The sequence below is a fragment of the Melopsittacus undulatus genome, chromosome 4 (genome assembly GCF_012275295.1).
Source record: "Melopsittacus undulatus isolate bMelUnd1 chromosome 4, bMelUnd1.mat.Z, whole genome shotgun sequence".
NCBI lineage: Eukaryota > Metazoa > Chordata > Aves > Psittaciformes > Psittaculidae > Melopsittacus > Melopsittacus undulatus.
In genome coordinates this window covers 95,040,567-95,184,745 of record NC_047530.1, presented here as the reverse complement: position 1 = coordinate 95,184,745, position 144,179 = coordinate 95,040,567, and the positions used below count along the sequence as shown (strand labels likewise).

The window sequence follows — 144,179 nt, the reverse complement described above, 5'->3', positions numbered from 1 at the left end:
GATGTTGGAGCCTACATTTCCAGCTCCTGTTCCTGTCTGGGAAAAGCCCTCTTAACACACGTCACTTCCAATGGAAATCTATACCCAGTGGATGATTTTAACATTGCCTAACTCCCTTTTATGGCCTTATTTTGTCTAAATGTCATGGGTCAGTTTCATGCATGTCCTGGTATAGGAATGAAGAGGAAGCACTTGGCATGGCAGCTGGTTAGGGAAGGCTGTCTAGCATTAAAATCAGACATCCAGATGCTTCCTTGATTGCAATCTCCAGACTGGTATTCCCCTGGAGTCTGGGAAGTGGTGAAGAACTGAAGTGATGTCTGCCCAGGCCACACGTTACCCTTCTTCAAAAGAACTTCTGTCCCGTCCTTGTCACTACTCCCAGTCCAGGGCTTCTGCTGAGGCAGAACAAGAACAACCACAGAGATGCGTATACACTGCAAACCCCTCTGAATGAACTGAAACTGCTTCAGCGGAGCCCACAGGTCTCTCATGCAGCAGTGTCCCTGTCCTCTGTGACTGCTGTCATTAGTGTTCTGCTGCATCATCCTTGAAGCCAAAATATTTAATTCTCATGAGTCTTAGTTTCCTGGCTTAATAAAATACCTCTTTTGTTAGTGGTTACAAATGATTCTGGGGAGGTAAAAAGAGAAAGTATGTCCTTGCATAACATCAGCTAGCCAACTGCTGAGACCAGATACCTAAGATACGTTGAGGTGGTCATACTGAGGAAGGCCTGCCCACTCCTATGCCAGGAAAATTAAATCTGCCTCAAGTGTCAGGGGAAGGCACTGGATTACACACTTTTAGATTTAGATGCCTCAGTTCTGCCCAAGTCTTTCTTGTATGTGGTATTTTTCAAAAATGAAGGGTCCAAAGTCTTGCAGAATGAAACCTGGCTTAGTTGGAGCTTGCTGAAGGAAGAGCTTGGACCTTTATTAGAATTAAGCATATGGTTTTTTTTTATAACAGGATCATCAGATGGAATTTTTTGAGAGGTGAAAACAGGATTTAGTACACTCTAGGTGAGGATGACTCTTCCAAAAAGAAAAAATCAACTGTAAGCACTATTATTAATACTTAAGAAAATTAGGTGAAAATGAGTCAGTGCACACCAAACCTTACTTGTTGAATCCTGCTGCTTTGTGCTCATCAGTTCTTACTATGTGTCTGATGCTACCTCAAAGGCCCTTGTTAACCCTGCAGTCTTCATGGTTTCAAGGGCAGAGGTATCTTGTTCACTTGTTGTAGAGAAGGCCATAAAGCCACAAGATAAAAATACTTAACAGCCAAGTAGCAACTGCCTTTTGAACAGGAGAGACCTGAATATCCATTACTTCACAGTGTGTGCCACCATTCATGTCAATACAGAGTGGTGTAAAAGAAAGTCAGTAATGCAAAGTCAGAAGCTATGCTAAATTGGGTGTTAATCTGTTTTTCACTACTTTATGCAGTGAAGTAAAGCACTGTTTTTCCCATAAGGCTCAAAGGAACACCAGAGTCTGAAATATATATTTTTGTATGTCTTCATACAGGTTCTGAAGTGATATCAAAGATTTTTCTACCCTTCTGTATTGTGTTTTTTTAAATGGAATAAAAGAAAATAACTCCTCCTTCGATAGTATTATAGTTTGGGTTGGGTTTTTTGTTTGTTTTCCTAGCTGAGAGTGGTATAACTTAACAGGCATATAGGGCTATGCACACTCTTGTTGACTTGTTAGGGATGACAAAATAGTGGTTCCCTCCTTCCCTCCTCTATCTCATGACCAGGAAGACCCTGTGCAGGGTGCAGAGCCCCACCAAGTACAGGACAGAGTCAAGACCATCCAACACCTTGCACCTCGAGAACCTGCTGATGAAAGCTGTAACTTTTCTATCCACATCTAAATCCTACCTTGTGTTTCCTGGGTTGCCTACCCTTGTATGCTCTCACCAGACTTACAGATCACCTTCTCTGGCAGACAGTACAGCCCTGTTGGTGCTCATCTTGTGTGCTCTGGTGTTCTCTGCCTGTGCAGCCGAGCAAGTAGTGGTGTGGCTACACAGCTGCTCATTTGCCTAACTTGCTAGCAAACGTTCAGGGGGCATTTCTTAATGTTCTGCATGTTAGTCACAATTGATTTATTAATTAATGTAGTGGTAGGAATCAAAGATCAGTGGTTTTGTCTCCCACTGTCTTCCACTACCTTGCCTTTTGCTTCAGGTAAATGATCCAAGCTCTGTCCACATCCTCATGCCTATAAAACAGGAGTGATAATACCTACCAAGGAGCTGTTTATGAGCCGTGCTGAGCTCTTTAGCATCCTCAGCAGAAGGCAGCATAGAAGACTATGGCCAACATACTATTTCAATACAACCCAGTTTTAAATCAGTGTAAAAACCTCCTGCTAGCTCCGTGATAGCTCAGTCCTGTCCTGATGGTTCCACAGTCACTTTAAGAAGTTGCAACCAAAAAGGATTTTCTGTCCCTTCTCTCCCCAGTTGTTGTTCCCATACACTTTGTGAAATCTCACGCTAGTGAAAGCTAACCACTTTATTTGTATTTTTTCAGGTTAATTTTCAGCAGAAGTTCTCTGACCTGACTAGTCACAGAGTTTTATGACTGCTCATGCTCAGAGAATAGGTGCAGCAAGAACATGCATCTAAGCAGGGGCAGGGCTGCCTTTTTCAGTCACAGCATGTATTTAGATTACCTTAAATTTATTGGGAAATGCATGTTTTAGTAAGCTTCTCCAGGTAAGCTCAGCGAGCTCTTTGAGGCACGCAACTTCACAATATTTCAGTTAACTGTGCCTTTTAACCTTTATCACAGATCACAATTTGATGCTATGGGTTAGCTGAAATTCAGTGACATTATTTTCAGGAAACAGTGGTTTACAGAAATCATATAGTCATTCTTTTCCTGGCTATATGGCTAGAGGTAGTGGAAGGGAAGAATGTCTAGCTTGTGCTCTTTGTACTCCTGCCTGAGCTGTGGCCTTCAAGGGCAGGAGTAAGCTTGGTATCACAGCCCTGTGCTCTGTGTAAGCTCGTTAAAAGCTACAGCTCAGCTGTGGTCTTCTGTAATCCCCAGGTGAAATGGAAGATAAATGGGATATATAAGTTTGTGAAAGTCACAGAGTAAAGGAACTTTTGTGGGATAGTGACAGACTTCACTTAACACCTCGGAGACATGGTAAAGTAAGTTAAACAGTATCAAGAATGTCTCGCATGCTTTTCTCTGCTGTTGTGGAACACACTCCCAGATAACAGGGTAATATAAACTAAGTACTTGAATCAGCATTCCTGGCTGCTAGAGTGAAAATCTAGTAATAGTGCTCACTACAGAAAGTCATATTTCTGTCATAAAAGATGGGAAGAGCATTGTATGGTCTTTATTACTGAAGTATTTTATGCTTTCAGATTAATTTTTTTTAAAGTATATATCCCAACAGCAATAGGCAATCTGCATCATAAAGTAATGCACCATTAAGCATATGTAAATGTGGAGAAAAAATGCAAATGCAAAGAGATTTCTGAAAATGAAATTGATATGATGTATTTAATAAGTGTCCTAATCCAAATAAGATGTTAATGAACATTCTTTCATAAAGTGAGTGCTAAAAGGGTTTTTGATCCAAATGAGTTGCGTATCATTTAGGTGCCTGTTGATGTGGTATGTACTAGGTTCTGTTTTTTGTTTAGCATACAGCTCTGAATTCAACTACCTGCAATAACAGGAGCTGGAAATAAACTGTTCCATGTTGGGTTCCACATCACTGCAGATGCTGTTCCTGCTAAAACAGTTCCTGGGTAGCCATGAATGGTTTTTTTTCATAGTTAAGTGTGTCCATTAGTGTGCATAAGGAACGGCTAAAGGCATTCAATTACACTGTTGAGGGACTAACCTCCTGTGACGGGACTAATGTGGTTCAGGTTCTCTTCAGGTTTCAAAAAAAGAAGTAAAAAGTACCAGAAGATGACTCTTGTAGCAACAGTTGGTAGCTTTTCACTGAACTTTAAAGAAATTACACTTGATTGATCAATGTCCAGAGAATCCCAGAACTTTTCAAGTAGGCATTAAAAACAAACCCAGTTGCTACTTCTGGTTTTACCAGAGTCTGTAATAATGTTATGAAAGTAACTGCTTAGGAAGTGTAGACAAATTCATCAGTTTTGGAGTATGCTTTTCCACTGTGTTGAATAGTTCTCCAGCACCACTGGAATGACATGGTTCCAGATGTCTCACTTACCTCAAGGAAAACATTAAAAAATTGTCTTTTACTTTGTAGTTATCAGGAGATCCTGTTGTGTCTCCTGAAGTTATGTATATCTGGCGCAAACTTAAATTCATAACATCTTGCTCCCTTTTCTGTACATATCTGATGCGAATAAAGTGCACCAAACTCAAAGGTCATCTTAAAATGACTTTTGAAAAAAATGTAAGATGCTCTTTTTTCTTTGGTATGATATAATTAGGTTAGGTTTTAGTCCTGAATGAAGACAATGGAGACCCAGGTTGTACCACGGTTGTTTGCATTATTCTTTTACTTCCTTGATGGTTTGCTTTCTTGATTAGGAAATAGTGCCTTCCCTGGAAGCTTCAGACAGAAAGTGCTTTGATGGAAAAATACACTGAATTCTGTAGATGGTTGTTATTTTGCACAGGTAAAAATGTGCGGAGAGTTGAATCACTAGAACAGCTTGTGATTTCTTATTTCACACTAACTTGTACAGAAGAGACAGCTTTTCTGGGTTTATTTTTTTTAAGCAGCTTATTCAGCTGTGAAGATTTGGGGTTGCTGTTTAGTTAGCTGTTTAGAATTGTACACTTTGCATGATCACTATTTGACTGCACTCAGAAAAAAGGAAGTTCAGTCTATGTGTTACTCAACTAAAACAGTCTAAAAGGCAAATCATACTTTCCAATTTCTCTTCATTGTGTTGACGTTTTGAGGTGACTACTTCTTCCAGGGAAGATGCTATGAATTCTGCCTGATCAACTTTATATCTGAAGGAAGAACCTTCACTAAGTATAAGTGCTGACCAAAATGGTCTGGGCATAAACAAAGCATTTTTAAGACATATCAATACTCTCAGTCCTTCCACTTTCAGACTCATTCGGTGCCTCCTGCTCATCTCTTGCCTCTTCCCAGATGGGCAGCAATAGCAGGATTTGGGCCCGACTGCTCTCTGTTTTGCTCTCATGTAGGTTTAGTGTACTGCCACTTGCTGAAGACATGGACTGAGGGGGGACACAGAAGTGATAATGGGGCACAAGCACTTCCAGGTGCTTGTAAAGTTAACACCAGTATTCCTGAATTCCTGTTTTGACTGTTGTCTGTAGATATTGATGAAAAGCTCCTTTCGTGACAATGGCAGGAAGCTTTTAACATGAAAACGGTCAAACTGTTGTCACAATTCAAAGCAAATATGAGGCCTGCATAGAAACACAATATAAACATTCCCAGGAGAGCTTCTTGAGACTTGTTGTGCAGAAAGAAGTTGGCACAGTGTCCCATTTGCAACACTAAAAATATTTTTTTTTTCATTTGTTTGTTATTTTTATAATATTTAAGTGACATTTAATTTGTTTTAAGACTCAGCTGCTGATGCACAGGACGTCTCTGTCCACTGATTCACATCAGATGAGCACTTTCTGTAATCACAAGTATCTGCTTGGCAGACTTGTTTTTGCAATTGAAAAGTCAATAATTCATTCATAGGCAAGATAAAGAAGTCGAGCCCATTATGAGATTAGTGCTTCTGTGAAGACTTTCAGTTGTACTCATACTAAAAGAGCAGGAGACTGAGAGTGTTTGCTACTTATAGTTTGGTCTACTACTTATTTTCATTTTTTCTAAGGCGCCTGTCACAGGGCTATCTTAGTAACAGTAAACTAGTCACTCAAGTGTTATACTAAATATTGCTTTCAAGATAGCTTAGTATAATGAAAATGAAACTTATTTTGACTATGATAAAAATGTCTGTTCAGTAATTTCTACCATAACTCTCAAATTATGGTCCTTGAGTATGCCCTTGGGTTCATGAAGAAAATTAATTTAATTAAATGTTATTCAACAACATCTTGCACCTAGAAAAATACAAATTGATAGTGGACTGATTATATTAATTCATCTGCAATGGGAATGCCTCGAGGGTAGGGAATGTACAGAAGCTCAGAATAAAATTAGCAAATGTATAAGATTAAAAGGAAAGCAATCAATTTTGAATTAGATTACAAATGAGCAAGTTTCTGTATTTGCAGTTTATTGTAGAAACAATAGAAATAGGGCAGAACTGACAAGCATTTCTGTATTTTATTGTTTATTTAAAATTTTTTTACCTGTTGCAGCCACCATGGTAGTTACTGTCTCTTAAATCATAAGAAGCCTATAGTCATCCATAGCATTTGGTTCTTTGCCAAGTATATGGCTAAGAGGCTATCAGAAAAATAATCATTGTTAGCTCCTGATATGGTGGATATATTGAGTGGGTGAAAGACCACAGTTTTAGGCCTAGTATTTTCTGTAGCTTGTTACTCTGCATAGTCATCAGCAATCACTGGGCTGTGTTTCAATTTACAACTTTTTCAGAGTCAAATCTGATTCTCCTCCTTCCTGCCTGGCAGACAGATTATTGGTGAGGCTGTGCTTTAACTCAGCCTTCTGAAATGATCCAATTAAAAAGGCTGCTGAAAAGGTATTTTGGTTTTGGTTTTGTTTTTAATAAACAGATATTTCACAAGACTGAGAGTTCTTGGTACCTCCAGCTTAGTTTGCCTGGGTTCAGCACAGTTGTGCTAATGCATTTTCAACACTGCTCTGGTCGTAGATAGCTCATGGAAAGGTTTGGGTCTAACCAGCAATGTGTGGGGTCCAAAAAGGACTAGAAAAACACTGATATTATGTCTCTCTATGTGTCAAGAAACACTGTACAGGGCAAATATCTGGCAATATCACTACAGAAGTGTGATTAAATTAATCACTGTGTTTCCCCTATTACTTTACAAATTTGCAACACAAGTAGCAGTGTTTTAAAACTCTTCAACGATAGGTAGCATTCAATTGCTTTTTAATATACTGCAGTTGCTTTACTCCTGACTCATTACACAGTCTGAGCTTCTTAAAAAAAGAAAAAACAAAACTAAAAAACCCATAAGACAAAGTACAGAAAGAAATACACATAAAGGCAAATGTTAACAAAGACCCTTTCTTTATGCCAGAACAGGTTACAGTGTTTTGAGTCCGAAGCCTTCTGGTGTCTCAGTAGGATGACCTGACGCTGTGGCTGGTTCTAGGACATCACTGTGTGAGGCTGGAGTAGGTATCTGCATAGTAGGTGAACTGTTATAGAAGTACCTGTGGAATTTCTTCCAGGTTTCAATAATTTGCCTGTGCTTTTGACAAAAAGTAAGTTTATTTTGCAAGTGTTACTTCCCACCCCTCCAGCCCCTAAACAGCCAGTGAATAGTTTATTATGAATTATTGATACTTTGCATTAGAAATTGCATGTGCTCTGGATCTTTAACTTCCATGGATTTTTATTTTGTGTTCTAGTCAGTTTGTATATGAAGAAACATGTCCATATTTCAAACATTTTTTAAAATGGAGTTGGTGCATGTTAAATACTCACATTTGAAGCTCTTTTCCCCTCCAATTTCCAGTGTGAGGAAAACTTGGCTGCTCAAACATGAACAAAGTGAATTAAAAGTAATTATAAATATATTAAATTTCTCGAGACTGAGGTGATGTTAATGCAGAATTGAGAAGAAATTCCATGAGAAGGAATTAATCATGTTTTCTGTAGGATTTTTCCCATGCTGGAGACAATTTAGCCTTATTCTTTAAACGATCTCTCCTTATTCTTTCATTTAACTAAACTTTTTAGTTTAGCTTTCTTTAGAACTTTCTTTAAAGTGTAAGTAAAAATATTAGCTGGGAGGTTTCCAAGTTGCAGGGCTCCAGCTGCAGCACAGGAGCTTTAAGGAGAACACAGATCTGGAGCTAAGAATCAAGTGTAGTTCCTCAAAGAATCGTTTCAAAAATGTGTGAGTAGAACCGCTTAGCAGCATACCGAATCTTAGTCACTTGTGATTCGGCTTTTGCAATAGCCACGTGAAAAAGAAAGGGTTATTTATTAAGAGCAGAACAGTTCCCTTTTAGTTCTGTAGCAATCATGTCTCTTTTTTTTCCAGTCCATGGAAAGTGTTATCTCAGGCAGCTTTGTGCAGGAAGTTCTGTTTATCACTTCCTCACAGTTGCAGTTTGTCTAGGACTTAAATATATGATATCAGATTGCATCAAAATGTGGGCCTTTGTGTGCTTAACTCATCAAAGGAGTGGACCCTCAGGACTTGATATCACTTTGCTGCATATGCAGTCATGTAGCAAAACAAAGTCTATCTAAACAGGACAGGACTATTTCTGTTGGTAGTGTAGCAAATCTAGCAGAATTGGTGTAGTTTCAGGTATCTGCACTGTTTCACTTCTTGTTTTTAATTTTATCACTTTTTAAAAAGTGACATGGTTTGCCTGTTTTTACAATGTAAACTACAACAAAAACCAAAATATTACTTGTACAGTCATAAACCCAGAAAACCAAACCCAGCTGGGATTCACATGGGGTACACTGCTGCGGTGCCTGCTTACAGTACAAAAATACTTTCAAGTTTCAAGTCTTTGGTTAAAATTTTTGAGTCTATGTGGTTTTGGCAGGTGATTGTTCCAGCAAATCTGAAATGGTAGATGATTATCTAGACAGCTGTGTGTCAAATAAGCTTAATGAGACTGTAACAAATAACAACAGTTACTTTAGGAGGTTGGCTATGACTTATGAACCCGCTCTCCCACCTTTGTGGTTATATTTCTATTCTCTGTACCCTTGACAAAGGAGTTCCCTCTTAAGCAGAGCAGGCTGCAATGCCAGATGTTAGTTTTCTGGGCAGCCACAGGAAGCCTATTCAAACTGTGCAGCAATACTTCTGCTCTAAGTAACAGCTCCTCTACGCTGACTCTGGTTTTTAATACCACCCTCTCCCACACCCTTTGCAGTATCTTACTTAACTGTATTGGCACTTTTACTCAACACAAGTTGGTTTCATGATATCTGATAAGTGTCCGGCCGTAGCAAGTCTGATACCCGCTTGCCATCCTGGGGAAACTGCAGCTTTGGGTCCATTTCAGCTCCTTCCCACATGCTTCTGGTGCGTTTTAACCACGTGGTAGATGCAAAACTGAGAATATGAAGTTAAGCTGGTATCCACCCTCAGATCCATGATGTAACATGTTCTCTGTTTACTAAAATTTGCCAGTACTATAAAGAAAAGGACGTTTCAATTACTCAGCTGTAAAAGACAAAGTAAAATTCTGTTCTACCTTGAGATCCCTTCTCAAAATAGTTACTGATAGAACATGGACTGAAACCGGTTGAGGTTTTTGCTTTGTTTTTATTTTTCCCCCCACTCCTTTTTCTCATTATCTGCTGTATGGGTTGATGAACACGATTACGAGATTACTCCAAATCCTGTCATGCAACTGCTGGGGGAGGCAGTCATCAATGTGACCTGAGCAGAGCTACCCTACCTGAAGGAAGGGGCCTCAGAGCCCAAAACCCCTAGGGGTGATTTTTGCTTCTGGCAGACCCTGGCAGACTCTTTCCTGTCAATTCCGTCAATCTGTCAAAACCAGGAGTGAGCTGGGAAATAATCCAGTTTTCTAATTCCACTGTTTTCCACTCTGCTTTGCTATGCCAAGGAAACCCTGAGAGGCACTTTATTGTACCTTCCTGCCTTCAATTGCTGCCTCCCACCACTTTTTCCACAGGACGGGTGGTGTGGGCTCTAACAATCACACAGTGGAACTAAGGAAAGTTTTGAAAAGTTTAGGACATGGTATACTCTGTGCTGTAATTTTGAGCATTGTCAGTCCTTTGAGGGGAAAGAACTCTTCCCGCTGGCTGGAAAACAGGAAAGTGCTTAAAAACAAGGATTTTTTTTTATTTATTTTTTTTTTAAAAGAAGATGAACTTTCCTCCTGTTCTCTTTCAGTTTGATTATATAGCAAAAGTGAAAGTCAGGATCCCACCTCAATAACTGTTCTGGTGCTCCAAAATAGTTTTACTTTGAAAATAACGACACTTCGCAGGAAGCAAACGCATGCTGTTGCCTTGTGGTGAATGCTTCCATCTTCACTGTGGGGGGAAAAAAACCTGCTTTTGTTAGTCAATATGGATAATCGCTGCTGTGAATCAAGTTTACAGGTACTAATCAGCCGTGTAGCTTTTCATATGCACACATTTGCACAAGGAAAACTTGAAGTTTTGTGTAGCTCTGCTTTGTGGGACCTCACACCACCCTAAAACTGTATCGCAACTGCTCTTTTTTTTTGAGTGGAGTAGGGAGGAAAGAGGTTGACAATGAGGGGCTGGCAGTTACTGTCTTGATAATCTTGATATTGTCTTGATGTTTGTAATTATAGATGCTGTTGTCTATACTGATTAAGTCAACATTCTGTTTTTCTTGTATTTATAAAGTCTTAAATGTTAAACTAGGTGATGGCACCTGTTATGTCACTGAGGATGTCTAGAGGGTCCACCTTTCCTGACTGTGTATGATTTGTGGACTCCAATGGGCATGAAAGATCTAATCAGCTGAATTCACTTTTGTAATGAAGGTGATGCTTATAAATAGCGTTCCTTCTGTTGTTGGTTTTATTTGTTTGCTTGATTGTTTTTTCTTCTTTGGTCTTGATTCAGGGCCCTTGTGTCTCTTCTCATAAGAGCATGTAAGGTGGTGTCAACTTTAAAGTTCTGCTTAAATCCAGCCAAGGTCAACCAGGATGAAGAAGCACTGACATAATGATGTCTTGGCTTGGGGCTGCTTTAGGACTCCCAGGGATGCTAATGCATGTTAATTTAAATTTCTTATCAGTATACTAGCAAGACCGTTCACACATTTTCCAGAGACACCACAGGATTTGGCTGTTCTCCTAATTGCTATTGTTTAGGCTGGCAGCTATTATATTTACCACAAGCTGTTTTCATCTTGTTGGGAGCCTGATGCTAAACTGAAAAAACACCTATCTTAGCACTTTGTTGCTTTCTGGAAGCTGCAGCAATTACAGTGTAGTATGCAGATGAGCTTCTATACCATGTTTGTAAATTTTTGGCTATGGTTTTGTTAGATGATAAACCTCAGCTGTGTCTGTCTTGCATCAGTCACTCTGTCAGAGATGGTTTTCTCCCATAGAAATTTTAGATGCTCAGAAGACCACAGCATTTGCAGTCATGGTGCAAATGGAAAAAACAGTCCGGAAAAACACTCAAGCAAGTAAGAACAAAGGAGCGAAACCCTTCTTCTTCTCAGTCCAAAAAGCAATGGCTACCTTAATCTGTGACCAAATTTTCCTTACTCAACATGGTTTCTTGTTAGATTAGCTTTGCTGTGGCAGCTCTCTGTTGCTGAAAAGCATAGTCCCACTTCTCTCTCTCTGTCATAGTTTTCTGCCCCTTTTCTTGCAGCAGGTACAAGGGTTGTCTGACCTGGCAGTCAGGCAATTAAGAGAGTGCAAACCCAGAAGAAAACTAATTCTACCAAGAAAACCAATTTGTTTTCTGCCATTCTCATTATTTGTTCGAGGTTGTGGAAAGGTCAGAAAACTTGTATCCTGTGCAGCAGATCCAATCTAAAGAGGTACTGTTTTCAGTAAGGCATTCATAAAACTATGCTCAATAGTAAGTTAAAATTGAACCTCAAATATCTGGCCTTCTAAATTGCTTTATTCTCTCTTTCATATTTTTAGGTACAGTTATTAACCTGCTTTAAAAATGAAATTTAAATTACCAGAAATAAACTTTTATTTCAAGATTGATTTGCTTTGGAAGAAAAAAAATCCTAGGATTTGTCCTCACCTTAAACCAAGTTTGAGGTTGCAAAGAAAATTTTCATTATGTTTGTATTTATTTCATTCTTCACACTCTTCTTCACTTTCTTCTTTTGCAGAATACTTCCAGTCTCATCAGAACCTGGAAGTACCAGAAATAAGTCACATTTTTTGGCAAAGCACGGGTTGTCTTGTGCTGAACATCCTGGGCTTGGATTTGGGAAATCTGGATTCAATTTTCTGCTTTGCCACTCATTTGCAGTTTAAAGTTGGGTAAGTTATTTAGTAAAACCAGTCTGTACTTCAGACTCTGTGAAAGAGCTGATATCTTTGTCCCTCAGAGGAGCACAATAAGTTCATTTGTGGTTAGATGCTCTGATGCTGTGGTGATCGGAGCCACAGCAAAATGCTGGCACATTTAAATAAACATAGGATTTATTTTTGTTTCCCAAATAATTCATTTAATCTTGTTTTAGCCTGCTGGAGAACAAGCTGTTGTGTTTGTTTCTGGAGACATGTATTATCCCAGTCCTAAGCAGCACTGTGTGTGTCTGTTGTGGCAGTGGCGCTCTCATCCAGCTGACTTCTAGTAGATGTGCTAAACATCTTCAGTGGAGCTCTTACAGGGAGTTATTGAGAGTTACCGAAGAAGTACTATTTTCAATAAGGTGTTAATAATATTTTTATTTTCTTTTAAGACCTAAAGGTTAGCAATTCTTGTGCAGTAAACATATTCACTCTTATATTTAGGAGCATGACATAATGGGAAGTGCACTTATATACATCTGGCTCCATATATAAGCAGGAAAGAAAGTATTTGACCTTAAGCTTAGAGATCCTGGCTCTATAGATCAACTTAGCAACTCACATACTCAGTTTCTGATGACCCACTCTGACTCTTCTGTGGATACAGAACTGTATTCCCAGATATGCAAGAAGATAGTGCATTTGGAAGATGGGATATAAATTACTTTATCTGAAAGGTAGCCAGAGGTCTAATCAACATTGGCTCCAGTTAATGATCTGTTAATGATCTGAAGACTACCCTTGTTAGGCTGGTGAGTTGTGAATCAAGTAAATTGCCAGTTTTAATGAAGAATTTCTGCTCTCTAGATCCTTTATTTCCAAAACTGAATAGAATCAGTGTAGCACAGAGACAGATGCTGACAAGGATTCTTCAGTGCTACAAGAACCCTCAGATCCTACATTAAGTTTTATTGCATGAAATACCAAGGCCCTTCTTCAGTCAAAAACATTAGGAGGCAATGATGTATCTTATCATATCATTATAGGAAGTAGGTATGAATAACAGATTATTAACACATTACCACTTTTCATGACTTAGTACATTGAATATGCTGCAAGATTTCATGAGTCAAATTTCTGAAGGAGCTAAATAAGTGCAAAAATTGAAATACTTAATCCTGGATTTGGCACATGTGCCATTAGTTAGAAATTAAAGCCATACAAACCGAACTACTTGCAGCAATCTACTCTGCAAAATACATTGCAAAAGAAAGCCTTAGAAGTAATTAGATTCCCAGGAAAACAATCATCACAGCTGCCTCAACAGCTGTTAGAAGATGGTTCAAAAAAGGCAAGTATTAAAGCTTATTAAAACATTACTAAGTAATGAGTTACACATTGGCTCTCCATTGTGCTTAACAGGAACCCACACTTTAAAAATTATTCTCAAGCAAATGACTAAGCTCTTTATAAAGTAGCTGCTGTACTCACTGAAAGACGGTCATTTATCTTTGCCCTTACACGATGACTAAGCTGTCTTTTGAATCACACCTATATACCCATGTAAATATGGTAACATGATACAGATACTATTCTAATTTTTTCATAGTATTCTCTGCTTTTATATTCAAAGTGGTCTTGAAAAGACTACAGTGAGAAAGAACATCTCTATGCGCATATGAGTTTAGATAGAAAGACTGAAATCGAACTCAAAGGCATTTTCATTCCGGTATGCTCTAATGACAAATAAAAGATTACTTTGAACTTAAAGTCAATTTGATATACAAAACGATTTGTGCAGGCCTTGGAAATTTGAATTGTTGCTAGCTGCTTAAGAATTACTAAAAAATTACAAAAGCTGAGTAAGTTGGAGTGAGAAGATGTAGCTTTCAGTGTTTGGCACATTTATTGTTCATAGAATCATAGGTTAGGTTTGGAAAAGACCTTAAGATCATCCAGTTCCAACCCCCCTGCCATGGGCAGGGACACCTCACCCTAAACAATGTCACCCAAGGCTCTGTCCAACCTGGCCTTGAACACTGCCAGGGATGGAGCATTCACAACCTCCCTGGGCAACCCATTCCAGTGCCTTACCACCCTTACAGTAAAGAGCTTCCTCCTTATATCCAATCTAAACCTCCCCTGTTTAAGTTTTAACCTGTTACCCCTTGTCCTGTCACTACAGTCCCTAATGAAGAGTCCCTCCCCAGCATCCCTATAGACCCCCTTCATATACTGGAAGGCTGCTATGAGGTCTCCATGCAGCCTTCTCTTCTCCAGGCTGAACAGCCCCAACTTTCTCAGCCTGTCTTCATATGGGAGGTGCTCCAGCCCCCTGATCATCCTCATGGCCTTCCTCTGGACTTGTTCCAACAGTTGCATGTCCTTTTTATGTTGAGGACACCAGAACTGCACACAATACTCCAAGTGAGGTCTCATGAGAGCAGAGTAGAGGGGCAGGATCACCTCCTTTGACCTGCTGATCACGCTCCTTTTGATGCAGCCCAAGATATGGTTGGCTTTCTGGGCTGTGAGCACACACTGAAGCCGGCTCATGTTAATTTTCTCATTGGCCAACACCCCCAAGTCCTTCTCCTTGGGCTGCTGTGAATCTGTTCTCTGGCCAACCTGTAATTTTGCCTGGGATTGCTCCGACCCAGGTGCAGGACCTTGCACTTGGCAAGATGTTCTAAGATGTTCTTAGATGAATGTTTGCAATGGCAGGTGTGGTTATTGATTACTGTGGTGTCATGACACAAGACTTCTGAAAAAGCTGGTTTGGGTTATGATTTGATATGTTATGTAGGCATAGTTTTCTGAAGAGTTGCATAGGATTAACAATGTAGTAGATGAGATTCTAAGATTTGATTCAGTATTGACTATAAACCACCTTTAAGGAGTTCTGAGTTAGTTGCACAGTTTTAAAGTGCTTGACAGTAGTCCTTATCTAAGTTCTCATCTTTAAGTCCTTGCCTGGTGAACTGTGTATTTAGTTAGACAGGCCAGTTAATGTTTTAAAGGACTGACAGAGAGAAGTATACCTATGGTTGTACAGAATCTGATTTATGAAAATACGGCTTTTATGATAAATGAGAGTGCCTGTGGGTACCATACAAACATTATTCACAACAATCATTGTTTCAAAATCTTGTAAAGCGGATTTGGGAGACTGTGATGAGAAGTTTCTTTGGTTTTTGAGTTCTTCTCACGTTGATGTAGATCTCTCTACTTTCACTTTGTGAGTAGGATGCATCTGAATCTATAAAAGCCAGGACTCTGCTAAACCCTCCCTTCTTTACAGCCTGCCTAGATCTCTAGAAATTGGGAGTGTCTAGTGACTTCTTAGCACTTTAACAACTGGTGGCTGAGTGTGTGTGTATAGGCCTTGGTTAACCACATAAATGCCATTGGAAAGACAACTCATGGTGCTCAGCTCTGAATTCTTGTCATGAGTCAGTGACAGATTGACTCCTAAATTAACCAGCAAGTACAATGAAGAGTATCTCACCAGATCTGCTGTACCTTGCCTTTAGCAGGAGGTAAATACAAGTGCAGCAGCCAGAATGATGTATTTATCCTTTGCTATGCTTCATTATATTCAGTGTAGGACTTTCTTTTTTCCCTCCAGCTATGAGATACCAGCTGTGTCCCCTTACACAACTGTGCTCAAGCATGATATCAAACTAATTAAAATATAGTCTTGGGTTATCTGTAAGGAACTTGAACAGAGTGGAATAGTTCTGGTCATGTCTTAAAGGTGTCAGCTCCATGTATATACCCTAGCCTGTTTGCTAAGTGACCCATTCTAACCTGTACAGAGTTGAACATCATTATTTTTTATGACAGGTACTTAAATACATTTGAAATCATGTATAAACTCATTTTTTGAGTCTGTGATTCCGTACACTGTGGTATATAAGGTAGGAAGAATTATAACTTCATCTGCAGAAAGAATAATTTGATGAGTTCTGAAAAATAGGGGATCTGTTGGTATGACTTCACTGTTGCATAAATTGTTAAAAGCACATCACCAATGCAGGCATCATAATACTAAGCACAACTAGTTTTTTAAAAGAATTGTTATACAAAAAAAGCAGTTAAAATAAGTGAGAAATTTGGTATTTGATACCAGTTATTACTTATGCAATCTGAATGCTTTATCTTGAAATAATTTCTATATTTGCAAAATGCCCTGGATGAGCGATCATTCACTGGTTTTCAGAAAAGTCATTACATTGTTTTGACAGAGATTACAGTCTAATATAGTGGGGGTTCTCACAAAGGGAGGTAGAGGGAGTGGAGATAAAAATACAACATTTCTACTTTCTTAACCAGGTTTTTCTGAATTTGACAAAATGCTTCTATGTTGCCATACTAAGAAACTAAAAAACTAACATTACCAAGAATTAACTGGAACAGATCAGTGGCCTACAAATGTGAATTCCACTGTGTCAAAAGGTTTAAATTAAAATAAGGGAGAAGTAGATGAACTAATTTTCCAAAAGAAGGGACAGATGATTAATACAGTTCTTTGCCTTTTGTGCACTAACAACATTGATGAATTTGCACATTAACTTTTGGGAACATCAAATGTAAGAAGGCACATTTCTATGGCACTGAGAAGTCATTTAGCAGCTTCCAGGCAGTCACACAAAATCAGAGGCATACATCATTGTTCCTCATGACAGAAATCAGAAGTGACCAAAAATTCATTTTTTTTCAGTATGAAAAGCTTGTACAAGGACCTGTATCAATGTAAAAAATAAAATCTTCTCTGAAGAGGCCTAACAGGGGAGCACTTTTTCTATTGCCTAGACCTTCAGCCCTGGAAAACCACACAGTTCTCAAATCCAGCTCCACAGCATGCCCTGCCCAGGCTGAAGTGATGTGTTTTGGGTGTCCCCCTTGGAGGTTTGCCTTCCCCACCGAGTGAGGAGGGGTTTGCACTTCTGCTGCCACTCCCTTTTCTTGCTCCTGCCTCTCAGGTGTCTCTCGCTGTTGAGTGGGGGGATTTGAAATACTGTTAGGCAAATCTTTCATTTATTTTTTTATGTCTGAATTCTGCAATGTTTTTGATGGAGGTGGCCCAATTACTTTGTTCTGGGACACTGGGAAAGTTCTTGACCTTGTGGGATATTTAGGGCCAGGGACTGTGAGGGTGCATTTTCAATGAATCCTTCCTGCTTCACCCTTTGGAAAATAGTGCCTGTTGATGGATTTCTGAGAGTTTGAAAATTTGGACTTGTGGTCACGCTGCTATTCCAGGGGAAGTTTAGTCTCAGGGTGGATTGCAGAGCCTGTGGTCACATACCTGACCACATCCATATGGGTGAACACTGGGCGAAGGCACATGTCTGTAATGTCTGCTTTGTTTTATTGGCAGCTGTCACCTGTAACAACCAGCTTTCTTCATTGCAATACCTGGGCATACCTCAGGGCGTGGCAGAAGCCACGACTTGCTCCCCAGTGGTCAGAAAGAATGAGGCCATACAGTTATACAATGAGAGATTGTCCAGGCACCTGGATGGGACCTGTGCTGCGCCATTTGCCTACAGAGCCACAGAAAAGGTCCCAATTGCAGTTCGTTTCCTAGCGTAAGTGCAACCTTTGATGCCTTGCAGAAATAGAAGTCAGCTGTACTCTGACAGTGAGGGAAGCCAAAGATTCAAAACCATGGTTCCATAGTTCACTAGCTGAAACCAGCAAATATTAAAACTCCAACATATGTATCTTCCCCCTGCTAAATGTATATCTACCTAAATGGAAACGTGCTGGGTATGCCCAGGTATGGTATGTTCATCCTGCAAATGGTGCTGCAATGACCCCTGTAGCTAAGGAAAGAGAACTGAAAGGCTCCGTAGAAAACACTCCTGACACTATCTCAAAGATGTTGATTGCCTATGGCATGGGACTTTAAAAGACTCCAACAATAAGCAGCTCTGCGTTGTACTTGACTATTTAAAATCATATAAAATGCTTGCTATCTTGCAACCATTAAGAATGAGGAAGTTACAGACGGAGAGCCTGTGTCCCTTATTTTTCTGGAAGTTTTGGAATTGTTTGGGCTCTGACAAAGCAAATTGTGAATCACAGGCATTCTTTTACCCTTCTTGAAAGGGCTCATCCTAAATCTTAGAGGTAGTCCTGTCTCTAGCTCTCTGCTAAGGTTTGCTGTGCTTCAGACCAGTGAAAAGCAACCCAAAAAAAAAACCAAAAAGGAGTTTATCAAACTTCTTAGAAAAACCCCTAAATGTTCAAAAGACAATTGTAAACCCTAAACCAGATGGATTTGAACTAGTTACTTAGTGGCCGAGGGATTTTTTTTTTCTATCTCATTTTTAATCCCATTGATGCTGAGTATTTTTAGCAGTACTGGTCTTACTTCTTATTAGAATATTAAGTAGTAAGTTCTCTTCCTCTTCCCCCTCTTCACCTCATGCTTTGTATTTTCTGAGAACAACAGGTAACAAGGCAAACTTGGCATCTGACCAAAAAGGTTTTTTAGCTAGGGATTCATTAGTGTGTATAAAAGTAACTAGCCTTGTTTAAAGGCACTTCTTACACAACAAGAAAGGGGTTCAATTACCATATCTCATTTAAAGTGAAGATTAAACATCTTTACCAGGACAGTGCACTAATCCCATGAATCTTATTTATGTTGAAATGTAGTGCTATTGGCAATAAACAGCAATCTGAGAAGTCATAACCCAAGTAAAGAATTGTCAAGTGACTTTAGAGCTCCCTATAAATTTCCTCTTCGTGACTTCAGCAGTAGTGTTCAACAACAGAGTTAAATATTTGTATTAGGTGATCCTGCCTTTAACAGAGTAATTAAAAAGATGGAATTCTTTGATTCTACCTCAAATCATTTTAGTTCTAATCTCTCTCAGGCAAAGTCAGCTCTATAAATTGAACTAAATGTGTTTTTTCTTCTGAATAGAGACTTTACAGAATAGCAATAAATTCAAGCACTGAGAAAGTAAATGCAGCTGAAGTTCCCTTAATGATGCTATTGTGTAGTTGTTATGGTTATAATCCCATTATACAGACCTTTACCTTAAAGGCTATAAATTCTTTGAGAAATCATTCTAATGGGAAGGGACATTACTTAGAGCATTGTGCTTAAAGATGATGAAAAAGGGCATGATTTAGGTTTGAAAAACCAAGTCACACAAACTGAAGTAGTAATAACAGAGGGATCAAATTTTTGCCTATCAGGCAGACCTTCTAAATTTGTATTTCCTAAGAAGGCACACAATGGAGCCATCCCTCAGGGTGGTACTTCTTATTTGCATCATGGGCATGCCTGGAACTTGACATTAAGGATCAGGACGCCATTCTGCTCTATACTTGCAAACTTAAACCAGTGCCTGAATAAAGAATTGTCAGTCTAAAAACCTGACCCAAAGCCCAGTGAAGTCAATGGGAGACTTTCCATTGATTTTAATGATTTGTTTCAGGAGCTAAGTAAGTATTTCTAAGACAGAAATCAATAGTGTCCCACAGTGGTAATGTTTTCCTGTGCTTCTATTGATCCTTTTGTCATAGATTACAGGATACCTTGGCACTGTCAACACATGAGGTTTTAACAAACTGATTTGATTTATTAACACCATATGATTAACATCTGCAGTAGCAAGTATTTATCAAATGTCAGCAAACAAAAGTGCAGCAGAAGGATAACCACAAAACATGACTTGTTGCATAATGTGAGCTGAAGTTCAATAGGAACAGGCTTTCCTTAAAACCAGTTTATGTCAGAACCTTACATGATGTACTCAGCATAAACTGGATATTGAGAAATATATATATGTATATATTAACCAACTATATTTAAGTAAAGCTTTTACCTCTCCTGGAGCACCTTAAGTTACCTCTTACCTGATCATGGTGGAAAGAACATTGCCATGACAGTATGGGCATAAATTGCAAAAATTCTCAAATCAAATTGAATTTGCTTAATCTGTCAGTTATTCCTCATGATTTCATAATCCATCATCTTCTAAAGAACTGCAGTGAAATGCATTATTCTGCTTCAGAAATACTCTGCACTGCCTTGTTGTGTTTATATCTGACTTACAAATGCAAGTCCCAGGACATCATCAACAGGACTGCTTATGTTGGTAATATTTACAATGTGACTGTTTGGTTAACTGCCCTTTCATTTAGATTTGCCACTTCATAAACCAACTAAAAGCCTTCAGTCATTTCTTGAGAATGATTCTTTGAAGTCTGGGCCTCTAATTCAACTTGATTTTTGTATGGTTATTTGAGAAATAAAATAGTTCATGCAATTTATCAATTATATAAGAGTAGTCTAATGATGTACAGCTTTCCTACTGCATTACTATACTCTCCTCCGTATGGTATTGTTTCTCAGTTTACTAGCAGTCACTGGAAAAATCCCCAAGTTTAAAACAACATTTTCTCCTTTTGACAAGACTGTTCTCCCTGGAAGAACATTTGAAACCTTGCAGAATTTTCCTCATCCAAACCCAAAACTACAAACTGTATCTGACATAAGCTGGGATGGGTTGCATTCATTCACATTTTCCAAACTAATGTAAAGCTTAATTTGTTAATCAAATTTGTAATCATTTATCACATAATGTTACAGTATGAATACCTCTAACAATTCAATCAATCATAACAAAAATGTGGATACTATGTAAATCTTATCAGGATCACTGAAATAATGGCACTTTTGTTTACAAGGTGTCGATTGGTTTTAGAAGCTTTGATAATGACTCCAGACAGTCAATAAATACAGAGACTTTTGCATTGCCAGTAGGAGCCGAACTAAACTATCTAATCTTTTTAAAATGACAGACAACACAATGAACTCTGAACTTAATCCCCTCCAAACATTAAGGAGACAGTTCAGTGCTTAAAGTACTATTCAAACTCAAGCCCTACATTTAGAGAAAAAAAAAACCCACCCCCAACATTAAGCATCTGATTTACACAGGAGAATTCAGAGTTAAGGCTGGTTTTCCTTCCTATTGTGCCTGGGCAGTGGTCTGTGGTGGGCTCCAGGTCTGTCTGTAGCTTGTCTTGGGCAAGGAAAACACCTGCGTGCCTTTTGAAAGCAAGTCTGTAGTCAAAGTATTAAAAAAAGGCTGAAGCCTCAATTAATTTGTGTTTCTACTGATCAAATTTCCCCCAAGGCTTTCAAGACAATGTGGGGGACAAAGTAATAATGCTACATTTCAGGTGACAGAATTTACACTGCCAGGCTCATCACCTCAGGAAATGACACATGGCCTTTAAGAGGAAAAGAGAAATGTGAATGTAAAGCTTAAGTTAGACTGAAAGATGAAGGAGAAGGGTGGCAGGCAATGGCTGACGTACAAGTTTCTTGCAGGACAGCATCTCCAGGTATAAGCAGTCACTGAGAAGATCATGGAAGGCATGTATCTCCTTTACTCAAAATCTATGAAGCAAGGCATGAATTGTTTTATAAAGTGACACCCACCATAGTTAAACATCTCTGTAATTCCTGTTAATACAAAGAAAAGATATATCATTTGATAACTACCTAAAATTATAAATATAATTATATAAAACTATGAGTATATAAATATCACCCTTTATTTCAGCCTGACAAGTTTTTAATAAACAATAAAGAATACGATTTTAATAAACAAGACCATCTGACTGCAGGACTGTTTCTTCTACTGGTAATAAAGGGGAAAGAAAATAAAAATATCCTTAACTTATCATTATAAATCCTTACAGAGAATTGTTTCCTATTCAACTTCTTTAGAATGGCTAAGTGCAGCACAAATCTAGATCCTTTCAATACTTGTGAAGGTTCAGTACTGCCCTGTTTTCCATGGATTGCATCTTGCATATCTCTTTAATCGGTTTGTCTTATAAATGTACCTCTCCAGCTAATGAATGGAAAAATTAAACCATTCTAACCTTTTCAGTGCATCCCTCTTCCTGTTTATTGTAAAGCCTGATGTGACATATGCTTTGATTTCATTCTTAACATGACCCAGATAACTTTATTTTCTTTCCTGGGTAATTTGAGATAGGTTGTATTAAGTCTCTGTATTTGTTATTAATTCCACTGAATAGATAAAATTTCCTGAGATTTTATTGATGTCTCTCTATATCTCAGGTACATTGCTGTATGTAAAGGGGAAATACAATTTAAATCATTGTTCAGACTTTAAATAGGAGATTTTTAGTTACCATGGGGAAATACAATTTAAATCATTGTTCAGACTTTAAATAGATTTTTAGTTACCAAAGTCTGTTTACATTGTTGAATGCAATTTGTTGACCTGCAGTTCTGTATCTGTTTTGTGCATCCCCATTGTCTTGGTAAGTTATAGCATTTGCACGTGAATGGTTTCAAATATTTCACGTTATTAACAACTGATTCTCATATCAGGAATATCTGAAGTTCCCACTGTCTGTGTTTTGCCATGAATAATTATTTAAGCTTGTCTTTCCTGCAGTGCTGGTTGGGCAGCACTTGGTTGAGTTGTCACTTGGATGAGCAACATTATCAGGACAACCTAAAGCTTGTAATGGATTGTTATTGAGAGATGTGATGCCTGTATTCTCAGGATGAGATCAACCAGCAGAAGTGAGAATGTAAGTATTTATTCAGCATCAGTGTTTGGTATTTTAATCCATTTTCTGAAGTCTGTATTTACCGTACACAAGAGGTATCTTGATTTTGAAGTCCGGCTAAGCATATTAGTTTCTCTGACTAATCACAACACTTCAAGATGGTATAATAAAAATAATTCTAAATGCTTTCTTTAGAACCTTTTTTTAAATAAGTTTGACTGACAGGATTAATTTTGACAATCACTACTTTCTCTGATGGTCTTTTGCAGTAAAATTAGTGGAATTTTACAGCACTTCATTTCATGGCACTTTTCCTCTGCAATAGTATATTTCCATAGCTGCCTAATTAGTATTTTCTGAGTCAGAGAAGAGCTATATGTTTTATAATGAGAAAGATACTGAAGCAGAACCTAGACAGCTGCGTTGCTGAATGAAAATCCACAACTGCTGACTTATTCGGATTCTGGTTTTTTCCCTTCTTAATTTATTTAAAGCCTTTATTAGTCAATCTAATAGATTGCTTCCTAAATCTGTCCCTGTTAATTGCTACATGTTTAAGGGGAAGTACTGTAGAAAATCTTACAATAGGAAAGTCTGCGTTGAAGAGCTACACAACTCTTTTCTCCATCACATGCTCCCAGATGAATTGTGTTTGGGCAGTCCTATCACAGATCAAGTTATAACTAAGATTAATTACAGACATTTGTAATTATTTTGTCTATTTGTACCATTGGTACAAATGGTAGAAATGAAAGAGTTCGAGAAAGTGCATGACTGCTGCTGGCATTGTGGGCCAGATGTCACAGGGCTTGTGGGCTCACCATGTTCACTCATTGTGCAATATATATAATGCAACCCCATCAGCCCCTCCTCAATCTGGAAGAGTGGCAAGGACCTGCTGGTTTTGTTCATTGTGCTCCTGTTGTAGCTGTCTTGCTCACAGAGCTAAGCTGACACTGTGCCATGGTGTGTGGTCTGGGACTAGGCTGGTGGGCTTGGTGTCACCTACTTCCTGGGGTGTTGGATCTGTCCTGTTGTGTTGGGTCTGCTTGTGGTGATTCAGTTTCAATTTCTGAAGCACTGAGCACGCCTATCATTCTAAACAGCTGCCCAGCATGAATCTAGTCCCCAGTATCACTCAGCTTGGGACATCCTGGTCTACTGAATGGAAACTGAGTACTGCTTTCTGGAGGAAATCCCAGCTGTGCCACCATCACTGAACTTCCTACCAAGAAAGTAGATAAAGGTGCAGACTTTTTTTCCTCCAAAAAGAATAGCAGTTACCATACCTTTAATTTGCAGCTGGGTGGCAATTTCACAAGGAGTTCTTTCCAGCTTTCTGATTTTTTAATTGATCAGACCCATCCCTTACTTTACTAAACTGCATGTATATTTATAGCCATATAACACTAAACCAGATCTGCCTTTGTTTTTGTGATTTATGTTTTTTTCTCTCAAACAGGAAAGCATTCATTATCAAATGTTGTGAGAACAATACAGTAGCTGGAGGTTATTTTATATGAAAATATTGTTGATTGTTCCTCCCCTAGAAATCTCTCTTGGCAGCTCACTTCCTGCCAAATGAATCAGCAAAAGCTGCTCGTGAAAGTTGTTAATATATAATACAATCACCCAGCACTGCACTTGCCCCTTATCTATGAAGTTCTTTTGTGATCAATGATTCACATCGCCTTTTGATTATAGTCTCTGAGCACAGTTTCTTAATATAAATTAATGGCCTTGGAATTTCTAAATAAACATTCCCTTTTGTTTAGCATCATTTCCTATTTTCTTACCAAACCAGATTCTTATTGTAATTGTTCATTTTTTCACTGGAAAAAGTGTTTGTGGACTGGAATGTTCTAAAAAAACCAAGTGGTTCCTTTCAGAGCTATTAGTGTTGATTTACAAGTTCTAACCTGCTATGTTAATTGAATGTCACTAGGGAATATTATCAAAAAGCAGCTAGTAGAGTGATACTGTGAGTAATGATTCCTGCATTCATTTACTGGAAAAAATAATATTTTCCCTTTAAGTATAGTACTATTTGGCTAGTAGGATAATTAAAATACCAGCCATCATGCAGTGGTGAGCTAATGTTAATTATTCCCTCTCACAAGCTTCAGTGAAGCACAAGAGAAGAATGTAGCAGAAGCATAAGCCTGACCTGCAGAGAACTGGTGCAAAAAACTATTTGATAATATTCTTTCTTTTTTTTTTTTTTTTTTTTTTAAGGCAGAGTTATTTCATTTGAGTGAATTAGGTGGAGTTCTAACTAAACTGAAACAAGAACCTGAGAGACTGAAGATGCTGACAGAGACATTTAGTTTAATTAATTGTTAGCTAAAGTGATCCAAGCTTATATCAAGGGATTTTTTTTTTTTTTTTTTTTGTGTAAGAATGTGGGCCATGATAAAAATGATCAGACTTCTGAGTGGGTTGCTCATGGTGGCTTCAGTTAAAGCATTTTGGTTTGCAGTGAGGACAGGCACAGAGCGGGTACAGTGTCAGTCACTGGTCCACCAGACACTTTGTCCTGGTGTTCACCTATACGGAGGCTCTTAATGTAAGGAGGAAGACAGCCTTCCTGTCCCAGAAAGGTGATGTCTTCCAGAGGGGTGTCTGTAATGTGCTCTTCACTGCCTACAAGGAAGCAAAGTCCTCTGGCTCTTAGGGCACTCCTTGACTCAGAGTTTTAATTGACAATTGCTCCTTAACAGCACTAGTAAGCAGACAAGGTTTTTTTATGCATCAGTGTTTTGTTCTGGAGAACAATAAAGAAGCTACTTTGTAAGCTCTTATCCAGTATTATTAAGCAGTGTCTCCTTCAAGTCTGAAAACCTAATGCTGTGTTGAAACATAGTGAGTATATTTATTTAGTCTGAACTATTAATTACTTCTTGTGTGTGCCCAGAGCTGAGACTGAGCATTATTTCATGCTCTGTATGTTGCAATGAAAATGAAATAGTACTCAATGGCACCGAGTATTATATAAACATGTATGTTGAGAGTGATTCTTCTCTCTCTGCTGCTGCTGTCAGACAGAAGTGCCTCTGTTCAAGCCAGTAGTCTCGATGGCTTTATTGACTTTAACAAAGATAACATCAGCACCAGCTGAGGGTCCCTCCTGATATTTTTAAGCACTTGTAGGATGTCACTGAAATGTCAAAAGTAGCTAGTGGTGTGCTGCCCTTGTAATGGGAGAGATGTATGGCGTTTTGAAAACTTGATTATAAAAACAGTAAGTGTAGAATGTTATTTCATCAATTTTTGGTGAAGATTGTTATATACACTGTACAATCATTTCATCCCATGTAATTAAACCAAAAAAACAATGCATTTACAGATTTTGACTACAATTCAGGAAGTATGATTCACTTGAACACTTTGAAAAAACGTCACTTCCCTGCTGGTACTGTGGAGTGACTGGGAAAGTCAGCAACCTTAGAACAATGTATTTTATCAGATGCTGACTAAAGAGATGTTTTAGTAGTAAGGCACTGTAGAGAGATTGTAGCAATTCAGTTCTGGAAAATTCACATTTTTAGTCATGGCAGTGATTTGAGCACTAAACCAATTCCTAATACATTTTCCTTGTCTTATGGTGTGTATGTGTGTATATAACACCTGACAGTAAATATTATTTTTAAATGCAAATAATAATTTTATATGCAATAACCTAAAATATAGTTTGTCCTGCAAACCCTTGTAATAATGAATTACATTTGGGACAATTAAAAAACAGATTAGTTTTCAGTAAATAGCTGTGAATTGTACACAGAGCTCTTCCACCTCATCTGGGAAAGGTTATCTTGTAATTTCTAAAGGTTAATATCAAATTTATTAATGTGTCCAAGATGTATTTAACTGAAAAAACAGTAGATTATAAAGTTCAAAGCACTAGATGTAGGTAACCACTATACCTTTTATTATTATTGTTATTTTTTATTTCCAATTGTTAATTTTTAATTCCTATTTCATACACAATTATATGGGTTTATCTCAAAAAAAATTAAAAAATCTAATAATAGATTTTTTCTAATAACTTTTTCTAATAAAGTTGGAGCTGACAGACAGGGGTATAGCAGTTGATGTCATCTACCTGGACTTGTGCAAAACATTTGACATTGTCCCACACGACATCCTTGTCTCTAAATTGGAGAGACATCAGTCTGATGGGTGAACCACTTGGTGGATAAAGAACTGGCTGGATGGCTGATGGCCGAACGCAAAGAGTTGTGGTCAATGGCTCAATGTCTGGCTGGAGAGCAGTAACAAGTGGTGTCCCTCAGGGATCGGTGTTGGGACCGGTCTTGTTCAACATCTTTGTCAGTGACCCGGACAGTGGGATTGAGTGCATCCTCAGCAAGTTTGTTGATGACACCAAGCTGTGTAGTTCGGTTGATAGGATGGAGGGAAGGAATGCCATGCAGAGGGACCTGTGAGGTGGGCTGATGCCAACTTCATGAAGGTTAACCATGCCAAGGGCAAGGTCCTACACCTGGATCGGAGCAATCCCAGGCACAGCTACAGGTTGGGCAAAGAACAGATTCACAGCAGCCCTGTGGAGAAGGACTTGGGGGTGTTGGTCGATGAGAAGATGAACATGAGCCAGCTTCAGTGTGTGCTCGCAGCCCAGAAAGCCAACTATATCCTGGGATGCATCAAAAGGAGCGTGACCAGCAGGTCAAAGGAGGTGATCCTGCCCCTATGCTCTGCTTTCATGAGACCTCACTTGGAGTACTGTGTGCAGTTCTGGTGTCCTCAACATAAAAAGGACATGGTACTGTTAGAACAAGTCCAGAGGAGGGCCACAAGGATGGTAAGGCCTTATAGGGATGCTGGGGATGGACTATTCGTTAGGGACTGTAGTGATACAAAGAGTAACGGGTTAAAATGTAAACAGGGGAAGTTTAGATTGGATATAAGGAAGAAATTCTTTACTATGGTGGTGAGGTGCTGGAATGGGTTGCGCAAGGAAGTTGTGAATGTTCCATTCCTGGCGGTGTTCAGGGCCAGGTTGAGCAGAGCCTTGGGTGACATGGTTTAGTGTGAGGTGTCCCTTCCCATGGCAGGGGGGATTCCAATTAGATGATTTGAAGGTCCTTTCCAACCCTAACCTATGATTCTATGATTCTATAATACTTTTTATGTATATAATGAATGAAGAGGCCTAAAAAGGTATCAGAAGTCCTTTTTTATAGAGAAAAGATAGCTGTCTTTGGTGTGTTGCTGTCAGCTCAAGCCGATACTCTCCAAGTATTCCATTTAGTTCAGCCTATGTTGTACATAGATTATTACTGCATAGGTTACACTGAGTTATCTGTTCCTGCATAACTACTCTTGCTATATTAGCTTGGGTGGCATAGCCTTGAGCACTGTATTAGTCTGAGCTTCCCATCCCAAACTTTCAATGGTATATTTGAGGAAAAATCATTTTGTCCTGATAAAATGAGCTGGGCTGAGCTAGATGCATCCGTACAGTTGATGGTGAGGTACAGGTGAGTGCATGCTGATGATTAGCGATATTTTGGGGGTGGTGCGTGTAGAGAAAGGAGTGAGAAACAAGTTAGTTTCCTTCTTCCTCCTGGTAAATCTCTGATGGAAGCATGCATCAAGAAGCTCAGGTGGCTATTCAGGTTACAGATGAAATAAGATTTCTCAAAGCGCATCTGAACCAAGGCAGAAGATGGCAGTGGTTATTTCAGCAGTTCCCTATCTGCTTGTGCCTCCCAGGAACCATTTGACAGGGTTGTTGCCACCATGCTTCATCTGAGAGGCAGGCAAAAATGGGTCTGGCCACCAGAAAAGAAGCAGGCACAAGAGGAATAAGAGCAGTTGGCACAGGTTCTGTGGAGAATGAGCTGGTTTGCAAGGGTCCAGTTTGGGGATGAGCCCAGGAAAAGAGGCAGCACCAGAGCAGGAGATGCCAGAGAAATGACTAATGCCATTGTTGTCTTTGTGGAGGGATGTAAAGAGAAGATATCTGGGCAATGACCAATGAAGTAATTTGTTATGGATGGCATTGCATGTGAAAATTATCTGTAGTAATTCCACTTGAGGGAGGACGTTTTCCCCCTTCCTTCTTTTCCATGAATCATTCAAAATGGATTCCAGTCCAACTGGGAAATAAAATTAAACAAACCTCTGATGACTTGATGTTGTTAATCTTGCCTTGGTAATTTAAAAGAAAAAGTAATCTACATTGGAATTATATACTCAGTAGGGATGAGTCTATACTACAGTACATGTTAGTCTCTTTGTAATTGTCATGTGGGTAAAATGTGTCTTTAAAGCATTAACACTGGCAGGCTAGATTTAAACCAGCAGCTCTTGGCCTTCTGGTATCCCATTGACATGGCTGGTGAGTAGGAATGAGGGAAAGAAAGGGAGAAAAGACATGGCAAAAGTGGTTTTGCTCTAGATAAACCTCTGCATCCTGCTTCACAATCTTGTTGATATTTGCTTCAATTTCCCCTTTTGTCTATACAGAGTTGTGAATAATTTTTACACTTTCAGTAAAAAGTAGGTGTTTTGGCATATTTTTACAAAGGAAAATTTCAGGAGGATTGACATGATGACAACAGCTCTCATTACAGCTCCTAGGCATGAAGGTTTCTGCCTGTCCAGGCAGTGAAATGCCTCCATCACAGAAACAGTGAGTTTAACAAGCAAGAATGTTTCTTCCCTTTTTCTGTCAGGGGCTCCTAGCAGATGAATAGTTTCTGAGGCTTCTTGACCTGAGAAACTAAATTCCATCTAGTACAAGTATGATGCCTCAGAAATAATGATTCCTACTTTCCCTTTCAGCATGGGGAATACGATAAATTAAAAAAAAAATTAACACTGTTTTTTTCTGGTAGTCTATTTGCCAGAAGTTGCTGAATGTATCAGCTTGTGTCATATCACAGTACTGAATTTATCCTTTTGTCTTTTTGCAAAAAGATTTTATTTCCTTGGACAAGGCTGTTCCCTGAAGCCTTCTGGGAGAGGCCCTGAACTCAGCTGGGGCATGTCCAATCTGCACCGGGATGGAAGAGGTGGGGAGGAGCAGAAGACACGAATGGAGAGCAGGAGTTCAAACTGGACAGACGGCATGAGGAAGAAGCAGGATCATCTGCAGCAGAAAGGGCTTTTGGCAGGTACTAACAGACTGCCCACAGATTTGGGGTCAGCTACAGATCCACCTCTATGCATCAGATCCTTCTCCACATGTCATGGTTTTACAACAGGTTCAGTGTACTGTACATAACTCCAGAGAGCCAAGCAGCCAGGCCTGGTGTAATTTGGTCTAACCCTGAACATAGAACCAAGGTACCTCAACACCCACTTCCACAAATGAACAGACTGTAACACCTGCCTATTTCTTGGCCATTTACTTCTGTGTTTGTTTGCTTCTTTTTATATTGTATTGCTTTGCTATCAAACATATTTATTTCCAGGTAGCTATGACATCTACAACAACATTTACACTACACATTTAAAGTACTGTTTATTTTGGTTGTTTTATTCCTGAAGAAATCTTCTGTGTGTTTCTGGGAAAGAAGGAAGAGGAAATTGTAACCAAAGTTTCTGCAAGTATCAAACTAATTTACAATCACATAAAAACATTCACAAAAGCACTCTGTATAAAGCACCATGCTCCCATTGCTGAATCCTACTTTTCTTGCAAGCCACAGTGTTTGACAGCTGGGTGTAGATATCCAAGATGTCTCCCATTTACCTGGCCTGCCTCCGCTCTGCCACAATGTCAGCAGATGTACTTTCAGCTATCATATAAAAAAGTTTAAGTTGCAGCTTATTCAGTGTAATTTTTTTTTCAGTTTACTTGCATGGTGTCACCTCATAATTTATAAAATAGTACTGAATTAGGTGTCTAAAATTAGGATGAGTAGCTAAGATATCCTTTCGTCTGCATTTGTGTGACATCCAGTGGCTGGATTGGTCAATCACAGGCTCCCATTTCTTGTGAAAGGTGGAAAAAAGGTTCACAACTCTGAATCAAGAGGGCTGGAAATGTGTTGGATGTTAACGCTAACAGAACAACTGCTTAATTTTGATTTAAAAATAAACAGATGATTAAAGCAGCTTGTTGAAGGGAACATGTTACAAATTTATACATGCGTGTAACTCACTGTAGTCTTTAAAGCTCTTTCCCACCATGACTGATGTGAACTCATCACCTCAGTGTTTCTGCTGGGTATGGAGAAGTGAATAAACAATATATCACCCTGGTCATAAATGACTAATTTCTCTTTTCCTGCATTTAACTGTTGATCACAACAAGAGTGTCAAGAATCATCAATTTTGACAGAAGCAGTACTGAGATAAAAGCCAGTTGTTGATTAAAACCTTAGAAATATGCTAAATAACTAAATATAGTAAGTTTGACTATGACACATAATATTTAATTAGGCTTCTAGAAGTTGTTTAAATCAAAAGATCTAGAACTCCAGTCTCGTGTTTCAAATGACTGCCTGAAATTAATTGGTGGCAGTTGTATGACATATTTTCTTTGCCAACATGGTAACAACGACTTGATAGCCACATCACTCAGCATTTGTAGGAGTTTATCCATTTTCTTTTTCTTCCAGATAGGTAATGAAGTACTACTAACAGTTTTGTTTATTGCACACTCACATAAACCCCACAGTTATCCCAGAACATTTTTTGCACTTTATTTTCAGTGCCATCTACTAATTTTGAAAAGGAAAAAGATGAGAACATAAAAGTTTCTCTCCTTTTCCAGTCTGCTTTAGAAGGTCAATAAAGCTGCTTCATACACTGAGCTCATTTCTTGTGTGTGCTGGCTTTTATACAGCAAAGGGAAAAATGCAATATTTAAAAAAAACATAATTTTTAATCTCATAAAATTTAGCAGAGAAATTGAGCAGTGATGTCCAGTAGTTGAAGTGACTTTAATGTGTTTTTAAGCTGACTGAAATTCAGGCTTAATATATATTACTGATATTTCAAGCAGGTAAAAATATTATTTGGCAGTAAATTTCCTGTTAACATAAATAAATTGGATGCATAGACAAAAAAGACTGTGCAGGCCGGGTACTGCATATGAGGCAAATGTGACCAGCAGTGAAAGGAAAACAGCAGCTGTGCACCATTCTTGGACACAAAGTCCTCAGGAGTCACGAGGTTAGCAGGATCTGTTTTTTCATGCCTGGTTTTGCTGACTACAGAGTCATTTAGTGAACGACAATAATCACAATACAAGTCCTCTCCTAAAGTTAGACTACTTTTATGCTAACCTATGGCAATGAGAAGCAGGTCAAATCTGTCAGAACTGTACCTAGAAGAAAACAAAGATCAGATATATGATAATGCCCTTGCTGAGATCCAGTCCTTTGAGCTGCCTCTTGGAACCACCCTCAGGTATGCATCTTTTAGATAATATTACATTGTTCATGATGGATTTGTTCCATTCTATTAAAGTTCTTTCAGTCAGTCCATTATATTAGAAACTTTGTTTTCCTGACCCTGAAATCTACAGGAAAGTTTAATTTCAGTATGCTTGGCCCTAAATGGAAAAATACTAACCAAGGTCACCTACTGAGCTCTTTCTTTTCGCTAGGACAAAGCTATCCGTTACTGAAGACTGGCTGCAGATTCTCTGTGAAGAAATTACTCTTAAACATGAAAACACAGGGAAATCTGCTCTTTTGTGTAGCAGCGTTCTTAGTTTGATGATTTTATTATTTTTAATATTAATTAGTATATTACTATTTAATATTAATACTTTATTTTTTTTAATCACTAAAGATACAACAATTTAAGGTTTCATTGTTGATATTCCTAAATATCTGAATACTTTATTTTTTTTTTTCCATTTGCAGCTTATGGAAGCTGTTAAATTGTGAAAGTGCAAATGAAAAAAGTTTCCTCCGTATATTCATCCCTACAAAAAAGTAATATATAAAAGATTATGATGCTGTATGTCCAAGTATATTGTCAGTGTCTGTAGAAAGGGTCTAAAAATAGCCTGCCTGGCACTGTAGGCATCAGGTTGCAGTGACTGTCAAGCTAAAGAAAGAAAATTTGATTTACTCTGAAAAACATATGTGTCAATCTATTACTTCAGTAATGTAGTGATGAGGAGAAAAAAGGAATGTGGGAAGATTGTTACTGCATTTGAATGATTTCTTGAATGAAATACTATTGCAGTGGTAGCCTGCAGGATTTTTCCTACTTTCTTTCTGCAGCATGAACTTTGGAAAATCCTGGTTGATATGTGTCAGCAATAAATGCATCTGAATCAACACTGAATATGATAAAGCCACAAGTACAGACAAGATGTGCACAGTCTTTGGTGCCATTTATTAACCAATGTCCAGGTGTAGCTGCACCAGGGCAGGAGAGAAGACAAGTTTGATTACAATAATTAGAAGGGTGCCAAACACAGTTGTAGCTGGCTGGTGTCTAGAATTTAATGCATTCACAGTTGTAAACTGCTGTGAGTTCCTCACTGGAAAAGTAGCCACATATCACCCTGAAGTTTTGCACTTCAGGCCTATTTCTTTTTGCTGGCTTCCCACTTGTATGCAGATAACTTTGCCCAGAAAGCAGGTGTATCCTGTCTCCTGAGCATGCAAAACCCAAGGACTAGCTCGTCTTTGGCCACAAACCACAAAGTGTATAATTTAAATAGAAAATGGGCTACTCCTCCTTCATTGAAAAACGAAGCTTTGCTGCACATACACTTGAGGACACTAGGGAAAAATATGCCAGTTTCTAATGAAATACAGCAAGCCGATGAACAAAAAGGTGCACTTTTTGGCTGGTCTAGTTTGACCTCAAATTTCTATTGCTTCCGCGGCAGGGGCCGGTGACTGGCGCGGCCCCAGTGGAAGAGAGCAGGAGCAGCTAAAAGCAAAACAAAACAAAGTGAAAAACAAACAACCTACCCCAAGAAACAAACCAGAACTAGCCCAAAGGAAAAGGCCGGGTTTGGCCCTAAAAGCCTTCAAGGCGTCTCTGCAGCGCGGTACGGGAAGGGCATCTGGTCCGTCCGCAGCACAGGAGGGAGGGAGGCAGGGAGGTCGGATTTTCGGTATCTCCCTTCTGTCACAGGGCTCTCAGTGAGACACCGCGGGTGGCTTCAGGCAGGGGTAGCTGCCCGCGGTCTTCACAAGACAGTAAGGCCCAGAGATGCTCCAGGGACGGAGGAGCTCTGCCGGGCCCCCGGCTCAGCTCTCACTCTGACAAGAGCCGCGGGACACCGGCGAGCTGGGGCGAACTGGTCGTCGAGGCTCTGTACGACCTGCTCCTCCTTGCCCGCTGCTTCCCCTCCCTTCTCACCCCCGCCCGAGCCACCTCCCCTGCAGCTCCTGCTGCCCCCCGCCCGGTTCCGCGGTCGCCTCCGCCCTCGGTCCCTCCCCGCCGCTTCCCGCAGCGGCGCGGCCGCCGGGTCCCTCCCATCCAAGATGGCGGAGAGTCTGCCCGAGCATGATCGGATCCTGCAGGAGATCGAGAGCACTGACACAGCCTGCGTGGGACCCACCCTGAGGTGAGGGGCTGCGGGAGCCGCGGCACTGACGGCGGGCGAGGGTTCTCCTACCCGTCCTGCCTGACCGACCGCCCGGGGAGCCCCGGCCCGGCCCGGCGAGGCCCGGCCGCGCTGTCTGACAGCTCCTCCCCAGAGACACCGCGGGGCCGCCTGTAGCGCCTCCGGCGGGAGCTGCCCCGGAGGGGATGCGCAGCTCACGGGAGTGCTCCGCGGAAGCTCGACCGTCGTCTCCCGTCCCGGGTCCTCGGGTGGTAGAGGGAGAAGGGGCCACCGCGGTGCGGTGCGGCTGCCTGTCACCGGCGGGCCGGCGACGCTGACACGGAAAGACGGCCAGGAAGAGGCTGCAGCCGTGCCTCAGCCCCGGGCCGGTCTCTCTCTGTCATTGTCTGCCAGGGAAGCGGGGCGCTGCCCGGCTTCCGGCGGGATGGGCGCTGGGGGCCCGAGTGGGGCTTCGGAACGGGGCACTGGGGCTGGGCCCCGCCGTAACCTGGTGCCGGGCTCTCCGGGAGAGCTCTTGCCCTGCGCTTGAACACGGGGCGTCTCCCTCAGGTGTTCCGGTACCTCCGGGTCTAGGCTGAGAACGGGACCGAAACCGTGTTGTGGGCGAGTGTTTGCATCAGTAACAGCAGGGCTGCTCTGCATACAGCCTTTCTAATGCAGTCTGAAACCCCAGCCCCGGCCAGATTGCTTCTGGGAATGTGACAGTGTTCAGAGCATTTCTGAAATGCCATTACTTTAATGTTTCTTTTCTTTCTTTCTTTTTTTTTTCCCATCTAATTCTACATACTGCTTAGTCTTTCTTGTTGGAGAAAAATGTGTCAATGTCCTTCAGTGTAAGCCGTGGAGAGAAGGGCAGGGCCTGGAGGGAGTGAATTGGGGTGTGGAAAAGGTGCAGAGGGAAAGGGGATCATCATCCTGGAATTCTGGAGCTGTGCTGATGCTTCCCTGATTAGACACCTCTGGGAGGTGTCAAAAGCACGGATGCTAGCCAGACTGGGTGGGAGAACTGTGAATTTGCACATTATCTCTTTGGGAAGACATTGAGAGCCTGTGCTCAGGGAGCTGGAAAGGTGGTTTGTGTGGCAGCACGCTGCAAGGCGCTGCTGGCTTTCCCTGAATGCACTCCTTGGTACTCACTGGAGAGCATGGACAGAGCTGAGAAAGGATGAACATAGGGTACATGGATGGAGAACCTGCTGTTGAGAACTGTTGGAAATGTATGTTGCTCATGAAATGGTGCATTTTGCACTTTGTAAAGAATGATTTTGTGCTGTGTCTGTAGTGGGCACTCAGCACCAAGGCTGTGTAGGAGGTGGCAGCCTGGGCATTGTGCAAAGCTGGGGCTAAGCAGTCCTCAAGGAGCCCAAATGGAGGTGTACGATAGGGTGGCCAGGCCCAGACATCACACAGGGGCTGCATGTGGGGTCTTGGAGGTCAGCTCAGAGCAAACTGTGCTCTCATCTTCCCTTACAGTCCCTTAAACACAGCCAGTATGGGAATACAATGTGCAGGTGCCAAAGCCAAGCATCACAAGGAGTGAAAGAGAAACCTGTGAGAGTTTGTGAGCTTTGGTTGAGAGAAAGTATCTGACATGCTTTCAGACTTGAGCTGTCCCTGGAGGCAGTTTAGCCATGTCTCAGCTAACAAGCCCAGGCAGGTCGGAGCTGATGCCTGCAAAAAAAGCACACCAAAACAAACAAACAAAAATTAACAAGAAAATATTAAATATAATTGAAGTTTTGCTACCATCTCCAGTATAGAGCTTATACCAGAGGAACTTATGTAAAGGACATGCAGAGAATCAGCCTGCACAGTAGAAGGTGGCGTATTTGGGAACCAGAGGAAAGGGACAATATGACTCTCTTATTCATATTAAGAATTTAAAATATGTCTTAAGTTTTTATAAATATGGACATTTAATTTCTTTATTTTTTGCATGTTCCTGTGTTTTCTTTTTCTATTTGTATCTCGTCTGTCTTGCCTATCTTGTTATCTTGCTGACTTTTTAGATGGGGAGTTTTGCATCACTGACTTTCAGAATCTTTAGAAAAGAAGTGCTATGGTAGCCTGATTTAACCTCTAATGTTCATACACAAATAAAAAGCCCTAGGCTAAATAATGGTTACATCTGCCGAGTCTTTAAAAGAAGTCCAGCCAACCTCACAGAAATATGCTGCTACTAAGAACAGCAATGTTTAAAATCAAAACTGTAGCTGTCTGATCAGCTATGCCTGTTAAAATTTGTGAGTTGCTGTGTGAAACTGAAGAGTGTAAAATCCCACATCTAATCATGAGATCTATTTCAATGAACAAAAGTGTGAACATAAAATGGAACATTATTTTCTGCACAAGATCTAGGTTTTGCTCGCTAAACAACATAAATCAAGGGAATGAGTTGAGCAATTCCACGTGCAGTTGCATAAGGCTGCAACGTAAAGTGATCCATCTGTTTCCAGTTGCAGAAGCTATTGATGCCAGTTATCTCGTGTAATGACTGAAATTTCATTAATTTCACTATGTGAAATTGAATGTTTTTGTAATGTACGATCTGTAATGATTGGAGAATGTTTATAGCATCATGGTCTGTGATGCTTGGAGAATGTTTATAGCGTCATGACACGAGGTGAAGTACCCATATTCCTACTCAAATAGCAGGAAAAAAGGGGATGAGGTGAATGGTTTGGATAAGTAGTGTGAGGTAAGACTAAATGCTGAAGATCATAGGATATACAAGATCTAAGTTATCCTTAATTGTTCACATCAAGATCTGAATATCTTCCTAGTGCATTAATTCTTCACATAGGAAGTGTAATTTTTTTGTGGGCTGTATGCAGATTCCATGGAAACATACTTCTGTTCATGTTTTTCTGCAGTGTTTTGTTTGCTAGTTTGGTATAGCTGTGTCTGCTGGGGTGTTGTTTCCTACCCTGCTAGAAGAGTGGCAGTACTTGTGTGTATGATGTAAAAAATGGTAGCATACATTAACATGTAATGTTTTGTGTAAAATTTATAGATAAGGAACAATATACAGACTGATCCTGCAGGTGATACCCTAGTGCTGAGATCCACCCATGTATAGGAATGTGAAACACAGGTCCTTTATAGGAGGAATCAAGGTACAGCTAGTACAGTTGGGGTTATTCACTATTTAGCAGAACAATTTAGCTCCTAAAGATTGCTCTGCTTCTCCAGAAATATGAAATGAAGAGATTGAGTTTGATTAAATTGATTTATATTGTATTTGAATAAATTAATTTTCTTTTTGAAATTTAAGTAGATGAGGTTATTGATTTAAAATTGCTGGTATTTAACTTGCATCTCTAAATTTAGTGGCACATACTATGTCATAAATGAGCCTTAAATTAGCCGTATAACATACCTTTCATTAAATAGGCAGACTGCGTATATATTTTTTTTCAACAGACTCTGTGAAACTTTTATCAACATCCTTCTAGCTTTAATGGCCAACTAAATGAGATAAATGACAGCACCTGTTAAAGGCTTGTCACTCTCACCTTCTTATATAACGTGTTAATATCTTATAATTCATGTCATATACATACTGTTGGGCTTTGCAAAAGCAGGGAGAGTTGTCAACGCGTTTCTAATCTTTGTAAAGGAAAAGGACAAAAAGAAAGAAAGGCAATTCCCATATCACTCTTCAGAAAAAGAAACCAAACCCAGCAACTTTCAGACTCTCACTGAACTCTGTATAAATACATATGAACAACATTTTAAGAGTCAGTTTTTAAGAGTGTCTTAACACTTCTTGAATACTCTGTTGGACATGCCAGTAATTAGTAAGATAAATTCTATTTAGTAGAAAATAGTTGTCTTTATATGGTGGTCAGTTAGTTTTATGTCGATCAAAATAGGTTGAAGTGCAGCTGAACAGGGTAGATGTTTTTCTGCCAGTGTCCTGATGTACTAGGCTTACAAGTCTCTTCGAAGTTGTGATAATGTGTAATATTTCAGTGTTCTTAAAAAATCCCCCAAAATATTTAACTCTCAAACAGTAGCTTGGTAATATATTGCATAAGTGGATGGTTCACATCACTGAATCTCCAGTGTTTTGTCATCCCCACTCACAGCCTGTCAGAGGAGTACCTCCATGCCCACCCTTAATTGACTAAGCAACTAGTACAAAAGTAAAATCAAATTTAAAAATTATGGGGGAACTGATAATGCCAATTTTGTAGCTAAGGTGGAGTTGATAAGAACATGCCTTGTCTGTTGACCTGTCTGTAAGTGGGATGTACTCCATGGCTTTGTCTCACAATTACAGCTCAGAAGATGCTCCTTGAAAGTCAGTGTAAAAATGCTTTTAAGCAACTTCTCTGTTCCTCTGCTCCTGAAATCTGCCATCACCAGGCTATTGCCTGGTATCTTCTAGGTTGCTGTCAGTTGTACTGGCCACGAAATTTCTCTGCAGAGTTATTAGAGGGCCTCCTCTGAAGACATTTCATTGGCATGTTGTCTTTGGCTACAGGAATCTTATTGACAAGTGCCATTGGTTTGATGTGTTTCTGTCTGATGCCGCAATATGCTGTGGTGACCTTCCACTGACCTAGCACTGTGTTGCACTGGTAGATGCAGCACTGAGCCACCCAGCTGCAAAGCAAAAGTCACTTCTGCATGGTGCTTTTTTTTTTTTTTTCATTTAGGTTGAACAGAGTTTGGAGGTAGGATGTAGATTTGTTGTGAGTCTCAGATGTGTATAGGTGAAGTGTTAGAAGTGACTGATAACTGTCCATCCTGAACTTTTCCCCTTGTGTTGCAGAAAAACTGAAGGAAGGTAAGGAGCACACTTCAGTTAAATATCATTAGAGGAATAAATTGAGGAAACAAAGGTAAAAATAGTGATCAAAAAAAGACTGTTTTGTCCTTTCCTGATCAAGGTTTCTAGGAAAAGTCAGAGGGAGAAATGTGGAATAAGAGTCTACCTCTGTTCTTTTACTGAATTGTGGCACACTTTGAATCTTCAAATGCTTTGTCCAGGCTGGGGCTGTAATTGATATTTTGGAGATACTCATGTATCCACTGAGGGGGCCTGTCCAAACACAAGTGAATAAAGAGCCTCAGATACCCTGTAGAGTATGACAGGGTGCTCTGAAGCCTCAATGTAACTTGTTTTATCAAAATAATACAATATTATTACTAGCAGGCCTGATTTAGTCATGTTATTCTCTCCCTTTAGTAGGAAAGTTAGTAAGCAGTAGCATATGCAGTGTGAGTGACTTCTCTGTACATTGGAAAATAGTACAGCCCTGACAGTTGCAGGCTGGGAAATATTTTTTTTTTTTTTTCTGAGCGCTTGCTTATGGGGCTGTTGGGATTTGTGATGTGGTTATCCAGTGACAAAATGTGGTTGCCCTCATTTTTGTTCTGTGGTCTTACTTGTCAGGTATGATTGTCTAAAGGCTCTTTTCTGTGTTTGCATTATTTTGGTTTTGGAATATGAGCCAGCAGTTCCCATTTTTGTCTATAGCTTAGCCTTGTTTTAAATATAGAGTAAACGTAAGAGGACTCTGAGATCATAAATCAATGCTTTGAACCAAAATTGAAATGCTTAATTATGTATTTCAATTTCAAATAGCATGATAATGTTTTACAATATCATGAGATGTTTTTATGGTTTGAAAAATCAGTAGTCTATATCTTAACTAAAATGGTCAGTCTTCAAGTCCTGCTCAGTTTTCAAAGCAAGGTGTTTAATTCCTGGTTCCCTTTAAAATTGAAGTTACAAAGTAGCCTAAAGTAACTAGAAATTCCTTGTCTGTTAGCTGCCATCTTTTTGGGTCAGGTCACAGAGTATGCTTAGATGTATGTTTATGTATCAGTTTATTATAATAGCTTATAACTATTTTGCAACTGAGTTGCCATAGAGTAAGGGGAATAGCCTGCTCGCTGAGAACAGTGTATCCTGAAAAACCGGTGTTTGGCTTGCAGGGTTGGTTTCAAGTTTTGTTACTTGGTGCAGGATTTGATGACATTCTGAGCACTTAAGGTGGAAGGCAGCAGTCAGATGAAGCACCTGTGTGAGCGGGTCTATCCCCAAGTATATTTCTATGAAGGAGCAATACTTTTTTTCATTGCTAGGCTGTTACATACGGTCAGAACAGCATAAGAAGAGTGTGTGCTGTAGATTGATTAATCTGGCATTTTATATACTCGGAAGCAGAACTACAGTTCTGATTTTCCTGTAGGCTAACCTGGTATTTCATGCAGATTTGCCGTTGGTTGCAAAAAATATTTTAGAAGAAGGTAAGGATCCACTTCCATTGCTGCAAGTTTCAACATCGTACCTCTCTACGTTTTCACAAAGACTGAAACTGTTTCTGGGTAGTCATATCTGCACTGCGTTTTTCTGTAGTAGAAAAAATCCTTAGCTTTAATGCTGACTAAGTTTGTAATGAAATATGTCTGCAAATCAGGTTATCTTGATCTTTCTAAGTGTTCATTCATCAGCTTCTGACTCAGTTCTTGTGATGTTTTCCAAATGGGCAACTGCCAAATGAAGCTTTAACCTAACTGGTAACTTACACAAATAATACTTCTGAAATGGCTCTCTCCAATTTCACAAGTATTACCAAAGAGTTTGAAATTGTTCCTGTGTTTAGGAAGCATGTTTCAGAATACATTAAAGCTTTTAAAATACGGATCACCTGCCAAGAGATCCAGAATAGTGTGCTTTACAGGAGGTTCATTCAGTTTGTATTATTTATCATATGAATGGCTTGTTCACTGTTACATCCATTAAATTTAGGAAAAAAAAATTGTTATTCATGTCATTTCTTCATTGACTTATTCCTCAAGTCTATTTTATATAGTGCCTGTTGACCCAGATTTCGGACGTGCCATATGCATAGGAAATGTGTAATTTTACATCCTTCACAAGTGCCAATCACATGGGTACTTGCTTTCTTGTAGGCTTTTTCTGGAGGAAGCCAACAGCATACACTGTACTCTAGCTTTCTGTGCTGAACCATTGCTGTGAGACTTTGCGATTTCCTCAATACAGCTGTCTACCCGAGAAGCCTTAGCATAATTCAATATAAGGCTGGTTTTGACTTGTAAGTGCTAGAGTGTTGCATGTACAAGGCTGAAATTGCAGGAACTCCAGTTGAACAAGTTATACCATCTTGCATTTTATGTATTATACTACTAAAATGGGCTCATAAAAATCTATGAGGATTGATATTTCTTAAATAATGCTTCTAAGATAATGCCAGGAATGGGTTCACAAATAGGAAACTATTTCTAAGTATATGGGTTGTAGTAAACAATTAAGTACTAGCTCGCTCAAAACCGTCAACCTAGCTTTACATCAGCATCAAGCAATCACATTAGATTTTATCTTACTGAAGGACTTGCAATGGCTAGTTGTAAAATCTAGCTGTTGCCAGTCTGTCTGGTGATGGTTGAAGTGTCCAGACCTAATCCCTGCCTCCACAGATCTGGGTATAACAATGCCATCATGTTCATTTTGATGTTCAGCTTTGAGTATGCTCAGCAATGCACCTCTCCCTCATTTTGTACATGTTTACTGAGCAATTATTTGTATGCCTGGCATACTGTCCTGCGCAGGAAGGAGTTAACAATCTCTCCTGGAGCCTGCCTGAAGCCCTTCCTGTACCTCAGCCTTTGCCAGTAATACCAAACTAGTGACAAACTTAATCATTTATGGAAGTATTAAGAAGGAAATATGCAGGTTTTAGAGTGCATCAGACTTTATGGAAAGACTTGGGGCTTGACAACAAGGACCTAAAATATGCCTTTGAAAACTTAACTAGGAACCTGCAGAGAGTGCTGGGATTTTTTTATAGCATGAGAAAGGTGTTCAGCTCTAATACTATGAATGGGATTTTCACTATGTCTCAGAGAAGGTAATTTGCTTCCAAACTGCAGTAAGTGTAACTTGCAATTCTCCCATGAATCAGAGTAATACAAAATTAATAATGCATATACTGTAATGTGTACCTAGGGAGATACTTTTAAGACATTTCGGCTTTAAAAAGAAGTGTTTAAAGTTTCAAGTATCATCTACTTCAATTTTAATACACTACTCTCATTTCTATTACAGGCATTCAGATATTTCTGTTGCTAGCAGCTCTCACTGGGACTTTCACAGTTTTCACACTTCCTTATGTGTAGAGTGACCTTCAGCAAGGCAACTTTTTCTTCCGAGTTTTGTTTTTAGTTAATTTCAACAAAAAAAGTAACATAGTTGATACTGTTTCACACAATATATTTATACTGTTTTGTTTCGTAAGTTTAGGAAACTGTAACAAAGTAGCTAATGTGTGCTACCTCCCCTTGAAATGTGGACTTTCTATGTTATGCTGCCGTGTCCCCTTTCCTTAAGGCATGAACAGAGTTTCTGCTGCTTAGTCTGTTTATCAAGCAGGTAAAGGAATGGAGAAAGGTAACAAAGAGCAGTTGAAGTCAGTTACTTCAACACTGTTATTTGTTTCCCAACAGAGAAACACTGTTAGTTTCAGTTGGGCTTTTAAGTTAAAACTAGACATTTTTTTTTTTTCCAAAAGTCATCTTTCATTTTCTTTAGTGATCCTTGGAGATGTGCATATGCAAAGAATATATAGTACAGGCTGTTAATTTGCATGAGGGAAAGACATGAAGATTTTCTGTGTATTGTCTATGTGAGCTCATAGAGTTAACAAAAATTATTAATAAAGAATATTGTAAAATATATACTTTGGTTGTATGTTTGCAGAGAAGTGTGACACATCAAAGAATTATCCGGTTTGATCTGTATTGAATGGAATATGTTCTCAATCCAACTGGTTTCAAAACTTTAATTATTGGATATTTTATTTAATCTTGAACTTCTTGATTTCTAAAATTACCTATCTTTACATCTGTGTAGTGCTGGTATTCAAAGCCTATTGAAATAAGACCTAGACATTTGTGACATTAAATATTCTGTTCTATTTTGTGTCTTGTGAAGGTTCTACTGAAATATTTGGTACATATTTATCTGGAAGAGTATGTCTAAAGTGCCCCAGATAAAGAAGACAGGTTATGTGTAAGTTGTAAAAGATGGCTACTTATTTCTGGGACATGGGTAATGGAAATCTGATCAGTTCTTTTAAAAGAACTTAGAAGCTCACAATTTCATGGATGAATCCATTGCTTCTAAAATGGAACAATTTATATTTCAGTCTGTGGAAATACAAAGGGAAGATAAGAATAATATATATATATAAGAATAAGATAAGAATATATATATAAGACTTCAGTTTCTTAACATATTTTATATGAAATAATATAGGTTCCAACTATGTCCACTGTACCCATTTAGGTATATGAAACAGCTGGCCAAACTTGAAAGTTTATTATGTGGTGATAGCTAGTACCACAGTGAGTGAAGCTGGTGCTTTCTTTGCTGTCTTTTTTATCTGCTATTACAACACAAAATTAGAAAAGAAAAAAATATTAGTGCTGCAGCACTTGTTTTTCAGTTTCTTGCTTCATACATCAGTAAGTCGCACAAAGGCTTAGCAGGAAGAGGCATCTCCTTGGTCAGCAATGTAAAAACAGGAAGGAGGAAGTCTATTGCAAATCTGGGTTTACTGATTATCAGTTCATGTTTCGCTGCAGAGGATGTCCATTAACAGCCATCAGCGTGATCCATTGCTTATCCAGCATGAACAATGACTGCTGTAGTGCTGCTGCTACAGAATATGGACCCTGCTTATAGGAAGTAATGTTAACTAACAAACTGTACTCGGCCCTTTCCTGCTCATAGAAGCAGGATACTATTAGTGAGAACAATTCACAGAAATTGCACATCCAGGAAAACCAGGCAAGCAAAGCATAACAACTAAATGAAGATTAATAAATTTTTTTTTCAGATTAGGCCTACAGTTGACTTCTGCATTGTTCTGACAGGTAATGTGATCTTTTAAATACAGCAGTGAGGTGTAACTGTGAAAAAGGACGGCAGAACTGGACCCTAGGTAGTGCCTGGCATAGAAAAGCTGCTTAGGTTTTAAGAAATGTGCTTATTACCATAACTCCAGTTGAATTGCAGGAAACACCTGGACAATATTTTATAAAGCCTTTTTGGGTGTATGCAGCAACCTATATGAAATTACTCCATGGAAAAATCCCTACAAAGTTTGGAGTTTGTGTAAACAAAAAATATCTTTGTATATTGTAGGACAAAGGAAGTTTCTGCAGTGTTTCCTGTGAAACTGCAGCTTAAATGGAGTTTGTGATACAGTATTGTGGTTAGGGATGCCATGGTTATAGTCACAATGACAGGTCTGTTTTATTGGGCAGAATCTTAATTTGCATGGTCAATGTTGTTAGATTGCATTGATCCCACTGAACTTGTTATGCAAATTTGAATTGTAAATATTATTTTATTTCATAACTGTGTTTTTTGGTTGTTTTTTTTTTGTTTGTTTGTTGTTTTTTTTTTTTTATCAGATGAGAAATGGAGGGAGAGGACAGACATCTACTGGGCCACTTCTTGCGATGTGTTTACGGGAGCTAATTGAGAGCATCTCTAGCCTCAGTACAAAATTGGTTTTGATAGCAAGATATTAATTCTAAAAACATGATTTTCCACAAGTAATTTCTTCGTTTGAGAGTTGATTTATTTATATGCACTTTGTTTTAAGTATTACTTTGAAAAATGGAATAAAAATTGTATGTCCACATTGGTGGGTTTTTTTGTTGTTTTTTGTTTGTTTGTTTTGTGACTTGGATCAATATTATCAATTAAAAATTATCTTTTCCCTCTCAATTCTAAATCTGAAGCTCTATAAATAAGTCTTTTTCTCTTGCGTTCTTTGTAGTTCATAAACTGCATGGTCAGGCATATCAAACTTCTTCCATATCAAACTTGTGCCACTATTGTGCCAGGTATGTGCAATTCCCATCATCACCACAGCATTCATGGAGATGTAGCTGATTGGCACTTACTAAGTGGTTATCAGTACTCTGAAAGGAATGTGTGTATACAATTTTTAATTGCTTCATATGTCTTGTGTAATGAGGAAATGAAAGACTTTGTGGCAATGTAGGCAGGGGTGGGGAACGTGCAATTCGTCCTAGAAATGGGACAACACAGGGGGCATGTGAAAATGGTGAAAGGTAACAAGTCATTTGTGAGGAGCTGCTTTGTCCTGTAAAGAGATCAGTATTTTTTCTTTGTTTTCTGACTTTTTTTTTGTATTTTTTAAATAGCTGAGCTGTTTTAAAATCTTTGCTGCTGTAGAACTTCTTATGAATTATTACTAAGAAGAGAGTTGTTAATTCTAAAAATTTACAGTAATGCTCTGTAAGTTCAGAGATGTTTCTCCTAAATATGTATTGCAGTGAAAAGTCAAATCATTGCCCGTTTGAAAAACCGAACACACACTAAAAAAAAACAAAAACCAAAGCCCAAAATTTTCATCAACTAATAGGTTTTTTAGAACCCAGAAGGGCTTTGTTATATGCTATTCTTTTTCTTTATCTAATAGACCATTTTAGTAATGTTTTCTGGTTGATATTTATCAACAACTACCAATTAATATTATCTTCTGAATCATTATTTTGTTATGAAAATATGCAGCTTTTATTTGTAATAAAATAAACTCTTCAAGTTAATTTTTGTCTGAAGCCTGAGTACCTAAGCAGTTTTGCTTACCATTCAAAATTACAGCTACTGCCATAGATAAAAGGGACAAAATTTCTTTAGTTCTTAATCTGATTTGTCTTGCAATTCACTTTTTTGTGCAAAACTCCCACCAAGTAGATTACAGTGGAAGTTATGTTCAGGTTTCTGATTATTCTAGTTTTCTACTGGGGTATTTGCTGAACTCTCAAAATATTTTTAGGCTCCTTTCCTTTTACACTTACTAGTCTATATGCCCTTCCTTTGCTTACCTTTCCAGTGCTCTGGTCAATGTAGTAAATTGATTTCTGGACTCATGATTTTTCTTTTTTTTTTTTTTTTTTTTTTTTCCTTGTAACGTTTCCCCCCTCCCTCCTCCTAGGGAAATGCTGATCATCTTTTAATTCAATTTGCATGCAGGCATTTAATGATATGTATGTATGAAGCTGTCATTACACCCTGGAGCAGATGATTTGAGGAATATTATTTTTTTAGTTATGAATAGTATTATTAGTTCTTGAAGGGTCGGGTGGAATTGATGGCAAGTTAAATTTTACCATTCTTGGCTGAATTTTAGTTCTCTGGAGATGAGCCTTTTTACTTACTCAGCGGCTTGCATTTTTGTGCGTAGAATGGTGCCCTCTGGTGCTTCAGTAGATTTTTGCATGTGAACACGAGAATTGTCAGTCAAACCTATGAAATACGTATTTTTCATATTGTGTTTCAGTTTTGAAAATAAAAATTTTAAGGAGGCTCTTTATGGTATTAAAGTAAATTTGTTCTATTTTAAATTGGAAAATGGCTACATATCTGAAAATTCTCTCATTTTTTATTGAAACCTGAATTGAGATCTGTTTATGCTTGTCTTTCTCCCTTCAGCCCAGATGGTAAGAAAAGATCAAGGTGAAAATATCCCTGTTGCAATAAAATTGAACCAGTGACTGAGACATCTTTCTCCTTTAGGTTAAGCTGTTTCTGACTATTTCCAGTTAATTATTTTTCCTCTTTTGAGTGCTTTCTTCACTATCTTGTGTTTACCTAGGCTGATATTAATATGACTCATATTGTCCAGTTGTTGGGCTGAGTCAGAAAAAAAAAAGTCTCTCTCTATATATACAGAGTCCTGGGAAATGTAGATAAGTAACCTGCTACACATTACCAGAAAAATCCTTCAGCTCTGCTTGTGCTATTCATGGGTGCCCTGCTTGCCACATCAATTAGGAATGAAAATAGTACCTGCCCTGTCACTGATACACAGTGGTGATGTCTAACTAGTCACTCAAGTTAATGTTCTCTCATTCCAGACTGAAAATTAAAGTGGTATATTATGCTTGAGATTGTTTTGTTTGTTTGTTTTGTTGTTTTATTTTATTTAATTGCCAAAACCAAATACAAATTTCTGTCTCCAACGTCATCTTTATTTTCTTCCAGTTTGAAGACTCATACTGAGAAAAAGCTTGCTCTTCAAATTTTCATGGAGTAAATCAACAACTAGTTGTCTATAAGTTCCTCTATAGATAGATCACAGGTTGAAAGCAATCTGTTTATGTCTTTCAGTTTGGCTCAGCTCCGGTTTGTTCCGTATTTCAGATCACCAGCATCTACTTTAGGAACCCATAAAGCTGAAGAGGATCCTTGGGGTTCTACCTTCAGAGGTGTATGAATATAAACAGAAATTGAAAGAACTATATATTACACATGTAAAAATTCTCTTGATAGCCTAGGCATGTTTGCCTCTTTCTATGACACTTCCCACTGATGTATGTGAAGCAACTTAAAGTGAGACAGACTTTTATGGTAAATGTATATATAAATGCATGTAATACTCATCTCCTGAAGAAATGTGTCTGGAAGGGTTATCACTTCCTCACTCTCTTCTCAACAGAATCCTCTGTGTGTGTGTTTGTGCGTTGTAAAGTTTTGTTATTTTTGTCTTGTAATTTATAAGAGTTAGAGGATGCTTTCAGGATTCTGTGTCTCTCTCCAAGATACTGCAGTATGATGATTTTTTTCCCTGATAGTTTAATACTGAAAAATGTGGAATTGCTAGCAGCATTGCTTGCAGTGCCATGATCTGTTGAAATGTACACCTTCAGATAATTATTCAAAGCTAGCAATTTCCCTTATTTAGTAAACAAACAAAATATTTAGTATAGGTAAGCTTTGAAATGTATAGCTGGAAAATAAGCTTCAGCATCAGAAATAAATTGTAGTGTACTATGTGTGATGTTCTATAATAAGTAAATCAGGCATGCATCACCTCACTTGTGTTTGCTGTTTTGAGAAAAAGCCCAATTTCTGTCTTTGGCCTGAGATGGCATGGCTCTCTTGAGTACACTTAAGAGGCTGTGCCTTAAGGCATGCTGTTTCAGAGGCTTCAGAAAGCAGTGTGACCTAAAGCACTGGCCTTTAAGGACGTTGGCAAACTTGTTTAATTTATCATCTTACTTCTGATCTATATCAGAGTTGTGATACAAAGTGTGAATTTATTTTACATAGTGTGATGATTTATTTCTTTAAGCAGCTCTGTTTCAGGATTTTTTTCACTGGTGTGATGAAGAGGATTAATTTGTTACTGCTCCCACAAGATGGAGCTGTCTACATATGAATGTTAAGGAGCTCTGTCAAAATACTGGCTTAGATCGCAGATCACCATTTTACTAGTATCTGCAGAAAACAGTACAATGTAGAGCTTAAAATAGTAACTATTATCTATTAAGACAAGATAGGTAGGGTAATCTTGTGGTTAAGGCAGCCTGTTGGGATGTATGCAGTATTGATTTCCTCTCCCCCAGTTTTAAACATTTATTCCCTGTATGATTTTGAATTTAATATTGTGAAAATACCCCTGATAATTATCAATCTGTATTATTTTTATTATCATTAAACTGAAGTGTGAGCAACTTTAGTATTGAGAAAAAATAATAAATATTGTTTTTTTATAACAGTGAATAATGTATTGCCTGTGCTACATAGTATGTGGTTCTGTAATTTCTGGCTATGTTGTTCAGAATTGTTTGATAACATTTTAAAATGAAATCTCCTGATCACAAATTATTTCCTTCTGTCAGTATTTAACAGCATATCTGCCAGTGCTCGCAGATCTAAAATCAATAAAAAGGTATAAAGACAGCTACTGAATACCCTAAAATCATCAGGCAATGACTAAGTCCAAAAGGACAATGCACTGCTACCACCAAAGAAAGTTTGGTGATACAAACTCAAATGTGGAGTTCTTCTTGCGCCATCTTTTTACATTCCTGTTCTCATTTGAGATATATTTGGTCTACTGTGGTTTATTGCTGTTTTCGCTTACAGTTATGTTACACAACTTACAGCAATAGATGGAAGTCTTCTATGTTCCTAACTGTGTTATAGTGATACTTCTTTCTCACTTCCCTTTCAGAACATTGGAAGGAGAACTAAACTTGAAGACTCTTTCTACCCTTAAATAAAATGCTTAAGGAAGCAGTAATTTTCTTCTGGTTTTTGCTTTAGTATTCAGTGCAGTATAGCTGGTAAGGCCAGCCCATTCAGAGGAAGCTCATGCATGCCTGATATCTGTGAATTCACTGATGCCTCTGGTCCTCTTAATCCTTTTATTTCTTCTCTAGGAGCTGTGGAGACAGGTGGATGGTGCTCTATGCTCACTCAGTAAGCTGACTATGTGTCTTGCATACTTCTTTACTCCCAGGCCAGGTTGCTGCTTCTCCCTCCAGCCAGCACCATATTCTGGATGCAGGTGTTTCCCACTGGCAGGTGTGGGACACTCATGGTCTTCCACCAGGGCCCTTTAAACCACAGAAGGAGAGACTCACACATTTGTTCCTTCCAGTTTTCATTTCAAACTGCAGTGTTGAAAGGGGTGAGGGGTATTTTTCCTTTTGTGAACCACTTCAGGGGTCAACAATCTTGTATTCTTCCCGTTGCACTTTGGAGGAAAGACCCTGCCTTTCAGTACTTAGCCTTATTTTCTTATCATAAACAAAGTGGGGATATTCTAGGAATATTGTACTGAATATATTTTTACCTGAGAAAAATATCTATAGCAAGCAGGCTATCAGGAATTGGCTTTCTTCCTTTGGCATGTATGACAGCTTATTACCTTTCTTATTTCTCTTAACTTCAGTTGCGTCTTTGAGTATATTATTGAAGGTCTAAAGGAACTCAAAAAGGATGAAGAATCTAGTTACAAGACTCTTTTTCAATCTCTTCTATATGCTTTTCTTTTTGAAAAGTCAAGTTCTTGTCAGACACTCAGCTATAGGTTTGTTGAATAGGTTATGGTGACCCCAGATCATAGCAGAACCCAGATGTCTGGTTAGAAAAGAGGATCTTGAAGAATATGGGAACTTATGCTTCTTGAAAAAGACTGGGAGGGAAGTACTTTCTCTCTACTAAGAGTTTTGGAAGCTTTGACTTACTGTTGTCTGGGTCTTAAACTTAAGACTACTTGTACAAGCAACATTGAGATCAGTGGGACTTTAGCCTTTTAGCCTTTCAGTTTTTCCCCATATCAAGTTTTATTTTTTAATTTTTTTTAAAGCAGCTTCTCTTTATGATTTTTGGGGAAACATTTGTAATTATGAAAGGAAATTGGAGACTAAAAAAAGTAAAGTTCTTTGATGTCCTGATTTTTTTGAATGCTTGCAGTTTGCAGTATAAACATGTTTGTGTATATATGACTATATCATCCTTATATTGCCTTTCTCATTCTATCCAAAAAGCTGCTTCAGAAATTACCTGTCTTAGTTGTTGCTCTATCAAGTTATTAATCAAGTTTTGGAACTGCTTGTGCCTTACCTGTCTTGAAAGATTTTATACCTTTGTTTTCCAGTACAGTTCTCTGTGATACCACTTTTCTAGCTTCCTCTGCTAAAGTCTAAAGCTTTTAAGTGCTCCCTGTCTCCTTTGCTCACTCTCATTCTTGAGCATTTTTCCACAAAGCTTTCTATTTCTGATGCAGCTCCATAAGTGAAATTGGTAGTTTCCCCAGGAGTCCTATTTCTTGCATGAGGTTTGTAAGTGTACTATTCAAACAATTAGTAAAATAAACCAAAAGGTCTGATTTTAGCCATTTCTGCAAGTTAGATCCCACTGGGGCAGCAGCCTTAGGCATGTGTGTGTTGTGGTTTTGCTCTGGGAGATGTTGAACATGGGCAGGTGGAGGTAGGGAGCAGCAGGGATTGTCTTCTGCCAGGAGCCCCGCTGCTGCTGCCATGCTCTGGTCATTCAGACTGGAAGCATCCAACACTGATTTAGTTGGATAACTCTGGTGTTAGGAATACCAGAAAAGCATATTTGTATGTTTGCACTTCTTTATATTTAGTAAAGAGTGGAATTTGATGGAAAAGCGATTCATGCTGGTTGATGTGGTTGGAGAAACTGATTCTTTTGTACGCGTATTTGAGCATTAGGGCATAAATAACAGACCAGTGAGGCTCAGGTCATGCATGATGTAACTGGTTAAGCACCTGGATTAATGCCATAAGGGCTGGGTTCAGTTCTCAGTTTTGTGCCATCTCTTTCTTTTAATGCTGATTTTGATGGAGTGGATCAGGAATGAAGCCACGCTAACATCTAGTTTTTGTTCACTTTTACTTTCTTTTTAAGAGAGAGATTTCAATAAAGATCCTTGCATGCTATTTTTAACTGGGAGGGAAAGTAAACTTTGATTTTCTTATTTGTATTTAACAGATCTGTATATGATGACCAACCAAATGCACATCAGAGGTTTATGGAAAAACTTGATGCCTGCATACGTAACCATGACAGAGAGATAGAAAAGATGTGCAATTTTCACCATCAGGGCTTTGTGGATGCCATTACAGAACTTCTTAAAGTTAGGGCTGATGCAGAAAAATTAAAGGTAAGAAGCTAGTTATTCAGAGTTTAATGTATTATTGTCTTTGAAAGAAAAAACTTGACTCTTCTACAGAAGATTAAGAATTTAGTTATTATCACATAAACTCTGATGTTTGCAATAATTTTTTAAAGGTGGTATGTTTAGGATTTGTGATTAGAGCTATGTTGCCTGATCTACTAATTTACTTTTACAAAGCTGAATATTCTATTAGGTCTAATTCCGATATCTTTTTTATATATATATGTACATTTTCAGAAAATATTACTAGAATTATTTTGCCCTTTTTAAAGGCTTTCTCAGAAGATAAATAACAAATGGTAAACCTGATATTTCTTACATAGGTATTTTTCTTAGATGTCAGACCTTAGAAATATTTAAAATCTTGATTAGAAAAATAAAAATGCTGCAATTATGCATGAAAATTAAGTTTTATTTACTTTGTAATGAGTAGGTGGAGTTAGTAGTTTTCATTAGAAATGAGAACTAAGATTTACTACCAAATCAGAACGCAAATAGTGAATTATGAGATCCATCCCTTTTAGCTCTCTTTACACATTTGAGAGCAAAATATGCACACCAGACAGAATGAGCATAGTTCATCAGAGGTTATGATTAGAAGAGCATTATATAAAGGATATTCAGATAACAAGAGACCAAATACAGCGTCAATGAGGTCATTGAGCATCTTTGTTCAGAAATTAATGAGATTTTTAATAAACTAGAATGTGCTTCCTTATTATGATGACCTAATGAGTCACTTACTATGTGGGAAAATCTGAGGTCGAGCTTCGCCTGCACCTGCAGCATTAAAATGTTGCTGTGGTTTGGAGATTTCCACGTTTGATGTTAATCAACCACCCAGTGTTTGCATTCAGCAAAGTATGAATGTTTAATTACCATAAAATGCAATCACCATTTCTTACAGACAATGAATGGCCCATAGAGCTCATTGAGGTTATCAAAAAGGGACCAGTGGTCAATTGGGTCAATGATTTGAATTGTTTGACAGACCTACAGAAACAAGGAAAGTTCAAAAATCCCAAGTAAATTTGAGAAGTTTGCCACAGAATCTGTTAGAAAGAACTGTCATAAGTAATTGAAGTTAAGAAAAGCCCTTTGCGATCAAAAGTTCAAGTTCAAGCTGTAGAGTTAATTTGAATTTGCATTTCTTTGTTCTAAATTTCTCATGAAGCATGATCTGATTACAAGGGTGAGCAGTCACATCAGGGCAATATATGCATATTTGTCTAACAAAGGTGAAATTATTTTTAAGGTCCAAGTTACTGATACCAACCGAAGGCTTCAGGATGCTGGGAAAGAGGTGAGAAAATGATGCTTCCTATATGAGCATTGTGAACATTTGTAGCAAATTAAATTTATTTGCATAATTTAATTCTGATTTGTTTTATTATTTTTTTTTTTACTTTTAATCTCTAAGGTGATAGCCCAAACAGAGGAAATCATCCGATGTAGAGTTCAGCAAAGGAATATTACAACAGTTGTGGAAAAACTACAGTTGTGTCTTCCAGGTGAATGACAGTTAAATATTGAATAAAATTATAAAATCAAAAGGGAAAATAATTTTATTTTTTAAGTTATAAATCACTTTTAAGTTTGTTAAACTGGAACATCCAGTTTAACAAAAAACTGAATGGGTTTTAAAAAGATGTCAAGATGAAGGTCCCATGTGTTTTACAATATTTGACATAAAACAATTATGACACTTTGTGAGAAGAGAGATACAGTCTATATGTATAGTCAGACATATATGCAGTGAGACAGATATAAATGATGCAAACAATGTAGCCACATACAGCTTTAAATGAAGTAATATTTTTAAGCATTAAACTATAAATTTGCTGCTTAAGAGGGTGTTTTTTACTGTTTGAATTCTAGGGAAGATACTAATGATTCTACTTCAACTTCTAGCTCTGTCATTACAACAGTTCAGGAGTTTTTATATAGAACATAAGGGCTCTAAATGATGTTTTAGAGAGGTAACATTTTATGACTGCATAGAGCTCTATAAGGATTTTATCCTGTTTGTGATATTGGCATAGAACAGATTGGAGAATTTTTCTTTGTGAAGTCTTGTTGACTTGTTATGAGTACAGTAGGTGGTACTGTTGCCATTTAATGGAGACAGGGCATAGACTGGTAATGCAGCTAAGGTTATGGTATGTAGTAAGTAAATGAATATACTTGGTGTATATAGTGTCTACTGTTTTGTTTAATCTTATATCATTTTCATTAAAGAGCTGTTAAGAATTCAGTTCTTTCTGCTTTCTTAGCTGCATTCTACTTTTTTTTTTTACTAGTTTAATTGCATTTATGTTACAGTAGGAATTAAATAAGGTAAATTTAGGATATCCTTTCTATGGTTCATTTTGTCCTTATTTTCATCTTTTATTAACTAAAGCCACAGTAAGATACATGGGTTAGTTAATCTGCTTGTTTTTATGCAGTGCTGGAAATGTACAGCAAACTAAAAGAACAGATGAATGTAAAAAGGTGAGTGAACTTAGTTCTATGAGTAAAATGTAACATTTGTAAGTGAACTGATAGAATATTTACTTGTTTATGTTAGTGTTTGCTGTTTTAAGTCCTGTAGCATGTTTGTGTAGTCTTCTTTTCATAATACCTTGTCTGTGTTTCAAGAATGTCACTACAAGTGAACAAATGTTATATTAAATATAAAGACTTCTAGGAGCTTAGTGATTGCCATGAAAATTAATGTTTACTTAAGTAAGCATCACATACAGTGAAATTATGGTTATAAAATGTGAAGTGTATATTTTTTTTTTAATACTTAAAACAGTTTAAGAAGGAAGCATAGTAAAATCCTTAAGGAGTAAAGATCTTTCAGAGTGTATTAAAACCTGGTTAATCTATCATGATGTATTTAAATCAAATTCATAATCCAAGAAAAAAGGACATTTCTCTCCATATACCTTTCTTTAGACCTATCAAGTAGCTCTGTGCTAATGTGCATGGGGCTATGAGACTAAACTGCAGAAAATGTATTGTTGTTTGGGGTTTTTCCCCTCTGTGACAAACTGACTTATTGAAAAATAATTACAACCATAATTAAAAAGAAATCTATAGAATAATGGTTTCTAACTCGTATGTGACTAGTTGGTCTTTCCTCTGTTGTATCTTCACTTCTTGGAGAGCCACTCAGTGCTGCTGTAACCCAAGTAGCCCCAGTTCTGTCTTCGTAGCAGCCTGCCTACCCCTACCCCCTGTAGCTGCCATCCTGTCCTGCTGGGGCTGCTGCTGCCTTGCCCCTCATGCACACCCACCCCAGGAATACCACTGCTGCTGTTTTCTTCATCCTGATTTCTACAGCATCATTGCCATGTTTATCCCTGCCTGCTTTTTGTACAGTCTCAGTCACACCAATTGCTCTATGTCTTCCCTTGCTGGATTTATGACCATTGTTGTTGCCTCTTTGTGCACCTGGCACTGTTGCAGTGAGCTCCTGCTAATAAGTCTGTCTGGACCTAACTGCTTCCTTTTGGAATTAGCTGTGCAGTCATGTGTCTACGGACTATAATGTAATCTAGATTTACTTTTGGATTGTTTGTCTGGATTTCTGTTGTCTGGATAGGCAACATCTCCTGCCATACTGCTGGACATCTGAAAATTCTCAGCAATGGCCACTGTGTATGAGTAAATTGGTTCTAAAGCCTGCATGTAGACCTATCCAAAATGCATCTGATCAACCGTGCACATCATATCAATCAGCACAGCAGCCAATCTGATATATCTTTGACAGTGGTATATGTGCTACATGATACCAGTACACATATACTCTCTGGGGGGTCTTCTGCAGAAATGTGAGAGCTTTAAGAATAAACTAATAGCTATGGTACTATACTGCCTCTTATTACAATAAAAACTTGTTAGATGTAAACTGGTGTGATAAATCTTACCAGCCTGACTAATACACACTATTTCCTCTGAAAATGGCACTGGTTTGTTGCAGTGCTCTCGGAGCAGCTCAGCAGAAAGATGTAAACAGCCCAGTGCCCTTGCTACTCTGCTTCAGAGAACAGGCTGCAGGGTGTGCTGTCCAAATCACTGCTTCTTTCTGTAGGGTGGTCCACAGGGTATGCTACATTTAGCTTGTTGACAGTATGAAAACACTGGGATCAGAGCCTGCATTCTGTTGTTCTCTTGCTCTGTCAGATAAACACCATTCCAGTTTCAGAATTGCAAGGGAAGTTATAGTTCCTAATATCATACTGGAAAGATCACTTAAGTGAGATAAAATTGCAGATGGCTTTTAGCATTTTGACTCCATGTTCACTGATGGTTTTGTAGAGTCCACTGACGGTTGATACGCTTTCTGAGAAATTTTTAATCTAAATGTAAATTTCTATTATTTAAGAGATTCACATCTGATAATTTTCCTGTGGAAGGAGTTACCAGGCAGGAAGTCTTAAAAGTCAAAGGATGATATACTGAGTTGAGGGGTTTGGACATGTCATTGTCATACCATAAAAAGATCTAAGGCAGAGGGGAGATGCCGTAGCTTTGATGTACCATACCTTGAAATCACATGGAAAGCAGAAGGTTTAGACTCTGCTGCAGGCTACTGCTCCAGCTCAGATATCTCTTTCATTAGCTACACTACAGTTACTACTTTCCTGTGACTTACAATTCCCTGTAGTACAGCCTAGAGGTGGCTATCCCGCAGAACTTGCAGGTAATTGAAATGGTAATTTCCTTGTGGCTTAGCAGGCAAGAAATCTAAAGAGTGAGTATAACCTGGCCTTTATCACTGTGTGACTGAGCAATAGCAAGGACATCCATGCATCAGTGCAAAAACCTGATTGCTGATGTGTGCAGATACAAGGAATTTCAAAACTAACCTTTCGAAGTTTTGCTGTGAAGCTTTCCTGGAAGACCCAGAGGAAGGAGCCTTCACAATCCCTATAGTAACAAAACCATAATGAATGTTTATTTTAGGCAAAAATATTTTTGTTCATAAACATTCACTGAGGTTTGTTAATGCAGCAAAGCTTTAATTGTCTTTTTGAAAAAGATCTCTTCTTTTGACTTTCTCTGCTTGCAGCCTTTTTAAATACATTTTCATTAATCTGTTGTCTTATGGTTTTGCTCTGTGAATAAAGCTGGAATTTCTAATGTTTAAAGGAAGGTAAGACAGAAGTGTGGGTGTTCTATATCTGTGGGGGGACAGTTGTTTCAAGATGAAGATTGGAATTCCATTTCCTTTTCACTATGATGGACACCTTTTAAGATAATGCAGGATTTTGGCTCTGAAATACATACTGGTTTATGCAGATGGAATGGAGGTTTACTAAGTAGACCAGAAAGCCATCTATTGATAGCAACTTTTGGTCCCTACCAACATGGGCTACTTTTGAACTGATGACCTGGAGGTGAAAGGCTCTGTATCCTATTTATCTGTCTCCTGAGCCGTGGATAACAGAAGTTGACAAGAACTATAGTTGTAAGTGGAAATAACTGCGGAAATCTTCTCTAAACAGGCACAATTGGCTAGACAGAGTTATGGAAGGTTTAAAGTCTTAGCTGAGAAAGCACGAGGGAGGTGTGTGGTTTCTCTGCTGCTCTCCAAAACACCTACTGGGGCCTATACATTTAGACTGAACTACTTCAATTTTCAGTGTTTGGTCAGAGATAAGGCTATCACATGTTTTATAGAGCTCTGTTACCATGGCCTGTGCACTGGATTTTGATACGTGCCTCTGGAGAAAGTTCCCAGTTGCTTCAAGTGATTGTTGTCTTAATGGGAATTGTTAGAGCCAGTGTTTTTGCAAATCTCTTCCACAATACGTATTACAAAAACACCCAAACCCACCGTGCAATGAAAATAATTAAACAAATCCACCTGCTAAGGTTGTTGCTGAATCTTCTTGAATCTACTCTGAGAAAGACTAAAGAAAGAGTATGGTGCTTCAGAGGGAGCTTTTTCCCTGAAATGCTTGAATTTATTTTCTGACCTTACTATAAGATTTCTTCTGAACCGTGGGAAAGAGAGAGTTGATTAGTTATTTAGGTTACTAAGTCTCACTGAGACAGTCATGCAGCCTTTCTCTCCACGAACCTTCCAAGCATTCAAATAGACCTGAAAACATACAGGATGCAAATAGGAAAATCAGTGATTTTTATAATTTGGTTACACCCATGTCTGTATAGAATGATTTCAGAACAGATAAAACCAATGATATTTTGGTCTTCTGCATTGTTTTGGAGCTATGTCAAAATGGAGCATCAGTTGCAAAACAATACTTCCCAAAGATACCATGGCTCTGGCAAAAACTCCATCAAAACATATATTTGATACTGAACTGTCAGCTGCTTGATCTCTTGCCACACTCACAACCCCATTCATTCAGTAACTGCTGTTTTTAAAAATTCCACAGATCTTGTGTGTTTGTTTGTTTTTGTGGGTTTTTTGTTCTTGTTGGTTTTTTTTTTCTTCCACACAGCAACTCTTTAATCTGATTTTCAGAAATATTGAGCTTTTGACCCACTTTACAGAAGTTTCAGAGTTAATAGTGCCTTGTTCTCAGGTCTTGGTCCTTTTGGGTAACTGATAAACTTGTTATGCTGGGGAAGTTTTAAAAATTACACTTGGAATTGTAAAGACAATGAGATTTAAAACCAAAATAAACAAATTGTTCTTCCAGCAGTGAAAAATTTTTAACTGCAATTTCAGTATATCATCTTCAACGTGTATGAATGTGAATTTCCTGCAGTATTATTGAAAAATTCCAATGAACTCCCTTAAATTTGTTTGGTGTACAGAGTTTTTCAGTATAAAACGTTGTTTATATTTACTCATCAGAAATGTAGTAAGCAGAAGTATACAGCATTTGCCCCTGAGGGAAGCACAAAAGTTGGAGAACACTACTATTTTTCCTCTGTAAATTCAGTTTGTTTCTTTAATTAAAATGAGGATTTTAATTCTATCATCTCTCTTGTTTTTTCAGCAGGAAATTTTGGGACATGACTGTGTTTCTTTACTCAAAAGGCTTATGTACAAATATGTTATTCTCAGTAAAATTTACAGCCTTTGAGTTAATCTTGCTCCTGTCCTGTGTAGCTTCTTGACTGCTCTAGTTTAACTTCATGGGGCTTTTTAGTAAGTTATGGTATTTCTCTTAACTGCCTCCAAATGACACTCTACTGATAAAAATCTTTAAAGTTCTCTCCATCATTTAAAATATAACAATATTTCATGTACACTAAAGTAACAGTCACTTTCTTTTGCTTTTGGATTTTTTGTGTTGATGTTTCAAAATCTAATACAGACCTGACTGTTACTGGGGCTTAGACATTTTGTAGAACACCAGCTCAATTTTAGCATAAGATGATTAAAGCACTAATATTAATTTCTGGGGTTTGTTGGTTTTGTTTGGGGGGTGTGGTATGTGTTTTTCTCCTTTTAATTTTTTTATTTCCCCCTCCAGTCCTGCTTGCTCATTTTAAAAGTTTCCACTGTTATAGTTTGGAGATGTTAGTAAAATCCATCTATCCATCTTGCAGTTTTCTGGTTCTAATGACATATTAGTTCAGTTCTGGATAGTCTTATCATATGACCTCGACTGATGTTTCAAACTTGTGTCTTTAATTTCAAAGCTGACATTGTAAATTTTGCACTGAGGCACAATTCTTACAAGATTAGCTCAGAAGAAGTGACAGAGGACTCGTATTTCTGTGGAAAATAACACTGAATATATATTTTTAACTCATTTGTATTCTAGTGGACAAATTTCACCTACATAATTGATGAAATATGATAGGAACTAATAATATTATTGTAAAAATCATCAGCATTAAATTAAATCTGTGGAATTATTTTAAAGGAAAATATACAAATACATAATTCCATTAAATGATATGCAAAACTTTTTAGTTTAAATAATGACCTGCAGGTGACTTTCAAATTATAAGACCTCAGTGCTTAATCAGAACAGATGTTAAAAGGGCAAGGTCCTGAGCTCCATATATATATAATTAGTAAGGGACTCTAGAATGGATTTTAAATGGATTATGTTAATTCTGATCTTAGACACAGCAGTCAAAAACCTTCCAGATGAACTAACAGTGTTCTGATAAGCTGATCCTTATAATTTAAATAAAACCCTTTTATACTGTTTTGATGCTATTATTCTGGGTTTTATTCCCCAGAAGACTCACCATGTGGCACTCCTGATCATTTACTATTTAAAAAAAACAAAAACCACACACATAAAACCTCCAGACCCCCTCTTATCTGCAACATTCCGGATGCCTTATGTATATTTTATATAAAGCAAGTATATAATAAACAAAAGCTCCTAATTTACACTTGAAAACTCTATTTGCAGTCTCCTGAAAGCAGTTGTGTTCTGGAATAAAAGAGAAGATTTCCCTCCACCTCCACTCCCTTTCCCACTCATCCTCCAGCTTTGAAATGTCTTTATTGAGAAAATTCAAAAGAATGTGTTGATTTCAGAGTGGAACAGAAAGTCACAACTGTAGTATTAATAATTTATTAATGCTTGTCTATGGAAGGGGAGCCAGCAACTTGAATTTTATTTCACTTTGAAAGTATTTACTCACCATAGGTACAAAGTAATATTCAGAAGCAGAGCTGCAAAGGACACTTTTCCATATTTTCTTGAACATTTGAAGGGACTTTGCTCATGTTCAGCTTTTTCCTTTCAAAATGACTTGGTAATTTTCCAGTACTGATTGTGTAGGACGTTCAGGAGGAAAAAGGAACTAAAATTATACCATAAAAAGCTGAATAATGGGCTAAGGATATTATTCTGTATTTGTGAAAAGAAAGGCTTGAAGCTATCAGAAATTTAATTCAGTCTGATCTCAGGTTTTCCACTTCATTCAAGACAAGCTAGAAGACATCACTTCTCCTTATTCTGTTCTAATAAGCAAAACTAAATGCATTTTTCCAAAAGCTGCTTGGACTGAGTGGCCGGTAAGAATACCACATAAAGGAAAATTGTCACGTCCACAACTAATTGCTGTCCTATTAATGTTTAACCTGTTTCCTGTACCTCTCTTTATAATGTTGTTGACATCAAAGATTTGTTTATTGCCTTCTTAGTTTAGCTGTCTATCTCAGAATTGGCTCACTTTTATTTTGCTTCATGTTTTCAATCAAGTAAAAAGTTTCTCAAGCATTATTCCTTAAGAGCCTGTATGACATTTGAAAATTAAATAGAAAAAGATATTGGCTTCAAGAATAGGCATATAAAAGTTTGATTCAGCTCTGAATCATCTGCTTGTGCTGATCATCTCTCTGCAAGAGGAAACTTAGAAAACCAATTCCCTCAGTGAAAATTTCTTTCCTTCAATGTTTCTGAAAGCATAAAAATTTTGGTTATATGCTACAGGCCTGAAGCTGGTAAATGGTTTTAACAAGTAAGTCATGGCTTCACAATCCCTGTAATCTGTGAGAGTACTGAGAGTGAAGACAGGTAAATAACTGTATTTGGTGGCTTTCTGATGTCAGAACTCAGTCTTTGTTTGTTTATTGCAGTTAAATCACTTTTTACACTTAGTTCTGAATATTTAAATTCATTGTCCCTTGCATGAAATTTCACAACATAGTTGTAGCTGTACAACATCTGCATAGTGTATGGACGTGAGAGGTACCATTTCTTGGTGCTTTATTTTTTCCCCCTGTCAGACCGTATCTTCTGTGTTTCTGCTGTAAACAATCTGTAGGCTAACAGAACATGAAAGAATAAAGAAAATTATGGAGTCTTTATTGTTTTGTTGTTTTCTCTTTAAAAAAAAAAAACAACCCAACCCTGTCCTTAATGCTTGTTCAGAGTAGTCATTTTCTTGGTAGGATAGACTGTATTTTGTCAGAAAAATAAATAGATTCATGGTTTACAGCAAAGTATACACTGCTGGAAAAAATACTGTGTGAGCTAAGTGTATACGTGTCTTTTCCAGCTAAGGATGGTGGAAAGAGGGTGGGTGTGGATGTGTGTTACATGTTCACATGTAATCTGCCTAAAGAAGGCAGATACATGCAGACACACTTCAGGAAATTTTTCTCATTGTTTGGTGTATGTACTGCAATGTTGGGTGATCGGCAATTTGTGTTTCAGAAAAAAGAACTAATAGAATATCCAAATAAATTCAAACTAGAAGGGGAGGAAATTGTTACGACTGTCTATCTTGCAGGATGCTTCATGTGGTGTTAGGACTCAAGGCCTGACTGGGTGGGACCTTGAGCAACCTGGTCTAGTGGAAAGTGTCCCTGCCCATGGTATGGGGGCTGGAAATAGATGATCTTTAAGGTCCCTTCCAGCCCAAGCCATTCTGTTTCCATCATTCTGTGACTCTATTGATCAGAACAACTAATACCACAGGAGCCTACTTAAAATTTTTACTTGACTGAGCCACTCTGACAGTTAAATGTTTTTTTTTTCCAAACGAAAGCATTCTATGAATCACCCTTTTTTTTGTTTTTCTAAGAACATACTAATTTCAATAGATGTATATTGATTGCATGCCTGTTATTGGTATCCTATATTTGATAAACAAATATTTTATTTTTTTTATAAGAAGCTACATAATTTGATTTTAATCTCTTTGTAGATACTATTCTGCTTTAAAAACAATGGAACAGCTAGAAAATCTATATCTTCCTAGAGTTAGCCAATACCGGTTTTGCCAGATAATGATAGAAAATCTTCCAAAACTGCGTGAAGAAATAAAAGAAATATCAATGTCAGATCTAAAGGATTTCTTAGAGAGTATTCGAAAGCATTCTGACAGAATTGGGGAAACTGCCATGAAGCAGGTAAGATGACCTGACAGGATCACTTCAGTTCTATTATCTACTGAAAATATCAGTGTTGCTGGTCTTGGGTTAGCCCAAACATTTATCTAAGGATTATCATCATCACATAGACCTTTGGGTAAAGATGAACTGTGAAATGCTTGCTAACATCTTGGGTAACATCTTCTGGACATGAAGTTGTCAATTCTAGCGTTCCCTACCTAACACAGGAAACAGCACTGTGACACCTCAGTATCATCAAACTTTCTTTCCAAATTTGTATCTGTGTCCTAGACAAGAACTAGTTTCCTCCCTGGAAAAGGAAGGAGAAATGCTGTATATCTGAAGTTACAAAAAATAGTGAAATACTTCAAGTAGTCAACTTCTAGACTCAGCAGCTACTACACCAAAACAAAGAGCAGCCTGTCTGGCCATCTGGCAAAGATGAGAAAGACTAAAAGAAGTATTGAGATAACTGCCTAGTTCTTTCTAAAGTACCACTAATACAGAGGACTGAGGTGAGAGCCAGGAGGAGACTGGGACAGCTGGAGCCCTTGTCTATTCCATCACAAAATAATCTGGCACTGGGTGAGCTTTAAAGTAGTTTAAATCTTTTTAAATCTATTTGGAGATTTTTGTTTTAATTTTTTTTGGGTAGATTTCAGGTTAGGTTGCCACTTCGTCATCCAAGGTTCTTGTAAAAAGAAGTATTGATATAAATGAAACTTAATTGCAAGATTATACTATGCTATCTTGTTCCATTTGTTCCAGTAATAGGACAATATAGTGCATTTGGCTTCTGCAGTTGGCTGTTCACTAAGGCTTAACTGAAGACAACAAACAAATAGCTGAAAAATCCATGATAACTACTTCATTTAAATATTGATTGTCTGTTTGCACTTTAGGATCAGGAAAATTACAGATTACTTTTTTATTTTTTCTACTGTGAAAATTGTGTTTTTGGGGATTAGGGAAAAATTATGGAGAAATAATGTATTAGACTCATTTATCATCCCAAAATGATTAAAGACAAAATAATTGGTGTAGGCTAAGGACACACATATGTCTTGGAGTTATATTGATGTGTGTTCAGTAGCACTACCTGTTTTTCATGTCATAGCATATACTCATCAGTGATAAAATTTGCATTACATCCCTCTTTATTGGTACTACTCTTAAAACAGGCTCAGCAGCAGAAAACCTTTAATACCTCTCTTCAGAAGCAGAATAATATAAACTATGGTCGGAATATACATTTAGGTAGAAGCAGAATTCTGGAATCCAAGAATGAAATTACCTTGAAGCGAACATTTGAAGAAGATGATGAACATGAAGAAGAGGTATCTTTATACTGAATCATTATGTCTCATTTGAAGTGAATTTTGTAGGCTTATTGAACAAAACTTGCAGTGTGCTGCCTGTAGATGGTCCCCATTAGTCAGGAAGAACCAGAGGTCACCTTCAGATGGCACCAGTCTAGATCAGCATTTTAAGGGGAAAAAATAGTGCCAAAATATTAGCTGTATTAATGCTAGCTTTAGCATCATGTTTGGGGACATTCAACTGAATAGAATTTATATTATTAGGGAGTTCAGTTATAATTTACATTACACATTACCTCCCACTGTAAATGATATGTGGCCCACTGAATTATTCTGCTATTGTGAAAGCCAGCATTCCTATGTTGAAGACTTCGGCTTGTGTTAGATCTCTTTCAACTACCAAATATTTAGGATTCATAAGTTCAATAACACAGTGAGTATTTAAATCTGGTACTTTGAAAACAGTGAAAGGATTTCGGTCTTACAACACAAATAAAATCTAGTACTGTAGTACAAAGGGAAGGAAGAGTCAAGCAATTAATTTGCAAGCAATTAATTTTGTGATAGAACCTATCTTGGGGTCCTTATTAATTGGACAAGTTCTGTTGGTAATGTATCACATTTTGCAGATTATATGCTTTTTATGCTTTATGTACTTTTATTTTTCCTTTCCTTCTTTAGGTGTTAACTGCCCAAGACCTTGTAGACTTTTCTCCAGTTTATAGGTGTTTGCACATCTACTCTGTTTTGGTATGTACTAAGGTGACCTCAAAAAGATATTTTACTTTTTGAAGTTGTTCACTTCCATATTTTTCAATTGTAATAGTTTGCAAGCAAGCATATTGCTTCTAGTAGTAGTAATTCTGGGTGAATCAGATGAGAGGGGTAAAGTATGGATACTCACGGCATGACTGCATGTTTTATTTTATATGCCTAATAAGGGACACACAAGATGTTAATTACTCAATCGTTCTTAAACGTATATGTAAAATATGCGTGTCTGCCTGAATAGTGCTATTACTGCTTTTGCAATTCCCCCAAGTGTTCCATGTTACCCAAATGTTTTGGGGGATATGATCAATATTACAAAATGTAGGGATATTTAGTCTGACTCTTTTGGAAATTGTAATAGTAGAGCAAAACAGCAAGCAAAAACTGGAGATTGTGACAGGCTGTGTCATATTTTACATCTCCATTTTTGGTGTGGATTTGAGATCAGCTACACTTTTTCACTTATGTCAGGACTGAGTAGAGATCTGGCATTAGAATTAGAATTTAGTAAAAGCTTTATGCATCTGAAAACTGCACTGAGTATTTAGGCTGGAGGTGGATGATTAGTATGTTTGATCAGTATGTGTTAGTAGCACACAGTAAGTTGTGCTGCAACTGAAAGTGTTCTAGTAAATTTGCATATCAGTTTCAAGTGGGGTTTTTTGATTTTAAGTAAAGTCTCTTTTTCATTTTTAGATTTTGTTAGGTTAGCAGTATTTCTAAATATGATGAAATTGTCATTATAAACTTAAAATGCTAAATTTAAACTTTCTTTTTATATCTTATGAAGGAGTTAGGTAAGTAACAATCTTTGTAATAATTTGATTTGAAGATTTTTTTTATAAGTCCAAGTAATGGAATTCTAAATAGTACTGGCCTAATAATAGGCTCATGAAGTTAAAATAAACCTTTCAAAAAATGCTAAGCTGCTTTATTTTGCTTGCATACAAATTACATTGCATTCGTAGGTAGATGAGTCAATGAAATCAACTGATTTCAAATGAACAGATGGTTTCTACTGAATGGTCATCTTAATGAGATGAGTAGGATGTTAGATGAATTCCTCACAATGTAATCATTAGGCAGAGAGGGTATTGTATTTTAAGGACCATGATAGGAGAAAAATCCAAATCCACATTCATTATGTTTATCAGCTCCGAAGAGAATAAGAAAATATTATATTTCATGTGTTTTTTTTTTTTTTCCTCAGGCAACACTAATGCAGGCAGTGTTCAGACATATCATATATTCATAGAAATGTTTTGGTGACTTAACTTTACAATTAGTTTCTTGAATAATGTAGAGAAACATTTTAGGAGGCAATGGTTTTCAGGTACAAGAGTAACAGGTAATATGCCTGTAATATAAAGCCATAAATATTGTTTAAAATGCATAATACTGTTTGACAAAATGTAGCCACATGAGCAAAATTCTTATTTACAGTACATCCTGTAGGCTACTTTAAAAAATAAAAAGGTGATTTCTGCCTATTTCATGCACACAAAACTTCATTGATGTCAGCTGGAGGTCTGTGTGTGGAATAAATGCAAAATATGTGGCTTAGTTTAAGAGAATTCTACCCTTAAGAAGTGCCTTTTTCATACTGAAACAATGTTCTTGTTTTAACTACTTTTGTCTTCATGTAGGGTGATGGAGAAATATTTGAAAATTACTACAGAAAACAAAGGAGGAAACAAGCAAGATTAGTTCTGCAGCCGCAGTCAAGCATGGTAACCAATACTTTTGATTTTGCATTGACTTGGGTTGTAGCTGATAACATAATGGTATTTTTATTCCTAAACTTGTTTTCTTTTCCCCTGCAAGCATGAAACAGTAGAAGGCTATAGAAGATACTTCAGCCAAATTGTAGGGTAAGTTTTCTAAATGAAGATTTATTTCAGTTTTACTGTATTGATTCTTAATTCACCCCTGTTCTCCTGTAGTCCAAAAACTTTCTTCTGCAAGATTCAGTTTCTGCACAGAACGTGTGGGTGATTGTTGCTGGGACTGAATGGGGAAGAGCACCCAGATTCTATTAGTATAGTGCCCCACAAGGACACTCCAGCAGTCTGGGCTCCAGCTGGCATGAAATAATCTTTTCATATTTTGACTTCAGCCTGGGCAAGGCAGAGCACCAGACCTATCAAAGTGTCACTGCTCAAATGGGGAAGGATTTGACTATGTGTGTGAAAGGGCAGAATTTGCTGTAATATTAGAAAGCAACTTAATAATTTAAGCATTATTTTGGTTTAGTTTCTTCGTAGTAGAAGACCACATTTTACATGTAACCCAAGGACTGGTAACAAGAACATATACTGATGAACTCTGGAACATGGCCCTTTCCAAGATCATTGCTGTTCTTAGAACACATTCAGTAAGTGAAAAGTTTTATCAGTGTTGCAGTTTAAATCCTCTTCAGAGTTCTGTATATTTAAAGCTGGAATAGTAACAAAGTGAAAAATTATACCCCTCTCATGTTTTCTTTTCCTTGTGATTAAAAATTGCTCAGATTTGGGAGAGAGCCTGCCAAGCTTTTGTTTTTCTCAACAGTATCAGGCTGTGATCCTCAGCCATGGGCTATTTGCATAATCCTTCACTGATTTACAACTCACTGGGTTTTCCAAACCTTGTCTTAGTCTAGCAGTTTAGAATATGCGGAGTTAATCTGCTGTTATTATTGCAATCCGTCCTCATTAGTCTCAACTGACCTCTTCATTAGATCAGATTGAATAGTTCAGCACTGAAAGCACCACCAAGAAATAGTTCCTAATTATCATTCCAAATGCAGTGTTTCCAAAATAAACACCAGCAAAATCCTTGGAGCTATCTCCTTAATGCTATAGTAGTAATATGTTTATGTTGAAATAAAGATATTAGAAAAAAATCTATATCAACTGAGTATTTCAGTGCATTCAAAGTGTCCCCTAAAGTTATGTTTCTGCCCTAGTTCCAATGATGTTGAATAGCTGCATGCTGTTTCTTATTCCTCTGTGAAAACTGATGTATACCATTGTTCACTCTGACTGATAGTAAATTGCTTCAGAGTTTACTATTGGTATAATTTTTATTATCAGAAAAAACAGAAGAGCTTTATATTTCCCTTTTTTATATTTGCTAATAGCAGTTCATTTATGGAGGGTTATTTGCATTTTTATTGCAATTGATCTTTAGTTCAAGGAATATTTTACATTTCATATATACTGAGGAAAAATGGGGAAAAAGTTCATGTAGTTTTATCATAGGACCTTTACTGATCAGTGGTACACAAGATGTTTTTATAGTTTTTAACTCATTTGAGGGGATATATTCAGCATTTTTTTAAATATTTTTCAAGTTAATTGTCTATGTATGGATTTATACAGTGAAGTAAAAATATGGTAATTTAAGGAGTAAAGTAATGTAATCTCTAAAGAATTCTTAATAATCTTCTCATGTAGTTGAACACTGATTCTTCTCAAAATGTATAACTCTCATCAAAGTCAGTTCTGTCATCATCTCATCCTAACATAATCCTAGTGCAGACCAAGTTTTAGGTAATTGTATGTTGTTTTATGGGGTATTATAAAACAAAGCCTTACTTTAATAAAGTATTCTAAAAGCAAAAATTAAAGAAAGGTGAAACAGTAGATAAACTCCAACCAATACTGTATTCTTATGCTACTTTAGATTATTCTAATGCAAAAGTTTTTTTGTTATCCAGTATTGCAAATAGTGAAACTAAGGTGAAATCCTTAGTTGTATGATTCTACACCTCTGAAAATCAAATTTCAGTTATTTAGTAAATTACTTAGTCTTGACTTTTCACCATCGAATTTGTAATTTGAACTTATTTAGAAACTTCTAGTGATTTACCCATATGGCCGGGAGACTGTCTGAGGTGGCATAGTTAACACTAGCTAGATTCAGGCTCAGTGTTCAAAAGTGTTTCCTGTGGAAAACTCTTGATGTTTATTTAGCAAAGCATTTTGATGTATGCTTTCATTCCACTAAAATAGATGTAGTTCGCTGATTTTGACTCTCAGAACAACATACTGATGTCTATTAAATCTCGTATTTTAGTTTACATTTTCTGAGCTTTTATACTACTCATACAGAAATCTAACAACTACTTTTACGTAGCTAGCCTAAATGAAGATAAGTGAGTCTAAGTTGGTTTTTACTAAGCCAGTCAGTCAGGTAAAGAGATAAGGCAGAAGGGTTTAACCTTCTGTGCTAATATTCTTTGAAAACATATGTCCCTTACTTTAAATCCTTTTAACTAAACCAGAATTTCTCACTTTCAGTCCTATTGCAGTGATCCTGACCTTGTTCTGGAACTGAAGAATCTCATTGTAGTATTTGCTGATACTTTGCAGGTACATACTATAGTAGTAATTTAACTAAAATTCTTAGAGTTAGATTCTTCCTTTAGGTAAGAGTAATGCTTTGGCTTTTCCTGAATCATATATATGAATCAAGAAGAAAAATATGCAATAGCATTTTAAAATATATGTATTACTTGCTGTGATAATACTGAAAAGGATGAATTGAGTTAATGTATGCATTCTGGGCTATCCAGCTAACATCCAGTTATTCATAACGGTGGACAATTAATGTTTGCTTTATAATCTGTCTACATTTTGTCTTTTACAAATGCTTTATTTTTGATCTTAAGCAAGAATAACATTCCAGTTACCATTAACTCTTTAGCCAAAAGAGCAAATTAACAACATTGGCAGGTATTATTACAATGTTTAACAGACTGATAAAAATGATTGGTTATGTTTATAAATAGCACGTTAAAATGTTGAAGAGAAATAGGGCAAATGTCTTCTTGAAAACTGAAAGCATAGGATAAAATATTAGGTAAGAATTTAATATATAATCTTCTAATTATACTGTTGTGTTTGAAGCACTATAATTGCTTTATAGAACTGACAAGATTGAATGAGAAGTCTCGTCTTCATCTCAGAGCCATGAAGTCATATGATAGGAATTGAGTGTATTAGTTATTGAACTGTCTACTCTTTTCATTTTTATACTTTAGGGCTATGGTTTTCCTGTGAACCGACTGTTTGATCTTTTATTTGAGATAAGAGACCAATACAATGAAGCACTTCTTAAAAAGTGGTCTGTATTGTTCAGGTTGGTATTTCAAAATAATTGTTCCTTTTGTATTGCATTTATTGTTTTTGTCTGACTTTTTTTTTAATAGTGTTGTAATTCTGGAAGAATTGATTAACTCAGTATTGTGTATGAATTTCAAATTGGACAGGACTAAGATGTTTGTCACATGTAACTAATATCCAGAAGAGCCACTGGGTACTGCTTCTGTAGTTACTGGAGAGAAGGAAGGTCTCCAAAGGGACATTACTGGAGAAACATGCAGGAGAAAGTCATCTGTTTTTCTTAGGAACCTAATAACACTAGGTTATTGTAGTAGGGCATTAGGGTCCTAATATAGGTTATCTTAGTATTTGTAGCTAGCCAACACGTGTACCTCCCTGACAGACTAGTGACATTGCCAGTACGACTTTGTGTTTGGTTTTTTGTTTGTTTTTGTTTGTTTTTTTTAAATGCAGATTGGTTTCAGTGTATTCCTTGGAATTATTTGATAGAGTAAATTGTAAATCCAGGAATACAGCAGCCTAGGGTTTTACACCAAAGCCTGTTTGCAGATAGAGTGTGATGACTAAATGTGCAGAAATTGCTTACCATAAAATATGTTACATTGTAATACAGAAAACCTTAACATTAAATTAAGCACTTCAGATTCTCAAGCTCTCTAGAATCTTAGCCTAGAATACAAATGACTAACATAGTCATTTGACTAGTAGAAGAGCCCAGAGGGTACTTAACACTGTGGCCACATGCCTTGTTCTCTAACTTATTTCCATGGGGCTATATGTACCTCTGCTGCCTAAGTGAGGCACACTGAATATCTGCTTTATTGTAGGCAAAGCGTAGGCTACCATAGTTAATAAATATCTCATTATGGTTTACCCTACGGTAGACAAGTTGATCTCAAGTTCCTTTGCTGTATTATGCTTTGAGTCATACATATCAAAATGCTTTCAGCTACTTTTCTATGATTAGACATGAAGAGTATATACAAGGTACTTTCAAATTCATCTAAAAACAGTTTGGTTGTCTGAAATTATGACAAGTATAGCTTTTAAGTTTTTGAAGCTGCACACCTAAGCGTAGTAATAAAATGTATATTAATTTACGTGTTTTAGCACGGGAAAATGTTGTAAATAAAGTTACATGTCTGTTTTTTTTTTCCACTTTAACTAATTCACCAGGGATATTTTTGAAGCAGACAACTACAGCCCTATTCCTGTGGCAAATGAAGAAGAATACAAAATAGTTATAAGCAAATTTCCTTTTCAAGATCTGGAACTTGATAAGGTAAGGAAAAGTTTTATGTTATTGAAGTTTGCTGAAATCCAGTTAAGGGTGCTTAGGACAGTAATGATTTTTATAATTAAAAAGTAATTAAAATCTGAGAAGTTAGGTAGATTAAGAAGCTAAATCACCTTTGTGTGTAATTATCTAGTCATAAGTAAATATGCAAATTAAAGCTTAGTAATTTGCTCTGATGTTTGAGTGAATAATGAAACCCATTGGTTTGTAAACAAATTAATAATACAGTTTAATTGATACAGTCTTTATGTAATTATAATGCAGCCTGTCTTTAGATAAATTTTAGTTGCAACTCATTTGGCTTAATAACTCATGTGCTGTAGTGCTGCAAAAATACATGTAAAACAGGGATCAGTTGGAGACAGCAACTTTCATATTTCATTTTTTAAATTGATTATTTGTGTTTGTGCATGTGGGGCAAAATAAACATGAACAGACTGAAAATACTTCTGATGTGCTAGGGTTCCAATAGGATTGTTTTTCACAGCCTCAGCCATTCTTTCACTGGTGATTAATATTTTCTACTATTCAAATATGGTTTTGAGAATACCAGTGAAGAAAACAGTCCCATGATGGAGTCTGTAGAGGGGAACTAAATCCAAGAACCACATGATCGTGGAAGTAAATGTTGCAAAAGGAAGATAATTAGAATTGCTACAAATACCTGCAGAAGCAAAAAGGTATTCTAATTCTATGATTCAGTGGATATCTAGCAAGCAAATGTAGCATGCATGTTATTAATCCAGTATTTCAGAGAGATGAAAAATTAAAGGTGGGGTTTATGCCAGTTATTGAATAAGGCTCCAGAGTGCTTTCTGGATGCTTTCCACTATCAGGATAATTTAGCTGGCCATTATAATACCAAAATAAGATAAACAGAATGGAAATCTCTTAGAGTATTGGAATTATGCCACATCCCTGGTATTATTTACCATGACATATTTTGCTAATAAATTGCAGAGATTTTAAACTTGCACTAAATAATTCTATCTGCCAGCTCCTCTCATTCTGATGTATTAGTGTGGGTGCATGGCCGTAATGTGCAAGAGTATGTGTAGTTACACATACGTATGATTAATACAAAGCTTTAGCTCTTATTTCATGAGAAGGAAAATGTATTCTCTGCACCCAACAATTTTAATTTTGGTTTATGACACAGAGAGAGGTTTCTAATTTGTAGTGAGCAACACTTTTTGTAGGTATTTTGTGTGCAGAATTTCACTGATGTTTAATTTTTGGACTGATGAACTTAAGAGTAAAGCTATGAATCAGGTTGGATTCTGTTCCAAAGTTTATCATTGATCAGCTGTATGGTGCTATGAAGTCATTTAATATTTCTTTGTGCCGGTTCATTCATCTGTAAAGCAGAGAAAACTTTTTTTTAATGTATCTCTGAAAAGAGCTTTGAAACCTATATGTAAAGCAGAAAGGCATAATTAGAAATCAGGCGGTGAGTTTTATTTCTTGTGTCCTAGCAATTTTTGTAGCAGTTTAGTTGACTTCAGCCAACTTCAGCAAAAGGGCAGATGTCTCAAAGGTAATTGAGCTCCTAAAAGTTTTGTCAACTAGGCAGTGAAATAGAAGAGGAAGAATCATTAAGTATCCTTGTTGAAAGAAAGACTGCAGTGTTTCCTTATGTGTTATTGGAAAGCAGGGAATCCACAAGGAAGGGAAACTTTATGAATGCTTCAACATCATTTCTACTGGTTGCTGTTTATAATCCTATACATTTCAGTTCTCTGTTGTTGCCTCAGGCTGTAAGGCACTGGGAGGTCTTATTGGATGGGTTAATTTCATCTACATTTTTATGTTTAAAGAAAAAAGTGTAAGTTCAGGCTAGTTCATAGAAAGAAATAGACACCCCAGAGGGCTAATTCCATTTGATGCATCTCTGATGCGTTTTACAGATTAAGAGGAATTTCACTTTTGAAAATGTCTGTTTCTCTACATCTAGTATAAAAAGAGATGGATGTGAGTATCTCATTTTTAACTGTAGGTTAGGATGAATCACACTCAGATTTTACAGGTAAGTTTTTCATGGGAATTGCTTGCAGCACATTAGGAAGAATTATGACCTACTAGATATTTAACATAGCAAATCCTATCTGAGTGGACAAACCAGTCTTGTCCTCACTGTGCTGTTTAGACTGAATGTGCTGAACTATCATGGGTTGATTATATAATCTAATTTTACTCCTTTTCTGTATTTAGAAGTGCGACAATTGGTTGTGGCTTTGTATTGTTTCGGTTTTTTGGTTGTTTTTTTTTTTCTTTTTTGCTGCCTGCTCACATAATCAGTCAGAAAGTGTTTGTCCTGCTTTGGCCAGACACTGTAGAAAATAAAGAATCGCTTCTCCTAGATCATTGAATAGAAAAAGGTAGAAACTCAAGCCCTGCTGACAAAATATTGTAATAATCAAAAATAGTTGTATGTAATAGCACTTGTTCTATCTGTAAAAATTAATTGCTTAAATCAGATGAACACATATTTGAAGTAAATTTTCTTGTTAAAAAAATGTTTGCTGTTGTTGAATGGCATGAAAGCCTGGCACTTACACCACATAATCGTCACACCACCTAATCTTAAGTAAAGAGGTACAAATAGAAGAATGTCAAGGTAATCTGTTTTGTCTTGGATTTTTTTTGTTGTTGTTTTGATCTGCTGTTGGTTAATGTTTTTTTATTTTTTTTTATGGTGTAGTTCTTCAGGGATGATACCAGTTCTTAATTATTTTTCTTATGCCTTAGCCCTAAACAGAAAATTAATTGTTTTGCAGATTTAAAAATTGCATATTCAGTGCAGAAATACCTATTTGGTATGTGTAGATTTAATTGAGTTTCTTTCTTTTTGTCCTCCGAAACACAGTATCAACTCTCAGCTTTAAAATTGAAGTAGAATACTATAATTTACCACATGTTAATCCCAGTTGTTGAAAATAGTTCAAACTGCTTTAGGTTTGTGAACCACGAGGAGAAAGTAAATATATGATCATAAATATACATGCCTAAATATTCTCAAGTTACTTTGAAAACCTCAGATGTATTGAACTTCTCAAATGCTGCTTCTTTTTTCACTACTTTCCTAGGAAAAAATTCATTTTTTAATCTCTCATTACACTTACATCTATTTTATCTAATCAATTTCAGACATTTTTTAATGTGTGCTTGTAAATTGCTTTCTATAGGGTCTTAAATTACATAAAATCTCCAATCTTTATTGTAATTTAAGGAAGTGTCATGTATAAACTATTTAAACAGATGTAGAATCAGCTCCATGCATACCACTGTTTGATGAAAATGAGAAAAGCTTAAACTAGATTAAAATACTGATAGTGTTAAATAGCTTTCTAATTGTTGCATTTAACATCAAGCTCTCCTTAAAATCAGTTTCAAGTAAGATAGTATTATCTTTTATTTTCACAGCAATCCTTTCCAAAGAAGCTTCCAATGTCTCAGTCAGTGCCTCAGATTTATATCCAGGTTAAGGAATTTATTTATGCAAGCCTTAAATTTTCCGAGTCACTTCACCGCAGGTAAGCTTAAAGTATCAGGAATGCAACCATAGGTAAATATATAAATACCTATACCTTCCAGGTGACCTAAAAATTATGTATTAAAATGAAAATATATTTTCTTTTGTACTTGCTAGCTGCTTTATAATTTACATATATTTTACATCTCGAATTATTTCTATTTAATTTATTCTTCCCCATGCTATAATAAATATTCCATATGTGTATATGTATATTGTATACAATATGTGGGTGAATGCAGCTTGGCACAGTAAGCAGTCTAAAGCACTACTGGGTTTTTCTTAAAGAGTATTGACTTGTTCATATAATCTAGATATTTTATTTATTTAACAAAGCATGTAAGATTGGAAAAATACAGTCTGATACGGACCATTTCAGCAATAGTTGAGTAGCATCCCTGATTACTTCAGTCTTTGCCTTCTCAGTGCTTGAAGTTTCCTTAGCAATTATTTCTCCTGCAACAAAACATGCTGTCTGCATGCTCATTCCCTCTTCTATCCCACCTTTTTCTGATGGCAAACATCAGAGTTCTCCCATTTCCTTTCTTTTTGTGGCCTTCAAAAGCTTAGTTTTAATTGCATAAAATAACATTCATAGATCTGAAGTCTGGAAGGTATTTGTAGCCAGTCACCCACTTATGCACTGTTAAAGATGTAAATGACTCTCTTTCAGACGTTCTTAATTGATACTGTTTATAATTTACACTTACTAATGAGCGAATGTTGACCTTCTTAGTAACTCATTAAAACCACAAATTACTTTTTCCAAACTGCTTTGTCAATAAACATGTTCAGAATCTAAAAATAATAGATTTTACTTGTGTTGAAATTTAGTTAATTTTGTAAGTGGAAGAGGCGTTGTGTGTGTTATATCACAGAAGACTTAAAGCAACCAGAAATGCACATAGGGATTCTTGATATGAAAAGTTCTCTTTGCTGGGAGAAAAAAAAAAAAAAAGTAAGGATTACTGTCAAAGTATTGTCATGTACATCAGAGTTATAAAAATAAATGTATTTTTTTCAGTTCAACAGAAATAGATGATATGCTCAGAAAATCTACAAATTTGCTGCTTACAAGAACTCTAAGTAGTTGTTTACAGAATCTAATTAAAAAACCTCATATAGGTTTAACAGAGGTAAGTTTTAAAACATGTACTCAAACCTGTACTTTTTAAGACAATTAGTGCTAAAACTGTTCTTGAAAATGTAGATATACTGTGGTATTAAGATCTGTGTAACAAAACCAAGTAGTGAATCCTCCGTGATAAACAAAGACTTGCTATAAGATAAGGCAAAGGCTGTTACTTTGGTTGCATGGTTTGTGTGTTCGGCTCCTGTATAGCAATTAGTACCATGTTGTTGAGTTTCTTTTCTTCCTCTAAAAAAAGATGGGGGGAGGGGAGAAGGACATATGTAGAGAGCATAAACTGTAAAGTTTCAGATTAAACCTACTAGATAAAGAAATCTAAAATCTCAAGTCTGATGTAACATACAAAACGTTTTTTATAGCAGTTGCAATTAGAATACTTTTGTAGGATTGTGCTTAGTTTGTTGGGTTTTTTTCATCAGGACTCTTGGTTTAATTTGTTTATTCAACAGAATAAGACAGGGTGAGGCAGTGAATCACTCTGAACATTCACTGCAGGTACATGCAACTTCAGGAGACAGCAGGTACCTCCTCAAACACGCTGAGAAGCACTTAAGACTTGCTGTTAGAGCAGCATTAAGTTGTATTGAACATAATTTTTAAACTGCAAGAACCCCCTGTATAGATGAAATCAAGATGATGATGAGGAGAAAAAAGCTCTATAAATCATATATTGCTATGTTAGTAAGAGAAGTCATACAATCTTTCTGAGATGTAGCTTTTTATGTTCTTGAAGTCAGTACAGGAATATTTTCAAAGATATGAAAATAATTTCACTAGTATTTTTTGAGGTGTTTTATTATCAAGTCAGTATGTGTAATAAGAAAAATGTTAAAAAGAGAAAACTAAACTTATGAAGCACTACATTAGTGTTCACTAAAACAGAGAGCATGCTGTGAGTATTAAGATACAATATGCTGGTACCTCAGTTACAATGCATTACGTACATTGTCTAATTTGTAAACCAAATGTGCTTATAAAGACATTTGTACCATTTACAGGCAGGTTGTTAGCATTGCTGGGAGAGAAGGAGCTGACAACTTTATTTTTTAAATTCCCTCACTTCAGAATATGTCATTCTGCTGACAATATTATGAAATACTTTTTTTCTTTTTTAATAGCAGTATTTTTTTTTAAAATGTATATTTAGGGTACAAATCAGTGACTTGCTTTTGGCAATATATTTTCCTTTTTTTAATTCTAATACATCAATTGGATTTATTTCAGAGTAGGTGGCTGCAGTGTTCATTTTTAAAATGGCAGCATTTGTATGTAAACTATAGTATTACTCCTTAGTGGTATTTGAAAGCAAACTTGAGAACTAACAGATAATATGTGGTATCCTAAAATACTGTAATTACTTTCTAGCAGCATTGTTTCTGAAATAATTTTTTCTGAAAATTTACTAAATCAAATGCCAATGGGTGATAAAAGGGAGTTTTACCAGAATTTTTTGTCTCTTGTAGCTTGTTCAAATCATCATAAACACAACGCATCTGGAACAAGCCTGTAAATACCTTGAGGATTTTATATCTAACATTACAAATATTTCACAAGTGACGGTTCACACTGCAAGACTTTATGGGCTTTCTACGTTTAAGGTAGGATATATGTCTACTGTTGTATGACTATGTCTGAAAAGTTACATTAAAATCATCATAAATGAAGCATTTTAAAACAAAGGGGATGAGGGAAAAGCTGCATGCTTTCTCATTTTTTACTCTAAAACAATTCCAAACTGTTCAGAATTCATTTGTAACATAGAGCAGGTGAACACTATTTTTTGTGTTTTCAGTATGATCTGAAATATATCAGTATGTAAGAAGCATCAATGTTCATTTTCAGATGCATCTATAAGTTAAAAAATGAAAAGTTAAGTCTAACTGCACCAGAAACTTTGAATAAACTAAGCTCCAGTTTGTGTAACATCTCTCCTTTCTGAATGGAATTAAGCAAACCAGCTAGTTTAATCTAAAATATTTGTATTGTTTATTTTTATTTTACAACATTTTTTTTTATTTTCAAGTTGTGTAATTTAGTACTATAAAAGCAGTATTAAGACTGTGCTACAAGCCAAAAATTATTAAATTATCTTTTCTAGAATTCCTTTTTTATTTACATGTCCTGTCTATACACAATAATACTTATTAAAATGATCATCTGAACTTGCTGTTTCTAATAATGGCAGCTGCTTATCTATACAAGCTGTATTTTCCCTGATATTTTCAGAAATGGCAGAAGTACTTGAGCTTATATCTCAAAAAATTAAAGCAAATAATAGGTGATGGATACGCAGCATAGCTAACTGTAATTTCAACAGTTAGCATGGCAGCATTTGTAAGCTAAGTATAAAATAAAGCTAAAATAAAAAAAAGTTGTAGTTTTCTTTCTATATATGGCTTCTTATTTCATTAGTAGATGAAGTTCTCCTAGTTGTTCTTGCATCTGTCTATATAAAAATTCTGAAGGATTTTGAAAAGAGGAAACTAAAGCAAAAATACCAAGTACTTGTATAGTCATATCTGATGACCTTGCAGAGCAAAAACCATACCCTTGTCTGTGAAGTCTCCCTCCACAGCATTATTCAAAAGGCAGACACGTGTTGTTAATGAGAAACCTGCACATGCAAATTAAATTGCTGAAGACAAGTTATACACATAATGTCAGATAACTCAAGATGACTGAGACTTATCTCTAAGATAAATTAATCAAAATGTTGATCTTTGCTTGGACAGGTTTATGTCATAATGACCTTAGTAAGCTCTAACCCAAGATCCCAATAGCTGGACTAGCTATGCTGAGTGCAAAAGTGGTTTGATCTCAGGCCCTACACCTCAAACCTTCCTGTGCTGTGGCACTGGGGACAGGTGTAGATATGCTTAGAGATTCTTCATGTTCTGGTGGTGGTTGCACACCAGGTACTTCTTTCAAGCATCAGGTGGTTCTGCACATCAAAGGACCAAGTTTGGGCATTTATATACATAAAATGTGGTAGAAATTATTTCATTTACAGAGTCTGGCTAAGTAGTTTTTATTTTGTTTAGAATTTAAGCAAATTGTTTGTGCTTGGGGGTTTGTTTGGGGTTTTCTTTCTGAAGAAAACTTTCTCAAAGAAGAATCATTTTGTATAGGCTACCTTGTGCCATTAATTCAGCCAATGCATTGCCTTCTTAGTTGCTTGGGGTTTCTATACAGAATTTTTTTTAAGAAAAGCAAAGCAGAAAAGTCATCAGGGACTCCAAAACAGCTGCAACTTAAGGTATTTGGTGGGGTTTTTTTTTCATTGTACACTGAAACAAAGGAGAGTGATTTCTTGTATTTATGGGATAAAGAGGGCTAATCCTGTTGAGAGTAGTTCTGTTTTCTGTATTTCATTTTTTTCTCTTGTTGTAATATGTAGCATATCCTATTATAATATCCCCTCTGGCATAGATGTTAAAAGGTGGGTGAGGTTAAAAAAGACATCCTCATTGCAAGTCACTTTATATTTCCAGTTGATTGCCAACAATTTTCCCATTAACTGTCATTTGTTTTGCTAAGGATTTAATGAATAAGGCAAGACAGAAAGGTTCTGGCGTAGCAACTGTAGTTAGGTTACCATTGCCCTACCAGTAATTTTACTAATTTTGCCCTGTCCTTAAATTCCAAGCTCCCTAGTTTACTTGTTGTGTACTGATAGTGCATGTGTGTCTTTGAATTTGTGTATCTGTAAGTATTTTTGTGTAAGCCAATCCATAATCTTTTTAACATTCAGACAAAACACTTAATGCAGCCATAGTCTTTGATTTCATTAAGAGGTAAGATGTTCTTTATTCTTGAATTTTATTTAAGAAATGTGGTTGAAAGTTTGCATTACATTTTGTGCTGATTGTTCATGCTCTAAGTTATGTTTAACTATTCTGTAAACTATGTTCTATTGGAGGGAATCACTGTATATAGTATCTGTGTTGAGAGAGCTTAGTATCTATGCATTTTGTTAAAATACAGAATGAAAGCTGGGAAACATGTAAGGATTTTTTTTATTGTGTCTCTCCCATCTCTTTCCATGGAGAGCTTGTTAACACAACATTCTCCACTTACAGTAGAAAATTCTTTTCTCGTTAATCCCTCTTCCCTTCCCACCCCCCCATATTGATGAAAAACTGCTTGCAGTTCCCCAGCTGGGCCCTTACAGAGTTTGGTATGTTCTACTGTTATTAAATTCATCTCCTGGTGGCAGATCATGTCCCCTCCATTCTTTCTGAGTGGTCAAAAATCTCCTTTTATTAGCAGCAATGATCACATTTACATTCCATTAGGTGATCTTAGAGTACATCTGCACCATATTTTTTTAATAGAAGCCTTCAGACCTATTTCATGGCCACTATTTTAGAGGGCTACTTTACTCATTTTATTTTTGTATGTAAAATCTCATTTTAAGGCATACTTCAAACTCTCCAAGCATCGTTTCACATGGGTGGGAACCAAAAGAAAACAAAAAGAAAACCCCAAACAACCCAAAACAGTCCACCAAAACTTGTTTTGTTTTATTGTGTTAAAAAATTCTGTTGCTTTTAGTATTTATAGCCACGTTTTCCATCTTTGGCTGGCTATTGTTTTCTTTTGTTTAAATCAGCAGCCATAATAAGAATAAATGGATATATTTGCAGATCTAATTGATAGACATTTTGGGGGCCCAGGGTCTCAGCATTAAGCTGTCTAATGGCTGTTGGAGAGACAGATACAGCACATCAAATCCTGTGCAAGGCTTCAGGACATCTGAGAGAAAAGCCATTTAACAAAACCATATAATTTGCCCTTTTCACTTTATAATGGAGGGGAGATCTGGTGAGCTTTGTAAAGGCTTTGATGCAATTTCATCATCATTTTATAAAAGAAGATATGGAGTTGATTCATCTGCCTCTACGAGCCATCCCAAATCTGAATACTACTAACTCATTCTTGACTTAAGCATGGGATTCACAGTGCTACTTCTCAGAAGTAACTTCTGGGTTTGAAATCCAAATGCTCATCTGTCTATGGTTTTCTCAGGGAACAGAGCAATGTACAGACAGCAGCACACTGCTCAAATTGTAAACCAAAGCAAAATACAGGGTAGCCAAAAACAGGCTTCCAAAACAAAACCTGAAAGATTAGTCTTACCATCACCAGTAAATCACCCTAACTGGTAAGGATGGTACAACTGCTCCATAAATTATTTAGTTTTTAAACAAAACAAAACAAAATAACAAACCAAACAACCCAGACCCAAGCAAACAAAAATCCAAGCAATTGCACTAAAGCCAAGCATATATATTTGCAAGTCCCATTGTTATAGATTGTAAGTGAAATTGAGGTCCTGTTAATTAAAAAATTTAAATATAGACTAGACTTTAACTGAAGCATTTATAGTCATAGCCATCTACAACATAGTGGATGTTAGCTTATTCCTTTATTTGACATGTTAACAGGTTGACAGATTCTTGTGTGTTGGATTGGGAGGGTGGTTCAGTGGAGCTTTTACAAGTTAGTTTGGAAGTAAAAAACTACTTTGGGGAAATTGTGCTTTGATATTTATACATGGCAGGGCCATATTTTCTTGCTTCCTCTTGAAGGGCCTGACTAAAGAGTGACACTAATTGATGTCATCTTTAAGATCAGATAATTTTCATTGGTTTTTTTTCTCATTTTTCTTTTGGCCTTTCTTATTTACACCTTTCTGAAGTGCCATCGTTTTGGACTGCTTTCTCCCAGAGGAAACTAGAAATGAGAATCTTGTCTACTTGTATGTTGCTCCAGTATATCCAGCCTACTTTTACTCTCTAAAAGCCCTCGGCAACTGACCAGTTCACTTTAAATCAAATGTCTTACATGAATTGTTTCTCAAGATCAGTGAACAAAGCATAATCTTGAGACCAAATTAGAACATAGAATTTATTGAATACCTCTTAAAACCCAGACTGGCAAAAGTGTGTCTTTCCAGCAAGATACATCTCATCAGCAGCTGTACACAGACCCCATTGCATCTATGAGGATGTTCCCACAACAAATAAGACAGATAGGTAGCATTGGAAACTCACTTCACAGTAAATGATAGACTTTACCTCTTTTGTGTTCCAAAAAGTAGAATCTATGTGGTGGCAGGAAAACAAAGTAGAGAAGGAAGGCAAGTATGGGAGTGCTCTGAATCATCGTCTGTGATGACCAGGATAATTTACAGGAGGATGAAAAAATATGAGTATTCTTCAGATGTGAAGTTTGAAGACATTGATTACATAAAAATCATATGACTTCTGGTCCTCTAGCCATAACAGATAAAATAATTAGGTTATTTTATTATTTTCTTTGTAAAAAAGGGCAAATAAACTCATTGTCAAGGTTGATAAATTTGTAAGGCTGAATTAAAGGTGATGTTGTGAAGAGTGTGAAGTGACTACTTTGTTTCCAAATTCAAATTAATTTAGTTTGTCCCTGAGAATTTAACTTATTCTATAGATATATTCTGTTATAAACACTCTTATACATTATGAGAGTATTTTAAAACCAACAACCTCAGAATTGCTGTAAAGCAGAAGTTAAAATATTAATTTCAATAAAACATTTTTTGATTCTAAGAAAAACACAAGACTTCATTTTCATCAATGAGGATAATTTTATCTGCATTCTAATAATATTTAGAATTCTGAATTGCACATGGTTTTTTGTTTTTTTGGGTTTTTTTCAGGATGCAAGGCATGCTGCAGAAGGAGAAATATACACAAAACTTAACCAAAAAATAGATGAATTTATTCAGATTGCTGATTATGATTGGACAATGTCTGAATCAGATGGAAGAGCCAGTGGGTACTTAATGGACCTTATTAACTTTTTAAGAAGCACATTTCAAGTTTTTACTCATTTACCTGTAAGTGTTCAAGATTAAGTTTAATTTTAAACTGTTGGAGTATTATTTTATTGTATTTTAAAGTACTAACATTTTTAATATAGATGTAATTTTTTTAATTGTGCACATGCTGGCAGATGTATTTTAAATTCTTTTTCAGAACAAATGTATTTTCAGATGTGTTTCAGTATGTTGATGATGGTAATACTTAGAAAATATTTTCAAATACTTTAGTAATATCATTAACAACAGCTAATTTACAAATAGTGTAAGAACTCATGCAGTTTTGTAAGGCATCAGATGGCCTTTTTAATTAACCTTATTGGTTCTCTGTACACATGCATTGATCCAAGCAATGCAGTATTGGTGCAAATCTTGCATTTGTGCAGATGATTATGGAGGTCTTGTATTCTCCAAGATTTTTGGGTTTTTAGCTAAATAGTTTTGGTCATTAAAAATTCTTTGATTCTTTGAGCTTCATTGAAGTGAATCCTGGTTCATATTCAAATATACCCTTAATTATTTTGTCCCAGCTAAAAAGGTATTGTTAACCTGGTTTATGTATTGATTGTTACATTCTGTTGTCTGGTTTCCACTTGCTTTAAGACAAAAAAGACTATTTCTAGTTTGGTTTACCGTCATAATAGTTTATAGCTTTGTATGTCTGGAGTAACTTCAGTAAGTCTTTCAAGCTACATCTGCTTTTCATCAGTCCTTGGTTGCTACTGTCACACTGATGTCTGAATGCTTTACCTATATGCAATGCCTATAATAATAATTCCTCAATGCATAGAATATTTTGAGTCTTCAGACTGAAGTAAAAGATATATTATGTATGTGCACAGCAAGGTGTTGAAGCTGCTGGCAGTGTAGGCCTATCTGGTCTTCTAAATCACACATGAAGAGGCTGTGATTCTTCTGTCACCTTTTTTTTTTTTCTTCCTGACTCAAAGACATAAACCACTCACAATGTATCACATAATATTGATGTGAATGTGACATGTCAGACGTACTTCTGTGGCACATCAGTTGAGATTTTTTTGATAAAGAATAGCAAGTGTGTTAGATAGTTTTAAATTCATTGTAACTTGACATAGGAAGCAGTGTGAACAAATGGCACTGCTCCTCAATGGTGATATACATATAACAGTTAAGGGGTGTGCAACTTCTAGAGGAATATGTACATAAGTCTGTCATGAACATAGGTTGTGATACAGGTGTTCAGAAATAATGTCTTCTGAGGGATGGAAAGAGCCAGCTGTGGCATTAGGACTTCAAAAGTGTGAAAGGAATAGAAATTTCTGCATGGGGGCACAAGTCAGCCTTTGGAGAAAGCTAGTTCCCATGAAGAAGTTATTTTGTAATTTCACACTCTGGTCAGGTAACAGGCAGATGTAGAGTTATATGAACAACTAGTCTGGATTGGCAAGAGAGTTCTGGTAATTTTTTACTTACCCTGTGTATTGCTTTCTGTTCTGGCCTAGTGAGTTGCACAAACATACAGTCCTATGAATGCTATTGTGCATGAGCTGTGGAGGTTTTATGAAAATGTGTATACGGCTTCATTATGGTGATTCTGATTAGATTTGTATTAGTAAGTTATTTTCATTAAGAGAAAATTCATAGTAAAAGCATTTTCAAAGATAAGACCAGAACTAGGTTCCATAACTCATTAAAATAGCAGGCACTTTGAAATGATAAACTAAGCTAGATTGTCATCTGCTATAGTTGAGATTTGGAATAGTTTAAGTATTCACAGTGTCATTTCTGTAGTAATTTTTGTGTGGCTGGAAGAAACATGTCACTGCTCAAAGTAGTTTCTTAGAACCTTTGCCGTAATTAGAAATCGGAGAACAGAAGTCCTAGCCATTCGCCATAGTTTTAGTAAGGAAAAGAGGAGAACAAGTAGCGGAAGCTCAGCTCTTCCTGCCTTAGCATATCTGATAATGTTAGAGGGCATTGTGCTAGGGCTAGTGGCACTAGTTTTGCTGTACTAGTTTTCTGTAGTCTTGTTCAAGGGTCACTGATTTTCTCTTTGATAAGTCTTCCTGTAGAAGTGCTATAATATATGCTTTAACGTGTTTTTTTTTTTCTTGTGGACATTGTGTTCCTGTTGTTAGAGTCTTGCTGAATTTTAGATGTATGTGCAAGCTGCATAAATGCACAAGGATGTGTCTCCTTTTGTGGTTCTGTGTGGTGCTATACTGAAGCATTTCTGTACCAATGTAGACAACTTTTAAAAAATATATTTTGTGTTACATATCTGTTTCATACAACTTGTATTATGTTTATTGGAACATTAGAGATCTTAATCATGTAGACTGTGACCTCAGTGTTACTGAATCTGCACACTTTGTGTCACAACTTAGTTGGGGTCTGATATCTCTACTGACTCACTGGAAATGACTTCTGTCTCTAAAGCTTTCTGGTTTTTATTCTTAAGTTTTACATCTTAGTTTTCTCCTGTAATTGTTTGCTGCACATAAGAAGCAGTTGGGGAAAAGAAAATAGCTTTATTCCACCCTGCAGTTATATTACCATTAGATTTATGTTAAAATTTATTGGGTCGTATTACATTTAGATTCTTACTGTCCAGAGCCATTCTAAGAATTACTTGAACAAAGTATGTTAATGACATACAGATAGCCTCTGTAAGCCAAGATGGTGAACATGGCATTTTTTAACCTAAGTATTTTGGAATATGTAATTTCTTACCATGAAAACTTTCTGTAAAGGCATATCAACAGACACTTTGTAATTTGTGATGTTTTAGCATACAGTTCTTTATTACAGGAAAACATTTTATTGCCAAATTAGTATTTCTAAAATTCTAATATTTTTGTTATGCCTCAACAAAATACTATATAATTTCACAGGTTAAAAAAAAAGTAATTTTAGGAATTATGTACCTGTAATTGTTCTTTTTGGAAGTTTTTCATTACCTTTTATTGCTACCAATTTTTTATTCTTTTTTTTTTTTTTTGATGTTGACAGTACATCTTAATTTTTTTGTTTTGATTGCCTTACTGGTTTCCTTCTCAGAATAACAACAATGACCATGCAGCTATGTCGGTAAGTAGATGCAAGATGAAGAAAAAGCATGTGAACTGAAAAACTATGAACTGCCTGCAGGCTTATTGCTTCAATTTTTAATCATTTAATAAAAAGATCCTTCTCTTTTGCTGATGACTTACTGCATACTTTGTGTGGTTGCATGCAGGGATCAAGTTAAGGACTAACATTGGGGTTTCATACACTGGGACAGCAAGTGCCCTAAAAACCTTGCAGAAGGTTGGTGTGGTGTGCCTTGCATCCCAAATGAGATAATTTAGAAAAGACTAGGAAGCCTTTTGGAAGAAAGGTCAGGTATCAAAATACAGCTATGTGACATGCACACAGAATAAGGGTAAAGTGATAGAATAAAGAATCAGTGAAAGTTCCATCATTTCTCTGCTACATCTCTCTGGGGCTAAGGGAATGTGTGTACTCAAATTTTATAATTTTTTCTAAGATAATGAATTGCATTTAAGAATTCTTTCATGCCCTGATTATTTTCAGGTCATCAATTTTTGTATGAAGAATTTATTTTGATTTGGTGTAAACATTTCCATGATAATAAAAGTCTTGAAATTAATATTATTCTGTTAAGAGTACTTCTGAATACTGAATTTCTGAACTTTTGGTATTTTTTTCTAATTATATGGTAGAATCTTGTTCACTTAATCAGTGTACAGCAACAAATGTATATTGTGATGTTCACTGTTTAAGTGAACAAATTGTACGTCATTTAAGGTACACAGTATGTGAATAACCCCATTTATTGCTGTAATCTGAAAAACAATTGGCTGAGTGGTAGCTCTGAATCTGGAAAGACAATCTATAGTGGACTTCTAAGTTGTTAGAACCCTGGAGCACATGAGTTACAAGTGAAGGTTTAGGGAGGTGGATTATTTAGTCTGTTAAAGAGAAGGGTGGGGAGAGGGAGATCCAGTGGCAGCCTACGACCTCTTAAAGAACAGATACAAAGGTGATGGAGCCAAACTCTTCCTGGAAGGACAGACAAATCCACATGTGATTGTGGTCACAGGTAGAATGAGGTGAGGCTTTGACATTAAGAAAAAAAATTGCAAAAAGAGAGTACTGTGATGTTGGAGAAGATTACCCAGTGTGGCTGTCGAATTCTCTGTGGTTGTTTTGGAGGCTCAGCCAGAATAAAGGACAATGGACCTGAACTCGTGTTGGTAATAGTCCCACTTGGGTAGGAGGTTGGACATTGATGTTTACTCCAGTGAACATTTCTATGATTTGAATACTCAGCCTGATGTTGATCTGTCAGGCTAATAGGTGTTTTGAAAACTATGAATATTGATTATTTTGTGTAGAAATACTTCCTGTTAATGTAGAATAGGTATCAGTGTGCTGGTTATGTCACAACCAAGCATTAGCAGAATTTCACCAATGCAGAGCACAGAGGCTACCTTCCTTCTGGAAGGTTATAGTTTGAAAGTCATGCAGTTATTAATGGTTCTCTTTTCTAAAAAGTCACAAGAATTTAGTCTTTAAGATTATTTCTGTTTTCAGGTTTTTTTATATCCCATTTTAATTTCATATTGCAGTTTATAGTTCCATTAGGTATTTTGAGTGAAAAAGCAAATTGAAGTTTCATTATACAACCATTAATCTCATAAAATCAATTAGGTGATCAGATTTGTTATTAAAGACCTGCATTTTTTAGCTTTTATTTTGAACAGTTAAAGAAAAATTTTACCTTTTCTTTCCAGGTCAGTTAAATTGAAATTACAAAGGGTGTGTATGTAAGTGTTTTTATCCAAATTTAGAATTATCTGAAATTTTATTCTTCACATACTTTGTCAATATATAGTTAGTATTGAACAAATTACTTTCAAGTAGGTGTTCTTCATTATTTCAGTAGAACTTGGGGCAGAGACTGGGAGTAGAATTGATTCTTTAAAATTCCATTATTGTTTTTTACTATACTTGTATATTAGCAATAATTCAAAAGTTGGATTTCAGTCTTGATGTTAAGTAATATAATGCTTTAGTTACTCTGACTAATAAAATCTGTATGTTTAGTTTCTTTGAATTTTTAGAAATTTTTTATTATGTCATTTCATGTTGTTTAATGAATTCCTCAGCTTCTTAGATTTAACATAAGTTTTACTATATCCTGTTATGCTGAGGATGGCAGTTTGTGTTATTTTATTGTTTCCATGATTGGCAGCAAAACCCTAATTTCGCAGCTTGCAGTGAGGGTGAAGCGGTGGTGGTTTTCTGCAGCTATATTTAAAAACTGTCAATCAACAGCCTCCATGGGCTGCTTAAAGAATGGGTTTTCTTACTGATTTCTCCAAATGCCGCTTCATGCTGTCTTTGATTGGCACAACCTGGCAGGGAGGATGGATGAATCTGTCACTGGCCAGTTAATTGTGTTGCTGGTCTCAGCCTGACATCAGGTCTTTGACTCCTAAGTGGCTCAATACAAAACAAATTAGCAGATTGTAGTCATATTTCTCATTCTATATGCTTTGACTTTGTTGAATGCAGTCCATAAATCATATTGACTGACACCACAGTGAATGATGAAAGCTGCTTTTGAGACAGCTAGCATGGGTCTTAGAAACAAGTATTGCGAAGGTGCCGTGGAAGGATGCATATGGCTGACCCTTTGGGAATTTCCTAGGAGCCAAATGTCTCTTTACTGCAATTGTTCTTAAGAGAAAAGCTTTTGGGTCCTATAAAAAAGGATTTAATATGTCAGCAGATTCTCTTTACAAGCTCCTTTGAAATATAAGAAGTTTGTCTAAGGGTTTCTCTTTTTACAAACTTGTATTTCAGCAAAATGTGAAGGCTGGGTAAAAACAGTTGCCTTTAACACTGTTAGCAGGTGTTTTTGCTTACAGAATAGGGTCCTTGTTTTCTAAACTTTACATTGGTTGAGTGGAAGAATAGGTTTTGTAGATAGCAGCAATTAGCATAGGCAAAGCGGAGATAATAGTGAGTGTCTCCAAATGGGAGGCAACTGGAGCGAATGGGAAGCCTGCTGAATATTTGCATGCTATTGAATATAAGTATTTATTTGCTAGATACAATAACCACAGCCACCTTATTAGAAAAGAATAATAGCAACTTAAAAAGGAAAACAACAAACACCCAAACCTGACAAATAATGTTTACATTAAGAATGTTTTAAAAATAACAGAGATTTGTTTAATTCTGGAAAAAAAGTTTTACTAAGTTCAAGAATCCTTAAATTTCCTCTTCAAAATGTTTTATGAAAAAATAGCAAGGAATTGATTAATTGGTGGATGGTGGAATTTTGGAGATAGATTTCTAATTATATCTCACTTGTCAAACATGAATTTGAGTTTAATTTATTTCTGAATATTGTACATCAAATGTATTTTGAACTGGGAAGCACTGTATTTTGAAGAGGATAAAAGTAGAGTTCACATTTCTCTCAGTTAAAATTCAGCATTTTGATTGATACATATAGCTTTTTTTTTCTACTTTTAAGAGAACTGAGTGTATTGAGGAAGTATAAACTGTGTATAGTAAACTCCTATTATTTGTTGATGTGTCATGTGAACAATAAGCCTGTAGTTCAAGTTACATAGTTGGAAATAATTTAAATGTTAGGATGTTTCCATTTTATAAAATTTTAAAATAAACATTAAACACACATGTAGTGATACTTAAAGTCCAAGTGGCTTTTACCATGTCATTTCTGCATTGTAACCATTATCATGTGCTCCAGTACTATTGATATTTGCCAGACTGCAACAGTTAACTACAGATGCTTGTTAGAAATATAAAATTATGTCTTTTATTTAAAGTATTATAGGCATACACATTATTTGCATGTAACATAAATTAAATGTTAAAATTTTTCTTGACAGCCTATTAATCTGGTTGTGCTTTTATTACATTATAGTGGCAGCATAAATAGGACATGGAGCTGATTTGATGGAGCAGTACATTAAACAGAGATGCACTAGTTGTTCCATTAAATCAAAATGTCATTTCCATTAAGTATTTCAAACCTACTACACTGTAATTAAATGAAGTGTGGCCCATTGATTCCCCTTCTCAACTCCCTTTTTCCTTCCTTTCCCCCCTTTTTTTTCCTCTTTTTTTTTCCTATTCATATTGATATTGTTCTGCTTGGTAAATAGAGCTGCGTGTCTCCCTGTGTAATTACCATTGGGTTTGGGAGACTTTTAAGCATGCTGTTCTTGCATTGTTTCTAACATTCCTCGTTGTCAGTTCATCTGTTTAGGTAAAAAATGTTATTTGCTTTTCTGAGATTTTCAGTTAAGAAACTGACATCTCATTTTAGATATAAAGCTCCTAACTGTTCAAGGTGTCCTAATGCTGAAGAGGTATTAGCAAAAGCCATTTAATGTTTCAGTGTGGCATGTGAGGAGAGTGAATGCTTTCCATTGTGTTGTCTACATTTTAATTATGTTGTAACAAAGAATGGATTTTTAAAGTTAAAAATATTTAGGGCCAAATTTACTTTCAGTTATATGTATACATGAAAATTCAAATGACATGAGCAAATTGTCTTACTAAGAACAAGATCTGGCTCTACAGATGTTGGAGCAGAACTTTCCAAACTCTTGGGAACAGTGAACTGGATAGATAAAATTGGTCTATCCTTACCATTTTTCATTGCTTATATGTGTTTCTGTGAGTCAACAGTGAATTGATCAACCTAACTTTGCAGAAAACGGCTGGGGAACCATTGCTTTAGAGAAATGGGTGTCATTGCTTTACTGACGGATACAAGTAAAACAGTAGTGGTGTGTGCCCTAGTAGATTTATTACATAATTATGATTTCTTTTGTGTAAGCATGTTAATAGTTGGTTTTGGTTTAATACATATTGTAACATAGATATTGGTTGAAAAACGTAGTTTCAGTACATTAAGCTGCAAAGATTCATATAATTCACATTTGAAAGCCAAGACCACTCTGCTCTAAAAGATTGCAGTGCTATGGATAGAATGGTGAATAAATCGGGTATCTGGTCTTAATTGATGTTCTTAATTTTAATATGGAATTTACATATCTTTCACTTTTTTATTTTTTAATTTTTAATATTTTATCAAATTAAAGCCTGATTTTGTGCTTTGCTTTTTGGTCTCATACTTGGTAAATGATTTGTCTCAATTACATATACATCATAAAGAGAAATGTTACTAATTAGGCTATGTTTGGAAAATGATTTCTACTTTGTACAGCAGAGGGCTACATTTCATTTTGCTAGTAGTTGATTACTGGCAGCTCTGACCTATTGAGCACCTGAAAAGATGATGGATAACCATGAATATTTGTAAAAATTTAGCAAGAAGCTTTGAGGTGGAATTCAAGCAATTAAGGTGCCAATAACTAGCACATGCTATTATGAAAATTGACCTAACTGAAAGCAGTGATTTTGATTTATAGAAAGTTTGGGTTTATTTTACTGACTATTGTTAAATATATGCAGCATATTTATTTGCATTATAGTCTTGCTTTCATTGTTTGTGTGAAAACAATTAAAATAAATCCACAAGACTGTTCATATGCTTCAGCAATTTATATTGTTATTTTTAAAATGTCCTTGTATTCATGAAGACAGTTGGATTTCTGGAAGAAATATCAATTGTTGCTATACCATATATTTAATTTAGATCTCTGATTGATTTAATAGAAACAAAGCAAACAGGTCAAAGAAATAATAGCAAGTATGATCCTTCTTCTAATCTAAGCCCTGCACCATTAATGCTTCAGTGTATATTAAAATCAAACCAGATAAGCAGTACTTTAGTGACATATAATTTATTTCTATCTTAAAATTTGTTGCTCTTTTTACTAGGGAAAAGTGGCCCAGACAGCTTGCATGTCAGCTTGCCAGCATCTTTCAACATCCCTAATGCAGATGCTACTGGACAATGAATTAAAACAAATAAGCATGGGAGCAATTCAGCAGTTTAATTTAGATGTAATACAGTGTGAATGTAAGTAGATGTTCCAGAATTCCTATTTATATCTGTCTTAACACTGCAAAAAAGTTATTTAATGTAAGTCAGATACAGATCTTTTTTCCATAACCTGCTAAGGCTTTGCCCTTGGAAAAAAAAAAAAAACCACCAACAATACATATTCTTGTAAATGTATTTCTGAGTAAGTATGTTAACATTTCTGGGAAATTTTTTATGAAACCTTTTTTAACTCAAGTATCTGATTGAGACATGCACCTGTTGTTACTGTTAATGGGATCATAATTGCTATATCCATTAAAAAAACAATAGTACAAAATTGTCCAAAAGCACCACATAAATATTATGGGTTTATAGTTGAGGAAAAAAAGGTCAAATGTCTGTGAAATTTTAATTTTCCTTTTTGAGTTTATTTATGATGACACAAATTTTAAATGTGCTGTTACATAGCTTTCCTCCCTCCTAGAATTACTACTGCCTTACTCACTCTCCAGAATAATAATACTGATTTAGTAAACATCAGATGTTCTTTTATTCTTACTGTTCAATACATAGCATCAGAATTATTTTATAAAACTGGTTCAATCCAGCACTGAAGGCAAGATTACTTTCCTCAGTGTTTTGCCTGGAGGTCACTGCTGAGGATGAGCTGTTAATCTGTATGAAGGAAGTTACTTCCATAACATCATTATGTTATGAATAGGTTTTTGGTCTGGTTTTATAATTGATGACTGAGATATAATGAAAAGACTCACTAGCATTCTTTTTTAATGCATGTTTTTCTTGATACTTATGCTCTCTTTTTCAAAGTGTCTTTCTTCTTATGTGTTTGAAGCATGGTTCTCGATGGTTTTGGTAACAGCTGTAAATTGGGGGAAGTTCTGCAAGTCACATCCTGAGGTTTTTAGTTTGGACAGATGAAAAGATTGCCTACTTAAATAGCAGCCACCTATGGGAAATTAAATTTGATTTTAAGCAATCTGTTTGGTATCACAAAAGGTTCTTGTGGAGTCCAGGGACAGAGTAAAGGGGCATTTTTTACATTTTAACCATATGCTTATCTTTCCTTCTCCTGCCTCATTTGTTACATTCCAGCTAAACTGTAACATCATTCTGACAGTTCTTCATTACACAGCCTTAAGGCCTTTCTGTGTGTGAATAAATTGATGGGATTATCATGGTCCAATTGAAAAAAATATGCGATCATTACATTAAAGTTTGTGTTGTGATTGCAGACATTGGCCAAACAGATAATGGTTTGATTTTTTTTAATTTTTTTTTTTTTTTACTTTTAGTACCCTTGATTTTGCAAATTTAGTAGTGTTCTTTTCAGGTAGGTGGGTAGGGGTAGAGGTATGTGCATTTGTGTAGTTTTCTACATGTGAAAAAGATCCTAGTTGTGAAAACAGAAATTCCATAGTATTTGTAGTACTGACAACATAATCATTCATCTAGACGGGCATAATTGGTGCACCCACTAAACAGTCATCTGCCTTATGGATAAATAGTGTAGCAGTGAAAAAAGTTTACCCACTACTATGTTATTCTGTTGCTAGTATTTAAAATATCATCTGTGAACAATGCAGTACTTCACTACATTGTATAGATTAAGCAGTTCACGGTTTCACTTGGGGATTTCTAGCAGTACAGGGGATAAAACGTATGCCTTGCAGGTGACTTTCACAGTATAAATACACCAAAGTAATGAGAAGTCCCAACAAATCTGTCTGTTGTCTGGTCTCTGAGTTGCTTTCAGACCTTTCTCTTTTCAGCCTTTGCCCTGTAGTGTACCATTCTCATATCTATTACTGCTCTTTCTACCATCTTTTGTTGCTGCACAGTGGAAACTTCAATCAGTGAAGAAATCTTAAGAGAGTTTTAGCTAATCTAACATGATAATGTTTCATTGTTTAAAAATTTAAATATAACCTTGAGACAGCATGTTTTGTTATATGTAGCAGTTATATTGAGCATATTGAGGACATGGAAAACCTTCAACCAAAATGAGGAAATTTCAAAAAGCTAGTAACTTAAAGACTCAAAAATGTATTCTTTCCACCATGCAAAACATCTGGTGTGGGTTGTATAGATGAAAATAGAATAAACTGTAATTCTTCCTTTCTGCAAAGCTTTTAAAGCATGTTAGAAAAAAAAAAATGTTGTTTTTTTTTTCACAGAAACCCTTTGAATAGCTTAAAGATAATTATGGAAGCTTATCATAATAGTATGTTGCAACAAATAACATCCTACAATCTGTGGAATGAGGGATCAATGTAAGATTTTTGCTCAGACTTCTATGCTATTGTGATTTCATTCATAAGGTCCATCACAGGCACATTCCAGGCCTCACTGTGTGCCTGTGATTTATGTTCTTGTTCATCACCCTCCCCTACCTTTATTCTTTGACACTTTGAGATTAATGGATATGACAGTGACATTTCAATTAGTGCTTAGAGTGTGCGAATAATTCTCAACTGTTGGGTAGTTTCCTACTGTATTGTATACATGGATTTGGCATTTTACTTATAGACACAGATACATTTTGAACTAAGAAGTTATGTGAGATAAGATATGTGTAAAATATGTTACAATACGTCAGATATGTGTAAAAGGTTATAAGTATCTGAAGATACTTTTTTTTTTTTAAAATCTTGGCAATATTCTAGGTATTTATTCTGATCTTTAACATTGCACTTTTATTCTTTGTAATATGACCTGAAGGAGAACTAAGTGAAAGCAGAAATGTGATTACTTGTCAGCTTTTTTTTTCTTCTCCATTAAAAAGTATTCAGCAGTCCAGCCAACAACCCAACAATTTGTTTATGAGCAGTGATATGTTAAAATCATCAGTTGCTGAAGTTCATAGTCACAGCAAACAGGTAGAATAGTAAGTGGACTTCCAAGAAAGGAAGGTGGAAGGGAAGGAGATGATCTTATGTTGAATGCTGGGATTTCATCCTGCACTGCATTTCTATGCAAAGCAGAGCAGAAAATCTGGAAGCAGCTACTTTTTCTTTGCTTTTGCTCAAGAACAGTAATAGTATGGAGTGGTCTTCTCTGATGATTTATTAATAAAAAATCAACCCAAACAACAAAACAAACCAAGTTACTGTCTTTTTTTCTCTGCTTTTATAACTTGTTTTTTTTTTTCCTTCCAAAAAAGTCCAAAAACTTTCAGTTTGATTTCAGTTTGTCCTCTTCTAATTGAAGTATTTCTCTACTTTTTCTACATATTTTGTAATTTATACCATCCAAATCCAGATACCTTATATCAGCTTTTTATCAAGGAATTAGAACTTGTCAGAAATTCTTAATTGATGGAAGAGTTACAAGTAATATTCATCATTTGTGTAACAGGATTAATTGGCAGAAGGAGGTATGGTTGAGTGGGCATCCTTCTTCACCCAGACATGAATCTGTGCAGGGATGAAGAAGTTTTGGGTCCTACCTATTAGTGAGCATGGGATAGGAGAAAATTAACGCAAAGTACGATGCAATGTACCTTGCTAAATAGCTCTAGTAGGGCTTTCTGCCAGCCCTTGCTTTTTCACCCACTGTGTGGAGAGCTGTAGTATCCAAGAGCAAGAGAGGTCTTGACTTAATGCTCTCTGTTGAGCATACACAAAGGTGATCTCCAGGTGGGCATGCCAGAATCTGAGGAACCCAAATCCTATTTTTCATTGAAAAGGCACTATACTCTTCTCTGGAGGCCACTTACTTTAGCTGCTTCTTCTCCCATCTGGGAAGCCAGGTTAACTTAACTTAGTTGAGACCATCCTTCGTCTGCCAGTCACATATGGCAGCACGGGAGGGAGGGGAAGCAGTGAGACCTCGCTGGGGGCAGGGCTGGGGGCTGCTGCCTGGCCAGCTGGCAGCTCCCTCAGGGAGGCTCCCCTCCAGGCGTGTTTGAACAGCTGGAGCATCCAACAGGGCTGCAAAGTGGCTGACGGCTGTTGAGATTGCCACCGGATTCTCCACTCTTCCTTTAAAAATACATTTGTAGCTTTGCTGCCCTGCCTATGAATCACTGCTATGAGGATGAAGTAAAACTGTCCTAATTTAGCTTTTCATCCAAAGTCAGGACTCTGAGCAGCAAAACTATTTATCAGGGATCCGGTACAGAATTCCCAGACAATAGAGAGGCACAACCAGATAATGGCTAAAAGATGGGGTTTTGAGAGAACAAAATGAAGTGTCCTCTTAATAAATCTAGAAGTGCATAGAAATTGAGTACAATTTGCAGTTGAAGATGTCTTAAATTCTATTTTGGCAGACACAGCCTTTTTCTTAAGATATCCATTAACACATATATACATCAATTCACATATGCCCTGTATACAAAATGTAATGAAAAGATCAAAGCAAAGTATTCAAAAGAAAATGGACTGAAGTAATCTTTATAATATTTAAATTTACCATTCTCATATATGTGTTACCTCCCAGCCTGGTTTTGTATTATTGCATACTTTATTCATTAGATCCTACCTCCTGTAAATTCCCAAACTGCCTATTGTAGGAAGTACGTTGAGATTATATATATAATGGATGCACATTGTGCCACAGATCCTGTTCTATGTACACAGAAAAGGTCTACACAGTATCAGCAAAGAGCAGGGAAAGAAGATGTTAACAAAACCCTTGTGAATAACAGATTAATGTAATGCGTATTTTCAGCCTATTTTCCTGAAAAACATTGAAGTTCCTGATTCAAACTGCCAAGCAGCCAGTTGTTTGCTCCTATATGTGACAGTTTAATGGTGATATTTGCATTTCATTCTCATATATTATAAAATTCCTGACTTCTTTTATGCACATTAAAACAACCAACTAACCAGCCCCCTACTCCTCCAAATCCTCTTTAAGCCTAGAATGAATGTAGAGGGTGAATGTTTTAAAAGATGTATATGTGACAATGTTTCATTACTATTTGGAAAAGGACCCTTAGGACAAAGACATCAAGAATGTTAATCCTGTTCTTATAATATCTTCCTGAAATGCTGTGCAGTAGAAAATATTTAATTAGCTTTGTAAAATTGTTAGCAAAACTTGAAAGCCCTGAGCTGAGGGAGGAGGAGGAACTGTCTGACTGTTACCGTAAGTAGATTATCTTTTTGCCCTTTGAACTCATGGAATTGTAATAATGAAACAAATTCTACTGTAGCCACCTGTCAAAAATGACCCAAATGTGAGAATAAATGCTTGTCCTGTAATGAGTGTCCCTAGTGCTGTGAATGTATTCATAGTATAAAATTGTCGTTAAAAAGAACAAAGCTGATGCAATAATAAAGTTTGGTTCTGTAGTGACTGCATACTTGTTCTATAGTTGCAGTAGTAGTAGGTACCATATAGACAAACTAAATCCTACTGCATTATTAGGATAAATTCCAAATTCAAAGCCTGATGAGCTGCAGAAAGGATGCAAATATTTGTCCTGTGGCAAGTAAAAGTATTCCACCATAGGAAAGGACCTACCAAAGTATAACGTGCCAGCAGCTAACTGAAACATTTTGATGCAGGTCACACTTTTCAGTTATATTCGTTTTTCAGTTCTAAAGGCATTCCTTTGCTGTAGAGCTTCCTTCTCACAGTGCTACCATGGCGGAGCTGGAGGAGCTCAGATTCTGCTGGGAGAAGCAGATCTCAGTGTATACAGTTACACAGGATCAGATACAGATAAGCCTTATCTTTCAAGAATAGAACAGGTTCTTCTTCCTCATTTAGTGGATGCAGAAAAAAACCCTTCTGACCATCATGCTTATCCTCCTTACTGGTGTGCTGCCACAGCTTACAACCCATGTATCTCTTTTTTGGCTGTTTGGTATGGGGCATTGCTAAGAATTCCATGGTATGGTGTTCCTATTTTAAATATCATGTTTGACTGACCAAGGGGGCCACCATGGCAGCCTGTCTGTCTCTGAAGAAAGGATGATCCCAGTGGCTGTGAAATACCTGCAGAAGAGAGCTATGAAGACACCCAACCCTTTAGCTTAGGGCATTCAGAACGGTGCTTTTATAGGCCTGGAGATCTTTTGTTCTTCTGCAGGCTGGTAGTTGTACAGACTGTTTTCTCTTTTGCATTACCACAATACAAGTAATAAATTCTGCCTCTACTGGTATAATTGCTACTCTGGTATTATATTCATCTATTACTAAGCTATCATAGATATTCTGAGATGGTATTAGTAGCTTCTTGTACCACTGAAATAAGAATCTTTATTTTCATTTAGAGTTGCACTCCATATAATAATTTTTAGACTCGTAGGTAGTCTATTTGATTTCATTAGCTTCCTTTAAGTTGAAAACATACATTTAGAAGTAAATGACTAAGCCCATTATTTTACTGTCATGTTAGCACAGACACTAATATCTTAGTTACTTAGTTTGGATCATCAAGTTACTTCCACTTGATGATCCAAAGTTTCTAACTACCTGTAAAAAAACCCCCAAAAAACCCAACCAACCAACCAACCAAACAAAAAAACCCATGAAAAAAAAGCAAAGCCAACAAAAAAACCCAAAACAAACAAAAAAAAATCAAACCCAAACTATTAAGGATTTCATCTTACTTTTGAATATGAGTAGGAGTCCTTGCGGCACAGTAGAGTTGAGCACTGGATCTGTGGGGATATGAGGCAGTTGGTGTTTCTGCAAGTGTCTTTGTTATTAATATGTGACTTGGGGATTTTTTTTTAAAGTTTGACAATTATCAATAATTTCCTAATTTAAACAAAGAGCTATCATTTTTGATTACCATAAGTGTTACCATTTTTCTGTATTTTTAATATAGTATTGCCTTCCAATTTTGCAGGATATTTTTGGGTTCAAGAAGAGCAGAAGTTCGTTATTAATAAGCTGGCTAAAGGGCATGAACAGACATTTCAGCTCTGCTCTGACTTTGGCATGTAGAGCTTTCTACCTGTTGTCTACACATTAAACAAGCTCTCACCTTAGTGTTTGTCTTTTATTGCTGTTTGGCCAGAGGTGGGGTTTTTATAGTGCGGATGCTGTAACAAAAGCAGATGTTTGAAAATATGTTGACAGCCATGGAATTGGTATTATTTTGAAATTCTTCAGTAATCATTCACCCCAGGCCAAAAAAAATATGCTGGTTTCTTTGGTTGTAGCAATACTACTGAGTTAGAAATTTAAACAAAATTCCCAATAATACTCCTAAAGCTATTATTCTTTGGGCTTCTTGGACAAATGATGGAAAAGTTGTTTGTTGGTTTGGCTAGGTTTAATCACTGTGACTTACTAGTTTAAGCTATGTTTCTATTATTCTAATCTGTTTCTATCAAACTAGTTTTATTTTAGTGCTAGTAAGCATTTATATTGCATAGAGTTTGACTTTCTGTTAGATTTTTTGTTTTAATCTACCTCTGTAATATTTTTAACTTTTCTTTGCAGTGTTTGCTAGTTCTGAGCCTGTGCCCGGATTCCAGGGAGACACCCTGCAGTTAGCTTTCATCGACCTCAGACAAGTAAGACACTAGTTGTTGTTTTTTATCCTGCTAATTTCCCCTTTTGGCCAATGCTGAAGTTATTAAGTTCAAGAACCTTTCATGGTTTTGCATTCCCATGTAATTAGTTTAGAGAAGTGGTTATTTGAAGTGTTGTTAGTGGCACTATTCCCTGTAATTTAGCATGTAACTCTTTCTCCAGTGTGTTGTTAGGGGGCACTGTGCTACTGGTGGTACTATTACATGTATATAAGATAAAATTTTGGCCTTGACAATTTTGTAAAGATCCAGTGAGGCCTTTTTCATGAGTGTACGTGTTACCCTGGTGTGTGCTGGCCTGATTCCACTCTACATAACTACATATGTATGCCTACACAACTACTCCCTGGAGAGCAAAATCAGGCATGCTATTATTTAGCGTTTCCTTTTCTTAATTTGTTACATAGAATTCTTCTAAACTATTAGAAAACAGCATTATTCCAGCTGGCTGATCTTTATATCAAATTCAATTTTAAATTCCTTAATACTGGAAGCACTTTTCCATGGTACTTACCAAAAGGAAGGTTTTTCCAGACTAAAATCTATTTATCTTCATTTCACATAGTTATTTCTATTCCCTACTCTCTAAATTCTGACAATATACACCCATAAAAATTAATTTCAAAACCCTTTCATATTTGGAATAAACTTTTAGAAAGGATTTATTACCTCACAAAGTTTCGAGCATAAGTGTCATTTAGATAGTGAAATGAATCATAAACTACCCATGGAGGGTCTTTAGCTTTCTGCAGATGTTTGTGATATTTTTCAGTACCATTATGAGCCTGTCAAAGTCATCAGAAGAGAAATGGAGAAATAATTCTATACCATGTTATCTATATAATAAGAATATTTTTGCTTTTAATAACTTAGTAGGTTTTTCACAGCAAGATTATGAAAAGGCATTTCAGAGGGGAAAATTCCTGAAGCAAAAGCATTCCAGTTTCTCCTAACAGTTAGACAGGACTTCATTAAAGTATCTTTTTAAATGAGAATGTTAGAAGGTGGAGTTGTCTGTTATATTCTCACAGTAATATAATGGTGAACAATATCCACAATGGGATAAGTGTGGGCTATGCAAGGAGGATATAGGATTGTGGCCATAGGATTTGTTCATGTGATACTTTTATGTTAAGAGTTCTAGAATTCAACATGTAAAGATGTAGTCTGCCAGACTTCAAATACAACATGTCTTGCCTTGACTAGCCGCCTTCCTCTTCTGGATTCTTTTTTATTCCTCTTTTATTATCACCGTTAGAAGTGACTAAACATCTTCCAGTTTGTATTAAGTCAGTTTAGTTGAGGGGAAAGGATGTTGGGAGATTTTGGCACCATTTCTGTCATCCACATAAGTAGTATAAATCCTTGCATAGCCTATGTTTGTTTCAAGGAAAAATGTGATTTCCAGCTATGCAGGAGGACAGGCTGTGTATCTACTCGCTACAGGAAATAGATAAGATTCTTTTTTTATGTTTTAAATACCAACTATCAAGTATGTCACATAAATAGGGGTTATGTTGCTTGTGATAGCTTTCAGTTTATGTTAGCAACTTATATTTAGAATTTTCTTGATGCAAGTAACGCTTTATAGAGGATGCTCTGTACACTCTGGGAATCTAATCAATTTCAGATACTTTATAAACAGTGAAAGTCTGGGCAACTGTCTTTATTGGGTTGAAATTGGAGCTTACAGATAAAGAATAATTCTAGTACATTTGTTTTGGTTTTTACTATATTTTTGTGTGCCTCACCAAAAGGTATTGCAAGCACACATTTAAAAAAAAATATAATTTAGTAAGGATTTGCAGTGTTTTCACTCTCTTCCTTATTTGTGATCCATTTCTATCTTAATAGGATGGATGACAGTTCTTTTCAAGAATACTTAGAAAGGCAACAGAGCCTTTTTCAGAAAGTTCTTATAAAAGGTCATGCTTCTGTTTTTTAGTTTGAATTTGATACTTCTTCATGAATTGCAGGATATGAAAGATAAGGAAGTAGGTCCAGTGGTCAGGTTTTACCTGCCCACCCGGACTGTGCCCTGAGGTCAAACTCCTGATATTGCCTGTTTGGTACAGAAAAGCTGATGACAGGTAGGGGCTGATACAAGGGGGAAAGCTTGAACCGTATCAAAGCTAAAAGGCAGGAGATTTGGGACTGAGTGAGAGACTGTAGCTAAAAGATGGATCAGCAGGATTGCCCTCTTCTTAAAAAGCAGCTGACCTGCAAGGGAAAAGACTTTATCGTCCTGCCAATCACATGGTTGCTAATGGAAGCCAGTTATCTCAACAACAGCTTACTCTCTGTTGTATTAGGGCAATGTGTAAGATTAATGAGGATTGGGTAGTAGAATATTGTAGCACATTTTACTAAAGAAGTAAAGTCACTTACAAGGAGTCAGCTTGGAAAACAGAGGGAAGAGCTATACCATGGGGGGAGGAGCAGCTTTGAAAAGAATTGCCATAGGTATTTTCATCCTAACAGTTCCTGATCCTGTCTTTCTCTGAAGACAATGTATGGACAGCATGTTGTCCCCAGCAAGCCCACTTCTATCCTTCTTCCTTCCACAGACATAGAAGAGCAAACAGAAAGAGAAGCAGCTGGCATGAGAAAGACTTGCTTCTAAAAAAAGAACAGTAGTTAGGAGTAGGAAGCTCTAAGAGGCCAGGAATCACAAAGTGACAGGCACTTACCAATGTCCCTTTTAACAAGCCACCTCTTTCTCATTATACTATCCCCTCTTAAGCTCTGGTTATACTTAATATGCTCCTCAAAGATCTTAGTAATCTCTAGAAACTCTAGCTAATAAAGACTTTTGTGATATTCCCATAACCATAGTATCTCAGCATCTTACAGTGGTGACTTGGTGTGGTAGGCTAATCACACATAATGTATACTGATAGAGAATCACATGGCCTTGATCCTCTAGAAGCTTGCAGCTCCAAATGGCTTAGCAGCTTCTAAAGCAGCAAGCAGCTGTAAAGAAAATTGGAATAGATTCATGGTTCTGTACAGCTGCAATAATTGTGTCATGCGTCATGCCACTTGTCTTAGTGTGTGACCTGAGGTCATACCTATGTGCACCCTTTTAGCTTGCATAAAGTCACTGAGGGTCAGGCCACCTTGCAAGGTGATTATCAAAGTGTCATGTGCTCTGGCATCTTGTGAAGATGACCCAACTCTCCAGTGACTTGCATCACTCTCTGAAGATAATTTTTGGCTACTGTCTATATAGAGGGCCTGGGTAAATTGTTCAGTGGCCCAAAGTGAGGTGGAATAAACTGGAGATTTTTCTACCAGTTTAGATCCTAGGTTGATTGGAATTAACCTTCAAAAGTAAACAGGTCTTAGTTTGTCCTACTAAAATTAGTCTCCGAGGAAGCTCAGCCTACAACATGAATAAATTTTGTCTTTGTTGTGATCTGTTCTTTACTGCCTAAAGACTAGGGTTACAGTTCTGGAATGTGAGGCAGTTTCTTGGATGTACTGGACAGTTAAATACTGTGAGGAAAAGGCCTGAATCTTACAATTTGTGCCTTACTCTTTGGACAGCCAGAGTAGCATGTTGCAGTCAGGAACGATAACCTTGTGGTAGTCTGAGAGGTCAATAGTTGCTGTCCTAGGGCAAACTATTTGATTCTTAACCAAATGGATGGTAACAAATGCCTTTTCTTGAAATGAAAAATATCTACAGAGTTATAACCTAAGCTGCAAATGCAGCATGGCTTTTTGTCACTTTTGACTTCACAAGTTTTTTCTAGTGTTTCTCTCTGCCATGAGCACTACTTCAGATTCAAACAAGTCTTCTTCCTCTTCTGTCTAATCTCAGCTAGCTTGACTGTTGTGGAATTGCCTTATTTTACCATGGGTGAGGAGAACTGTGTCTCATCTGTGGCTTTTTGGCTCTTAAGTACATGTTGTTAATATCCTCCAGTTGCTGTCAGTGCTGGTCCTGCAACAGGCGCAGGTGTCTCAAGTGAACATAATCATATGCTCTTGGTAACCCAAGCAACCACAGTAGCAGTACCTCCACCACATGGTAACACAGAACTTACAAGTTGATAATAGTGTCCCACAGTTTGGGAGACCAAGGGCTGTGAATGACAAGGTCCCTAAATTCTGAGTAGGTATGTGAGTAAATTCTTGATTATTTCAGTGGTTTCTGTTAACATTTTGCTAACGTTAGGGATGAATTAGACATAAAGTCATAGCGTGATCAGTGTGATGAATAATGTACCATGGAAACATTAGAAAATACATTTTTGTCAGACTTTTGTTTATGATGTGTGTAAATAAGCATGTAGATAAGCACTTCTGTGAGCTCAAGTTATTGGTAATACACAATAATTATTCCTTCCAAATATTGATACCTGATATTTAAGAGTATATTTTCATCTGTATATAAATAGTATATTTTTATCTGATTCCAAAGCATAATGGAGATTATGCTGGTAGTTTCTTGGGTTACTTGTCCATTTACTTTCTAATACATTTTTCTGATGTATTGTTGGTGAGAAATATTGCTAACTTCCTGAGCTCTAGTGCTGCATAAAACAGGCGTAAGTTTATTTGAAGGGGAAAATTCATACTAGTACATAATATACTCCGTCTCTTTCTTCTTTGCATCTCTTTCATCACCGAGAGTTGATACTGTCCTGGTAAACTCAGAAGTAACTCGTTGTAGGTAGGAACTGTGTAAGAGATCACTGAAGTTCAATCCCAGCCATGGGATTCTCTGCCACTAAAGGCAGGCTGACAGCTCAGTCTTCCCCACGGTTTTGTTTGCAGTGTTTAATTTGAATTAATTTCCTGTAGTAATAAAAGCATTTCAGCTCTGGCTTATCTCTGGTTCCCCCAGTATGCAGCATGCTGAAGCTCTCACCACCTGTGTTTCCTGTGGAGAATGCTCTTGAGCCCTTCAATAGACCTCAGAGAATAAGCTGCAGGCTGTTGCCAAGCCTATCCACCATTATTCTTGGAGATGTGAAGCTCTGAACGTTTGCTGTGGCTTCCTTCACAGGCTGCCAGCCCACATAGTGCCTAGGCTTTGAAATTAGTAAGGTACACCCACCCCTGCCTCTACTCCAGAGAATCTTAGACTGAAAAAATATAAGGATTTTCCAAGATGGAAAAATCCCTAACTGTTTAGGAGTAAGTCTTTAAAATCTTCAGAGTTTCAAGATAAAAGTGAGCCTCTCTTTCATAAGGCAACAGTTTGAATTTTTAATTAGTGAGTAGTATAGAATATTTCATCTTTTGCTTCCTGAGGGAAATGGTTGTTGAGACTTTCATCTTCACAGAGGCTCTTTCACAATGCTTACTGATCCCTTTCCCCTCTCCATGCACTCCCCAGCTTCTCTGAACAAGCAGAGGGGCATGTTACATCTGTAACATGAAGCCCAGCCTCAGGGTGCTATGTAATGGGATTTGTGCTTCTCTAGTTTTCAGTGTAATGCTGCTTATTCAGCTAAAGAAAAGGAGCTCAGATTTCAGACACCAGCAAAACACGAGTTGCACCCCTCTGGATTTCAGACCATAGATTCTCACTTTGCTGGGAGAGGAAGGCAATGCTCTTCATAGCCTTTCTCTTCTCCACAAATTGACTCTGCTCTAAAGCAGGAGGGCTTTGAGGTACACTGCGAGCAGAACAGGGACACGTCAAGGCTCAATATCATATATTTGCATCATACAGGAGTAGCATGCATATGCATACCTGTGTGCAAAATGGCAAAGTTATTTGAGTATGACTGCATGCTAAATGTGTGTTATCTGGCTTGCAGGGGACACACAATGTCGTTTCAGAGTGTCATGTTCTTATAAGTAAATGAAAATTCTTCACACAAACGTGACAATTTATTTCTAAGTACTTATATTGCCCAATGGAATCTCTTACTTTTGATTTCTCCTTTTCAACTAGATTCTGTGAAGCCTGTAGGTAATCTTAGTAGTCTTGGATCACAAGTTCTGTTTATGGATATTTGTGAGGAAGATCTCAATCAGTGCTCAGAGTCAGCTCATTACTGGGATGGGATTTATACCTGCCAGCTGGTAAGAATTAGGAAGCTTTGGAAACAAATGCACAGAAATTATCAAAGGGGAGTCAAAAACAAGCATGGCTTTGGATACACTATCTCAATAAGGATTTGCAGAATCAAAACAGGATGGCAAGTGAGTCATTTCCTGGCAGTAGGTATTTCTACCTGTCACTTCCAGGAACCAAGAGCATGTGCCAGGTACTAGATATATGTGGATCACTCATCAAATTCAGTGCAAAACAGATTATATCCAGTTCAACATTTGAATGCACCTTTTCAGTAGAGAAGTGCAAATAACATGCTTATAGCATACTACATTTTCCTCTGGATACTCACTTCCTGACAATAAGGGAACATACCTGAAAACAGGTTTGAAGTACTCAGTCTACAAATGCTTTTACTTCCCTTCAGTAGCCCTATCAATATCTTACTTAACTTAAACTATATACATATAGCTGTTTAACTACAAGATACACTACTCCATCTATGGCAAAAAACTGCACCAGTTTCTCCAGAGGAAAGTATAGTAGATTGTGCACAAAAGACTGTGTGGTGAAAGATATAATGCTTAAACTGAATGCCATCTTCTAATTGACAGTAAATAATGCTGTAGGTACCTATACCATGGAAGTTATTGAAAATAAGGAATAATTTTCTTCTTGTTTGTTTAAGCTAGTTCATTTAAGGGATAAAATTCGCTTAGTTATCCACTTACTGAACCAAGTATGTATAAGAATTAGATGAGCTAACAAGAAATCTATCCTGTGTATTTAGGAAATTACAGAATTCATGAAATGTTTGCTGGCTCATTTTGACTTAGAGACCTGCAGGTAACAACCTTTGCATAAGAACACATGCCTTATTTGAACAAAAGTGTGTGTTTTTTTTTGTGGTTGTTAGGTGAATTTATCATTTTTTGAACTGAGATGGGAAGTGGTATTTATTGGTCTCATTTGTCATGTGCAGGTGAAACATTTGACTTCTAAAGAGCAGTGCAAGGGGAATTCTAGCTTCTAAATGCTACAATCATAAAAATTACTAATAGTTTCAGTGGAGAGATTGATCAAATCAGGTACTACAAAGAAATCTGTAAAAAGCAAACCCAAACGTAAAAGTAAGCAAAATTTACTGTCAAGACTAATTTAGATGAGTGTATCTGAGTCCCTGTCTGAATACTACCAACTGTAACATTTAATCAGCTTTCAGCTCTTCTTAGTCATCAGTATTTTCACAAGAAATACTTAATCGATTAATTAAAAACCTGTTGACCTGTTGTTACAATGGAAACTTTGTATCTCTGGAAAGCCTTTCTGTTCAAGAAAGCTCATCCCGTAGTTACAGAGGAAATTTCTGTCAAATCATGACCTAAATGGCACTAAAATCATAACCTTAGTAGCTGAAGTGCCTACCCCGATTATACCCTGTCCATAATGCCAGAACCCAAAGGCTTTCGTTTTCTTGGGCTAGACACTAAATTTCTTCAGTGATTGGCATGCTATGTATACAGAAGACTATTTATGAAGCAGTAATTTCCAAGGATGTTATGAAAGAAGGCACTGGTGAAAGTTTTATTCTTTTGCTGAAGGACCTTTCGACAGAAACGTTTCAGAAGGTTCACTTTCAGATAATTTCTCAATTAACATATCTCTTGCTTGAGTTAGAAAAAACTGATCCATGTGCCTACCGTATTTGCAAACTCCTGCTCATGATTTCTTTGGGTCAGTGATACACATCCCATTCAGTGGAAATTACTTAGTGGTATGAAGTTCCTCTAGTTTTCTTCTGCCAGCAGTTTTGCTCTCTATCTGATCCTCGCCTTTATCTTTGTCACGTCAAAAATAATGTAAATGCAAGGAAGGAAGATTTGGGTGCCTGACTTTCCTGAAGTTTGTGAATACATTCTATCAAGCTGTTGTCTTCCTGCTGACAGCCAGTTGCTGCAGGATCTCTACCATTGTGTCTGGGCCCTTCTGTAGCCCTGACCTGATGGATGGAGTTCAGTTTTGGAGCCCCCAGCTCCACAGGACTTCCTCTGAATCCTGTGGGTGGTATGTGGTTCCTATTGAAAAACACAAAAGAAGAAAATTATTGTTTTCCTTCAAGTTACTTGTTATTTGCATTCTCTTAACATCTATGAGTCCTAGTCTCCCCCTCAGGGAGCCATGGGACTGGTAACTGCATTAGCATATTCAATAATTTCAGCCGCAAAATTGCATATATCTTCCAGCCTTTGCTAAACTGGTAGTACTACTGATATGTAGTATGTATCAGGCAACACTTCTGACCCTACAGATTTGCCTTCATTATTTTTTCAGCTGTATCAATCCAGATTTCTTCTCTAAATCAGCTGTCCATCATAGGCAGCAGGTAGAATATCCCATTTTTTTTCCTTTTGCTCATTTTTCTGTGAAAAAGAAAGGTACTCCATCTTGTCTTTGGAAGTCACTACAGGACAATTGTAAAATCAAAGGAATCATTTACAAGAAAACAGGAATTGTTTTTGCTTCAGAGCAATAACAACATAAAGAAGGAATTGTGTGGACATAATATAACAGGCAGTTGAGTGAGTGAAATGTAGTTAATGAATTTTTATTCATTTAGATCATAGTGTCTTAGAAAAAAAAAAGAACATATCTTCAAAACTGTTTGTACAATATGTACCATAATGTGACACTGATCTTCAGCAGGGTGTTTTAGCATTGCAGAAATACAAACAAAAACTGTTGTTCAGACTGACTGCTTCAGGTCAGTCAGTGAAATCTGGGAGATGGAACCTTCATATTTTCTTTCTCTTAGTGCAAAGATATTAACAGCTGGCAAAAGAAATAATTGTATTTCATACTGTTATGTAAATAATTGTTTTCTGAAAGAACTAATAGTACAATGAGCAATATGATTGAACCAGCATTTTCTTAGGCACAATTTTATATTATACTGGCTTATACCATGCTAATATATATGGGAGTGTCAGGGTTGGAACAATTTGTCATCTTACAAGTTGCACTGTTTAAAAGAATATTGAAATAACAAAGTTTACATAGAAGATTGACACACAGGTTATGTTTTAGAACCTAAAGGAAAACTCCTGGAAAAGACCTTCCCTAGTGCATTAGTAGCAAAGGAGCAGTGCAACTTAGAAGACCTTTCAATCATAGAAAGAGTGGTGGTGGTAAAAAATGAATGAATAGGAACAGAAATGAAAATAAATGTGGAGAAAAAAAGTAAAAATATGAGTAGATGGAAGAAGTAGAATATGGGGAGAAAAGAAAAGCTTAAAGATACAGGACAAAAGACAAATAAAAAGTTCAGTTCCTATCTATAAACGTACTTCATTGTTCTAATCCTTCTGTTTCTACATTTATAATTTCCCATGCTTTATGCTAACAGTAATTAAGAGCATTCCTTTTTTAAACAGTAGAAATTTGAAGAGATGTTTTTACCCAAAGGGAAGAAAGGACAGTTAATGGTGTATGAAGTCCCTGAAACGATTGGGTTGCCTTATTCCCAGGAGAGCACAAGCTTTCCCGGTTTTCACAGTCTGCCTTAAGGAAATCGTTCCAGGAGGACACACATTTAGCCAACACTCTTCCAAAGTGCACAGTGTAACATGATGCAGTTAAACCAGAGGACAGTTTTCATCTTTTGACCCTGTGTCAAACATGTCAGTTGAGTAGCTTACCTGAGATCTGCAAGAGAACTTTGGCCATCAGGTATTTTCCCACAGAAATACGATTTTAAAACCTGCCTTATTTTTTAAAACTAACAGAAAAAGTGCTGAGCCAGCCTTTGCAAGTGGGACAGCTCAGTACATTCAGATTCTCCTTTCTTTTTGCCAGTCTAAAGTTTAAATAAAAATCTTTGCCCTTGCTTAGGATGTATGAGAAGGACATTAAAATTGGCTCTTTCATTTTCAGCACTAACAATATATTGAGCCCTGTGGAAGGATAGATTTCATAATAGCATTGAAATGCACATCCAAATGGTAGCTTTGGGAATGGTAATATGTTCAGTATAGTGCCTAAGTCTTGTGTCCATAGTTTTGAAAGTTCACAGCAAAACAGAAAAATACTGAATAATTCCTACACAGAAACACACAGGTAACTGGGGGAACATGAGGAACCTGTGTAACTGCTAGATTAGAAAGGCAGAAGCTGAAAACTCGAATGACAGTGTAAAACAGTCCCTGTAGCTTAATTAAATAAAACCAATAATGCGATTTAAACTTCTTTGAGTTAAAATTACTTTAATAAGGGTGTTAATTACTGGAGGATTAACACTGCTTACATGTGATAATAGATGTGGTCAGTCAATAAAGGGTGAGAATAATGTTCGTTTAAGAAGCAAAAGAATCTAGCACAGGATTACTCACCAGAGAGGGATAACATTTCAAAGTGGCAAGTAAAATCAGAGGAAGAGGTTTTCAAATTGCAGGAGGCATTAGAAGCTGAATTGTGCTCTCCTTACTCAGCAGAAATTCAACATATATTGAGATCTGTTGGAGCTAAAACTTGAAAAGCAGTGATTACAAATGACATATTACTAGTTTGGAATTATTCTGTTTTGCAGAGCACTGTAACAAATAATGTTTCAGATAAAACATTTCCAGAAAATATTGTCACTTGAGAAGTGAGGAGAAAAGGCATGTTCTAAAGGAAAAAGATCAGCTTCTAAGGAGAATAATTTCTTGAAGACATGTTTCTTAGAAAAGACATTAAGGAGAAAGGGCTTTCCTTAATATGCCTGCAAACATAGCAGCAGGCGAAGAAAGAAGTTTTGCAAAAAGCCAACAAAAACCAAATTCTGAGTTGTCTGTGTTTCTTGTTAGTGCAATTTAATGGGCTCAAAGGCCTCTGTTAAACCAAATTGTCTAGACAAGAAAAACAAGAACAAGTCTAAGAATTTTGTATGGGCTGAAGTATTTGATAAAACATTTTTAGAGTCATTTGATAGAATAAATGTGGAAGTATACATCTTCTAGTAGCTGAAGAAAAAAAGTAAATGTTGTCTGGGAAAGAATACAAAACTTTGTTTAGTGATTTTGGCTTTGCTTTTAACTTGTCTATATTTACATTCCTGAGCTACCAGTTGTGGCATTCCTTGTCCAGTAGCTCCCAGGTCTAGCATAACTTTCCCTAAGAGATGTAACTTCATCGGCTATGAAGGGTGGCTATGCAGCCGTACCCTGAATGCACTACTTTGGAAGAAATAACTGTTTACAGTAAACTCATGATGGTCACATCTGTGTCTCTGCCTTATGGATTGCATTGGATTTTTGTTTCTGGATGCAAAAAAAATTATGCCGATTTCTGGCCTATTATGTCTTTGATTTCAGTGGCTTTCCACATATTCTAACTTGCCACCCAAGATCAGCTGAGACATTTATTGAGCAGTTGCTATATTTGTGTCTGCTTCCAGCAAAGGCTTTTCAGAGAGATGCCTTGTAAATAAAATACTGAGGCCTTTGATGAGCACCTAAGAGAAGAATCAGGAGCACCAAGATGCTGCTTTTTATATTTTAGATTTGCAGCTTTTTTGAGAAACACTCAAATCTATAAACTGAACCAAATAAACCAGTCACAGATTGAAAAACAGTTAGACTGTTGTGTTGAATTAGACTTTTCAGTTGTGTTGAATCAAACTCTTTTCCCCTACCTGTAGAGCTCCAGGTTACCTCAGTGGGGATGACGTGTTTCATAGTGCATCATGAACCTCTGTGGAAATGCTGCAGATTCAAGAGACACTTACAAATCTTATAGACCTGATGTGTATCCTCCTGTTAGATTGGAAACCTCAATCTCTGTAACAATGTAATTTCAGTATATTTCTTAGATGTAATTTCCTCAGGTGTTTAGTCTAAGAATATGACAAGAAATAACTGGAAAGCTAGAAGAATGAAATACACTGTTCTACCACTGAATTGCTAGTTCCCAGTTACGAGGTTGGCAACTTCCTGGGTCAGTTCTGTGAACTGCAGATTCACACAAAGAGCTGAAGTCTTTGCCTCTTCTGTGAGCACAAGGCTGAAGCTGTGGAGCTCTGCCATATTTGCTTATCTTCCCATAGGCATCAATTTATATTTGTATGCCAGGGCTGTGTATCTAAACCTCCTTCCTTCAATCCTAGATGTAATCAGACTGAAATTTCAACTTCACGAACAGACCACTAAAGATATTTAATTCTAGGGTACAGCAGCCTGGCTTTATACAGATTAGATATGCATGTATACAGGGACAGTTTGGATTCATGAGTTAAAACTAACATTTATCAGATAATGACTTTTGGTGGTATCACCTCTGGTGAGACTGCATGCATCTAGAGTTACTCACATGGATACTGCTAAATACGAAATATGACAAGTGGGACAAGAGTGTTTGATTCCAAAGCACAGTATGGAAGTTGAAGTGAACATGTTTTGTTTAAATTTTTCTCCAGTTAGATGATCTGCAACTAGTCTCACCTTCTCTAAACCAGAGAAGGTGGCTAAAATCTAATTTTAACATTAGATTTTGAAATTTCTGCATGTATCTGCTTAGTGAAACACCTCAAATGGATGTTTACAGAAGTGGTTGAGACAAGTGATACAGTTCTAATCTCCAAGAAACTTATTTTAAGGTACTGAACACATCAAGTGCTATTTATAGCATTATTTCATAGATGAACAAACAGTTTAAAGCAAGCCAGTTATAACTCTCATGCAGCTGAAAGACCTGCTTATAGAGAATTTATGTTTAAATAAACTACACTGTAAAAATTGCCTCTTCAGTTAATAATGGTTTGGGTAAATATCAGTGTTTAAGGACTACTGGCAAACCTGTGTCTAAAAACACAAACCAAAACAAAACCAGAAGTCAAATGAAAATGACAAATTTAACTGTACTATCTTAAATGCTTCATAATCTTAACAGCCGAAAATTGTATTTTCAAAGTCTCATTCAGGTTAGAGTCAGATGCCCTGTTTTGGGGGGCTGCACTTGTCACCCCTGCATGCTGTTTGAGCGTGTACGCCTTTGCATCAGAACCTCAAAGCCTGGCCATTGCATAATACACAATTTTTAATCCACACAAGTTTTACCATTGACATAGTTTTATGCTTTGTCTAAAGGGACTTTGTGTACAGGCTAACGGGCTTGACAGGAACAATTTGGCCTGAGCCTGTGCCCTCTGGAGCCTGACTGTCTGCCAGGCTGCAGCTTTTCAAACTCTTCCCTGTGCCTAGACTCAAAAGACAGTTCTTTTGCTACTAGTCCAGCTTATTCTTTAATGATGAAGAGCAACACACTTCATAATAAACATTTGCACTGTAATTAAATCTTCTTTGAAGAGGTATTACTTGTTGCTATATTGTGTATTGCACAGGTTCTAGCTATTTATGTTTTTCTTCAGTGTCTATTTTTCAGTGACTTTCTTAGATGTTACATCTTGAGCTGCTTGAAGTTTTAATGGTATTTGTAAAAATTATATGTTGGGAGTGGATTTCTGGTTATGGTTAACAGCAACAAGCTTGCTCATGTGACTTCAACAGCAAGCATTTTAGTTTGTAGGCAGGCCTAAGTTTATTTGAAGTGCAAAGAATAATAATAAAAAATGTATTTGGGATTGCTTATGAATATAACAAGACAAGGCATCTCTCAGAGTGTACCTCAAGGTCTGGATTTTAGGAAAGAATTCTGCCTTTTGGAAGAATTTAGGTTATAAAAGATTTATTTGAATACAAATAACTTTTGCTTTTTCTTAGCATAACAACAATTCCCAGTGGTTCAGCTGTCGTAACCTTTGAGTTTACACATTGTACTTTCATGAATGAGTTAAAGATTGTATCCTGGTGTTCAAGATAGTGACAGATATGGTTTTCACTTATAAATTTGAAACAGATGGAAGCATCTACATATAAAACTGTTTCATTCCTGTGAACATGTACATGTCCCAAATTTAGGCACAATTTCTAAATGCATAGTGCCTTAAAAAAAAAAAGAAAAAAAACCATAATTTAATGCAGTGGCTTAAAAACTGGAAGACACTGCCTTTCTAACACAAACTATCCTTCCTTTGAAAATCCAGGTCTCAGTTTTCAAAGCATTGCCTAGGAATTTAGCCTGCGACCCCCATTGACACTAGTGGGAATTGCATAGCTATGTCTCCATAACATCACTTTGAAAAAGGGTAGCATAAACTATAGGGAGAAATTCACAGATCAAGAGATCAATTTACACTTTGAAATACAAGACCAATGTGTGTTATTCCGGTCATGTGATCAGTCGGGAGGATTTTAAAATTCACCACATTCACAAAATAAATCACCAGGAGTAAATAAAACAAAATATTTTGGCAAGTGGCAAGCAGACTTGCTAACCAGGCTAACAAGATATTTGTCAGCAGTAACAAACACCTACTGATTAAGTGATAATTGCATTTGGTTGGTATGGTGTTATTCTACAGTCAGAGAAAATGACTTCTTTTTTTGTTTTCCTTGTAAGCTGGACTTGCATATCTGTATTTTAAATACTGCTGTTACTCTGGGACCAGAAAACGTTTAGAGTGAAAAAGACTTGTCTTTGTCCAGTTCTGATTCTGGTTCTTCTTGTTTTAGTTCCAATCTAGTAAGTGCTTTCATGGTGTGCATGCTTTAATAAATAGGGAGATAATGTAAGATTTGGTGAACTCATGGGGGTGTTAACTTCATGTTAATGCGGGGGGGGGGGGGGAAAGTATTAATTCGTTGGAAGTAATGTATACCTGTGCAATGTACTTGTGCATGAAGCATAAGCAGAGACTAAAAAGAAAGTGAGTAAAAGTGGGTAAAGAGTCATCGTTGTGTAGCTGTGTTATTGCAGTGCTTACAAGTCCCAGTTGTGGACCATGGCCCCATTATGTTGGGTAGAGTATAAATAAGTGTTTTAATGAAAGGAAGACAGTGCTGCCTCGAATTTCACGAACTGATGAAATTATAGCTCTATTGAAAGGTTAATGTTATGTCAGGAATTATGAAACAACAATGTTTCTGGTTGACAGGCTTCCTCTTAGGTCATCAAACTCATTTGTTGTTCTGAATATGAGGTGTGGTCTATAGGTACAGTGTGCACTCCTTGGACCGGGAAATGCTGAACAGTTGAAGATTGTGAATGGCTTATGTGAGTTTATTCACATAAGTGTCTAACAAACACTGCTTAAATTTAAAAAGTCCCTTCCATCTTTGGAGGTTTTCACTCCAGAAACACCAATAAAAAATAGCAATAATTGAAATAGGAATATATTTGCTATTCTTTTATTTCAATTACTTAACTGATACATAGCTAACAGGCACTTTTTTCTAGGTCAGAAGCCACACATCCTCAAGGGAAAAATTGTAATGTTTCTTCTGTATTCTCTTAAGGAAAGATTGGGTGTAGCTTGCAGTGTGTATGCTTGGCACTGTTCATTTCCCAGAAGAGTTCACCAGGATTCTAAGCTTTGGGATTTTTTTAATTAAAGAGGTCAAAATCCATTATATCAAAATTTCAAAGAATTTACCAATTAGCTGTAGTCTGCGATGCCCAGCAGGTGGCTTTTATACTATTAAAGGGAGATTGTTTCCATGTCTGATCAAAGCAAAAGCAAAACAAAGAAAAATATAGAATATTTTGGTGTACACAGTGCAAGCCACATGCTGTCTCAATTATAGGTGAAAACTGTACGTGAGAGACTGTCATACCGTTTCAATAAAAAATTGTATGTATTTTTTCACTGTTGCTCATGAGGATTTTAATGGTAATGTCTAAATCTGTTTAGATTACTGATTATCAGAGAAGATTAGACGGTTTGCTATTTCCCAAAATGAAGATTTTGGCATTTCCTTATTTAAAAATAAAAGTAAAAATGCACAATTAAGTAGATTAATGAATTTGATGAAGTGAATTTGATAATGAATTTTAGAAGTGAAATTAGAAAAAGCTGAGTGTGCTGGAATGTTGCTAGATGGAAAGAAGTTCCAATTTGCACTTTTCAATGAATCTAAACTTCCCTGATTTTTGCCTACTTAAAAGAATGTTTGTGACCTTTTGACCCTTTTGTTATCCCTTACTCAGAAAGGCCTTTATTCTGTAAGGCTTAGGTATAAAAAAATAAAAAGAGCGTTAATGGCATAACAGTCCTTTCTGATCACTCTGTGTAAGATGTTTATGCAAAGTGTCAATAGAAGCAATTGGCCTAACAGTGTGACAACCTGCTTTTCTTGGAAATGGGCTAATCTCCTGTTTGGGTTATCCAGAGGTCAGGTAAGGATTTCTTTTTTTGCACTCCCTGTAGTGCATGGGTACATAACCTGCAAACACTACAGGGCAGAAATCAGATGCAACTGAGCCCAAGAATGCCTCAAAACTTTTATTTTTTTCTTTCCTTTTTTAATTTTTTTTTTAATCTCTCCCTTTTTGCTTTTCCTGATTTTTTTTCTCTCTTTTTTTAATTTTTTGCTTCCTGGTCCCATCCCAGAGATTCTGCTTGAGCATATAACACATAACAGTGGCAGGAGCTCTACTAATTTCAATATCTGCTGCTTCACTTTGATGGTTTGCTCGTTGTTTTGTTTTGTTCTTTCCAAGCAGGCATCATCCCACTCTTTTTTGAAGTTCACGTAGAAACCTACTTTAAATCTCAGTTTTTGAGGGCTGCCACTGTTGCCCTATCACAGCAGACTGGAACTCAATAAGCGCTCAGGCAAGCATAGCGGACCAGGCAATGGGCTTTGACGGGCTGCATGCTGTGAACTCCTGCCTTACTGAATCAGCTTCTGTGTGTTTTTATAACTGTCTTTTTTTTTCCCTGTTAATTATGCCTCAGGGCTGTGGAAAGACAGCATTTATCTGTTTCAACAGACTAAGCAGCAAGTGTTCTGACATGTTTATCAGGCAAATTGTACCTGACAAAAGGTAATTACACATGCAATCAAGTCCAGAAGTAACTGGGTGATTAGGGGTTAATAAACTGTTTAGCATCAGAAGTATTCAGCTTGTGAGTTGGGAGAGTGGGCCAGAAGAACATAACCAATAGCTGTAGGTTAGAAGAGTTACCTTCCTTTTGATGGAATATTTAACTTTGCAGAAAGGTAAGCAGGATATCAAGTGTACAACTGTTTTTTAGCTCCAGCTCCTGAATCACTGGTGCTTATTGTACAACCAAAGCTATTTGCTGACATTCTTGCTACTTCAGAAGAGATAAAGACACCATTCCAATTTGCACTAAGCTACCTTGGTAATTTACAATTAGAATTTTTGTAGTATAACCAACAGAATTGGTATTGTCTAATGGACACTGCCCCCATTTCCATCTGCAAAGCCCTCATCTTCTCCTTCTGTCTCTGCTGCTGTTGACTCTGTTCATAGCTAATTCCCAAAGTTCTGTTCTCTTCCAAGATTATTCCTGACAGTTGCCCAAAAGTAGAAAGGAAGAGGCATCTGTATGATATCTGAGGATGTGACAAGAGGCTCAAGCAGTATTGACAGGGCCGGATGGTCTATTCCAGCAGTTCCCAGTGCACAAAATTCTCACATAATTACAAGATGGCCTAAATACATCCGGACTATGGCTGAGCTGCTCAGGACTTTAGGTAATATAACACAGAGCTTTACTGAGCAATGATTACCAGTATTTTCTACCCAACCATGGCTATATAGCCTATATATTGGGAAAAAGCAAGAACACTGATGTTGAAGAATAGGTGCAAGTGTCCTGTTTGAAACTAGAATTTGGTTCCTAAAATCTTAAGAACTTTTTCCTCCCTGTAGCATCAATATTGTAATTTTTTGTGTTATCCAAAGCTGTTAGCTATTAAGGTCTTAAAGTAGGTCATTTTAACAAAAAAATAACACAGTATATTTTACAATAAAATTATTGTATTTAAAATTAAAGTCTCTTAATTAAAAATAGCAGTTATCTGCATAATGTAAGAGATTACTATAGCCTTGTATGTAAATATATGTAAACCTTTTTTTTTCAAGTGGTGTTTTTTTAGTAGAAAGAGCTAATATTAGACATAAAAGGCATTTAGAAAATGCATGGAATTGAACAAAAGGTTAGAAAACCAAAGTATTGTAGGGCATAATTCAAAACACAAGCACAGAACAGCAGCTAGTAACTTGTTATCTACAATGTTACAAGTATGTCTGTGACTAATAATGTGATGGTTTGAAAAGGCAACAGTATTTTATATACAGTAAAAAGAATCTGCAGTGCTCTGATCATCGCACTGGTGGTTCCAAGTTGGATAAAAGTTCCCCTTCTATCATACCTTTAGAAGAGGCAAATCCTCTAAATAAAGCAGAAGTGTCTATCCTGTCTACGCTGCCTCTCCTTTAATTGTAAGTACGCAGTCTATTGCACTATCTAGTGTACTAGAAAGAATAAAGCTTACTCCTTTTTTGGTGTTTTTTTTTTTGTAATGACTCATACACAGGTACACACACTTCTCTGCAAATTATTCGTGGTCAGAAAGGTTACCCTTGCTCCTAGGGAAGCATTTTATGCTTCGTTATAAAATTCTCAGGTATAGCATTAACTGTCTTTACTTACTCTTATTTTTCATGGTTGTTATGGGATAAAGAGAGTACAACAGTGCCATTGTTCTTGCATAATAAAGTACATATCTACTTTATTAGGTGTTTCACAGTATTTTAGCTGCATGATAAGCTGGTTCTGACAGAGCACCCTCAGATGGCTCCTTAGGTGGGGCTGAGTGGCTGACTAAGAGTCTGCACTGCCTCCAGACTCTGAGAGTAGCAGGAGAAATTGCCTTTTTGGCTGGTTTGAGGTATTTCCCATACATGTTGACTTTGGAAAGATGTATGTGCGAAAGAAATTTTTCCTATTGTAATTTCAAGGCAAAGAACCTTGAAGAATTCACAGGCAACAGCTTCAGCATGAGGGCTACACTGAATGGATTTTGACTGATTTTACAGGCAGGGAAATATTTATTGCCAGGACCTACTCTGTGCATTTATTTCTCTTGCTATAGTGCATGTTAGTGTGGAGCATTCCTTCCTAGACAATGCATCTCATTCTCAGTTACTGTCTCGGTAATATATAGTTTTAGTGGATACAATAGTAATATGTAAATGTTACTTGAATTTGGCCTTTCATAAGCTGATTTTAGTTGCCACAACATGAACTGCTGTTACAGAACCAGCAAATTCTCCTGTACTTCATACTTTACAACTGAGAAGCCGTGGGGCAAGCTCACCTGAACTTAAATCTCCTAAATATTTTTGGGGTTTTTTTGTTGTTTTTTTTTTTTTTTTTTTTTTTTAATTGTAGCTGATAGGTTTTTTGGCAAAATAAATACGTTTGTGACTAGACTTGCCCTTGATACAATTTCTCTTTTTCCACGTTAGTAGTAATCATAGTATTTAAAACTGCAGAGATTTACAACCTTCTTTTATTTCAGTGGAACTTAACATATCCACATATTACATCGCTGTAGTATGAGTCACCTCAGCATGTCAAGCCAAATCCACAAAGTATTTTCATTATATCTTCACCTTGAGTACTGTGTAACATTACCAAAGGCTATTCCCTCCCCTTGTGTTTTTGCGCACACCTAGTCCCTGTCACATTATAAGATCATTTTAATATGCATCTAGTTTGAATTAAAACACAGCAAAAATATAAGGAAAATGTTGTTTTATTTTGTTTTGTTCTCTGTTAAAGAGTTGGCCAAGTTTTCATTATGAAGTTGTTATAGCTATCTGTTTCCATTAATTAGAAACCCAGCCATTTTGCATCTTCACATTCTTCTCTTTTTTCAATAATCATGGATAAATTTCAGGATAACTTTATCCTTTACTAAAAAGCATTTACTAAATTATTAGGTAGGCCAGTGCTTCATTATCAGCTTTATCTTTCCAGCAGTATGTTCAAATCACATGAAGTAGCGCAAATATTTTTCTGCACCTTTGAATGGATGGTCTCTCTTCCTGACTATATGACTATGGCCAGGACACTTTAATAGAGTTCTTTTTATATAAGGAAGAGAAATTCAAGTGCTTCATTTCAGTAAGGCACACCTGTTTGTAGCAAAAATCAGAAAGAAACAGAATAGTAGCAGTCGAAGCAGACTGTAGATCAATGAAGGTGAATTTGGGGTTGTGCTCCTGGGAAGCTTTGTATGGGTAAATGGAGGTTATTTCCCATACATGTGTGATGGTCCTTGGACCAGTACATCATTTCTGCTAAGCTATCCTTGCTGCTGCTGACTGCTCGCCAGCCTGCTCACCAGCCTGCTCGCCAGCCTGCTCACCTTGCAAAATACCTGCATTGACTGTACGTCTGCCAAGTCAGATGCAGGTGATATGAATGGCCAGGACACGGCTCCAAAGAGCTGCACACCAGACAGCTCTTGGCCACCCACAGCATACAGTACATGCTGTCAAAGGCCACTGCATACAGCAATATGCGACAGTGTAGAACTGCAGCTGTGAGGAGGACAAAACACAGAATGTGTAATTGTTCACAGCAGCAGTCCAGTCTCCAGCAGTGTCTGCAGCTCCCTGTCCCATTTACTGCAGTTGTCACACTGCAGTTCCTGAACACGTGTGCAGAAGGAGGGAAGGGAGCTATCATTGAGTGGCATGTGTCATTTGATTGCATGTCTCTTGTCTTTTGTTTTACCTGCAGCATGTCATGATGGCTGCTTTAACTTAGATATATTGGCATGAGGCTGGTTGTGTGCAGCTCTTTGACCAAGTGTGGAGCAGGGAAGAGGCTCTGGGTACATCCTGCCTGCCAGTAATCTCCCTCAGGGTGTTCACTCTTCAGAGCCGGGATTGTATTGAAATGCACAGAATATACTTTGTGTTCTCTTGGGGCATTGTATTGAAGAGCATCAGAGTCCATGGTCTATTTTGAGCCCTACATAACTACCTGTGCTTGGTCAGGTGACAAATGAGGTGTAATCTTCCACCCCAGCCATGACTGTCACTGAGATGTCCCAGAGCCATGACACAATCAGATGGTTGATTCAAGCATTGGAAGTATGGTATGAAAATTCCTCATGTGATAGTGGCAAGAAAGTTTCTTTAAACTTGTCAGTACTGTAATTGTACCAGACATCAACGGCTTGGGGCTGCATGTTTTTAACAAGGTACAGAGCTTTGGGGTTTTTTAGGGTTTACCCAGAATCCTCAATTTCAGTGTTACGATAGGGATAAGAAATAAAGTCTTTTGCCTTCAGTTCTCTGAGGACAGCTGCTGCAGGAGTATTGGCATGGTCCTTCCATAAGTGCCATCTTCCACATGGAGCCCATGACAAGTGGCATTGTAATTAGTAGTAATTTATGAATACATTCTATTTGCTTCTCTGTAAGACAGAGGGAGCACGAAATTTCCAGATTACATAGTTTGGATTCACTTTGTATTGTGCATCTGCCTGGCCTATCTTCCCACTCTTTTGATCACGCTTTTGAATATATCATACAGCCTCTATGAGGACTGGGTACTACTCACTGTTGTAACACAGGTAATAAGAAGTGATGGTAACATGCAGTAGCAACTAAGGCTGTGGGTTTCACAGATGCCAGTAATGCCTGAGTTATCAGAGCCTTCTCAAGTCTGTTTGCTTAGTGACTAAATGCACATAGTCTTCAGCCCAGTAGAACTGATGATGCCCATCCTGAGAAAATGCTTTGTGAGAAAGAATCATTTGCATTTGACCTTGATGGCTATAATAAATATGTAGTCAGTAGAGTGCAATAGCCTCCTTGCTTTTTCTACACCTTTTGCCCATACGAGATAGTTAAATATGAAATCTAAACATCACTGAGGTTTGTAATGGTCCCTGGGGACTTTGGAATGACAGAGCAGCAACTCTCAGAGGTCTGTTATAAAGCCAGAAAATGTTACTGTGTATTCATAAAAGGCTATACTACAAATATGGAAGGAATAATTAATTAGAAAATAATTTATTTAAATTAGACACTTTATTTGAATATAGCTTAAGAAAATTGTTAGGAAATGGAAAAAATTAAGGGGAGGCATATAAATTTGAAGCTGTGAAGACCAGATATATACTTTTGTTTTGTAATTAAGTTGATGTTACAATTTTGGGGGTTAGCATTACTGGAGAGCTGTGATATTTTCCCAGACTGAGGAATTTGAGTAAGGCAATGCTCTTAGAAATTCAGTCCTTTTCTTAGCATAGCCTGAGAAGTCAGAGGAGTGGGTGCCTGCTGCAGCTCTGCTTGCTGGAGCAGGGGCTGCTCCTGTTGTGTTCAGGCTGTAACAGCTGTACTCTGGCTTAGCAGATACAAATGTTTGAAGTGGACAGGATTCTTTATTTAAACAGAAAAATGGTACAACTTGCATCAGTCTGTTATCTTCCATAAAGTAGTTTTGTTATGGAAAATCCTGTTCCACCCCACTTTTCCAAGTGATATAGCATTACTGATGTAGCAAGGCTTCTGGGCAAGCAGGGGCTTTAGATTATGCTGAGGATCCAGCTCAGCAGAGCAGCCACAGACACTGTGAGCCATGGCAGTGTTGCTAATGGTTCCACATGCTTACCTTAGCAGTATGTCTGGCTAACACAGCACAGCCTGAGAACAAGCCCACATTAGCCCTCGGCAGCAGGACAAGGCCAGGGATCAGATGGGAAGGGAGCTGAGACACCCGCCATTAATGTCAATGGGAGTTGGGTCTGCCCGCCTGGGCTCCCACCAAGCAGAGCTGCCTGTATATGCCCCAGACAACCTGAGCAGGGTGCCCAGTGGTGCCTGGCCTGAACCCTGTGATGGCAAGGGGGAATTAGGCATTGAGGGCTGTGAGGGTGCTGGCTGATGGAGGTTAGGCATCACATCCTCTTATATGAGCAGGCTGTTCTATTGAACAGCAGCTCTGAGAGGATGAGTTAAAGGCCTGATTCAAAACCGCAGCACTGTGATTGGAGGCTTTTTTTCCCCCCATTTAAGCGTTTGGGGTTTGTTTGTGCCAGGTGTGCCATGGGCGTGGGCTGAGTCATGGGGATCAGTTACCACGGAGAGTGCAGCAGGAGCAGTTTAATTCACTTAGCTGAGACTATCTGCACCTCTGGTTTAAATGACTGTGAGCAGCAATAGACACCAGTATCCCCTTCTTGCTCCCCACGGTAAAGCAAGCTTCTGAAACACTCAAGCCTGAAGCCATTAGCATCCCTGCCTAGGGCCGGACCTGCACAACCGTCTCCCAGCACACGGAGGGAGGCGGGAAGGCGTTAAAGAAGAAAGCGGGCAGGTGAAAGGGCTGTCGGCCGGGCCCGAGCAGGGCGGGAGCCTCCTTCCCGCAGAGCCGCTCGGCGCTCCCTCATCCACCTCTCCCCCGCAGCTCCTGGACCTCTTCATGGTGTGGGACTGGTCCACCTACCTGGCTGACTACGGGCAGGCCACCTCCAAATACCTGCGGGTCAACCCCAGCACGGCTCTCACGCTCTTGGAGAAGTAAGTGCCTGCCCTGGGTACAAGTGTCGGCGCGGCGGGTGCGGGGCCGGGCCGAGAGCCGCAGCCCTCCAAGTTCGGCTGCGGGACCGGGGCCGCCTGCCCGCCTACAGCGAGCTGCGGCCAGAGCCCGGCGGCAGAGCATCGCTGTCCCGGTGCGGGGCTCCGGTAGCAGCTTGCGGCTGCCCGAGTTGCCGCGTCGGGAAACGGGAGTGAGGGAGGTTGGCGGTGGTAAAGCCGGTGCGAGCGTTTTCGGCTGGCTTGGGTCGGAGGGCAGGGTATGGGAGGCGCGTTGCCGCCGGCCGAGTGTCAACCTGTCTTTAAAACCTGCATCCAGATATGGAGTGGTTTAAGAGCATTTTCTAACGGTGTTTTTCTCTCCTCTTCTCTCTGCGGTGAATGTGTTTTGCAGAGTTCACAGAGGGTACGTATCGCCTATCCTGTTACACAAACATTGTTGCTTCAATTTGTTCTATTTCCCGAATTTCGTTTTAAAACCCATTGGTGCGGGAGATCAGCCACACCGATATCGGGTAATTTGTCGGTGAGCAAAACATGCCGTTTGCTGAGTCTGAACTTACCGTGGAATCAGATGAGACTCACGGCTTTGCTTCTCTCTGAACTCAGTTGGTAGGATCGGTTTCCTGCCGACGTTGTATTTGCTTAATACTTGTGAAGTAATATTTATTAAAACGAGTTTGGCACCGCGGAAGTTTAATTTAAGAACACATAGATAACAGGATTTGTAATCTACTGGTTCTTATTAGCGGAAAGATCAAAAGAGGAACAAAAATAAATCTATTTAAGTAGCCGGATTTTTCCTTTTCAAATTCCGTTTCCAACGTCTCTGTGTCGTTTGCTTTTTATTTCTGCAGAATGAAAGACTCTAGCAAAAAGAACAATATTTTTGCTCAGTTCAGGAAGAACGATCGTGACAAGCAGAAGCTAATAGAGACTGTAGTAAAGCAACTTAGGAGTTTAGTGAATGGTATGTCCCAGCACACATAGGCCTGTTACATCGACTGTTTCTCATCATGCCAAGATATATTTCTTAGCCACTGTTTCTACCAAGCAAATAGCTATATCAGTTGATATACATTAGTTTGACCAAGTAAAGGAAAAATGCAGTCAATGGCTTGTACATGGAGTCTTCAGCAAACAATCTTTGTACGTATTTTTAATGGATCGAATACTATTTTGTATATTGTAAACAAATTGTGACAAATGACACTGTACAATAAACCCCAGCTCAATTGTATTGTACATGGAACAGCTGAACTGTAAATACATTATTTAAATATCCACAGACATTGTGTCCAAAATTTTGCTCTGAGTAGGAATAATTTGAGAAACGATCTCTTAGTTGCTGTTTTCTGGATGAATCCTAATTTAATGTTTTCAATCATTGAGATACTTGCATTTCAGATGCTGCCTATTGTTTCCCTGCATTAAATGTATATTAGCCTTAAAGTGATTTGACATAATTTTGTATACCAGGTTTTGTAGTCTGGAGGTATGAAAAAATCATCTGATTTTTAGTACCTTTGAAAACTACCTGAGAACTAAACTTAATATTTATTTAGCATTAGGGCTTATAGGCTTTGTTCTCCAAAAGGATTTAATATTGAGGTTGTGAATGTAAATAACCATTTGAGTTCTTTATTATGTGACATTTTGGTTTCGGTTTGTTCCTCAGGGTTACTATTTCTAACTGTACTTTTGTAAGATCACGGGTTATTTCCCCAGGTTGCAGTAAGGAATAGATTTGCCACTGCTGGTTTCGTGCTGCATCTGTTTGTCAGTACATGCTTTCTACCGACAGACCCATTCCAGTGATCAGCATTTCGTCCCACCGCCGGTCTCTTTGCTCTCCCCTCCTGGCTATTTTAGACAATAAGAGAATGTCTGACAAATACAAACCAAATGGAACATGTAAAAATAATGTACATTTTCGCTGTATTTTTAAGTTATTGACTGTCTAAATACAGTAATATAAACCTCACCCGTACTCCTGTTTAATTTCTGGAACGCACCTCAGAGCCGATTTCGTTCGAACCTGTACAGGTCCCTGCTCTTTGGTGATGTATCCCCGGGGCAGGCGGGGGAGGGAGCCCCGACGGCGGGGTGTGCCCCGGGGGAGAACGGGCTGCAGGATTCCCCCAGCTGCCGGTGCGGGGCGGCGACGGCGCCCGTGGAGTGGGGCTGGGACCTTCCTCGGTCGGGGGAGCCCGGAACGGGACTCGGTGCTTCTGCCGGGCGGCGGGAGGGGCCGGCCCTAGTAGGCTCCCCGGGGGACGCGGGGAGGAGGGGAAACCCTGCACGGAGGGGCCTCCGTCCTGCCGTGAGGCTGGCGCTGGCTGGGCCGGGGAGAGCAGTGGCCACTAGCTCCGTGGCGTAAGGGGGCACTAGGCCCCCCTCCCCGAGAAGAGGGGGCCTGCCTCGACCGGCCGCTCTCGCCCTGCGCCCCTCAGTCACTCTCCCCGGTTCTCCCGCTCCAATCATCGCACTTGGCCGCGCTGCTTAAATATGCAGCAGATACGTCATCTCCGAAGGTGGATCGGGCGTAAGTGGCCAATACCTATATAAATGTGGCCGAGGGGCGAACCGGCAGCAGGAGGCGAGCGGGGCCGGGAGGGCAGCACCCAGCGGGGCCAGCCGCGGGGCTCCCGTCGCCGGCACCGGAGTTTGACAGCCGCCGGGGCCGCTCCTGCGGCCGGGCAGCCCGTGCCGTCGGGGCGGGGACCCGCCTCTGCCCCGCGCCAGCCCCGTCTGCTGCCGCCCTCGAGGAGGATGCCGCTGGGGCTCTCCTGGCCAGAGGCTGTTGCTCTGGCGCTGCTGGCCCTGGCGCTAATGGTCATCCTGTGCCGGTACTTGTGGGCGCTGCGCTGGAGCCTCAGCCGGGACCGCGGCAGCGCCCTGCCTCTGCCCAGGGGCTCCATGGGCTGGCCCTTCTTCGGAGAGACCCTGCACTGGCTGCTCCAGGTAAGGCGCAGGGGGACAGGGCTGGATGGGAAGGGGCTGATGGGAGCCCTGGGCTGACCCGCAGGTTGCCCCCAGGGCTCTCACTTCCACAGCTCCCGGAGGGAGAAGTACGGGAACGTCTTCAAGACCCACCTCCTGGGCCGGCCGGTGGTGCGGGTGACTGGTGCTGAGAACATCCGCAAGATCCTGCTGGGTGAGCACACGCTGGTCAGCACACAGTGGCCTCAGAGCACTCAGATCATCCTGGGCTCCCACACCCTGCTCGGCTCCATTGGTGACCTGCACCGCCAGCGCCGCAAGGTGAGCCTCACAGCTGCCCCGCCAGCACACACAGCCCAGGCAGCACCTCCTGCCCAGGCCTGAGCCTCGGTGGCACATTGGACACCTCACTTTAATCACCTGCCTCTGTTCCATCCCTTCTCCTCCTAGATCCTGGCCAGAGTGTTCAGCCGCACTGCCCTGGAATGCTATTTGCCACGGATCCAGAAGGTTGTGAGCTGGGAGCTACGGGGCTGGTGCATGGAGCCGGGCTCCATCGCAGTTTATTCCTCCGCTAAAACCTTAACTTTCCGCATTGCAGCTCGGATTCTGCTGGGGCTCCGCCTGGAGGAAAAACAGTTCAAGGACCTGGCCAAAACTTTTGAACAGCTGGTGGAGAACCTCTTCTCCCTGCCCCTCAACATACCCTTCAGTGGGCTGCGCAAGGTACTGCCGCCTGCCCTGCTTCCTCTGCCGCGGGGCAGGGGCCTGGGACCCGGTGGCACAGACCCTCTGTCCCCAGGCCCACCAAGGCACACTTCTGGTGGATCAGGACATCTGCAGCATGTTCTGGGTCGAGAGCCTTGTGTCTTGCCCATCCCAGCTGTCTCCCCTTCTCTTTGTGCTTCTCACCTGCTCCTGGTTGGCTTTCAGCACCTCTGGGCCCTGGCTCCAGCTCACTGTAGATCACAGGGTTCCTCTTCTCGCTCACCCCATGTGTTGCCTCTGGTTAGTTTGTCACGTCTGGTCCTGTCCCATCTCATCCTGCCTGGACTCATGTCAGCCCATGGCAAAGGAGCCTGGAAGCATGGGCACAAAGGCAGGTGGACACAATGCACCTCAGTTTAGTGCTCCCTGTGCACGTAGAGCAGGCTGAGGACTTGAGGTCCTCTTACAGTCCTTGGTTCCTTTCCCCCTAGCAACAGTGAGACAGCGATAGGGTCCTGGAGGGAGTCATGGCAGAGGAACAGTCTCCTGTGCCTCTTTCAACCTGCAGTTTCTCCCCTGCTGCCCTTCCCCTCCTTGCATGCCTCCCCACAATCCTGCTCTAGGTATCAGTCCTGTGTCCCACCCCTCCTCTCCCATTTCAGTCTGCATTCCCTCCTCTGGCTTTGGGTTCTCTACCCTTGCCGCAGCTCAAGACTCCTGTTCCTTTTAGCCAGGTCTTGCTCAATGTTCCATTTTCCACTGTGAGCGCTGCCTCACCAGCTCACCTTACCGAGCCAGTCCCAGTTCTCCCCTGCCTCCCTGCTTCTCTTCTTCACCAGTTCAAAGCTCTTGTTTCCTCTGTCCAGTTTCCCTTTGCAGGTTGTCGCCACTGTGAGCTTTCATCCTCCATCCACCCCTGTCCTCTCTCAGGGCAGCCACAGCTTGCCTGGCCCTACACCAACTGCTTGAACTTGCATTTAGGTCCCCTTGTATTTCCCCTTGCTCCCTGGCCTGTTTCCTTTGTCCAGTCCTTCCAACCTCAGTTCTCAGCCTTTTAATCTTATTCTCAACATCTGGTCATGGCCATTTTTCATCCCAAATCTCTGGTCCTTCTGGCTTTTTCAGAAGGCATCTTGATACAGAGCCAGACACTCTGACTCCATCCATCCCACTTTGCATAGAGATGTCAATCTCTTGATCTGCTGAGAGTGCAATGCAACCAGAGATGAGCTGAGTGTGACTGATGTGTCTTTTTCTAATATACCTTGGTAAAGCAGCTCATTTGCTCCTGTCTCAGATGTGCCTTTCTGCTTGGACTGTTTTATTAAGTTGCCTCTTCTTGTCCCTTTGGATAAACTCCTTTTGGACCTTATACAACTGTAGGTTTGTTCAGCACAGATGCTTCTGGACTCAGTACCATGGGTTTGCTGCTGCCTTTTCTTCTAAGAGTTTTCCTGGGACTTGTATTTGATTCACAAGAGCAAGGCAACAGAATCTGCAGCAATTCCCCCTAAACTGCTGCCTCTTGCAAGGCACTGGGGGCTGATTAAACAGTTCTTGCTGTTACAGATCCAGGGATTAAAGATTGTCACACTTGGGGTCCTCCTGTCTCTTGATAAAGGGGACTGGTTCCTAAGGCTCTACTGAACTATGTGTGCTTCCCACAGGGAATTAAAGCAAGGAACATGCTACATGAATTTATGGAGAAAGCTATACAGGAAAAACTGCAGAGAAACAACCCAGAAGATCACAGCGATGCCCTGGATTTTATAATAAACAGTGCCAAGGAGCATGGCAAAGAATTCACCATACAGGAGCTAAAGGTAAGGAGATCCCCACCTTGTAGTATCCCTTCTGACTTGGTGGCTGTTTGAGAGACCTGGGCTGAGGGGCAGGAATGGGATTGTTGGGAATCTAACATCAGCCGCTGGCTCCTGCCCTTCTCTTACCATCTCTGAGGACACCATTTCCAGTGCATCTGACAAAGCCTGGACTCAGCAGGTCCATAGGCTCTGGTGGGATTGTGCCTCTTCATTAGAAGACAGCTGGTATTTAAAAAAGCAATTGATGCCTCTTCTACTTTTCCTCTTCATGGCCACCAGGCTTCAGCCTGCCTTAGGATGCTGGTAGGGTTATATGGCAGTTCCAAGGCTCTGTACGTCAGCGTGTACTTGGTAACCACCAAAATACTGTGCTGGAAATCTTTAGAGCTAGTTGTGTGCTCCTCAAACATCTCCCAGCATCTGACATAGCGCAGCATGTAGTTCATGCCACTGTATTCTTTGGGGCTGCAAGCCCAGAAATCTCTGAGATGATGTACCAAAATGGGTCCAGGGATGGAATGATGGTTTCCAGGACATACCTTATCACTTTATCATTAATTAGATCATCTAGTTTGTGGATTGCTATGATGCAACATGACACATCACTGTGATTTAGGGATGAACCAAGTAATCCTTACTGAGCCAAAACTACCAACTGAATTGAATACTATTTTGCCAAAGACCCTGGGAGAAAATTGTACCATATCATTCATAGCTGCATATCACTTGGCATCAGTGGATGACACACTGCATTTATATAACAAGGTCTGAAGCAATTTTGCATGGGTAGTTTAAAAGTTGTTTTACCATTTATTTAGGTATCTAAGGAAAACTCTCTGAAGACTAATGTTTTATAAATATTTTGTAAAAGTGTAACCTCTAAATTGAAAATATTTGAAAGATTTTACAGTGGTTATTAGCTACAATTAGAACCAGTGTATATTCTTAAAGTAATTCTATTGTAATTAGTATATTATTTATTCTAACAGAATGTTTTATTATAATTTAAAAAAAAATTACCAGATTCAAAATGCGATTAAGATTGATTAATTTCTATTAGTATTCACATGGATATTACACATGAATAATTACATGATCTCTCATCATGTCACAGTTTATGTAGCCACACTGTCAGAGGCTGATGCAGGGAGGCATACAGGCTGTTATTTCAAATCACAGAGGCTGCCCTAAGTTTATTCCATATTACTGAAATGTCTTGGGTTTTAATTGCAAGTGGTAGAACTGAGAGATTTCTTTTTATCTCGGTCTGCTACCTTGCGAATGTAAAAATTCCTGCTAACGCCTGCAGGAGGTGTGATAGGAGTCCACAGGGATCTGTTATTTCAGAGGTTTTATTTCAGCTGAAAGATGCCTTTGAGAGTTACACCTTGACAAAAGCCTCTAGTCCAGCCAGTATATAGCACTGGGGACCATAAAAAAAAAACAATCCTTGATACATTACCCCTGGCTTTACTGATTTGGGAGGAAAGCTCAAAAGAGCTGAATTAAGGTGATGTGTACTCATCTCAGCTGTGTTTTTGCTTCACTCTCTTGGCAAGCGTATGTCCAGTTTGTAAGAAATGGAAGAAAGGTGTCTTGTTTTGGTCTCTGCCAACCCAGGGTGGGTGCAGGTTTGTAGAGAGCCATGGGGAGGCTGAAGCCCCTTGCACAGTGACAAAACCTGCAAAAGATGAGAACAATCTGAATCACAACCAGTTTAAAATGGCATTCAAACTTGTCAAAACATTCTTTCCTCTCCCAGGAGTCAGCAATTGAGCTCATATTTGCTGCTTTTTTCACCACGGCTAGTGCCAGCACCTCTCTGATTCTCCTGCTACTGAAGCATCCCTCAGTGATTGAAAAAATAAGGCAGGAGCTGCTGTTCAATGAGATGTACCAGCAGTGTGAGAGCTGCCCTGTGGAACACTGCCTGGACACCCTGACTACCCAGAGCAGAGACAGCAAGAGGCCACTTACCTGCCCTATGGCCAGAGATGCTCATGAGGACCAGAGCCAGCCACCAGGCTCAGCAGAGGCAGGTTCCTGTCAGCCCAATACCCCTCCAGAGCCCACCTTCCCCCAGAACAGTCCCTGCACTGGTCCCCAGCTCCAGGCACCATCCGGACAGAGCTGTCACTGCCCCTCGGATATCAGCCTGGAGAAGCTGAGCCGCCTGCGCTACCTGGACTGTGTGATTAAGGAGGTGCTGCGGGTGCTGCCCCCAGTCTCCGGAGGCTACAGGACGGCACTGCAGACTTTCGAGCTAGATGTAAGTGCCTCGCACACCAGTGGGATGCTGGGGAGCTGCAGTACTGTATCTGGCACAGTGGTGGTGCTTGGCAGTGTAGCACAGGTGGCACTCAGCAACCTCTGTGAGTCCCAGCTGGGCTGGGGAGAAAAGGAGCTGTGGAGCAGATGGGTAATGTGGTGGGGCTGTTCTCCAGCACCCTGTGCTCACTCTCCACTAGCACAGCTGGCTGCACAAGTATGTAATGCTCCTCTTCTACCCTATCTTTTTCAACAGGGCTTCCAGATCCCCAAAGGCTGGAGTGTCATGTACAGCATCCGTGACACGCATGAGACAGCTGCTGTCTACCAGAGCCCCCCTGGTGGCTTTGACCCAGACCGCTTCAGTGCCACCCAGACAGAGGCTGTGGGCCGCTTCCACTACATCCCCTTTGGTGGCGGGGTGCGGAGCTGCATCGGCAAGGAGCTGGCACAGGCCATTCTTAAGCTGCTGGCCATTGAGCTGGTCAGCACAGCCCGCTGGGAGCTGGCCACCCCCAACTACCCTGCCATGCAGACTGTGCCCATTGTGCACCCTGTTGATGATGGGCTGCAGCTCTACTTCCACCTCTTGCAGCCTGGTCAGGGCAGAGAGGGGTGAGCCAGGGTATGCTGCCCCCCTCAGCCCTGGTGTTGATGTCCCTCCATGGCTGCCAGGGGCAGTCTCTGCTGTGCCCATGGAACTGGGTCACTGCAGAGCAAAACCCCAAAGGTCTGATTTTTCACATCCTGGTGTGCAAGCCAATAGGGAAAGGTCTGCAGAGTCCTGCCTCTGAGCATCAGGTAGGGACTCAGTCCCAGCCCAGGGGAAAAACCCAATGAAGGTGCTGGCAGGGAGCATCCCACATAGGTGCTCAGCCAACCCTTTCCTCATGCAGGTCTCCAGCCACTGGGGTGAGGGTGCAAAATTCCCCGCCCTAGAGCCAAGGCCCACAGAGCTTTTTCTGTCATGTGGTTATCTCCTGGGTATGTTATAGTAGAGGCAGGACCAACATCCTGCACAGTGTAGCTTTTTAGGTGTAAAAGGAGGGAAGATGAGGAGGCTTTGCTGAAAAACACAAGCCAGGGCTGCCCAATCCTCAGCACGAGCTCTAGCTAGAATAATAGGGTGAAAAGTGTATTTTACTGTAAATATATAATCTCATTCCTGCACTTCCCACTAGAGCTGGCACAAAGTGGACATGTCTCATTCACCCAGTAGTGGTAGCCATGTATCAGCACCATACTGCTGCTAGGGGTCTGCTATGAAGCCCCCTTCTGCGCTCCCTGCAGGATGGACTCCCCAGTCACAGCCTGATTGAGGGATCGACCTGAAGCAGGAGATAGGGCTTTGGGGAATAAACACTTGGAAAAGGGACGTGTCTGAATGTGTCTGATTTATGGCAGAAAGTCCTCTGTTCCTGATGGTGTTGTTCACACTGCAGTGGGGGCATCTGCAAAGTGACATAGGCCCCATGCTGCCTGGCTGGCCAGACTGACCATGTTACCTCCTGCAGCCTGCCTCTGCTGGGGAAAGTGCCAAGACAGCAGCTCTGTGGGTCCATCCAGGGCTAGTACCTAAGGCTAAGCCTGGATGCTGAGGGCACCTTTTTAAGTGGCTTTTGAGTACCACCTGCTTTGCTGAGACAGGAGGTATTTCTCTCCCATGTAAAATTAAGTGAGTCCTGTTGCTTGCACTGAGAACAGCTGGGCTCAGGTCCTTGCTACACTGCAATGTGTTAATAAGCTCCTTTCAGCTTCACCTCTGCTCCCCACTGTCACACATCCTGCATGGAATTAGTGGAGGAAAACATCCACCTTGTCCTTCCTGTGTGTTTTGGGCTTGGTGGCACAGTGTGCATTGTGTGAAAAACCAGCTGCAACTCAACCTGTTAGGGCAGAAAACTGTCATGAGGACAGGATCCCTCTGGAAATGCTCTGAAGAGCTGCCCTGTTATTGTCCTGCTTCAATATCAGTCTACAAACGATCTTGCCCTGGCTAGTCCCCCTTGTATATCCATGCTGGAGCTCTGCAGCAGGGCATGTGCTGCCGTTACCTGTCAGAGGTCTGCACAGCCAGCACAACACTACCTGGGGCAGAAATGTGGCTCCCAAATGTGACAGGTCAAATCTGGAAAGGGTTGAACTGCAGGGCTGAGTTAAGTGCTGTTGGCAGGTCGACCCCGTAGTGAACCAAAGCCTCTGCCCCTCCTGACCTTGTCCTGAAAGGTGAATCTTTCTGGCTATCAGAGGTGAAATCAGTAGGTGGTGGCTGCAAGTGGCAATGACTAACTTTAACTAGCTGGCGTGGATGTGACCCGTGGGTGACGCAGGCTCCCACCGCGGGCAGGGCTGCGGGGCAGAGCAGGGCCTGTAGCGCCCAGCATCGGCCAAGGGAGGGCTTAACAATTACCCCGAGCGCTAACGAGCCCCGTAGCCACCCGCTGGAAAATGTAACATGGATCTAGTTAAAAAAAAAAAAAAAAAGAAAAAGAAAAAAAGGCCTTGAAACTGATTTTGTTTGCAGATAAACAAGAGCATTTACAAACGACGTGTAATGATTGTTACTTGTAATCCAAGTTTGTTCATATTAGGCTGTTAATTTCTTGACCCCCTTCCAAGATGTTTTTAATTATCCCTTTCACTCTTTACCATTTGATTCTTTTCGAGCCGATGACTGGGGAATACACAGCTGGGGAGATAATAAAGCCTTCCTGTGGCAATTATCGGTGCTCAGGCCACCGTATCTCGTTATTTTGATAGACAGTGAACTTGGCGCGGTTGCCGGCCGGGTTCACGCAGATGTCACGGTCCGTGTTGTAGGTCACAAGCAGGTCAGCGCCCGGCAAGGGGAGAGCGCCGGGTCAGGGCCCGGCCGCCGCTCCCGGCCAGAGCCGGCCGTGCCCCGCGGAGCCGCACCAGACCCCGAGGGGCTGGGCGCCGCCGGGGGCGAGGATGTACCCCAGTCTTGGGCAAGGGGCGACGGAGGCGCGCAGACCCGCTCCCCCAAGGCATCGAAAGAGGAGGTAGGGTCCCGAGTGATGCGCTGATTGTCAGGAAAATAATAATTAAAAGTGACATCTCCCCCTCCCCTACACAAACGCGCTCACAGCTTCCAGCTTTTATTTAGCTTGTCTGGGAGCAAGAAAATAAAAGTAACAGGGAGGAAAAAGAAGAAAAAATGAAATTAAGAGGAAAAAACCAAACCAAACGAAATGTCCCCAACAAGAAACCCAGCACGACAGTTTATTGGTACAACAGTGCCCGGCGGAGCGCACCGCCGCCCCGCAGCTGTGGTTCGCGCCAGGCGCTCCTTCCCTAGCTACCCGGACGGTGTCTCTTGCGCAGGGACGCAGCGGTAGCCCCAGCGAAAGCAGCCTTCCCTCTGCCCCGCCGGCCGCTCCTGCCAGCAGACGCCGCTCCTCTCCGGAGAGCAGCCGTCGGTGCCTGCCCCAGGAGGGAGTCTCCGGGGTGCGGCAACCGGCAGGGTGCCCGTCCGGTGCTGAGAGCCTCTTCCAGGCCGCTGCAGCCCCGACTGCTCCGGAATGCCGGCGAGCCCCAGAAAAGGGCGGGCAGCAGTTCTCGGGGAGAAGAGCCGGGCACAGAGGGTTTGGTGTTTCCTTTCCTCACTCACCTCCCTTCACCTCAGTGACCCGCGCTTGAACCTGCCTCGGGAGGCTGAGACGGACAGCAGCCCGCGGCTCCTTCCCCCGCGGCAGGCAGAAATACAAGCCGGGCCTTTCGAGGTGAATGAGAGGACAGCGGAGCTTCCGCAACCTATGTGGCGGCACATCTGCGGCTCTGTCCAGTGGTCCGCCGGGCTCTCCCAGCATGGGGGACTGCCCGCTCCGTCCGGTCCCCAGCACTGGACCGCTGCTCGGACAGTTCATTCGCCGTTCCCAGCCAGCGACAAGAGCGGAGGGTGAAGGACCTCCGTAGCTTGCGGAGCACAGCGGCACCGGCCGGGGAGTGTCCCCGGAGGTAGGTATCCCCGGGTAGTAGGGTCCCCGGGTGCTGGAGCAGGACACTGCTCGGTGCAACCTGCTGGTCTCTAGAGAGCATCGGCGATAAATCCGAGGGGATGGCCGGTCCCCGGCTGCCGGTGGCATCCGCTGCCCGCTCACTGAGAGCGGTGCTGCGGAAACGAGCCCAGAGCGGTGGCCGCCGAGCCCGGCAGCACCTTTACTCCATCGGCGGCTGTCTGCGGCGGGCGGGATGCGCCGCGCAAAGCAAATAGTTAAAGATTTCGGGGGGAGGAGCCAGGCCACAATCCGCAATTAAAGATGAACTTTGGGTGAACTAATATATCGACCAAGGTAGGGTGGGCAGCAACCTGGGAAGGGTATAAAAGGCGACCAGCTGCGAGCCCGGCCCTTGCAAAAGGAGCTCCCGGGGGGCCAGGCTGGACTCGCTCCCTAGCCATGGGTTTCTCCGCCCTGGTTGCCAGCGTCCTGTGCACCTTCCTGCTGCCTTTGCTGCTCTTTCTCGCTGCTGTCAAGCTCTGGGACCTGTACTGCGTGAGCGGCCGCGACCCCAGCTGCCCGCTCCCGCTGCCCCCGGGCACCATGGGACTCCCCTTTTTCGGGGAGACGCTACAGATGGTGCTGCAGGTAAGGCGAGGTGATGCCGCGGGAAGCGGAGAAGTCCTCGGCACCTCCTCTGGCTGCAAGGGAGAGGGAAGACCAGCAGCTTCGCCGGGCTCCCGTGCCCAGGTGGGAAAGAGGTGCTTTTCATGCTCTTCTTTTCTTCGTTTAACACTTACTTTGTTATTCTCTCCCTTCTCCCGGACAGAGGCGTAAATTTCTGCAGATGAAGCGCAGGAAATACGGCTTCATCTACAAGACTCACCTATTCGGGCGGCCCACCGTGCGGGTGATGGGAGCCGAGAACGTGCGGCATATCTTGCTGGGGGAGCACCGGCTCGTGTCCGTGCATTGGCCCTCATCGGTGCGCACCATCCTGGGCTCGGGATGCCTCTCCAACCTCCACAACGGGCAGCACAAGCACCGCAAAAAGGTACGGCCCCGGCGGCGGGCGGGGAGCGGGTGCGTCTGCCCCGGGAGCCGCGGCTGAGCCTATGCCCCCTTCCTTCTTCTCCTTGTCCCGCCTGGCAGGTGATCATGCAGGCCTTCTCCCGGGAAGCTCTGCAGCACTACGTGCCCGTCATCCAGGAGGAGGTGAGTGCCTGCCTGGCACGGTGGCTGGGTGCCACCGGGCCCTGCTTGCTAGTGTACCCCGAAGTGAAGCGCCTCATGTTTCGCATCGCTATGAGGATCCTGCTGGGCTTCCAGCCCTCTCAGGCCAGCCCCGACGGCGAGCAGCAGCTGGTGGCTGCCTTTGAGGAGATGATCCGCAACCTCTTTTCCCTCCCCATAGATGTGCCTTTCAGCGGGCTCTACCGGGTAAGGCTTGGGGGGGGGGGGGGGGGTGTGGTGTGGTGAGGAGAGTAGTGCCTCTGCAACTAGGGCAGCTGAGAAAGGCCGGGAGGGATGTCAGTACAGCTCGAGTCCCATGTTGCTCTCTCTGCTGCTTGGACAGGGCTTGCGGGCACGCAACATCATCCATGCCAAGATAGAGGAGAATATCCGTGCCAAGATGGCCTGCAAGGAGCCTGAGAGTGGCTACAAGGATGCACTGCAGCTGCTTATGGAGCACACACAGGGCAATGGGGGGCAGCTCAACATGCAGGTGAGGTTCCCCAGGGCCAGATCTGTTCCTTTTCTCCAGCCCTCCTGTCAGCATTACACGTATCTTTTGGGGACAAAATGAGAGGGCAGGAGGTGCTCGCTTTTTCCAGCTTGCGTAGTGCACTGGTATGCAGAGGCTGCGACCAAGCTGTTGGATAAGGAGACATAGCCACAGGGAGCAGAAGCATCACCCCCATCCTGACCCCTGGGTGTCTGCTTCAGTCTGGGAGTGATGCACATATTGTACAAGTGGCAGAATAGCCCTGGTAGAGATACTATGTTCAAGCCCTGTTTTACTCCTCTTCTGTGTCAGGAGCTGAAGGAGTCTGCTACAGAGCTGCTGTTTGGGGGCCATGAAACCACTGCTAGTGCTGCCACATCACTGATTGCCTTCCTAGGGCTCCACCACGATGTCCTGCAGAAAGTGAGGAAAGAGCTGCAGGTGAAGGTGCGTGCCTCCTTTAGAACCATTTCACAGGAGGGGGGCAGTGGGAAGGTACCTTCAGGAAAGGTGTCCCAGACTGGGCTCCCTCTGACCAAGCTGGTGCCCTGCCTTTGCAGGGAGAGGCAGGTAAACATAATTTTCTGAGGTGTGCCAGGAGCCCTACCTGCCTGCTCCATAAATGTCATGGCAGCATCTTCCTTTCTAGGGGTTACTGTGCAGTCCCAACCAAGAGAAGCAGCTGGACATGGAGGTCTTGGAGCAGCTGAAGTACACAGGCTGTGTCATCAAAGAGACACTCCGGCTGAGCCCACCTGTTCCTGGAGGATTTCGAATTGCACTCAAGACCCTTGAGCTAAATGTAAGTGGGGCTTGGGCCTAACTCCTCAGAGCAAAGTACTAGTGCATTCATATAACCCATCTGCTTTTGGATGACCTGAAGGAAGCTAGGAGGAGAGGTGGGGTGCACCAATATGTACTGTACTGACACTTCACCTTATCTAACACAGTATGCACTTCATGTCTCCTTTCCCTTCTTTTGATAGGGTTACCAGATCCCTAAAGGTTGGAATGTTATTTACAGTATCTGTGATACCCATGATGTGGCAGATCTCTTTACTAACAAGGAGGAATTTAACCCGGATCGCTTCATGTCTCCATCTCCAGAGGATTCCTCTAGGTTCAGTTTCATTCCTTTTGGTGGTGGCTTGAGGAGCTGCGTGGGCAAAGAGTTTGCAAAAGTCCTTCTGAAAATATTTACAGTGGAGTTGGCACGGAGCTGTGACTGGCAGCTCCTGAACGGACCTCCTACAATGAAAACTGGCCCCATAGTGTACCCTGTGGACAATCTGCCTACCAAATTCATAGGATTCAGTGGCCAAATCTGAGAGCTCAACGCTTGCCTCTGGCTGGATTTCTCCATAGCATCTAATGTATATATAGTAACTTTTTATAGTAACGAAGGCCTTTATTTAAATTTGTAAATGTACAATAGTTATTTATGACTTCAAATATCTCAAAAGGCTATATTTTTTCCCCCCAAGCACTACAATTATGGGTCTCTGATTCATAATTAGATAATGTTATTTCTATAGAAATAAGTTTTCCCCTATTTAAGTCTTATTGAGAGCTGGCCAGCTAAGCATTTGATGTTTCACAATGGTGTATGTATTAAATATTCTTAAAGACATTTGAAACAATGGTAACTGGTTACTCATCTGAATTATTGAAATGGTTACTGTTTCAGAATGTTTTCAGTATTATTTGTGTCTAGATCTTATGTTTAATGTGTGAATTTTGAGTTTGATAATAAAGTTTATTTTTGATGATCCTCTGTGTGAAGATCCGTGTGTATGCTAAATAGTAGCTAAATCAGTGGGTCTAAAGGGTTTGGTTGTAATGTCAGATCTGCTTTTGTGAATGCACTATTTGCTATTTCTATACTCATAACTCTCCCCTACCTCTCACTCCCAGTGTGGTTCTCACTTCTGAATAGTAAATTGTTTTAAGTTTTAGCCTGTAAGTGGCAAGAGCAGCACAAAAACATGTGTGCTTACTGAAGAGAGTATGGAGTGATAGCAAGTGCTACAGGTCTTATCAAATACATAATCTTGAGCCATAGTAAATATGAAAGTAAAGAGAAGCAGAAGACTAATGTCTTATAGGAGTCTTTCTCTGTAACTAAAGAAAATAGGTTGAGGGGAAAAAAAACCCATAAATGTCCTCTCCTCCCATATTATTGCTGACCTCTGTAAACAGACCACTGGATCTCGTTCTGTGTTGAGTCTGCTGGCTATGAATCTTTACTTACGAAGGTGTCTCTTATCAGTCGGTAGAGCAAATAAAATCTGCTGATTTCTTCTTGAAATGCAGCAGCTCTGACTAGGTCACAGATAGAGCATGCATTTGGTTTGAGAACTTCTTTCCTGGAATTCAGCAAAGTGAAAACTAAAAGGGAGGCACTAATGTGAATTGATTAACAGGGAATCAACTGTTGAGATGCAATTCCCCGGGGGTGTGTAAGCAGGGCAGATAAAATGCCCTAGGCATGACCTCTGTTTTGGCTTAACCATAAGGTCTTCCCCCCCATTACTACACCTATTAGTCTTCCCTTAAAAGTCAAACAACATAGGCTAGTTTTATAAACATCTACAAAGTAAACCAATGTAATTCAGTGTCATGAGTACTTACAGCACTATATAGACTAAATTAATTTTCTGTTTGCTTCTGGAAAATAGTACTTTTTTCATTGTGTTCTCCCAAGGTCAAAATTAAGGATGGAGTTAAGTTGCTCAAAATCACTCCAGGTGTTTAATAGCATATATGAGGTTTTGGATCTTTTTTTTTTTTTTTTTTTTTTTAAGGATTGCTTTTAGAATACATTTGATGTGTTTCCAGCTAACATTTAAAATACATAAGCTTTTAATGTAAGACCTTAGGTACAGCCTATGTATGGGCGTGACTATCAAGAAATTTTCATATTCAATTTTTGTAGTCTTAAAATACAAAAGATATTTTTAGATTACACTTGAGTCTTCTTGGCAAAGTTTAAAATCTGAAATAATTTTTACTATGCAGACTTTTTGTACCATTATGTTTTCCAGGGATTTGATAAGTGATCTCAGTTTAAGATGCTTTATTACAAATACAGTAACATAAAAGTACAAACCTTGTTCCTGATTTGGAAGTGACCTGAAGTCTAGAGACTAGTGAGACTCTTGCCTCGGTATCCTTCATTAACATTTTATGCCTTAACATTACAACATTCTACAAATCCAAATAGATGCTGGTATTCTTTAATTTATACTAAACTGTTTTTTATTATTTTTAATTGAAGACTTATATGTGGGAACTTTTTTAGTTTACATTTTGGTTTCATAAAAAATGGATATCTAAGTGCTGTCCAGATAACATGGAGAATATGAACACTCTTGTATGGTGTAAGTCTTAGTTCATACATGCATTTATCTGTTTCCTTTTTTATTTTTGAGTCAACTTTGTAAGTCTTTTATGCTTAGAGAAAAAAATCATATATTTAATTTTATATTGTCTGGACATCTGGGGGCACATCCTCAGCTGTTGTAAATCATGACAACGTAACCAATATTAGGCACTGCCCCTGTATAATTTGTCTCTGTAGTTAAATGGTCTGTCACTGCTGTGTAATTTAGGCATCTTGGAGCTAGCTTTAAACAAGCCATCCCAATAAATGGTAGCAGGGTAGCTGCAGTAATATGGAGCTCAGTGTGGGTTAATTGCTGAAATATTTGCCCAACTTCTTGAGCAGGTTTTACAACCACTGCTAATCTCCTCTATGCAGCTGTTATTTTGACAGCTTAGATGCTGGCTGCCGACCAGTTTCAGGTGAGCTCTGGTATGATTATGTAGCTTTGCCCACTGCAGCAGCAGCTGGTATGGGCACATACTGAGACTGTGGCTGCTATTTAGTGTCTGCCTAGCTCCTGCACCTTTGGCTTCTACCCCTTTTACTACGATGGATCCATGAACTTATCTTGCTGAAAAATTATCTACAAAAAAATAGTTGCTTTTGGGCAGACCAGGTCATCCATCGCTCCAGCTCTCTGCATGAATGTTATTTATTAGTGCTGGGGTGCTGCAGCAGAGATGAAAGAAGCAAGAAACAGCCACACCAGCCTGCTCCATTGCTAACAGGTAGCTTTTAGAGACATCATGCTCTAGCTCTCCTTTTGCAAGTGTTACCATGTGCTGCTGAAAGCCACTTGTGCTCCAAGGCTCACAAGCTGAAACACATTAAAGGGCCAGATCTGGTGAGGAGTGCTCACTACTTTTAATTGGGCCTTTTTGGGTTATTTCATATTCCTCCTCATGGTTAATTTAAAAATGTAATTTAAAAATGTAATTTAAAAGAAAAGCATTTGACAAGTTCTCTCTCTGGAAAAATGCACACGGTTCAGTAGGTGCTATCTTTTGGTCCTGGAGTAAACCCCCCATTATTTATATGCAGCATGCTGTTTTTTCTCTGAGAGTAAGGTGAGTTACTGGAACCCACACTTCTCCTACACCCACATGAATGTATGTAAATGTGTGGTTCTTAACAACATACATTCATTCTTGAATAAAAATAACATTAAAGAATGACATTGGTATAAGTTGACATTGAGGAATGTTACTTGATAAATCAGTTTCTGATTGAAAGGGAATCGTATTACTACATAAAGTCAGAAGAGGTAATAATGAGTTTTGGTAATGGTTATATGAGTAAGAAAAAATGTGCAAATGAATGCTAAAAACTCTCTGGAAAAAAAATTGATTAAAGATAATTTGACCCGTTTTATTTATTTTGTCCTAGTGAAATGAGAGCATGTTACTTTTATGCTGCTTTCAGGAGTTGCGCTAGGAAAGGATTGGCTTTTTTCTTTTGATTCTTGAAAGCACTTATTGAAGGGACAGTATAATTTGAAGCCTTGCATGCTTAAGGTTTTGCACTCACTTTTCTGACATTTTGTTTTTTACGTGAGTCTCTTCCTGCACCTTGCAAAATGAGAGGCTGACAAAAAGGTTGTCCTTCTTTCTACCGCATTACAATCTATTATGTTTTTTTATTTTATTCTGATCCATGATTTAGAATAACTTTGGAGAGGTACCAGGAAAAATACTAGGTTGTACAATATTCAATTTTTGGCTTTCAAGTGGTACTTTCCTAATTGCTATAGGAAGTTTTTAGAGCTGTTTTCACAAATCTGCATCTAGTAATCTTTGAGAACAGAACACGTCTGTGTTTTTTTAATTCTACACATTGGCGGAAGTGTTCAGGGTAGATGCTGATAAAAGAATATGCCCTGGTCATTTAAAATGAATGTGCGTAAAGTTAGACCCTGAGATCCATCCATCTCTCTTTTTGTTTTAAGCACTGGAATTTACTTTTATGAGGTATAAATTCGCAACATTTTCTATCTGTCTCAAATGGAGCTGCACTGCTTAGGCTCCCTGAAAATCCAGCTACTTTGACTTAGTCCCAAATACAGATTAAATAGCCCAAGTGCAAGCAACCTATTACAGATTTTTTTTCCCTTAAAATTACTACACACCATCTTTCCTATAACAGTCCAACAGGATCCCGTGCAGGACTATAGGATCCCATGGAAGTCTGTATCTTTGCTGAATATTCACATAAACCAAACTTCAGTCTATGGACTTTCTGGCAATGTTTTTGAACCTGTGAAAGGCAGCCGCAAATTTTGTGTCTGGGACATACTCCTCAGTAGGGTATGTTCCAGACCCAAAGTAGTTACTTTATTTATGGTTTAAAGGTACTATGTTACATGTAGTTGTCTTCTCTATTATAACAAAAAAGAGTGGGTAGGTTTGTTAAGCATTTGTTAATCTGGATAGTTTTGTCTGCCAGGTGGTTTGTATTGTAAATTTTCTGTCAAGTTAAACATCCAGCATGCAATGCAAAAACATATAGAGATTAGCAGCAAAGATTTAAAAGTTTGTTAGTTGCAACCATTAGAGTGATAGATTAGGAGAAAGGAAACATAACTGGCAGCAAGTTTAGAGAAGACTCATTACTAGACTGGCTTGCTTCACTTGTTTAATAATGTCTTATGAAAAATGTTGCATGAGAAGCTTAATGAATAATGCAGCCTTCATTAAGTTATGTAAATGAATGTAACTTTGTGGGTGGGTTAGAAATAAAATATTTAACAAATCTGTTTGCATCCAAAAAGTAAGAATAGTAGAGACAGCTTTTAAAGAATCTCAGGTTAAAATATTTAAAAGGTGACAATGAGAATTTTGGTAGTATGACAAAATAGTGCTGTTATAGTAGGTTTTTACAGCTCACCTTTCAGTTGCAACATATTAAGTATTCTCAGTTAATTAAAGTGTTATTTGTGTCTTTGTCAGCAGTCCCAACAACACTGTCTTACTTGAGTATGTTGTTAGTGCCCCAGAGACACATGCAAAACTTGCCTGATTTGCAAGGCTAGAAGGATCGTTTTAGCAAATGGCTTATGATGTACTTGTTTGCTAGGTCATTTTGTTCACAAACACACAAACACTGTTTGATTTCAATGCATTTTTTTTTCTCCCAATTAATGCCCATTTAGAAAAGCTGAAGTCTCTTATGGGTTGAGTTTACAGGATAACTGCCACAACATGAGAAAATCATAAACCAAACACTAAATCATCTATTGACAACATGCTTTCCTACCACACCCACAAATGCCAACCTTTCTTATGCCTCTCCCAGAAAAAATCCTTGGATTTGGGCCTCACAGCTTACCCAGAAGGTCAAAGATTGTTGGAGGCTGTTTTTGAGCAAAGGGAGAATAAATTCCAGAGCTGAGGGCCCCTCAAAGTATCTCTCCAGAGATAAAACTAACCAAAAGGCAGTCCCATTTGCACTTTTTCAGGTAGGAGGCAGGTCAGTAACATTGAGGTGGTTGAAAGCTGTAACTTTTCAGTGTCAATATGAAGATCTGGGACCTGAGCCATGGTCCAGGTACAGCTGAGACAGTTAAAGGAAGAGATGTGCCCAGGCACACATTTACCAAGACTGTGTTAAGTCATCTTAGTTAATGCTGCTTTAAATGAAACAGCTTCTTCTAGGAATTACTATTTTGATGGAAGAGCACCAGATTAGGGTTTTTCTGGTTATGTTTGGGTTGGTTTGTTTGTGGTTTTTTTTTCCCCTTCTTCTTTTGGTGTTATAAATTTTAAATTTAAACATTAATTTAATGTATCTATATCTATCTTAGAAATATACTGCTTTTTCTGAGTAAAATGTCAACAGAACAAACATCTTTTCAGGATTAGATCCGAATCTGCAGTGGAATGATGGTAGATCTTGGGTTTCTTAGCTTACAGACTTGATTGACTGAAAGAAGCAATGGGCTGTGGTATGCTTTACCTAATAGCCTTTATTTTATATCTAGGCTCCTCTGAATTAGCAACCTGCCTGTATCCTATGGGAAAAGAAGGAGGGAACTGGAGACTGCCCTGCTAGCCATAGGAGTGGCAGCCTGCATGAATTGGTCTTTTTTCCACTTACTTACAAGTTTACATCATACACTTACTCATAAAACATCCAGATTCCTTCTGAGGCTTCCCTTGGAAGTCTAGGGACCACAGAGTAATCAGAAACTGCTCCCTGACCTGGCAATAGCCTCCTCTTTTGTGAATTGTCCTTAACTTTGACAAGAATAGGAGATAGGATGGGAACAAAGGGGAACCACCAACGAGGCAAACAGCCCCACTGCTCTGGCCCTGCACCACAGCTCTGGCTGCATAACACACAGGTGATTTTCAACCTAGTGTCATCCTTCTTGTCCCAACTTCTCTTGTTCTTTGTGTTGTTATATTAAATATACATTATTGTTGTTAATAATGCTGCCTATAGCACTGCAGCAAGTTAGCACATGTATTATAAATCTAGCAGTTAAAGAGAAAAGTTCATCAATCTTATCAACAGACTGCTTGTAGTAATGGCATGTCATGACCTTTTTGCTCATTGTATGAAATGGCTCAGATTTGTGACATTTCCGAGGGACTCTTTCCTCTAACTGGAACTGAGAGCGCATTGATCACTGAAATGCACTTATTGTAGATCAGAAGTTCTAGGAAAAAATCACAGATTTAACTGTGGTGATGTACACATAAAAGTATATTTTATGGAGACAAGTTGCATGCCTGCAAAGTGGAAACATCTGCTTCTTAAGGAATAGTCTTGTAGTTTTCTTATATTGCTTACTGTTAGCACTTTTTTCTGTTTTTAGTCAATAGTTTACAGATGTATTTATTATT

At 38.7% G+C, this 144,179-nt stretch overlaps 3 protein-coding genes across 4 annotated transcripts; all 3 read left to right on the top strand.

Annotated features, from left to right (window-relative positions):
* Positions 1-34,115: 34,115 nt before the first annotated feature.
* EXOC6 (exocyst complex component 6) lies at positions 34,116-124,507 on the top strand. The gene is made up of 23 exons (XM_034061380.1): positions 34,116-34,212; positions 51,539-51,710; positions 52,981-53,028; positions 53,146-53,236; positions 54,173-54,218; positions 62,319-62,523; positions 63,687-63,842; positions 64,506-64,574; positions 66,242-66,325; positions 66,420-66,466; positions 66,849-66,969; positions 68,879-68,950; positions 69,622-69,719; positions 70,880-70,985; positions 74,424-74,533; positions 75,557-75,668; positions 77,146-77,280; positions 82,383-82,562; positions 91,422-91,563; positions 98,953-99,026; positions 122,396-122,508; positions 122,918-122,929; positions 123,381-124,507. Exons 1-23 carry the CDS (start codon positions 34,130-34,132, stop codon positions 123,511-123,513), a joined length of 2,409 nt encoding a protein of 802 aa, XP_033917271.1. The 5' UTR covers positions 34,116-34,129; the 3' UTR covers positions 123,514-124,507.
* A 637-nt stretch (positions 124,508-125,144) lies between these two features.
* On the top strand, positions 125,145-131,638 carry CYP26C1 (cytochrome P450 family 26 subfamily C member 1). 2 transcript variants are annotated; one of them, XM_031044699.2, is made up of 6 exons: positions 125,145-125,487; positions 125,563-125,787; positions 125,917-126,192; positions 127,842-127,997; positions 129,760-130,266; positions 130,522-131,638. In XM_031044699.2, the coding sequence occupies exons 1-6, from the start codon at positions 125,296-125,298 to the stop codon at positions 130,882-130,884; spliced, it is 1,719 nt and encodes a 572-aa protein (XP_030900559.2). In that variant the 5' UTR covers positions 125,145-125,295; the 3' UTR covers positions 130,885-131,638. The 2 variants fall into 2 exon arrangements, with proteins under 2 accessions (XP_030900559.2, XP_030900561.2); XM_031044701.2 differs by lacking the exon at positions 125,917-126,192.
* Positions 131,639-134,613: 2,975 nt separating this feature from the next.
* CYP26A1 (cytochrome P450 family 26 subfamily A member 1) lies at positions 134,614-137,719 on the top strand. Its single transcript, XM_005144051.3, has 7 exons — positions 134,614-134,872; positions 135,054-135,278; positions 135,377-135,664; positions 135,801-135,950; positions 136,263-136,397; positions 136,600-136,752; positions 136,937-137,719. The coding sequence occupies exons 1-7, from the start codon at positions 134,684-134,686 to the stop codon at positions 137,276-137,278; spliced, it is 1,482 nt and encodes a 493-aa protein (XP_005144108.1). The 5' UTR covers positions 134,614-134,683; the 3' UTR covers positions 137,279-137,719.
* The last annotated feature ends 6,460 nt before the right edge of the window (positions 137,720-144,179 follow it).

What these genes read in the sequence shown, in the direction of transcription:
- EXOC6 (XM_034061380.1), top strand. Translation starts at nt 34,130, where the DNA reads ATGGCGGAGAGTCTGCCCGAGCATGATCGGATCCTGCAGGAGATCGAG. An exon ending in TTCAGGATGCTGGGAAAGAG is followed by an intron (nt 53,029 to 53,145) that starts GTGAGAAAATGA and finishes TTAATCTCTAAG; the next exon opens with GTGATAGCCCAAACAGAGGA. An exon ending in ATGGGCTTTCTACGTTTAAG is followed by an intron (nt 77,281 to 82,382) that starts GTAGGATATATG and finishes GGTTTTTTTCAG; the next exon opens with GATGCAAGGCATGCTGCAGA.
- CYP26C1 (XM_031044699.2), top strand. Translation starts at nt 125,296, where the DNA reads ATGCCGCTGGGGCTCTCCTGGCCAGAGGCTGTTGCTCTGGCGCTGCTG. An exon ending in TCACCATACAGGAGCTAAAG is followed by an intron (nt 127,998 to 129,759) that starts GTAAGGAGATCC and finishes TTCCTCTCCCAG; the next exon opens with GAGTCAGCAATTGAGCTCAT. An exon ending in TGCAGACTTTCGAGCTAGAT is followed by an intron (nt 130,267 to 130,521) that starts GTAAGTGCCTCG and finishes CTTTTTCAACAG; the next exon opens with GGCTTCCAGATCCCCAAAGG.
- CYP26A1 (XM_005144051.3), top strand. Translation starts at nt 134,684, where the DNA reads ATGGGTTTCTCCGCCCTGGTTGCCAGCGTCCTGTGCACCTTCCTGCTG. An exon ending in CGCTACAGATGGTGCTGCAG is followed by an intron (nt 134,873 to 135,053) that starts GTAAGGCGAGGT and finishes TCTCCCGGACAG; the next exon opens with AGGCGTAAATTTCTGCAGAT. An exon ending in GGGGGCAGCTCAACATGCAG is followed by an intron (nt 135,951 to 136,262) that starts GTGAGGTTCCCC and finishes CTTCTGTGTCAG; the next exon opens with GAGCTGAAGGAGTCTGCTAC.